We start from the raw sequence: 144179 nt of genomic DNA, 5'->3' as shown, positions 1-144179 counted from the left end.
TTTTGGATTGGTCTTCTTCTGCAATCTGCACTTGATTGTATCCACTGAATCCATCCAGAAGGGAATAAAGCTCATGTCCTGCCACTCTGTCCAACAGTTGGTCTGTGAAAGGGATAGGAAAGTGATCCTTCTTTGTCTTGGAATTAAGCTTTCGAAAATCCATACATATTCGCAATTTGCCATTCTTCTTGGGTACAACCATGATGGGTGAAACCCATTCACTATTTGCCACTGGATAGATGAACTCGGCTTCCAAAAGCTTCAACAGCTCCGCTTTCACCAATGTGGAATAATTCGGGTTCATTCACCTCTGTCGTTGCCGTACTGGCTTGGCATCAAGCTCCAAGTCAATATGATGTTGACATATTGTGGGATCAATCCCCTTTAGGTCTTTGTAGGACCATGCAAACACGTCCAAATTCTCTTTCAACAAGTTGTACAAGGTTGACAACTCCTCTTCTGGGAGACTGTTACCCACCTTCAAGTGGCGTTCAGTGCCTTCTGCATCCACAAAGGTTAACTGCCTTTCACCTTCTACTTCACGGATGAAGGTCCCACGGACTACTTCTGGATACAGATCCGACTCCTTCAAGGGAGTGGTGTCCTCTTCTGATGTCCCACTAGAACCAACTTCTTCTTTTGCTGGAGACTTAGGTTGCTCCTTAAGATGTTGAAATGGAATTACAGCCGTTCCGGGTTTGGTTTCAAAATTAATTACCTCTTGGCTTGAAGACTCCTCTTCTGAAGATGACACATCCAAGAACGTCACATAACAGGGACCCTCTGATGCCTATTGGGTTGGTGGGATTGGTGCTTGTTGGCACGGTGCATCATCATCATCTTTCTTTGGCAAGGATGGGTTAGGACGGCATGAGCCACTACTAAAAGACGGCTTGTTCTTCTTAACCCACATCTTATAAGAATTTTGTATATAAGAAGATCCATTTACCAGACCAAATGGTACCATCACCATTCTGTCCCATAGCATGAGCTCGTCTGTTTCTGATGCTTCTGGAACTTCTTCTTCAAATGTATCCTCTTCAGATGGGATAGACTCTTCCATTTCACTTTCATAATCTTCTTCGTCCATATCATGTCCATCCTCTTCTGTCTCTATCTCTGCTTCTGTCTCTGCTTCTGCTTCTGTCTCTGCTTCTGTCTCTGTAGGCGCTCTGTAACAGAAGAACAGATTCTCTGTTTCATCTTCTACCTCTGTCTCTGGCTCTGCTATGGCCATGTAACAGGGAGAGCAATACATCCATGCTTCTATCTCACTGTCAGAAGTGATTTCAGAAGTCATTCCTGGTTCAGGCAGGAAGTATTCACCCATTGATAATGGCTTTGCATCTTTTGGAAGTCGACTTACAGTATCCACTATAAAGGAATGTGTCACTGTTTTCTTGGGAAGGATCTGTTTGACAGCATCTTCATCTGCTGATGTTCCATCTGTAGCCTCATTAGGGGAGTCAGAAGATAATTCCAAGGAAGTTGATCCATGTTCTTTTTGAGAACCATACAGTTTCAGCACCACTTTGTTGGGCCCTCTTCCCAAGGTCAAGGTTCCTTTGAACCAATCCGTCCTTGCTCGAGCTTCAAAAAGCCATGGTCTACCCAGTAACAGAGGGTAGGATGTACCATAAGAGTTTGGCTTCACCACCAGATAGGTTAGCCAATAATCCTTTCCAGCCACTGTAGTCTTCACATATGGGAGAATGCCCAAAGGTTTGATCCTACTCTGATCCGCCAGTCTGATGAGCCATTGAGTGGGTTGCACACCTTGTAAGCCTAGATCCTTCATTGTCACATCCGTCATAATGTTCACTGATGAACCTCCATCAATCAGTGCATTTGCAATGAAGCAGCCTTCTATCCACACGCCAGTCTCTGGAGTACCCGGATCTAGGAAAGCGTTAGCCACATCCACTTCTTTTACAGGCTCTGGAGCCTTGTTGGACTTTGTTGCTGTTGAGGGAGCAATCCTTAAACCACGTCTTCTTGTCAGTATACTTTTGAACCTTTTTCGGCAACTGGGAGACAACATCAATAATTGTCGGAATGTGAGGTTTGGTTTAAAGGTATCTAGATCTCTGACCAGATCGTATTCCTTAATAGGATCCACTGGCTTCTCTAACCGGTTAGGGAATGGGGCAACACCCATTTTCATTTTCCCTCTTTCTTCCAACAAGGGCATCATGGGAACTTCTTCTGCCACTTGTGGCACGTCCTCCTCTTCTGTATCCTGGACCTCTGGTCCTGTCTCTGTAACTCTCTGTGGCACTGTAGGGCTCTGTACGGCACTGTCAGGCTCTGTTTTGTTCTGTTCTTCTGGTGGAAGATTGAACTTCACTGTTCTGGCAGGAGGGTTATTTTCTTTCTGGATAGGTGGTTCCTTCTGCTTTGCACGCGTGATGGCAGCAACTTCCAATTCCACCAAATTGGAGGCAGGCTCTTGGGCCTTGGCCGGACTATCAGTAGCACTGTTTTTCACTGGGGCTGGGCTTGGACAGTCTTTTGCAGTGTGGCTTTCTCCTTTGCATCGACTGCATAAGGGCTTGTAATCCACTGACCTTCTAGGATTTGGACAGTTTGGTGAAATGTGTCCCTTTTCTCCGCATCTGTAACATTCCACTTCTGATCTCTGACCACCGCCAGACTGTCTTCCTCTGTAACTTTGAGAAGGAAATCTTCTGGGTCTGAAATTAGGACCAAACTCTCTAGGCTTGGGTCCAATATCCTGTGTTGTCATTTTGGATTCCAGCAAGTTGAATCTTGCATCTTCTTCCTTCCTTCTCCTATCATGCATCTCCTTCAGAGAGCAAATGTCCTCTGAATGGTTCTTCCGCAAACAGTAGGAACAGAAGGCCCCAGGAATAGTTGGTTTTCGTGTACATTCAATGGCTAAATGACCTGCTTGATGACACTTACCACACCAAGTATTTGACCGCATCACATCTCTTCCTGCTCTTGCAACATTGGATATGCTAGCGGTATTCACTTTCAACGTCTGTAGTTGTTCTGTAATCACATCCATCAACTCCTTTTTTATGTTTGCAACTGAGTTGGATAAGTAATCCTTCAAGCTTTCTCCTCTTGAGGCACTGGCAGGAGGGTTTTGAGGAGTCTCTGTAATCACTGCATAAACGGGTTGGGCTGGTACAGAGGGATCTCTATTCTGGTTCTGATTCAGAGCTCCTGTTTGAACTGTTGGCTGTTGGCTCCAGTTGGTAGGATTCCACTGTTGCTGCTGATTTGGCATTGAGGAAATTGGTTGGGACCATTGTTGTTGTGGTGGAACCACCATTTGAGGCATGGATTGTGGCCACTGTGGATTTGGTGCACTGTACTGTGATACTGGGGGCATCTGTTGGTAGGGGTAGGGAACTATCCCTGGGACTGCATTTGGTGGGTACATCATTCCTGGCATCAGAGGAGGTAGGACTCCTCTTCTTGTGTTCATCGCTAATCGAGTTTCCACTTCATCGTACAGTCTTGCACATTCTGCTGCAGCTTGTAGTGTGGCTGGTCTTTGTAGCTCCACAAACTTACGGACTTCTGGTTGTAATCCTCTGAGAAACACCCCCTTCTGAATGCCATCATCTAGATTATGGTTAGTCCATCTCTTCAGGATGGATTCCATTCGTGAGACATAAGCTTCCACTCTTTCTCCAGAAGACTGACTTAGGTTCATAAATTCCTCTCGCATCCGCTCTTCAAAACCTTCACGCCTGAATTTAGTGAGGAAGGCCAACTTCAGGTCGTCCCATGTGCCAAAATTTCATGCTGCTTGTCTCTCATACCACTGAAACGCTACGCCCTTGAAAGTGGCGGGGAATATCGCTAACCAATGCTCAGGGGTTCTAGCATTGTTAGCCACACACGCTACCATAAACTCTGCTACATGAAGATCGGGGTCTTCATTGTACTCTCCCTTAAAAACTGGCAATGGGACTACATTCGCTGGCCTGTCATCAATATTTCCAGGACGGATCTGGCTTGGAAGTGGACCTCCAGCAGGAGGAAGGGCTTGATGTGCCATTGGGACTTCTGTAAAGAGTTCCGCAAGGGCGTCAAAGGCGGCTTCTGCTGCGAGCTCGCTCTCGGCTCTGATTTTTGCTTTCTCTCTTCTCACGTACCTCTGGACTTTTCATAGCTCACTACTGTCACTTCACTCTAGTCTTCACTTGAGTCTTCAGCAGCTACTTCTTTCACTTCTTTCGGCTCTTTTGCACTTGTATTCACCTCTTTCCAAGGCTAGAAAACTTTCCCAAGCTACATTCTCATCCATCAGAACGCATACAGAAGCATACAGAACAGTCACAGAACAATACCAGAACAGCTACAGTACAGAACAGAATAGAACAGAGGCTCTTCAGAAGACCTACAGAAGGTTACAGAAGGTCATCAAAACCTCATAACTCATACTTAAACCATTCCAAACTCTCACAAACAATTCAATAAACTTTCTCAATATCTCAATCTTCATCAATCAATACTCCATCCCTCCTTACAAAAGACAATCAGAACAAAACAAACCAAAACAGAACAAAACAGAAGGTATATAGAACCAATCAGAACCTATCAGAACATCACAGAACCACCAACAAACATCATGAACTTCCAAAACACAATCATTATCATCCAAAATACTCTCAAACCACTTCCAAACCAATCAATCATCTCATAAAATCAACCATTCAGCTCTCAAAAACAACAAAAATCAGCCAAAAAACAAGTCATTTCAACACTCAACACAGGACCTTGGACTAGGTCAACTGGTGATGTGCTTGGTTGGGCCTCAGCATTTCCTTTCTCTAGTGTGTCCTCATGGGACATAGCCATGGCCTGCTGAATAGCCTCACCAGGTGGTGAGGGTACAATTGTCTCCCTTTTGGGAGAGTCTAGCTCTTCCCTTCTGTTTAACTCCTCCAGTCTAGGATTTAGGCACTTTGGAAGTGCTGGAGTTGTTAATGAAGTTGGTTGCAATACCTCCTTCACATGTAAACTACTAAGGACACGTTCCGCAAGGGGCATTGTCACGGCCAAGGGCTATGACTGCTGTGATCCCTAATTTGAAGTAGTAGCAACTAGTTCAATGGACTTGCTACTATTCGTGGATTGCGGTGTCAAGTCCTTAGGGCAATTGGAAGTGGTTGTGTCTTTTGTTGCCCTTAAAGCATTCACTTGCGTAGATCGAGTATCAATTGAGCTAGCCACGGTGGATTGCACAGGCACATCCTTAGGTTGAGAGCTAAGGGTGGTGTCGTGTCCTGCCTCTTGGACATTTGGAAGCTCTGATGTAGGTAGAGATTGGGATTGAGTAGCCGCACTTGACGAGTGTTGTGCTTCCTGTGTCCTTTTAGGGGAAGAGGGTGTAGGAGACTTGGGACTCCTAAGTGCCTTTGACACTGGCTGGGAGATTTGCTCGTGGCTGTTAGATAATTTTGCTATTTGCTTTGTTGAGCATTTAACCTTGCCATGAGCAATGTTGTGCCTATGATGCCTGCTATCCTCTTGGGGAATCAAAGGCTCCTTGGGCACTAGTGGCTTTTGCATATCCTCAACGATTACATTTGATGTCTGCTTGTCAAGCACGCTAGGCTGAGGATCTACCCTCCAATTGGTCCCATTGAGTTTCTTGATTTCAACCATGAGGGGCTCGGTCACTCCACTATTTTTGACTTGAGACTTGGTTTTTCGTTTAGATCTCCTCCTACGCTTCTTTGCTCTTGATACGATCTAGCCTTCAGTTCGACAAAGAAGGTTTAACAGGGGGTTTTGGTACCCAAATCCATCGGTTACCTGCATAATATCCTTGAACATGTAGCAACGCTTTGGATATCCATCGCGGCATTGTATTGACTCTCCATCGATGCCTTTGTCTATAAGGCTTGGGCTTCTTTTGGGGTCTTCTACGATATTTGTAAGTCCAAAGGCCATCCTTGGCATTGTCTCCTGACCTTATTGTTTCAGGCATGGCCTCACTCACTGGTTCTTGTTGTTTGACCTATGCTTGTATTAACTCTTCCAACAAGTCCTTGCTCTCGTCATCAGGCTTGACTGTTATGTCAGCACCTTGCTTGCCTTTCCCTCGAGGTTCGATGAGGTCACCCTTGCTAAAGGTTGTGACTATCCTTCCACCCGGTAGTGTCAGGTGTATCCTCTATGCTACATACTCGGCCTCACACTTGGTCGCCCTTTTGAAGGGTCTTCCAAGGAGGGTCCCCTTCTCACAATTAGCATTATTTAGAGGAACATGAAATATGATAGGCAAGCTTTCAGTTTCAATTGTCACAAGGATTTTGCACTTCCCTATGAGTGCTTGTGGGTGTCCCCCGTAAGGGCTAAGAGTTGCATTAGTCGGTGCGAGCTCTGGTTGGCCTAGTAGGGTCCATGATTCATAGGTCAAGATATTAAAATATGCTCCTTCATCAATTAGAGCATCGATAGTATGCTCTCTTTTCGCCGTGATTTTGACCCTAAGATAAGCAGGTGGTACTATGTCTTCATCTTTCAGGTCTTGGCTTGTAAATTTAAGCCTTCTGACAAATGCCCTTGAGTCCCCAACTGCACGACCAGATGTGGATTCTCCACTGGTGCCTTGGATCGTCAGTGTAGTGCTATTCAAGGAGCATCTATCGTCAGGACTATCATATCTAGTCATTCTCGCTATTGTAGCTTGATGTTGTTGCTTTCCGCTTTGACTAGATGCAATCTGAATGCAACACGTATGTGTTTTTGCAGTGTGGCCTTTTTGTCCTTGTTGGCTAGATGGGCCCATTGAGGTTCTAGCATCTCTATTTGTCTCTATTCGGGTACGGGCTTTTGGTTGCTCTTTTGCAAGTGAGAATCCATGCTCGTGTAGAGCCATTGCTACACTAGGGTCTATTTTGGAGGACCTATCATGGCGCGCGTTTTCTCCCCAACCTACTTAGGGGAGGTGCGGAGGGGGCAGAGCCCCCTCTGTGAGGGTCCGGGGGGGGGGCAATCCCCCCCAGCCCGCAGGGCCATTATGGTAAATGCCATACATGATTTGAAAGACTATTTATAGCCAATTTTTAAACTACTTGCTCTGAGTTTCAGCCCAGTGATCGATCTATGATATGGTTTCGGCTCTATATGGTCTCTTGGTCAGTTTCACTACCTTCAGGCTAAAATTTGAAAAAATCTAAATTCAGCCCAACAGGTTCGAATTACAGGGGCTGAATGCCCGATTCGGACCGTCCGAGGGCCGAGTAGAAAGGGCCAAATGTGACTGGTCCGAATGTCAAATTCGGCTAGTCCAAGTCTGGTTGTCCGAGGACCGAGTCGAGTGGGCCGAGGGTCGAGTCACATGGGTTGAGCCAAGTGGGCCAAGGGCCGAATGGCTGAGCGGTCCGAGGGCCAAGTCAGGTGGGCCGAGTCAAGTGGTCCAAGTGGTAGTAGGCCGAGGGCCGATTCTGGGACTTAGCCCAGAATCGCCGTCACTCGGACACACCAAGTGCGGTGCATTTCTTGTCGGCACAACGATAAATCGTCCGAATCACACGATTCAGGTCATAGACTGTCATACACACCTCCAGATCAAAGCTATGGATGGAGAGGAAGAGTTGTATATACCTGGACTAGCCAGTAAACTCCAAAATGCAAATCGGCAAACGAATCAAACCCTCATGACCTATTATGACAGCAGAAACTCTGATGCTTGTTTTTCTTCTTTTTCTTTGTTTTTTCCTATCCTAATGCACCCAACTCAAAGCAAATAACTACCCTACTCCAATATGCTTTTCCAAATCCAAAAAACCAAAAACCTACTTGCTAAGGAGATCGAATACCTCTTCAAACTCCCTCGCTTCCTACCTATCTACCTCAAGCATCGATTCGGGGAGAAAACCCATACTTCGATGCTCGATTCAAAGCATGCAAGCATTTAAGGCTTGAATCCGTTGGTCCCGGAAACAGAACCAAAATGTGGGAGCTTTCGCTCAACCACCAAGACCCACGGACCACTTATTATTCAAGTGTTCCAAGCCGAGCAGTAATAGCTACCTCTCACATAGCCGACGCGCCGTCCATATCCACGGGTGTAGTGAGCTTACCTCCATGCCAATCGAGTTACCTCCTCTCACGCACACTCCGGTAGCTCCATGATCCAAGTGCAAGCTCCATCCTCAAGCTCCACGCTCCAAGCTCCATAGCCGCGAGCAAGGCAAGAGAAGAGAAGAGAAGAGAGGAGAGGAGAAGATGGAGAGCTTCTCCTCCCCGGTCCCTCACCCTCACACTCTCACACTCCCTCTCTCAAGCATAAGCTCAAGCAAGCAAGCAAGAAGAAGAAGAAGAAGAAGAAGAAGAAGAAGAAGAAGAAGAGGAGGAGAGCCACTTTTAGCCACACACAAGAATGAGCTTCTCATTCACTTTTCAACTTTATATACAAAACCCTAAATCCCTTTTAGGCGGTCATCCCCTTTTTTACATGACCGGTCCGTAGCGTAGGCCTTTTTCCCCATTGTCCTTCTATCTTCCTAGCTTCCTTTCCACCGCCTGTCTTCATTTACAAATTGCATGGGTGAGAGCCCGACGCTCCTTGAATTAAACCATGATGCGCTTGCGCTCTTTTACAAAAGTTTTGACTTGCGCTTTTCCTTGTGAGCCTTTGTCTTCCGTTTCTCTTTGCCTTGGCCTTTGTCTTAGTCTTATGTTTTAGCTTTCCGGATTTTCCACCGCCTGGCACTCTTTTACAAGATTTTAGGGTGTGCTTTTGTATTTTAAAATGCACTTTTCCCCTTTTGCATTTGCCTTGGACTTTTTAAGGTTGCCCTTGCACTTTTGGCCTTTTCTCCTCTTCTTTCTTCAATCGGGCTACCTTTTTTCCGCCTTTGCTCTGCGCCTTTTTTATTTCATTTTGCTTTCTTCGTGTTGGGGTTAACACTACTAAATCAAATTCCTACATGGTTAATAGTGCTGAGATCAGATGGGTTCATTGCTCCTCTATTCCTAAGCTAGTGTTAGGTTTGCGTGCCTTGGCATGGAGTCCATGTTGCAGCACTCTCCTTGCCATATCTAATTTTCTTTTTACTTCCTTGAGAATCCCTTCTTCTCTTGACCATGTTGCATTTAGCATTGTCTCTTATTTCTCAAATTTCTTGCACTTTGCTCACTAAATATTGTATGCAAGCCATGATGTTTCTTTTATTGATTTTCCATTTGATGGTTTCTTACATTGATGTGACTGTTAGGGTGACCCTGACATGTGGGATTGAGTGTAGAGGGGCCTTTCCCTTACCTTTTGCCACTAGTCTTTTTCTTGCCTCATCTGTTGTAGCACTCGTGCCGCCTGACACATCCTCCTGAGTGGGGCTCATCATTGCTAATTCTTGATATTGGGAGGGTTGCTCTATAGATCTCTTGATAGCCATCGCTATATTTGTTCCTCTTCTTACTATCTCAATCTTTCTTTCTCTTCCTCTTATTTCTTCTTGTGCTCCTCTTCAAGCCTCTTGGACTCTTCTTCCACCCTCCACAATTCTCTATGTTATTTTGAGGTGGACTAGGCTCTCTTGATGGGGATTTTTAGCGTGATCTTCCTTCTTTCCCCTTGGCTTGATTGCTATGAGCCTTACTACTCGACTCACTATCCTTTTGCTCAAGGTCCCTTATTGTTGAGTGGGTCGGTCAACCTCTTTCTCATTAGCAATTCGTTTTGTTTTGTCTTACTGTTCCCTATTGAATTCATTCTCCCCCTGCTCTTCTACTAGGAATGAAATAGGTAGGCTCACTAGAGTGAGGAGCGATGATCCTCTTGGATTGGTGATAGTTCCGAGGTTTCCTCTACTACTCTTTCTGCCTCTCCAAGGGCATCCTAGATTATAGCTATGAGTACCCCTCCAAACCCTATGGTTGATGCCTTGGATGTTGGTTTTGTTCCTTTTTAACTCTATTGTGGTAGTCAAAAACCCTTTGCTACCCTTGGTGATGTTGCTAGCACCTTTGCTAACATCTAGATTGTTTTCCAAACATAGGTGTTCCAGTTTATCTCCTCCACTGTGTTTGCTATAAGGCTCTCAAGCAGTGACACTCCTATTCTGTTTATGAGGGTGTTGTATCTTTGGCTTGAGAAGAGGGTATGGACCATTTTTTTCTTATAGTCGGATGGTAGGATCGGGGATGTCAGCCAAGCTAATTCCATAGTTTGTGTAGACTTTCTTTTTGTCCATCCCCAGCATCCCATAGACATCCCTCTTTAGCCTCTTTTTTAGCTTGTCCACCACTAGTCCCATAGCCTTCTCCATAATTTCTAGGCTAAGTGCAACTTCCACCCTTCTTATTGAGTGTTGAAATGACTTGTTTTTTGGCTGATTTTTGTTGTTTTTGAGAGCTGAATGGTTGATTTTTTGAGATGATTGATTGATTTGGAAGTGGTTTGAGAGTGTTTTGGATGATATTGATTGTGTTTTGGAATATCATGATGTTTGTTGGTGGTTCTGTGATGTTCTGATAGGTTCTGATTGGTTCTGTATACCTTCTGTTTTGGTCTGTTTTGTTCTGATTGTCTTCTGTAAGGAGGAATGGAGTATTGATTGATGAAGATTGAGATATTAAGAAAGTTTATTGAATAGTTTGTGAGAGTTTGGAATGGTTTGAGAATGAGTTATGTGGTTTTGATGATCTTCTGTAACCTTCTGTAGGTCTTCTGTAGAGCTTCTGCTTCTGTTCTGTTTCTGTTCTGTTCTGTACTGTAGCTGTTCTGGTACTATTCTGTAGACTGTTCTGTATGCTTCTGTAAGTGTTTTGTGGAATATATGTGTGACTTTGGGAAAGTTTTCTAGTCTTGGAAAGAGGTGAATACAAGTGCAAAAGAGCTTAAAGAAGTGGAAGAAGTAGCTACTAAAGACTCAAGTGAAGACTAGAGTGAAGTGACAATAGTGAGCTATGAAAGGACACTGTAGTGGCTCTGGTGACTCTTCATATCAGACATACCTCTTGGGAGGGGTATCCACGACCTAAGAGTGATTATTGAGAGTGATTTTAGAGAGATTGTAGTGAGGATATGATGTATTATTGATAGAGAGAGAGAGAGAGTTAGAGATAGCCAATTCTACTGAAACAGAGTGATTGTATATGAGAGATTGAGAGAGAAGACTATGAAGATATTGAAGATGAATACTATGTGATGTATTTCCATTCAAAGATGGTGTACTTCTTTGCTTTCTTTGTTCTATTGATGGATTTTGTGAAGATATTGAAGAATATGGTTGATTCTATTAAAAACCGTGGGAGATCTACATGATGCTGCATGAAGATTTGTTGTGCCTGGTGTTCTTTTCTTCATTGTGATCATATGAAACATGATAAACAAGCTTGTTGATGTTACAAGATAGATTTTCTTGCAAGAGAATTCCCTTTTCCTTGGTGTTCCTCTCGGGGCTCCATGTTTTTGGTGCGCAGCCGTGGAAACTTGCCATCAACAAGCACCAGAAGAGGCTGAAAATGAAGGAAATGGCATCGCCAAGAAGAGAAGAGTTCAATGGATGTTTGTAAAGTTCCTTCTTCCACTGAAGAGTTGGAATTTCTCATAATCAAAGCCACTTTCCACAAGAAGTTCATCCCACAATGGCGGAAACACATTACCATCATGACGCATGCTTTATGTGGTGGACAGTTTCCTCTTCCTGTTGAAGCAGCAGAAACTTGCATCTTGGTGGCAAACTGTTTGGGAACAAACTGAAGAGCAGAAACAGAGAGAAGGACCATCCATGGAAGATTTGGCATTCATTGAGAAGTTTCCAGACAACATCAAGTGGGAGATTGTGAAGAAGCTTCAGGAGTCTTGGTCTGTAGAGGTTCACAGGGACAAGAAGGAAAAGAGTTGGAATTTGTTCGTAAACGCTCAACAGCAAGATACATGGGATGCTTGGTGTACTGATAATCTTCTGTTTGTTCAATTAGCAACCCACTGGAAGTTGGTAGACAGAGTGTTTTTCACAACATACACTGTTGAAACCATCAGAAGTTGGCATTACTATGATGATGGCACCACCACAATGCTCAGACGTATGCATTTTGACACCTTCAGAACCGAATACCTTCCTTTGTGCACTGGCATGAAAGCAGAATTCAGGGACATTGAAAAGAAAGAAGTAGAAGAAATGTTGGCAAGAGAGTCCTCCAGAGACTAAAGCCTTCTGTTAACCCTCTGTGGAGCACTAACAACATAGTGGAGCCACACCCCTGATGAACGACGCAATAAAGAGGCAAGCGTTAGAACGAGTCCAGAGGTACGTGAGAAGAGAGAAAGTAAAAATCAAGGCTGAGAACGAGCTAGCAGCAAAAGCTGCCTTTGACGCCCTTGCGGAACTCTTTACAGAAGTCCCAATGGCACATCAAGCCCTTCCTCCTGCGGGAGGTCCACTTCCAAGCCAGATCCGTCCTGGAAATATTGATGACAGGCCAGCGAATGTAGTCCCATTGCCAGTTTTTAAGGGAGAGTACAATGAAGACCCCGATCTTCATGTAGCAGAGTTTATGGTAGCGTGTGTGGCTAACAATGCCAGAACCCCTGAGAATTGGTTAGCGATATTCCCCGCCACTTTCAAGGGCGCGGCGTTTCAGTGGTATGAGAGACAAGCAGCAGGAACTTTTGGCACATGGGACGACCTGAAGTTGGCCTTCCTCACTAAATTCAGGCGTGAAGGTTTTGAAGAGCGGATGCGAGAGGAATTTATGAACCTAAGTCAGTCTTCTGGAGAAAGAGTGGAAGCTTATGTCTCACGAATGGAATCCATCCTGAAGAGATGGACTAACCATAATCTAGATGATGGCATTCAGAAGGGGGTGTTTCTCAGAGGATTACAACCAGAAGTCCGTAAGTTTGTGGAGCTACAAAGACCAGCCACCCTGCAAGCTGCAACAGAAGGTGCAAGACTGTACGATGAAGTGGAAGCTAGATTGGCGATGAATACAGGAAGAGGAGTCCTACCTCCCCTGATGCCAGGAATGATGTACCCACCAAATGCAGTTCCTGGGACTGTCCCCTACCCTTACCAACAGATGCCCCCGGTATCACATTACAGTGCACCAAATCCACAGTGGCCACAATCCCTGCCTCAAATGATGGTTCAACCACAACAACAATGGTCCCAACCCATTTCCTCAATGACAAATCAGCAGCAACAGTGGAATCCTACCAACTGGAGCCAACTGCCAACAGTTCAAACAGGAGCACTGAATCAGAACCAGAACAGAGAACCCTCTGTACCAGCCCAACCAGTTTATGCAGTGATTACAGAAACTCCTCAAAACCCTCCTGCCAGTACGTCAGGAGGAGAAAGCTTGAAGGATTATTTATCCAACTCAGTTGCAAACATCAAAAAGGAGTTGATGGATGTGATTACAGAGCAGCTACAGACGTTGAAAGTGAACACAGCGAGCATATCCAACGTTGCAGGAGCAGGAAGAGATGTGATGCGTTCAAATACTTGGTGTGGTAAGTGTCATCAAGCAGGCCATTTAGCCACTGAATGTACACGAAAACCAACCATCCCTGGAGCCTTCTGTTCCTACTGTTTGCGGAAGAATCATACAGAGGACATTTGCTCTTTGAAGGAGATGCATGATAGGAGAAGGAAGGAAGAAGACACAAGATTCAACCTGCTGGAATCCAAAATGACAGCACAAGATATTGGACCCAAGCCTAGAGAGTTTGGTCCTAATTTCGAACCTAGAAGATTTCCTTCTCAAAGTTACAGAGGAAGGCAGTCTGGCGGTGGTCAGAGATCAAAAGTGGAGTGTTACAGATGCGGAGAAAAGGGACACATCTCACCAAATTTTCCAAATCCTCGAAGGTCAGTGGATTACAAGCCCTTATGCAGTTGATGCAAAGGAGAAGGCCACACTGCAAAAGATTGTCCAAGCCTAGCCCCAGTGAAAAATAGTGCTACTGATAGTCCGGCCAAGGCCCAAGAGCCTACCTCCAATTTAGTGGAATTGGAAGTTGCTGCCATCACTCGTGCAAAGCAGAAGGAACCACCTATCCAGAAAGAGAATAACCCTCCTGCCAGAACAATGAAGTTCAGTCTTCCACCAGAAGAACAGAACAGAACAGAGCCTAACAGTGCCGTACAGAGCCCTACAGTGCCAGAGACAGGACCAGAGGTCCAGGATACAGAAGAGGAGGCAGTGCCACAAGTGGCAGAAGAAGTTCCTGTAATTCCTCTGTTAGAAGAAAGAGGGAAAATGAAAATGGGTGTTTCCCCATTCCCTAACCGGTTAGAGAAGCCAGTGGATCCTATTAAGGAATACGATCTAGTTAGAGATCTAGATACCTTTAGACCAAACCTCACATTCCGACAATTATTGATGTTGTCTCCCAGTTGCCGGAAAAGGTTCAAAAGTATGCTGACAAGAAGACGTGGCTTAAGGATTGCTCCCTCAATAGCAACAAAGTCCAACAAGGCTCCAGAGCCTGTAAAAGAAGTGGATGTGGCTAACGCTTTCCTAGATCCGGGTACTCCAGAGACTGGCGTGTGGATAGAAGGCTGCTTCATTGCAAACGCACTGATTGATGGTGGTTCATCAGTAAACATTATGACGGATGTGACAATGAAGGATCTAGGCCTACAAGGTGTGCAACCCACCCAATGGCTCATCAGACTGGCGGATCAGAGTAGAATCAAGCCTTTGGCATTCTCCCATATGTGAAGACTATAGTGGCTGGAAAAGATTATTGGCTGACCTATTTGGTGGTGAAGCCAAACTCTTATGGTACATCTTATCCTCTGTTACTGGGCAAACCATGGCTTTTTGAAGCCCGAGCAAGGACGGATTGGTTCAAAGGAACCTTGACTTTGGGTAGAGGACCCAACAAAGTGGTGCTGAAACTATATGGTTCTCAAAAAGGACATGGATCCACCTCCTTGGAATTATCTTCTGACTCCCCTAATGAGGCTACAAATGGAACATCAGCAGACGAAGATGCTGTCAAACAGATCCTTCCTAAGAAAATAGTGGCATATTCCTTAACAGTGGATACTTTAAGCCGACTTCCAAAAGATGCAAAGCCATTATCAATGGGTGAATACTTCCTGCCTGAACCAGGAATGACTTCTGAAATCACTTCTGACAGTGAGATAGAAGCATGGATGTACTGCTCTCCCTGTTACATGGCCACAGCAGAGACAGAGGCAGGAGAGGAAACAGAGAATCTGTTCTTCTGTTACAGAGCTCCTACAGAGACAGAAGCAGAAGCAGAGGCAGAAGCTGAAGCAGAAGCAGAGACAGAGACAGAAGAGGTTGGATATGAAATGGACGAAGAAGGTTATGAAAGAGAAACGGAAGAGTCTATCCCACCTGAAGAGGATACATTCGAGGAAGAAGTTCCAGAAGCATCAGAAGCAGACGAGGTCATGCTACGGGACAGAATGGCAATGGTACCACTTGGTTTGGTAAATGGATCTTCTCATATGCAAAACCTTTATAAGAAATGGATTAAGAAGAGCAAGCCGTCTTTCAGCAGTGGCTCATGCCGTCTTAACCCATCCTTGCCGAAGAAAGATGATGATGATGCACCGTGCCAACCAGCACCAGTCCCACAAACCCAACAGGCATCAGAGGGTCCCTGTTATGTGACATTCCTGGATGTGTCATCTTCATAAGAGGAGTCTTCAAGTCAAGAGGTAATTAATCTTGAAACCAAACCCGAAACGGCTCTTATCCCATTCCAACATCTTAAGGAGCAACCTAAGTCTCCACCAAAAGAAGAAGTTGGTTCTAGTGGGACATCAGAAGAGGATACCACTCCCTTGAAGGAGTCGGATCTGTATCCAGAAGCAGTCCGTGGGACCTTCATCCGTGAAGTAGAAGGTGAAAGGCAGTTAACCTTTGTGGATGCAGAAGGCACTGAACGCCACTTGAAGGTGGGTAGTAGCCTCCCAGAAGAGGAGTTGTCAACCTTGTACAACTTGTTGAAAGAAAATTTGGACGTGTTTGCATGGTCTTACAAAGACCTAAAGGGGATTGATCCCACAATATGTCAACATCATATTGACTTGGAGCCTGATGCCAAGCCAGTACGGCAACGACAGAGGTGAATGAACCCGAATTATTCCACATTGGTGAAAGCGGAGCTGCTGAAGCTTCTAGAAGCCGAGTTCATTTATCCAGTGGCAAATAGTGAATGGGTTTCACCCATCGGGGTTGTACCCAAGAAGAATGGCAAATTGCGAATATGAGTGGATTTCCGAAAGCTTAATTCCAAGACGAAGAAGGATCATTTTCCTATCCCTTTCACAGACCAACTGTTGGACACAGTGGCAGGACATGAGCTTTATTCTCTTTTGGATGGATTTAGCGGATACAACCAAGTCCAAATAGCAGAAGAAGACCAGTCCAAAACAACCTTCACCACAGAATGGGAAACCTATGCTTACCGGGTGATGCCATTTGGGCTCTGCAATGCCCCTGCTACTTTCCAATGAGTCATGATGGCCGCATTTCAAAATCATCTGCACGACTTTATTGAGGTATATTTGGATGACTTCTATGTCTATAGTTTGATCCATGAACACTGGGAACACCTGGAACAATGCTTTGACCAATGCCGGGAGTTTGGCCACATTGTCTCTGCACAAGGGATATCAACAGACCCTGCAAAGATTGAAAAGATCGCAGCTCTGGCAGCACCCACCAACCTCAAACAGTTGAGGGGATTCCTAGGCCATGTGGGTTACTACAGAAGGTTTATAGCCCATTTTGCAACAAAGGCAACCTCTTTGCACAAGCTTCTGAGGAAAGATGCAGAGTTTACTTGGACGGAAGAATGTGACAAAGCCTTCCACACTCTGAAGCAGTGTCTGATTGAGGCACCCATTCTGCAACCTCCTGATTGGACGAAAGAGTTCCATGTACACACTGATGCATCTATTGAAGGCTTAGGCGCAGTCCTCTGCCAAAAGGGCTCCTCGAAGTTGGATCAACCGATCTATTATGCAAGCCGAAAAGTCACTGATAGGGAACGGAACTATACAGTGACAGAGTTGGAGTGCTTGGCAATGGTGTTTGCCTTGGAAAAGTTTCGCCACTACCTCCTATCCACCCACTTTAAATTTTATGTGGATCATGAGGCCCTGTCCTTCTTAATGAACAAAGCAGATGTGAAAGGACGAATGATGAGATGGCTCCTTTTATTCCAGGAGTTCGACTTTGAGGTGATTACTAAGCCTGGTCGTTCCCATGTTCTGGCTGATCATCTATCGCGTATCCCACAAACTGCAGACGAGGAGCAGGATGATCCAGACCTCCCTGATGCTTCCCTGTTCTTGGTAGAAACTGTCACTCCCCGGTATGCAGACATTGCCAATCTACTGGCAACCCAACAGTACCCTCCTGGTATTTCTAGTCGGGAAAGGAAGAAGCTCATGCTAGAATCAGCCCCATACACCCTGCTAGGTGGTGCACTGTACAAGAAAGGCAAAGATGAAGTGCTCCGAAGATGTGTTGCAGGAAATGAGATTGGGATTGTTCTGAAGGCTTGCCATGACGAGCCATGTGGAGGTCACTTTGCAGGAGAAGCTACAGCTAGGAAGGCTCTGCTAGCAGGATATTGGTGGCCTACAATTCACAAAGATTCCTATGATTACTGTAAAAGATGTGATGCTTGTCAGAGAATGGGGAAACCCACGAAGACAAGTGCCATGCCATTGCAACCTATCCTTCCCTTAAAGCCGTTTGAGAAGTGGGGCATTGACTTCGTAGGTCCGATAGATCCTCCTACCAGAAGGAAACAGAACAAATACATCGTCATATGTACGGATTATGTTACAAAGTGGTGTGAAGCTAAAGCCCTAAAGCGGGACGATGGTAACAGTGTGGCCCTGTTCATGTACGAGAATATCATCACCCGTTTTGGTAGTCCCTTAGAGCTGGTAAGTGATAGAGGCACTCATTTCCTCAACAAAGTCATGGAAGAGTTGACGGAGTTGTATAAGATCCGCCATCGCAAGTCCACTCCTTATTACCCCAGAGCCAACGGCCAAGTCAAAGTCACCAATCGCATCCTTTGCTCGATTCTGACAAGAACAATTGCTGCACATCGTCGTGATTGGGATGATCGACTTACAGAGGCCCTCTGGGCGTACAGAACCTCCCATAAAGCAGCAACGGGACAGACACCTTTCCAGCTGGTGTACGGAACAGAAGCTGTTTTTCCTGTTGAATTGAAACTACCCTCTTTGAGAGTGGCTATCAAAGAGCGTTTGGGGGATGATGATTCACTGCAATGCCGTCTCCTGCATTTGGAATGTTTGGACGAAATTCGCAGGATGGCTCTACAGTGCATGGAAGCCACGCAAGCTCGACGTAAGGCTTACCATGATAGTTTCATCAAGCACAAGGAGTTCAAAGAAGGTGATTTGGTCCTAGCCTATGATTCACGCTTTGGCAAGTTTCCTGGCAAGCTCCAACAGCGGTGGATGGGTCCCTATAAGATACTTGCAGTCAACCCTAATGGCTCTGTCCAAGTACAGACCGTTGATGCCTCTGATGATCCCTTTCTGATCAATGGATATCGCCTGAAGAAGTACTTCCCTCCTTGGGGATCTTGACAATTACAGACACTTGATCCTTTCCCTCGTTGGCGCGGCACTGTACTTCTTATGATGCTACTTCTGATAGCCGTTCTTCAATCATTCCTGATGAAGTGGGCGCAACCCTCTGTCCCCTCAAAACCCCCTTCCAGCCTTGATCTCTTATCCTCTATTTTCCACCAGCGACAGTGGCGAGGTTGGTCTTGAGACATGGTTTTTCTACCATTCCCTTGCTCAATTTGCATAGGAAAAAAAAAAACGAAAAAAAACAAAACAAAACATATCGGTCATGGGAGAAAAGGACTTAGGTCCCTGTCATGCCGACCTATTCTTCGAGAAAAGGTGGAAACACCCTCGGGAATAGGGGAAAATAAGAAAAAGAAAAAAAACAAAGAAGAAAAAGAAAAAACAAAACAAATCTGTTATGAGAGAAAAGGAAGCAATTCCCTGTCATAGCAGGCCTCGTTCCAAGAAAAGGTGGTAAACACCCTTGGGAGAGAAGCTGGCTGTGGAAAAGGTGGTAACACCCAGCAGTCCAGAAAGTGGATTCATTAATTGATATCCCTAGGATCCAATTCCGAAGCTGCCTCCCTTGGTACGCTGTGTCCTGGGTCTCTTTGCACAGTGACTACCTGTCCTCTAGCAGACGACATGTTCCTATCCAATACAATATTCGATTTGATGGCTACCTCCCTGGGTACGCCTCTTCAACAACTGATGACGCGATCTTCATCGACAAACAATCAAGTGATGTGAGCTTTCATCCTAACCGGATGGGGAAGTGAGTATGGTTACCCTCTGTAATTATTAACAGAGCGTGAGACAGAGGGTGGGGCGAGAGACCAGCCTTTTCCCTTCAAATCAAATGAGAGGAGAGAAGTGTGAATGAAGTGTTGCACGCACGGGATGGGCCTCTCAATGCACAAAGCACGATTTGTTTCTATGCACTGCATTATAAGGCTCCCTGGCCTTCCTTCTTGCACCATATGCCGGCACAGGGCGGGATGCACAGTTGCACCATCAAATGCGCACAAGGCATACAACCTTTGCACAAGTGACTGTGAGGATTATATCAATGGGTTTCAAGCAAAGGCTGCCCTTCTGTATTTATCAACAGAGAGTGAGACAGAGGGTGGGCTGAGTGTGACTGGAGTTTCTTCAATCAATTACCGAGAGGTGAGATTGAGGGACGTTATGACACTTGGAGTCAGGTATGTTCCACTTTCCCTGTGCACCCACAGGATGGGTCTTTACCATCAACACCAGACACATCACCCTGTTCTGTACACTGCACTGTAAGGCTCCCTTGCCTTCCTCCTTGCACCTATGCCAGACGGGTTGGACGCACTACTGCACCATCAACTGTGCACCCTGGCATACTCCTTCTGCACCATTCCCCCTTGTCGATTTCTAAACCGGGTATGCGATATGGGTTTCAATCCTTATTCCTCAAGAGATATTAGTCATGGGGCGAGTGACTGTTCTTTCATTCCAATTGAGTGACTGTGAGTTGAGTGTAGTATCCCTCATCATCATCGACGAATTTCCTGTGATTCCTTCCATCAGCTACCTCCCTGGGTGCTGCCGCGTGGTCCCTGCCATGACGGACGTGTGCCGAGAAGATGCCTTGGTACCTCCAGACGCCGACAACAACACTGGACGTGCCATCGACACTCACCCTTACTTTGATCCTCAACAAAATGGGCCAAGTTTTTCTAACTCTACAACTTTTGTTTCTTAGTGATGTTCATGTTTTAAGTGTGGGGAAGTTAGTGGATGGTCTGTGGCGTGGTCCTCGGTCCCTGTTGCTCGGTTAACCTTATCCGTTAAGGTCTTAAGTGTGGGGACGCGTCCCTGCGCGTCTATATTGCATACCCCTCTGCATATGCCTTATCCTGCTCATGCATGTATGCCATGACTTGCTTTTACCCTGTTGGGGTCCCTTCCCACCCACCCGGTTATGTTCCACCCCCCCTTGGGACTGTTTCCTTGCAGTTTTCCTTCATTCCCTGATTTTGAGGTCCTTCCATGTGAATGCACCCTACGTTCCCCAAAGTCCAAATCCAACCTCATAGCCCTGTTTCTCCCTTTGCCCTGACCATTTTTCCTTTTTACCTACCCCTGTTCCGGTGCACGGTTTTTGAGTTATTAATTTTTGAAGCATTTTGTGCAATTTAGCCGATTTTCCATGTGAACGCACTTTTCTTGCTTTGGAACCGTGATCTGCCATCATAGCCCTGACAACCACTTTCCCCCTGACATTTTTCCTTTTTATTCCGCATCATTCCGATACACAGTTTGTCCATTATTAATTTTCCGGTTTTTTACGACTTTTTCGTGTGTATTTTTGCCATTTTTCCATGTGAACCTGCCCTGTTTGCATTGGACTTCCAATTTAATCCGACAGCTGTGGCCCCTGTGCCTTCTCCCACATTTTTCCTTTTTCCTCCACCCTCTTTCGACTTCTGGATTTTTTATTCTTAATTTTTACATGTGTTTTCGGGAGTATTTTTGGTGTTTTTCACATGTGAACCCCTCCTCCTTCCACCGAAACTGCGTTTTAACGTGATATCCCTGTGCCACTCCTTCCTGCGGACATTTTTCCTTTTTACTGCATGTCATTCCGGTGAACGGTTTGTCCGATATTAATTTTCGATCCCATTTTCGGGTCTGTTTTTTGGGTTTTTCCCATGTGAACGCGTCTTATCTCAGTCCGAACTCTGTTTTGAGGTGATAGGATTGTCGGGCACATCTTTCTGCACAGTTTTCCTTTTTTCTGCACCTCGTTCTGATGCACGGATCTTTCGATATTAATTTTTAAATGCGTTTTTTGGTTCGTTTTTTGTGTTTTTTGTACGTGACCGCCCTTTCCCCCCCGGATCCCCCGTCCCGTATTTTCCTTGTTTTCCGCCTGCCGTCCTGCCCACTTTTTGTTTTTACGCTATTTCGTTTTGACGTCCGGATTGGGCGTTATTAATTTTTCTTTATTTTTACGTGCATTCGCGCGCCCGTCTTGCGCGTGAACGCACCCTTTTTCAATTTTACGTATCTCCGCGCGCCCCGGTCGTGTCCGCATAACCCGTACCGTCATCCCAGTGCCATTTCAATCCCGTCACGGCAAATTTTTTTACCCCGCCCCGCGCACGTGCGCGGGACGGGGATACACCTTTTTTTTAACCCTACCCACCCCCCTTTTTTGACCCTGCCCAACACCCCCTGCCCACCCCCTACCCTACCCTACCCTATTCCACCCCTCCCCTTTTCTTGGGCACCCCCCACCCCCCTTGGGCCCCTGGCCATCCACTCGGCCCTCCCATCCTTTCAACCCCCCAACCCTCCTAACTGCCTTTCCCTCCCTCTCTCCCTTCCCTCCCGCTCTGCGTGTCTGTCCTCCTTCCCTCCATCTTCACCTCCACCTTCCTCCTCCCTCCTCCTCCTCCCCTCCTCCTACTCCTCCTTCCCCTTCTTCTTCCCCTTATTCCTCCCTCTCCCGCCTCCTCCCACCTTCTTCTTTCTCCTCCCTCTCTCCTCCTGCCCGCCTGCCTCCCCCTCCTCTACCTCCTTCTTCCGCCCGTCGTCGCCCCCCATCGTAGGCCACCGTCGCCTGGCCGTTCTCCTCCCCGCCGCCTGGACACGCGCCCGCCCGCCCGCCGCCTGCCGTTGCCGACGCCCCCAGCCAGGACGCCGTCCTCGCGCAGCCTCCGCCCCGCTCGCCAGGCGCCCGTCAGCGCCTTGCCCACGGCCGTCGCAGCCTCCGACCCGCTCGCCAGGCGCCTCGTCAGGCCGTCGCCGTCATCCGCAGGAGCCGCTCGTCGCCGCCCGACGCTGCCGCCCCCAGCCCGTCGCTGCCATTCCGCGCCGATCGTCCGCCGAGGCTGCTGCTCCGCCCAGGTCACCGCCGCCGACGCCGGAAGCCGCCATCCTTCTCCTCCTCTTCCACCTCCTCCTCCTCCCTCACTAACTGGAGATTAGTTAACTAACTTAACCTAAGTCCCTAACCTCACCTTAGTTTAACTAACTTACCACTAACCCCCCTAAAGTAACCTTAGTTAGGTTAACTAACCTAACCCCACCCCTAGTTGACTAACCTAGTTAACTAACCTAGCTGACTAACCTAGTTGACTAACCTAGCTGACTAACCTAGCTGACTAACCTAGTTGACTAACCTACCCTGACTAACCTAGCTGACTAACCTAACCTGACTTGATTTAGCTAGACTACCATGACTTACCCACACTAACCAGACTTAACTAACTTATTTCTAACTGACTTCTTTGATTAACATGCTTTATGTGATTTAATTAATTTCTCACTTAATTTTTCCATTAAAAAAATTCAAAAATTTTTTAAAAATTCCTTTTGCTTTTTGCCCATTTTTGGGAAATTTTTCCGCTGGAAATTACTCACCCTAAAATTTCTGAAAATTACATATTTCCTCATTTAACCCCCAAATTGCCAATAAATGTAGAAAATTCATTTAAAAATAGTAAAAAAATTCTAAAAATTTCTAAAAAACTTCCCCTCACCTCCCTTGCTCATTTTCCCTTTATTCAACCATAAATAATCACATCTTAACACCAAAACCAAACATAAAATATATATATACTAAAAAATAATAAAATTAAAAATTAAAAAAATCAAAAACCAACAAAAATCAAATCCACACATCCGCTAAGGTGTTGTCGTTGTTGTTTCATCAGTGATCTTTACTTTTCCTTTACTAGATTCACTTCTTTTGGGCGACTCTTCCGTGCGCATTTCTGCATTACATACACACCCCTTCCAGGTATTTATTTTGTGTATTTTATTTATTTTCATTTTCCCCTTAATCACAAATTAATTGTTAAAATGAACCCTTTAATTCACCCACAGTTTCCACGCGCATTCGCGCTAAACACACATTCTTTTTAATTAAAATGAACCAGCCGTCACATGAGCACGCGCTGGCAAAAAAACGCTCCACGTCACCTTAATTTGTAATCAATGAATTGCATTTAGAGACCCAGTCGGGTATCGAAGTCCGGGAATCGAATAACTGCACCGCTTCACCTAATAATTGGTAATTTAATTTATAATAAGGAACCGCCGTTTTCTTGTTAAGGTTTATCACCTAATAAAAATTCACCAATTTTAAATAATTTATTAAAATCAACCCTTCATTAAATTAATTCCCCCTCACTGCACTTACTTCCCCTTTTTAATGAACCGTTTCGTGGGATGGGTATGCGCAGTCATTAGAGTTATTTTCCATAGTCCAAGTCTTGGTTTATCACAGATATAGTTTTGATATGTGTCGGATGTGGTATTATTTTGGTTTCCTGTCTTAGTTACGGTTACGGGTACGGTATGCAGTTTTTTTTTCTTTTGTTGCCTGATACGGGGTTCTAGGTGTTTGTCTGATGCATCGCATGAAGCTTTCGATCGCATTTGTCTCAAGGTCATGTCAAATTTTTTCTAGGATGTGGTTTGCTTGGGGTTAGTTGGTCGTGTCACGTTTTATTGGTTGTTCTCTTATCCTTGGTTTTTGTCTATTGCTTTGCAGGCATTCTCCTTGATTGTCTGTGTTTGTGGTGTGTGTGTAACCATCTGAATGGCGCCTTCTCATGCTCCTCCCCCTATCCAGTACGTCCCATTAGTTAGTAGGGATTACTCTTCCCTACTTACTTTTGAGCCCCTCACGAAGGCAGGACTTGCTGCTTTTGTCGCCACTCCTTTTCCATTGCTTCCAGAGGATCCGTCGTTATGTGATGAGTTCCTGGCCTCTTACAGCAAGAAGACAGGACTAGTCCAAGGAATGTCTATGACTTTGACATCTCGAGGCCTAGGGAAGGCTCTGTCTTTACCCTTCAAAGGAGAACCTTTTGTGACCACTCGTCAACTCTTCTCTAATGAAGAGATTCTCAAGCTGTTGCAGAAGCAGACAAGGGAAATCCTTGATGTTAAGAAGGTGATAAACTCTTCAGGAGTTTCCTTTTCTATGATCACTGATCCCGTATGGAAGACGATCTGTCAGTTCCTTCAGGACAGATTTATGCCTGCCAAAACGCCATCCCACTATTTAGTAAGGAGTTGCTATTGATTGGAGCACTTACCTCCTTACTAAAATGGATCAGCATTTTGTCAAAGTCACCAGGGGTAATGTTACCAATGTTACATATGGATCATATTTGTCTACCTTCTTGACCTATTCAGGTTTACAGAAGACTGTGCCTCCACCTCCTCCATCAGATCCAGTACCTCCTCCTCCACCTTCAGAAGAGTCAGAACCCATTGACATAGAGGATGATGATTCTCCGCCTCCCCTGGTCATACAGCGCAAACGCTTGAAGCGGGTAGCGGATAAAGCCCCTTCTGTACTTCCCTCAGTGCCTATCCCTGCTACCTCTGGCAGTGAACTCCCTGGGTATCTCACTTGTAATAACCTGTTCAGAGCACATCGAGAAGGATCCTTGGAGATCTCAGTTCCTTCCCTGAACAGTCTCGTCTCAGGAGATGTCATTCCTTTCCTCTGCAAGGATATTCAAAGTTCCATTGAGTTGTCAGTGACAGCCTGTGTTCAACAGCTGTACGCATCTTTCTATGAAGAGCTCATGCAGTCTAAAGATCAGTTGCATAAGGCAACATCTGAGTTAGCTTCTGCTAAGGATACCCTAGCAGATTTATTTAAGCAAATGGAACAGCAAACCCAACTGGTTGCCACTCAAAGCGATGAGATTTCTTCATTGAAGACCCAGTTACTCGAGGCTCAATCCCAAGTTACTAGCCTTTTAGAAGAGAAGGAGAGGATGTCCAGAGAAGCGAAGGAATTCCAAGCTATCTTAGATGACAAACTTTTAGCTTTACAGACTGCTAATGCCACAGTGGCATCCCAAGCCTCCCAAATCCAGCAGTTGCAAGATCAGCTTGCAAAGTCCCGCTCTGTTCCTCCAAGCCCTCCTGTTTCATTGATTCCTTCTCTTTCACAGCAGGACTTGGCTGCCCTTCAGAGACAGGCTACTTTGTGCCCTCTATTCCAAGATAAAGTGGAAAGATTGCAGTCCAGAATGGACGTGTTATGGTCTACCTTTGAGCAGTTTCAGGATTATGTTCTACCAGACCATTCTTTCTTTGTCCACTACCACTTACAGAAGTTGGTCTTCTACATGAAGCTTTCCACGATGGATTTACCTTTTCCAGAGGATGGTTGGAGTGGGGCTTGGTCTGCTGAGTTGTTGACAAAGGTAGTCAGAATGGTCTTTGAAGATTTTGTCACGCCAGATACCATGTTGATGTCATACATGTATCTCCGAGGAGATTTGTTAATTCCAAATGAGGTAGATATGGCATGGTATGTGGGGGATGTGGTCTTACAGGCTGTTTTGTATGTCAATCATTTGGAGTTGCGCATAGCTGACATGTTCCAGAGTTATTCCTCCAAAGTAGGTGATTGTCATGATAATTCGTGGCATCCCATGATTGATTCGGTGGCCCTAAATCAAAGACAAAACACAGCTCCTACCTTTGCCCAGAGTACTAACCAACTGAGGATGGATCTCTTAGCCTATCTTTCCAAACATAATCCGTTTGATGCTACCTTCTTTGATGCCTATCATGGACGATCTCTTTTAGGACCTTCTGTTCCTACACTCGTCTATTACCAACAAATGGCTCACCGCTCTGCTATATATATTTCCCTTTGTCAATCTAATTCCACAATAATTTTACAACTTCTTTTCCAACCTTCATCTTTTCCTCAAATTCCTATTTTCACTTATTGTTCCTTTATTGAGGATAGGGTATTTTCCCCTTCTCCACCTTGTCCTTCTCCCTCCATTAATGTACCCTCCACATTTCCTATTTATCAGTTAACACTGTTCCTTAGTGATTCCTTACAAATTTCTGCAACTTCTTCTTTAACCTTTTCTTCCTTTTATCATTTTTCCTATCCTTCCCTACATCCACTTTCCCTTATTCCATTACCCTCTCCTAACACTTCTATATCTCAACCACCTCAGTTGGTTAGTGATTGTGACGGGTTTGATAATCAGATTTCCAGAAGAAGGGGATGGAGTTCCGATGATTGCCTTACACGACTGCAAATCAATTGGCCAGTCATTCCAGGAGAATGGATAGCTTCCAGTCAAGCTTATCAAAACTATGTTCATTTTGCCCAGCAGTATTCACAGTCTGCAGATCCCTTAGTGAGATTAACTGCTCACTTTGCTTGGTACCTGGCGTATATGCATAGGCACTCTCATAATGATTCAAAGCCTATTCCAAAGTTGTGCATGAATGTCAATGTTAGCATTGATTCCCAAGAGCTGGATATTTTGTATTTTCATGCCCTTTGTTTGCCTAGCAGATACTTGGTTCTGTTGGAAAGGATGTGCTGTCTCCAATTTTTTCAAAATCCTCCTAAAAACTTTATAGATGAATCCTTATCTATGGATCGATTCCGACAACATCAATCTTTTAAGAGGGATCATCTTCATTGATACCTTTCCAATGTATGGTGAAAGCTTTTTAATGCAAAACTCTCTTTTTTGACGGAGTCATTCAGATGGTTGTGTTGTGTATTAGTGTTTGTGTTGTGAGTTCATTTATGTCAAATGAACGTGGCGGTTTCCTATTGGATTTCGTGTACGAGCTACGTTTTGGAGAATTGTGGTGATGGGGTCGTGGTTGGAGAGTTGAAGCTAATGCTGATGAAGAAGAAGCAAACTTTTATATCCTTTACAAATTTGTTGTGATTTTTAGTTTGATAAGAGGTGTTAATGAATAAAGAGTTTTCCTTTCTTTGTATTTTTCTATCAGAAACAGGTTATAAGTTGGGGTCGTGGTGGATGGATTCTTTTTGAGAAGATATGGAAGATCAAAGTTGAGCTTTTTCCTGAACTTGTATTCCCTTTTTCCTGGGTCGCGAGGACGCTTCCTTATTAAGGGTGGGGATATGTTGAGTGTTGAAATGACTTGTTTTTTGGCTGATTTTTGTTGTTTTTGAGAGCTGAATGGTTGATTTTTTGAGATGATTGATTGATTTGGAAGTGGTTTGAGAGTGTTTTGGATGATATTGATTGTGTTTTGGAAGATCATGATGTTTATTGGTGGTTCTGTGATGTTCTGATAGGTTCTGATTGGTTCTGTATACCTTCTGTTTTGTTCTGTTTTGGTTGTTTTTTGTTCTGATTGTCTTTTGTAAGGAGGAATGAAGTATTGATTGATGAAGATTGAGATATTGAGAAAGTTTATTGAATAGTTTGTGAGAGTTTGGAATGGTTTGAGAATGAGTTATGTGGTTTTGATGATCTTCTGTAACCTTCTGTAGGTCTTCTGTAGAGCTTCTGCTTCTGTTCTGTTTCTGTTCTGTTTTGTACTGTAGCTGTTCTGGTACTGTTCTGTATGCTTCTATAAGTGTTCTGTGGAATATATGTGTGACTTTGGGAAAGTTTTCTAGTCTTGGAAAGAGGTGAATACAAGTGCAAAAGAGCTGAAAGAAGTGGAAGAAGTAGCTACTAAAGACTCAAGTGAAGACTAGAGTGAAGTGACAGTAGTGAGCTATGAAAGGACACTGTAGTGGCTCTGGTGACTCTTCATATCAGACATACCTCTTGGGAGGGGTATCCACGACCTAAGAGTGATTATTGAGAGTGATTTTAGAGAGATTGTAGTGAGGATATGATGTATTATTGATAGAGAGAGAGAGAGAGAGAGTTAGAGATAGCCAATTCTACTGAAACAGAGTGATTGTATATGAGAGATTGAGAGAGAAGACTATGAAGATATTAAAGATGAATACTATGTGATGTATTTCCATTCAAAGATGGTGCACTTCTTTGCTTTCTTTGTTCTATTGATGGATTTTGTGAAGATATTGAAGAATATGGTTGATTCTATTAAAAACCGTGGGAGATCTACATGATGCTGCATGAAGATTTGTTGTGCCTGGTGTTCTTTTCTTCATTGTGATCATATGAAACATGATAAACAAGCTTGTTGATGTTACAAGATAGATTTTCTTGCAAGAGAATTCCCTTTTCCTTGGTGTTCCTCTCGGGGCTCCACTTCTGGTGGCATCTCCTTGTTTGGTTGTTATTGTGCCACTATTCTTTTGGGCATCAAAGTTCCTCAATAGCTCAATGCATTTGCTATGGTCAATGTCCTGCCCCACCTTCTTTAGGTACTTGGCAAGATTGCATCATTTTATCATTTGCCTAATGGCCTCTTCAGATGTCACCAATCCCCCAGATTGTGGATGATGCATTATTTTAGTTGGTTGAATGTACATATTTCCATGGCTAAGCCGTACCTTCTGTGTTCCTCCTCCGAGAAGGGGAGCCTCTTAGAGTTATCCTATTGCCTTGCCATTTAGGTTCCTGTCACTACACAATAGCCCACAATTAGTTTTTCTTAAAGGGCATTTCTTGCACAGAAGGTACAATGATTAGAAAGATCCGTATCTGATGATGAAAGGTACAAAACACAAAATGAGAATTTCCACATCAATCAATCTATACATTTTTACATAAGAACTTCATAGAGCATATTTTACTAAAAGAAGACAAAGAAGCATACATTCTTTCCTTTAAAGTTCAACTCCTATTTCAAATTTTCATTCATCTTTCACTTTTACCCCCTCCCCCTTTGAAAGGATGAAAATCCTTCCTAAGATTGTGGGAAGTAAAGGTGCAAGGGTCTTTAGTGAGTTCTAAGTGCACCTTACTGGGTTTAAGAGCTAGTCATAAAACTTTGGGTTGTACTCTACTATCGCATGATAGTCCATATCTTGTTGACAAATGCCCACTTGTGTGATGTAAGTCAATATGTTGGTCAAGAGGTTGATTGAGTTGATTTGGCTTGCAATGTGGAGTTCCTCCTTGGTTAGGATTCTCTCCAAGTATGGATGTAGCATGATATTGTCATCTAATGGCTGATGTCTTGTCATGGCTAATACCCTAAATGAGACTAGGGCTATATACATCGAGTCATACTTGGAAGTCTTGATAGCATCTTGTTGCTTTTCATTGGTCATGATTTGATAACCCTCTTGAGTCCATTGAATAAGTAGAGTATACCACTTATGTAAGAAGTTAGACTCAAACTCTAGACTTAGACTCAACTAATCGTTTGAGCTTTGCAAGTTCCTATGGGGACATGGGAGTTTTTCTCTTCTTGTAGCAGGTGATTAAGCATTGGCTTATGGCCTTTTCTTATGAGATTTCATTAGCAATTATCTCTTTGGCAATGGTAGAGGCCTTAGTGAAGATGAATGTGTATTTTTCACAAGAACATGGCAAGGAACGTACCTCATTTGCTATGGGTTTGTCGAGTAGGCTTAGGTCCAAACATTCGTAACTTCTAGCAAACAACATGAAAGTTGATTCCAATCATTGAATACACATTAGTAAGTCATCCCTTGTGTCCATGGCCATGTTGGAAGCCACTTTGACAATGGGTTGTCATGTTGTTGTGATCGACTATGGCTTGCTTTGTTGGCTTTGGTTTAGTTGGACTGGACAAATTGATACGTGATACTTTCACTTTGGGATTTCTCATTAGATGGGGCAAGCTTGGTGTGAGAAGTTTGGAGTTTAGTTGATGCCTTGTCATTAGTTTTTGTAGTAATGATCACATCAGAGTCCTTAGGTGGAAACTTTTTCTTGAGTGTTTTCTCATTGCCTCTTGGTCAAGCTTTGGGTCAATAGATATTGAAGCACTCATGGATTGAGCACCCTTTCTTTTTGTTTTTCTCTTCCCCTATTTTGATTGGAATTTTTAGGCCTTAGTTTTTTGAGCATGAGATTGAGGATCATGTGTGGCACTCGAGAGTTTAGGTAGCCACATCAAGTTGTTATCTTCATAGTAGACTTGGGCTCGCAATAGGGCTTTTGGGGCCCAGTGTGGTCTAGTCACTAGTGAGTTATAAGAGTGCCAACTCCTCCATTTAGGTCTAGATTGTGGTCTATACTTGGGTACCCACTTGAGTGTTTGGATCATAGATTTGGTTGTGGTATCTAGATATTGGGGTGGCACTTGACCATGGGCACGCATTGTGGCACACTACCACCTCCTAATGTTTGACATTAGGTTTAACTACCGGTGACACTACAGGCTCTTGGATGGCTATGGTACCTTTTTTTTTTAAAGACATTATTATTCTAACATTGTTGATGGCAAGATAAATGTGCTATGAGTCATAGTGAACACTATAGTGAGCTTGTTTTTTAAACACATGACCCAATAAGGATTCCTTACCAAAACTTTGCTTGTTAAGTAGCATATAAAAAATGATGGATAGGATCTCATCTCTATAGAAACCATTAGTTTGCATTTCCCCAAGAGTGGATAGGATCGCCCCCCAAATGCCTTGAGTTTTGCATGGGTTGATTGCAATTGGGACCCATGTGGTCCAATGATCATACATTAAGATATTAGAGTTAGCTCCCTCATCAATTAGCATATCAAAGGTGTACATCTTTTGAGCAATCATGGTTATTCACTAGTAGGCTGGTGCCACTGCTTCCTTGTACTTCTCCTCTAGTTCTGTGATGGTTGCAACTCTCACATTTTTTGGTAGTCCTATCATCATAGGTTCATGAAGTGGATGTGGAGGAGAGTAATACTTTTTTATATAACTCTCATTGAAAAAGCCTATGCCTTCTCGTCTAGGGTTTCAAGTTCCACCTTGCATGTTCTACTGATATTGTGAATCTTGAAAGGTCCTAATTCCTTGAACTTCATCTTTTGCTTGCGTTCCTTAATAGAGCACATCAAGACTAGCTCCCCTTGCCTAAAGTCTCATTGTTTGAAGTGTTTGTCAAACCAACTCTTGCATCATGCCTTTTCACAAATTGGAGTATGGGTTGCAATGAGATGAGACTTAAATAGGCATTCTAGCTCTGCCAACAGTTTGTCCATGCTTGCTTGTCCTCCCATCTCTCTTGGACTGCTACTCTCAGGCTTGGAACAAAAAACTCTATTGGTATAATCACTTCGGTTTTGTAGGTCAATTTGAATGGGGTCTGTCCTATGGCTATTTTGTAGGCTATCCTATATGCCCACAAAGTTGTCATGAGCTTGTTGTCCCAGTCATTGCATGAAGCAAAGACTAGTTTTGTTAGGATATTCACCAAGATCTTAATTGTGGATTTGACTTGACCATTGACTTGAGGGTAATATGGTGAGGACTTCCTATGGATTATTAAGAAGGTGGATAACAAGTGAGCAATCACTTCATTGATGAAGTGTGTGCCTTGGTCATTAACCAAATCTATGATGTAACCAAACCATGAGATTACTTGCTCCCAAAGGAACTTGATTGTGGTCCTAGTATCATTTTTGCGAGTTGCTTGAGATTTTGCCCACTTGATGAGATAGTCTGTGGCAACAAAGATGTAATTGGCTTAAGAATATTGTGTTGTAGGGCTAATTGGAATAATGAAGTCAAATTTTCATTTCTCGAATGGTTGGTGTGTAATCACTAGGATCAACTCCATTTTGTCCTTACAAAATGGGACCTTGGTCCATTGACACTCATCACAATGCTTCACAAACTTACCTACATTGTGGAATAGTGTTGACCACCACAATTGAGACTGGAGCACCTTGCATGTTAAGATGTCTCCACTAAAATGTCCCCCAGCAATTCTACCATGTGCTTTCATGAGCACATCGTGCATTTCATGTTCGAAAACACATCTCCTTAAGAGTCCATCCTATCCTAATCGATACAATTGACTTGCAATCAACTGATAAGGTTAGATTTTCAAGATCTGTCTCCTTAGCCTAGCTTTTTCTATGGGTAATTTCGGCAATCCATTCTCTAGGATATTGACTATGTCATTTGCCTAGTAAGGTGTGAGGTTTTCTCTAAACAAATCTCGTAAGTCATTCTAAAAGGATGTGTCTGGTAGGTCATCATTGATGAAGGTCCAATTGCTTCACTGTGGATATGTGAGACATGTGATTTGCCATATAATGCTATTTGCCTTTGCATACTACCACAAAGAAGTCAAATTCCAAAAGGAAAAATAACCATCGAGCAATGTATCCTATTGTGTGAGGTTTATTCACAAGACAGAGCAATGCTTGATGATTGACAAAGAAGGTAAAGGCTTTCGCCAGAAGATAGTGTCTAAACTTCTTGATGGCAAATACCATGACTAACCGTTTGCTCTCTGTTATGGAATAGTTCATTTCTGTATCAATGAATTGTTTGCTAGCAAAACTCACTAGATAGTCGAGGTTATGCTCACCAAGTTGGCATAGCATGGCCCCCATGGCAAACTTTGAGGCATCAATGTGAACATGGAAGGTAATCGACCAATCTGGGACTCTTAAGATAGGGGCTAAAGTTAGTGCATGTTTAAGCCTTTCATAGGCTTGTTGAAATTCCTTAGTCCACTCAACTACTATCAATAGTTTGTATAAAGGTCTTGCAATCGATGCATAGTTCAGCACAAACCATCCGTGTGGCCTAAAAAACATTGAACTCCCTTGAAGTTATTCAAAAGGGAAATGTCTACGATTACCGTGACTTTTGAGGAGTCTGGTGGTTATCCCAATCCTTAACACAACGTGCCCTAAAATACAACTATGCCTCACCTAGAACTAGCACTTTAAGGGGTTCAGTGAGAGACCATATTATGTTGTCGTGTCACTATGCGGACACAGTGTGAAAAACTCTGGAGTGCATCATCATTCGGATTTCTTATTGATCTAGAGGTTCATTGTCATCTGAGTCATTAGTGCTAGTGTCCATGGCATGGATGGTTCAAAAATACTAGATTTTTGGACAATTTTAGCCTATTTTTGATATTTTGGATATTATTTATTGTAAATATCATAAAAAGCTAGGGAAACTTCTAGAATAGGGTGGCATGCAAAAAGCAAGTGGCTTTTTCAGCTAGTTTTGGATTTTTCATGAAAAAGAAAGAGGGGCAAAATTGCCTAGGTCGCAATCGCAGTTAACAGGTAGCAAACAACAATTTGAATTGGAAGAAGAAGTGATTTGCAAGATTTTTGAGTAGGTAGGTGTCTTGGGGTTTCACCTCCCTTTTTGGAGCCAATGGAACCATGAGATTTGGGTTCCAAGTAGCAAAGAAGAAGCTATTGTTTTGATGTACGTTTTTGGGTCTACGAGGGAGCTCCAAGAGATCTAATACTTGGAGATTACTTCTGAGTAGTGCCAGATAAGGGATTTCAGGTTCTATCAATACATAGTGATTTGTTTCATTGTGCTTTGTGTTTTATCGTGTTTATCTCTTGTCCATTCTTTTTCTTCTCTTCCATCTCCTATCCTCTACTTCCTTCTATCTTTGATCCTCGGTGGATGAGACCTTTCAACTATAACCCCTTCGAGATTGGTGAACCCGATGTGAAAGGTCGTCAGAAGGAAAGACAAGATGGGAGAACCTTTGAGCACAATTTCCAGTTATGTTTTGTAGCAGTTAGTGCAGAATATGAATATACTTATGCAGATACAAGAACAAGAACAAGTGATGTAGGCTTCTGCTCAAATAGAAACTATTGTGATGAAGCAATTGAGCATGAGATGAAGTTGTTCAATGGTAGGAATGTATCTGCATATGTACATACATATGCTTAAAAGATGGAATTCTTTGGGGTGGCTCAACTTGCATGGAGCCATTATTTTTTTCGGATCACTATACATGAACTAAAAGCGCAAATTATTGAATTGTACATGTAGGATGTTGACTAGTGGGTAGCTTTCAAGAAGACAGTTAAGGAAGAATTTTACATTGAAGACACTAGTTTGATTACGGGCAAGACTTTTCAGGAGTGGGTTTTACAACCCAATAAGGGTATTGTGGCTACAAAATTATTGAGAGAATTTGAAAGTCAATTTGAGCAGTTAGATCTTGCAGAACAACAAACTCTTGCAAGTCAAAAAATTAAATTGTTTCTACAAGCAGCAAATCTTGAGCTTTAAGAGAAGCTTGATGATTTGCTAGAGGATCAAACTACAAAGACATGTCTTAAAACAGAGTAGAGGCATGTCAAGGAAGTTGTTACCGCACTTGTGAAAAAGCATAGAATAAGATAAAGATTGCATGTCTCTATCTTGCTCAATGTTAAGGGCAAAACAATTGATGTATCCAGTAAGCCACCCACTTCTGTGACTAAACCTATGGTTGTACCTGCTGTTCCCACTATTAGGGAATATGTATTAGATGAATTAGTTAAAGGCATGTGGGACCTTCAATTTAAGGTCACAAAATTGTATGAAAAAGGACAAGAGGAAGGGGACGGGCAACAATCCCTAAACCACGAAAAAGATACATGTGGTCTGATAGTTTGCAGCATGAGAGAAAAAATTGTGTTGTTTATTAGGAGGCCTTGGCACAACAGCTCATCTTTTGGAAAGATGGAAAGATCCATGCACAAGAAATGGGATTGCCTCTTGTATTGAATTTTGGAAAGGGAGGTATGAAAAAGTTGTTGGAAGACTTGGTTGTCCAAAATGCTTATGTGGCTGCACATGCTTCTACTTTTGGTCCACAGTTGGATAGAATGCATGGCCATGGTCCAAAGGCTGCAATATGGACACATGCTTTGCATGCAGTTGAAAAGAGAAAAGTTACTGATAGTGAAATGTATCATGCAGGGCAAGACATTCATGACATAACTGGTTGGGAATCACCGATAGATGCATATTCAGTGTATGCATATTTAGCAAAGGTACAAAATATGGATGTACTTGTGGAAGAGAAACAAAAGAGAGATGAAGATAATGTAGGGATATCTAAAAGAGTGGCAAGAAGAAGTGTGGATTAGCCTAAAGCTACAAATCAACCACCTCCTGAGCATGTTATGGAAGAGGTCAGTCACAACAGAAGCTAAAACAAGATAGCAAGCAAGAGGGCAAAAAGAAGGGCAAGTAGCTAGTATATAAGTTGTAGTCTGATATTGAGACAACCACATATCTTAAGAAGGTTCTTGAAGAATGGATCTTAAATAGTCGGGCGAAATTCACATTGGGAGAGGTGATTGGCATCGCCAAGTGGAAATTTCATGATGAGATCATCGACATAATTAAGAGGAAGTGTCAATTTCTTGGTGATACCACTAGTGCATTGTTGCAATTTGAAGAGTAAACTGGTTTGTTGGGTATTCGGGCTGAATATGAGCATGAAGTAAGTACTTGATTATCTATGCAGGATGCTACTAATCAATGGACATCATGTAAAAAAGAGAAAAAAGTGGCTAAAAATGCATTGTCTTGTAGCAATATGCATGGTGGAGTAAGGCAGATGCAACAATATGGGGAAGAGACTCTAGGATTTATTCCTTGAAGTCATTACACAAGAAATCACTGGGCCAAGGATACCACTGAAATGGTAGTGAAAATAGGGAAGTGTGAAACTCCTCATACTGCTTTGCTTGACCATGGGTCTAAGATTAATGTCATTGAGCGTGGATTGTATGAAAATGGTGCATGGCCTATGGACACTGATCATGGTTGGTGTATGAGGGATGCAAATAATTCTTTAGGGGAGCTCTATGCTGCATGTCCTAATGTAAAAGTGATGATTGGTGATGTATAAGAAGAGAAACACATCTTTGTGCAAGATAATTCCTCATATGTAGTGATTTTGGGACAGACCTATATTACAAGAGTGCATATGGAAATGAAGTTGTTTGATGATGGTTCTGCTTATGCAAGAGTCAGAAGCAAGGATGGGAGAAAAGCAGTCCAATTTCTTACTATTTGTGTTAATCACCGTAGGAATTGGGATACGCTTCAAGAGTCTCCTTTACCTCCAAATGCAAGGGAATTTGAAGACTTGGATTTTCATTAAGCACTGTTGTAATGCAGGGCTACAGTAGTGTTTTTCAGATGACGTACTCGCCTCTTGATGGAATGAAGCATGTATTTACTATTGGTTATTTTCAATTTATAACAAATAGTTCATGTTGGTTTAAGCCTATGGAAGCTATGTCCAAGGCTGAACACATATCTTTGAAATAGGCTACTAAGGAACTGAGAGCATCGGGACTGTTAGCTAAAAATGAAGGCATTTCAAGCATCTTTTATGGGCTGAATACTAATGACACTATGATTGAAATTTCAGCAACTATACATGTAGAAAATGAGACTGAAAACAGAGTGTTATCAGTATGTTCTTTGGACATGCATGATGTTATAGCATTGTTTTCTCAGCAATAAGGATTACTATGGGCTAAAGCACTTGTGGAGACAAAGTATAAGACAATTGACAAAAAGGTGAAACCAATTGCTTTTCTGCTTCCATCAGAAAGTGAGGGTCTGTATGAAAAAGTGTCAAGGCAGCCAAGTTTACGGGATCCTAAAGATATAGGTCATCAGTTTACATCTGAAACATTACAAGAATTGAAAGTTGGTGCAGAAGGGTTTCTTTTGCCTGCTAAAGAGACTATTTTATGCAGATATTGGCTAGGCATGGAAAGGCATTTGCATTTCAGCCAACTGAAATAGGTTGTGTGGATCCAAATGTTATCTCTCCTATGGTAATATTTACTGTGCCACATGTACCATGGAACTTGAGGCCTATTCTAGTGCCTAAAGCTTACTTGCCAAAGCTAATGGATTTGCTAAATAAAAATATTTGCATGAAGATATTGGAGCCCTCTTTAGCCCCGTACTCAAATTGTTGGTTTACTATGCCCAAAAAGAATGAGGCTTTGAGATTTATTCAAGACATGCAACCGGTCAATAAAGTGACCATAAGAAATGTGGGTGCAAGTCCAGTGATTTATGAATTTGTAAAGGCTTTTGCAGGTAGAGCAATCTATTCTTTGGGTGATCTTTACTCGGGGTATGATCAATTTTAGCTTGCAATTGAGAGCATGGATATCATAACTATGAAGACTCCCTTGGGGTTAGTAAAGATGTGTACTCTCCCACAGCATGCAACAAACTCAGTGGCACACATGATAAATGCTATGAATAGGGTACTTAAGGATTTTATACCACAATTGACAATGCCCTTCTTAGATAATGTTCCAATCAACGGGTGTGTAGTGGATTAGAAGAATGAAGAGATGGATGCTCATGGGTGCAGACAATTTGTTGTAGACCATATTGTGGATTGTGAAAGGATTTTGACGTGTCTAGAAGAGGTGCATTTAACTCTTTCTGGACAAAAGTTTGTCTTTGGAGTTGAAGAGGTTTTGAATGTTGGGCATATGTGTGGGCCCTATGGGAAAAGACCATCACCAGCAAAAATAGATGGGATTGATAGAATGCAAGATGTATGTGTGAATGTATCAGAGGAGGTGCATAGATTCTTGGGTGCATGTGTGTTCTATTTGATATGGATTCCTCACTTTGCACATGTAGCTAATGCTCTATATCAGCTTCTAAGGAAAGGTCAGAGATTTCATTGGGAAAGAAAGCATAAGAAAGCAATGAAGAAATTGAAGCAGCTCTTAAAATCTGCTCTTACATTGAGAAAGATTGATTATTCACATGGAAAGCCTATCATTATTACTATTGATACAAGCCCAATCGAGATTGGATGGGCATTTGGGCAAGATGATGAGGAAGGGCAAATATATGTGGTTAGATTTGGTGCTAAAGTATTGATGAACAACAGAGAAGGTATCTATAGGTAAAAATAGAATCATGGGAAATTCTAATAGCCCTTAAATGTGATAAGGAGCATTTTATGGGTGCTCGTGTAGTCATTAAGACTAATTGTTTGCTGGTATGGGTTATACTTACTAGTTGTACTACCTTAGACATTGCTATTTTAATGAACGGGAATCACGGGAACATGGCATGGGAACATACCAATCACACTGACGGTATATAAGGTGTAAGAGGGTATTTTGAGGTATCACAAAAATTATCAAGAAACTCTCTTTTCACCTTCTCAAGCTTCCATGGCTTCTTCTTCTTCCTCCTCTTCTTCTTCCTTTCTCCCTCTTTCTCTCTCTTCTTCATGCCTTTCTCTCTCCTCTCTCTCTCTTCTTTTGCAGTCCTTCTCTCTCTCCTTTCCCTTAGTTAGGACAGTTAGGTCTCTTTCATTACAAGTGGTATCAGAGCTTTGTCCTTGATCCTTCTCTTTTCCCATAGATTTAGGGCTCTCACAGTTTCCCACAGTTAGAAAACTCTAGTTACATCTCTTTCGCAGGTACACAGGAGTACTCAGGCAGGCTGTCAGCCCTCTTGAAGACTATGGCAGCCTTCCTTGGAGCTTTCCCAAGAACCATGGACACATCTGGAGGCGGGCAGACAAATTTGACAAGTCATCACTAATTTTCATGCAAGTTTTTTTTAGGGTTTTGGGCAAAAAGGAGGGTAGCACAGTTAGAGAAGGCTAAAAACTCAGTTACTTTTCAAGAGGACCTTCTCTCTCCTCCTTCCTCCAAGCTGCCATGGAACCTCCAGCCCAAGAACCTCAGGAATCTTGCTTCCCCCTCTTCCTCAGCAAGAATGGCTGGTCCCAATGCTTTCCCCTCAGCTGGAGCAACATCTAGAGCAGCAACAACCTTGGTTTACCTTGTCTGTAGTGTCCAGGAGCAGCCCCCAAAATTTGTGGCACAAAAAACAGGCTGTTTCCTGGCCTGCTGGACAGCCCCCCCAGCCCTCCTCTCCTCCCTGATCTCACTCCTGGCTCTTGGCAAGCTTCTTGGGCAGCATTGAAGGCATCCTCCTCAACTCTTGGACTCCCCTTTTCACTTGAAGAAACCCTGGTCTGGTGCAGTCCATGGCAGCCATGGAACCTTGGCATCAAGCTCTGAAATCTTGAAGATTTTGGTCATTTCTTGGTCCCCGGGAGTCCCTCTTCAAGCCTAGCTCAAGATTTCAGCCATCAAGAAGCACGAGAAGAAGATTACAAGCAAGATTTGAAGGCACGCACTTGTGGGCAGCCATAGCTATGGTAGTAGAGCTTCAATTTCAGCAAGAGCTCTTCATGGGAAGGTCCTGAGTCAACCTGCCACAAGCTTGACTTCACCCTTTCTTGATGGAGCACAACCATTTTGGAGCTATGGAGCATGCGGGATCAAAGTGGAGCTCTCATGAAGGACTAAAGTGGCATTTGTGGCTGCCTTCTTCTCCAAAAGAATCAAGGTAACAGATTCTTGGCTCTCATTCTCTCCGTTTAAGCCTCTTGTTGAATCTCATCCACTTGTTTGAGAGAATGTATGAGTCCAAGTAGATATTAGGAGTCCCAGACATTGAATGCATGCTAACTATTATCCCAATCATTTCCCTTTGATCTTATGGCACAGAAATGGATTTTACTCATGCTGAAGCTTCATTGTGATTATATTTTGCTCACCCATAACCCGTTTGGCTTCTTATGAATTGGCTAAGCCAAGAATTGATTTTAAAAATCCATTGTATAAGGGTGAGTAGGCAGTGAGTCACTGCCGGTAAGCTCTCTATCCTTATTCCCCATTCCAATTCCATGCACTTCATGAAAAGCCCAAAATTTTGATTCCTGAAATGCATCTCATGCTGGGTGTTTAATTAATAAATGTCTGCCATGTGTATTTTGGGTGAGGAAAAGCCCGATGCCAGGTGAGGTGGCAAGACAAAAGAGGGGTGACCCCCCCTTGCCATCAAAGACCCTGAAGGGGTGCACAACCCGGCCCGAGGGAAACTTTGCCCACCTCCCGGTGATCCGGAGCCCAAAGAATTATTGCAGGTGCAGGTACATTTGATGGAATAGCCCAAACCCTAATCATTTGAGTCTACAAGCACCTACATGCATTGGTAATGTCACAAACCACTTGGTAATGTATGGTGGATGCAATGCAAGAAGGACAGGGTATGCAGTTATGGAAATGGTCTCAGCAATGAACTATGGATGCAAAGGATGTATGACTTTATGTGGCATTGAGAGCCACCATTGAGGCCCTAGATTTCTGGGATAAGACCCTCACCATTGGGATAAGGTATGCTCCTTGAGGGAGTCTTTGCAGGGTATTGCAGACAGCCAGTCCTACACAGTCAGCCCGCAAAAGTTGATTATAGCAAAGTCTTATTGTGTGGCTGAGCGCGGGCTCTATAGCTTGATTCAAAGAGGGCATCTTCCCCTTCAATTTGAACTAAAAACCTCCCCATTCCGCCTTACGGTTTGGGAGATATACTCAGTTTTGTGCTCAGAGGTACTGTGGGACAGGCAGCAGTCCTACACAGTCAACCCACAAAAGTTGATTACAGCAAAGCCTTCTTGTGTGAACTCACATAAAATGATAAGGTTATCGCCTTACCTCACATAAAATGATAGCTTTTTAACCAGTTCAGTGCATGAACAACCATTTAGAATTCACGTTTCACAATCATGGTTAAAAGAAACACATGAAATGTTATTTTCTGTCCATGAGATATACTTGTATCCTTAGACAAAACCCTAAACTTTCAAATCACATGTGATCCAGTGCATTAAAACTAAGTACTCGTTGCCAGGAATAAAGAAAGATAAAAGTTGTTTAGGAGGTACAACTATACTAAACATACAATGTGCATGATGGATAAGGTTGATTGGGAAATCCTGCATAGAATCGCACTAAGAGAATTGAAAGGATCGCATGAATCTAGGATGCACCTTGGAAGTGTGAATGAAGAATCATGTGTTGCTGTGTGTGTTAACTGAGCTTGGTTGGAATTAGAGATTAAAAGACCCTTGGTTGGATTGCGAATAAGGCATGTCCGTTGCCTTGACCGACCGGCTAATGCTTGAGTTAGGGACTAAAATACCCTAAGGTAAAACCCAAGGGAAAAGGGCAAATATAAGTCAACTTACCAAGACCATTTGCTTGCGTATCTTGTTCAAAATTATTGGGATCTCGCCGAGTCGCAAAAAGATCCAAGATTGGGTGCTGGGAGCATCCAGGAAAAAAAAGAGTCACACCTTAGCAGTCGGTCGAACAAGCGACCTCCGAAATGTTCGTGCTTGTACTTAGGTACATTAATTGATCTCTTTGCTCAATGAACTATTTCAAGGAAATCACTTAATGCTTCAAGTTGAAAGCCTAGAGGGAGAGGCAGGAACAGTTACCTCCGACTATCTGCCTGGCCCTATCCAAGGGGGTTGTTAACCGCGCCAGGTATATGGACCTAACCCACCGCGAGAGGTCTCTTCGTGGGTGCTGCTTGGAGCAGGAGGATGCTTGGGTGCTAGGGGAGGTCTGGCTGTAAATCCCTTGCCTCCGGATCTCGTACAAGAGGCCGACGTGACTCGATATGGGATCTCGAGGTCTGTGTACTAGTCAACGGGCGAAACTTGGAGCAGCAATCATGTAGATTGCTGGGATGGCCTTCAGGCATGATATTGGATGTACTCCAGATTTTTTATAAATAAAGAGCTGTTATTAGAGAAAAAGGAACTTGCTTTGCATTGTTTTTGTGTCAGTGCCTAAGTTACATGAAGGAACCTGTGATTAATTTGTTTAATTAAGGAAGTTGTTTTTGCATGTCAAAACGTAATGTGTTAGGTAATTAGATAACTAAAGCAAACTGAGGAAAGTATGGTGGACATGACTTAGGTCCGTCCTATGGAAGGGTGGTCCCGTTAGCTGGGAACTTTTCTCAAATGATGAGATAATAAGACAATGATGACCTAGTATCAGTAGATGTAGAATTTCCGGTTTATTCTGTTTTAGGGGAAAGGAATGGGACTATGCCGTTAGGCAGAGAGGTTGAGCTTCGCATCCCTTTCGTTTCCCATTCTCCATGAACTAAGTGCAGCATGGATCCGCATTGACTCTATTGTTCCTATGCAAAGTGATACAACCGGAGCTCGACGCTAACTCCTTCCTAGATACTTTGCTGATAGGAAAGGAACCCTAACCTCAGGTCGATCCCAAGTGGGAATGGCTAGACACTTCCAGTCGAGGCAGACTTGGGAAGACCTAGATCGCAAACACTGTGTCATTCCCTGCGAGTGCCAGGCAAAGGCTTCTAGACCCTCCTCCCAATGGGCTGCTAAGACGTGTCCCACAAGCGGACAAACAAGCACGTCATAGTTGGTATCAGAGCGAACCAACAGAATCTAAGATTCACAATGGAACTTAATGGAGAAAAGTAAAGGGAATAAGGGGACAGCCAGGGGAAGCTGAGTGGAATAGAGCAGTGTTTTATGTTGAAAACATTTCCTTACTCACTTATGGATGTTGGGTTGCAGAGTCATGAGGCATGGAACAAATTCGTGGTATTCCAGGTTATGTTTATGACTGCAATGCGTGCTTCGGATTATCGACGGAGGCTAGGCATGATGAATATTCTTGACAGTATCTATAATCCTTCACCCCTATATGCGGAACGAAGATGGATGGGAGAATCAGGAATATACTACATAGCAGCCCACCGACTTGCATACCTTCAGACCAACTTGAAGAGAATCAAGTGGATGGAGGATTTAAAGATCGTGAAGCTGTTCATCTTTGTCGAAGCTCACGTAAACGCAACCCTGCATGTTGGCGGTCAGCAAGTCAAGTAGAACAAGTATGTGTATGAAGAAGTGACTCGGGTGATCCTTGTCAACAGAATCAAAGTGCTAGGGCGCTATGAGAAGAACGGGTATCAAAGGAAGGGATACCCCAAGCTTCCTGTGAATGATCGATTCTTGAAAATCCATGACCCCACTCCATACTATTACTCAATCCTTGTAGCCGATTGTAACACAATCCTATTTTCCCTAAACTGATGTACCAATCAGCTTGTTCTACTTTCCCAAAATAAATGTACTCAAAGGGCTATGCCCTCATGAATGAATAAGACTTCTTACTATTGTCTATCCTGATTGTAAATGTTGGCAAAGGAGTTAAGAGATTAGGTCACTTGGCTAAAAGCTATGCTGATCATATTAACATAATATGAGAAACGTTTGATAAGTTTTTAACATAAAGAATCTTATGTTTCTAGATTCTTATTGGCGCACCTTCATCTTCTGTTTCACTTTTGCCTTGGCCTTATCTTCTACTTTACATGATTTTCCACCTTGTTCGTTTGAGGGTTAACATTACCCCCTCCTAGACAAGTGCCAGTCCCATGGCACTCACCGTTGTAGGTAGCAGGCTTTGGCATGCACCAAAGTTGTGGGTGGAAGGGACAGTTGTGGTTTGCTTTGGGGGAGTTTTAGTGGTGGTGTGAATGAAGGTCAGTGGGGGCACGTTGTTGGCGTGGATGACTGGTGGTAGGGTTTTTGGAGCTAGGGATAGGGTTGTTGGGTGTTGGGAATTGCACTGGTGGTTGGCACACATGGTGGTGTGTGGAGATTCTGCACATGATAATTTTTTTATGGGCTTGCATGATGAAAATGGACAAGAGTTCAAAGTTGAGTGTTGATGAAGAGCTTACGATACTTTTGTTGGAGTCTTCAATACATGCAATTGGAAACCTCGTAGATGTGGTCTCTCCCTGGGGATAGTGCTAGTCTTCTTATCGTGCACAAGACATAGTTTGATTAGTTTGGGAGACAGGTCAATGGACTCTAGGCGAGCTAAGAGTAATGTCATGCACTTGAGGGCCCAAACTATGTATAGATTATGGTGTAGATATTATGTGAGTGCACGTGGATAATTAGATATTACGTAGTTAGAAGACTATTGGTCTGGTGCCTCGTAGCAATGTGTGGATGAAGCAAGGGTTCAATGGGGTGGAAAAAGTTATCAATGTTGAGGAGAAGTACACATAAAGGTGTATGAGACACCATTTGCGCTGTGACAACACAATGTAGCATAATTAAACTCATCGACACCTTAACCTTTGGTTAGCTGGTAGCAACTTGTCTTGCTCGACGAGTACAGTGTACTTTCCAAGGTCATTTGTGCGTTGCTTACCACAATCGACTATGATGGTACTAAAGGGGAGTGTAAAAAACAAATCGTGCAAATGGGTCAGGGTGACAAGTCTAATCATAGGCGAGACAAGCTCCCTAGGTATGTCCTGCCCTTGATGTGCCCTGAACAATTATGGGGGATGTGAAAAGGGCTAGGGGACTAGGGATGAAGCCAGTCGACCAAGGTCACTCAACGCACCTAATTTGAGGACCCCTAGGCATTGTGTTGTGATTGTGAGTGCTTTTTCTTTTTTTTTGTCTTTGTTTCTTTCTTTCTTTTCATTTAGTGTCCTTTCTTTTTGTTTTCTCTTTTTTCTTTTTTTCTTTTTTTTTAATACAACCATTGCAATACGTTGAGCCCATCAGCCTTTCATTTGGACTGGGAAATGTAGAGAGTCAAAGGCTATGAAAATGGATATTACAACGATGATTGTGTTACTAGCCTCATTGCTAGGGGAATAGTTGTGGAGATGGGGAGATATACTTGAGCTTTGCAAAACCTCTTTGTAACATGCGATGTCGGTACAATTGAGGTAACAACTGCCATGAGCCGAATGTAGAGTTTGACCCAAAAAGAGAAAGTAGTCAATGATTATGCTTCAGGCCATGCGATGCGATCGGGCTGCAAGGGTGATTTTTTCTTTTGGTAGTGAGGCTTCCGTCATGGTTCTTTGTGGATTTGGTGGTCTTGTGGTACCTTGGACATTGAATGCTTTTGTATAGAGACATGTGTCGTCCTATATCCACTTGACAACTCGTGAGAGTACATGCAAGTCATACATTTCAATTATAATAAACAAGTGCAACGCAAAGAGACATCACTTATCTGAATCCCATGGCATTGACTTGGACGCATATCACCTGTGCTTGATTTTTATTAAAGGCATGAATTATATTAAAAGTAGATATGGAAAGTTTGCACAATTGGAGAATCTGTCCCTTTTAACCATCTAATGACAAAAAGTCGTGGCCAGATAGTACTTGGTAAGCATTTTGTACAAAATAGGGGCTATTCTATTTGTATAAGGTGGGGTGAGTTCGGGTGGCCAAGAGATTAGGGCATTGCCGATGGGGGGCTCCTATTTGGTTAGGCAAGGGAGATATTGGCTGGGACCCAAATGGTGTAGTCCATGGTCGTTACCGTATCAAGAATGCTTTGAAATAGTTCAGCAAATTCCTTCTTGTTTTTAGCTTCCTTTTCTTCTTTTGAGCACCTAGTGCCCAAGCATCTGGGGAGGGCCTGCAAGGTAGAAGTCGCTACCCCCCAGGAGTTCCCTTGAGCCTTCCCCTTCCTGGCATGGCGAGTTTGCGGCATGTGTCATATTAGGCGATGTCGCTTTGGGACTCGTCTCGGCGCATACCTCTTTAGGGTAGGCACATAGCGTTTTGGTGGAGGAGCTCGCGCCGTATGCTCCCTTCTAACAGAGGAGAGCTTCTTTGCACACCAATTGCATTGTGTGCTCCATGACGAGCTACTATGGAGAAACCTGCAAAATGTGAACCAAGGGTTAGGCCTTGAGGCAAGATAGAACTATTCGCATGAAAGGAATTAAACAGTGGATTATCAAGTGTATATGACGAGGAGGGGTGAGATGAGATATGCAGTGTTTGCTATAGAGGAACAGCCCCCGTGATGATGTTCGTCCTGCCTCGATTGCGGGGCATATTCTAGCCAGTAGCAGATCTTTGCTCATGCCAAGTTACACAGACTGGTTGTGATGGAATGGAGTAGGGCTCGTCCCCGAAAGGATAGATTGAAATCAAGGAAAAACCTATAGAAGGGGACGATGCCCTGTGTACACCCTCAGAGGTGTTGGTTAGGGCTTGCCATGGTGGCCATGAGGACTACATGCCCTCCATCGGGAGGTGGGAACGGTCACACAACTTCTAGATGTGTGGTGAGAGGAGGACCCTGAGAGCTCAGCTTGTCAAATCCAAACTTTTCTCCCTTCCATCTTTGTCATGAAAGTGTGGCTTTGTTGAATTCCTTACACAAGTGCACTTTGAATCATGAATTTCTTACACAAGTACACTTTGAATTTTGAAGGGAAGAGAGCTTGATTTTGCACACCTCACTCTTGCGAGTTTTTGAATCAAAGTGTTGCAAAGTGCCTTGATAACTTGTAAGCATTTGAAGTAAATATCTTAATGACTTAAGAACTCAACAAGGAGCTTGTTAAACTAAGTAACCACCTCATCATATTACAAGGACATGTCACACATTGCACTTAGCACCTAAGAAACCTTGGCAATACATATTGGGCTAACATTACCTTAGGTCATTTAGGATAATAGTGCCCAACCACAATAGTCACTTTTACATTTACATATAGGACACACTTGCAGTCATTAGGGGGGAAATCGTCCAACCAAGGCGTCATCATCATGTGCTCCATTCCAATCATTGCAAGGGCTCGATGAGTAAAATATTGTCAACCAAGCTACCATAAGTCCTAAGGCCCCTTTGAATCATTTTGAGCCCCATTCGAAGAAAGTGCCAAGACCGAAACAATTGAGAGGAGAAGCCAACCATTAAGCCCATAATTTCATCACTTCACTTAATGCAAGATCACAAGGCCAATTGACCAACAAGTGACAAATTTGAAAGATAACAACTCCAAGAAATGAAGTTGCAAAACCCAAGAAGAATTGGCAAGCCTAGAGAGTTGAACAAGAACACCTACACCAAGAACCACGCAAGACCATTGTAAGAAGAGTTGAAGAGTTTGTCATTTGGCTATTAAGAGCCTTACACTCTATCGACATACCTCATAGTGGACTTGACCTTAGGTCTTGAAGTCCTAAAACCCAATGAGTCAACACAAACAAGTGAATATTGGGTTTTAGGTCTTGAAGTCCTAAAACCCAATGAGTCAACACAAACAAGTGAATATTCCCATCCATCTATCCATTCACATGTTGTCAGAGCTAGCAGCACAAGAGCCTAGGCCAAAGCTAGCAGATTGGATGGTGATAGATCAATTTCCAAGGGTTGACCTTAGATGCATTGAGTGCAGCATCATTCACATGTATCATGACTGTCCAACATGCAAGGTTTCATGTAGTACCCTAACTAGGTCTACCATGCCTAATATAAGAAAGGTACAAGCCATAAACATTGACCCGGAAGATGAAGAGTTAATCCCGCTTGCATATCTTAGGGTCAAACTAACTGGCAAGCAAGAGCTCACATTGACGCTCTCATAGACGAAGGTTCAAATTACAACATCTTGACCTATGAGATATGGACTGAGATTGGACAACCTTAACTTGTCCCAACCAATGCAACTATCAAGCCATATGGAGGATCAGCCTATTTCCTCTTAGGACGATGCAAAATTATCTTAACTATTGAGATTGAAAGCATGCCCACAATGCTTTATGTGCTTCCAAATCAAGAAGATATGGGAAAGGAAGTCTTGCTTAGAAGACCTTTCAAGATTGCAACCACATGCATTGTGGACTACAAAGCACATTGTATACACCTCTCACTCTCTCCCTGTCAGTCACTCTCAACATAATGGAAGCAAGATGATAAAATGGAAAGATAGAATAGAAAGCTTGAGTACTCACACTAATAGAGCTTCCACAACATGGATGTGAAAGATAGAATAGAAAGCTTGAGTAGTCACACTGATAGAGCTTCCACAGCATGGATGTGCCAAAAGGGATGAATACAACTGAGACCTCCCACCCTTATATAGACCAAGAATTAGGGTTAGGGTCTGCATTTTGCATTTAAGGTTTAGGCCCTTTGTGCCCTTTTTGCATTTAGAGTGGAGTGTTGACTTGCAGCTTCTGAAACAATAGAAGTCCATCCAAAGTCTTGATTGTTGGTGCATGGTGGTGACAATCTCTCACCTTGTCTCTCAACACTCCACTCTAGTTAATCAAGCATCCTCCTCTCCATCCCAAGAAAGCAAGAACACAAGACTAGATTTAAGTTGTAGCAAACTCACCTAACTTATCTTTCGAAGGCTTGAAGATGGTTCCACGACCATGATCAACACGATCCAATGCCATCGCTCCTTCGCATCCACCACCAAGCACGCCAATGAGCTGAAGAGCTAGTAGAGACAACGAGAAAAGCAAGATGATAGCAAAGAGCTTCACCTTCCCTTAGTCCCTCGCTCAACACACCTCTCACTCTCTCCCTCTCAGTCACTCTCAACACAATGGAAGCAAGATGATAGAATGGAAAGATAGAATAGAAAGCTTAAGTAGTCACACCGAAGAGCTTCCACAACATTGATATGCCAAAAGGGTGAATACAATTGAGACCTCCCACCCTTATGTAGACCAAGAATTAGGGTTAGAGTTAGGGTTTGCATTTTGCGTTTAGGGTTTGCACCCCTTCTGCATTTTGCGTTTAGGGTTTGCACCCCTTCTGCATTTTGCGTTTAGGGTTTGCACCCCTTCTGCATTTTGCATTTAGGGTTTCCACAATTGTGAATTAGGGTTTGCACCCTCTATTGGGCATCCTACCTACTTAGTGGGCTCTAGGCTTGTCTTCTCCACCACTAGGGCCACTACTCCTTCATCGACTATTCCTAGCATTCTGTGCCTTTGGTGCAAGTTTCAACATGCTACCTCTGATGTGAGTGCCATGGGACTGGCACTCGTCTAAGGGGAGAATAATGTTAATGGTATTTTGAGAAGGTGCAAGTATTGGCTATTATTTTGTACTCATGAACACCATCACGTCATCATAGTTATATTACTTTGTGAGAGCTGGGCTCACTCTCATGCATACTTTATTTATCTTCCATAGTTGTATTTAGGCTAAGGTTGAAGCATGCTTCAAGGATTGATCGGCCTAGAGCCCACTAAGTGGGTAGGATGCCCAATAGAGGGTGCAAACCCTGATTCACAATTGTGAAAACCCTAAATGCAAAATGCAAAAGGGGTGCAAACCCTAAATGCAAAATGCAAACCCTAACTCTAACCCTAATTCTTGGTCTGTATAAGGGTGGGAGGTCTCAATTGTATTCACCCTTTTGGCATATCAATGTTGTGGAAGCTCTTCGATGTGACTACTCAAGCTTTCTATTCTATCTTTCCATTCTATCATCTTGCTTCCATTGTGTTGAGAGTGACTGAGAGGGAGAGAGTGAGAGGTGTGTTGAGCGAGGGACTAAGGGAAGGTGAAGCGTCTTTGGATGTGAGGCATTCTGCCATGTGCCTAAGGACAAACGCAATAAGCTAGATCCTAAAAGTGTCAAATGCATTTTCATTGGCTATGGAGATGTAGGAGAGATGGGTTACCATCTATGGGATTTGCAAGTGTGAAAAGTGATCCGCAGCCATGATGTCATCTTTCATGAGGACAAAATGCATATGCAGCCTGAGAAAGTGGTTGAGATACATAGAGTTATCTTTCAGGAGGAGCTCCCTGCTCCCGTTCAGCCCGCTCCACAACCAGTTAGACAACATGCAGCATCATCTGATGCTCCCAGATGTTAGACATGTTGATATCAGATAGGATGTCGATCAGGCAGCAGAGCCTGGATTGAGGCGTTCTACTAGAGATATATGACCTCCTGACCATTTTGCACCCTCTATGGATTATGTACTGGTTACAGATGCAGGAGAACCTCTCACTTATGATGAGGCTATGCGCAGGGATGATTGTCACTCTTGGGAGCGGGCTATGCAATCTCAGCTTGACTCATTGCATAAGAATCATCAGACTTGGGATTTGGTTTCCTTGCCTCAGGATAAGAAGGATTTGCCATGCAAGTGGGTGTACAAGCTGAAAAGTACCCCTAGACACCCCAAGCCGGCATACAAGGCTGGATTGGTTGCTAAGGGTTTTAAGCAGGAGCATGGTGTTGACTTTGATGAAGTCTTTTCTCCTGTGGTCAAGATGACCACCCTACACTTAGTCTTGGGCTTGGTTGCACAACTTGACTTGGACTTGTACCAGATGGATGTCAAGACGGTTTTTCTACATGGGGACTTGCATGATGAGATTTACATGGAGCAGCCTAAGGGCTTTGTAGACCCTAGTAGGGAACACCTAGTGTGCAAGCTAAAGAAGAGTCTATATGGCTTGAATCAGGCACCTAGGGAATGGTACCATAAGTTTGATGCATTCATGCAGTCATAGGGCTACAACCGTAGTGCTATGGATCCGTGCTTGTACAGAAGAAAGCCCGTGACAGTTCTTTATTGATTTTGGTACTCTATGTGGATGACATGCTTTTAGCAGGGACATCTCAAGAGGAGTTAGATGCTCTTAAGGCTCAGCTCAAGAAGAGCTTTGAGATGAAAGATCTGGGACAGGCCTCTCATATACTTGGTATGCGCATTATGTGTGATCGATCTCAGGGACTACTATATCTGTCCCAGAGGGAGTACATTCATAAAGTCATTGAGCACTTCCGTATGCAAGATGTTAAGCCTATTGGCTATCCATTACCTTCTCATGTGAAGGTTTCACAGGCCAATTGCCCACAAATAGATGAGCAGAGGGCCGAGATGGCCAAGATTCCCTATGCATCAGTTATGAGCAGTCTTATGTATGCCATGATAGCCATCCGTCTAAATATAACTTTTGCAGTTGGGGTTGTGGCACGTTATATGGCTACACCTAGCAAGAAACATTGGGATGTCGTAAGGGTATCATGAGATACCTGAAGGGCACAGCAGATATGTGCCTTTGCTATGGCAACCAGGATACAGGAGTCGTGGGTTACACTGACTCTGATTATGCAGGACATGCAGATAGTAGGAAGTCCACTTCTGGCTATGTGTTCACTTATGCTGGAGGGGCTATCTCTTGGATGTCCAGGGCGCAGAAGTGTGCGGCTCTTTCTACTACAAAGGCCGAGTATATTTCAACCATAAAGACTTGCAAGGAGACTATCTGGTTAGGCCGTTTGATTGTAGACCTTGGTATGACAGATGCTATGCCTACATTGCATTCGGATTCTATGAGTGCCATTCAATTGGCCAAGAATCCGGTCTTCCATGCGTAGACGAAACATATTGAGGTGAGGTATCACTTCATTCGCGAGGTCATTAAAGACAGGTCTGTTGACCTTGTCAAGATTTCGACTGAGCAGAATCTTGCATACTTGCTCACGAAAGCCTCACTACCAAGCGCTTTACCTTCCTTAGGAGATTGATGGGTATTGGATGAGATGACGTCTTTTTCCTCATCCTGTTGTACATATGTACATGTTGTACTATCTTTTCTTGTTCTCTCTCACTGGGGCAGATTCGCCTTTAAGTGGGAGGTTGTTTGGGGTAAAGGCACCTCCGCCTAGCTGCCTGTATATTACTACACTGACAGTACCCGCCACTGCACACTACAGGTGGCGGGCGCCCGTCACAATCACTTATTCTTTATTCTTTTAGTGACAATTTGAATAAAGGAAGGCCCAGCCATACATTGTGATTGTTGGAGTTCCCACTATTGAGTCTCTCTCTCTCTTGGCTCTTGCTCTCCATCCGCCATAGCTCTCACCGCCAAGCTTCTTCCTCCTGGGTTCCACTTCCCTTTTAGTTGTTGGTTAAATGATGTATGCCTAGCCACCTACATTTACCAGTATATAGTACCCACACACCTATACACTATATGTGGTAGGTGCCCATAACTATCAATTTATTATTATTCTTTTAGTGGCAATAGAATAATAGAATAATAGTGTGATTGTTGGAGTTCCCACACACAGGTCTTTCTCTTCTTGCTTGAACCTCCATAGCTCTTGCCCCCTTCATGCTTCCACTCATGCTTCTAATTCTACTCCACCTTTCAAGGAGAGGGCAAAGGGGATAGAACATGAGGTGAATCATGACTTTCACTTCCATGGAAAAGAATATGAGTTATTTCTCACATGATATTTCTAGGTTTTTAGAGATTGAAATACATGTGAAAATCAATTGAAATCATTGAAGTTAAATGCATTCCTATAATTTATATGCATTTATGAAGTGAACATTAAATAAGGGAGATAAGAAAACTTGGAGTTGAATTGAAATGAGAAGAGTCTGGCTAAATGTTAAGAGTGTAGAGACACTTCCTTGGAGCTCAATTGAAATGAGGGGAGTTCAACTAAATGTTAAGAGTGTAGAAATAGTTCCACAAATGTGAAAACCTTACACATGGCAAAACCCATGAGACTCCATCATACACTTGGTAACCCACAAGACTCCATCATACACTTGGTAGCCCACAAGAATCATTTGTACTCCTTGATAGACTTAGTAACCCAGAAGGTTCTTTAATATACTTTCTCATATCAACATGTAGCAATCCACAAGATGGCACATTGATCATATGCAATGAGATACACACACACACACATCTTCAAACTAGCAAGTCAATACATCTCACTCGAAAAAGATCAAACTTTGAAATGCACATAGCCACATTCAAACCAACATGTCAACACAACTCTCTTAGAAAAGTCCCAACTCACAAATGCACACACTCTTATATTTGTACAAAAATCCTTTATGTATAACAATAGGTTTGGATTAGCTTTATAACTAAAGTTCCTTGGAGAGAAATTGACAAATCACAAGCTAACATCTACATGAGAGAAGTAAATGTGAGTATAAAGAGATACATTAAAAATGACAATAAAGTCTTTGAAAGCATAGAAATTTCTTAATAATAAGCAATTTTTGTAATCATGGCTAATGAAGTTTTTATCAAGACTTAGGTGGATCACAATGACAAATCATTAAAAAATAGAAAATATAAAGTTTGAAGTATTTACTGACATGGCTAAAGAAGGTAGTGCAAAGGTGAGGGTGAGGTTATGGATGGATAATTGTCAAAGAGAGATAGTGCATTGGTGACGGTGAGGTTATGGATGGATAATTGTCAATGAGAGAGAGAGAGAGAGAGAGAGAGAGAGAGAGAGAGAGAGCGATTAATCATTATACCTTGCATGAGCCTAGGCATGCAATGCATTATATATATGTGCACACCGACCCACACACACATGCATTTATGTTGTTTGAGAATATATAAGAGAGAGTGATGTGTTTTTCTATATATTGCAAGAACTAAATTTAGGGCTCAAGATATAGTTAATGAGAAAAGTGGAGAGAGAGAGAGAGAGAGAGAGAGAGAGAGAGAGAGAGAAGAGAAAGAGAGGGGGGTTAAACACTATTGCTTTGCACACACCCTAATGACCTGTGCTTGGGGATGTCCTAACACAAAGCGCTAGTATCCCATAAAATGGGCATTGAAATCTCTTGAATGGCTTGAGATATATTGAGACTACTATATTTCAAATGATTAGAAAATATGAAATATTAAAAGCATTCAAGCAATATGTGGTATATTATTTTTCAAAGGTTAGTAATTTGTTGTAACTATCATGTATAGTTAGCACATCTTCTTTAATGATACCCTTGACAATAATAATAATACTAGTTCATGATCACCATAATAAAATACAAAAATAATTTATCATAATAAATTACCAAAAAGCATAATGAGCATTGCATATGGCTCTAGCTTGGCTTGACTACAATCAAACCCATACTAATACTATAACTATTAAGCAAAAATCAACTTGACCATAATATAAGTAGCTTAGTGATACATCGTTAACGTGATACATATTAGACTTCCAAAATATGTAATGCCTCAATTAACTAACACGTCTTGTTACATGATCACTTGGTAATTGTATCACCACATTTAGAGATATGAATATCAATAATCTAAGTGAATATGCATCCATATCGGCTATTTGATTTTAAAAAACCATCTAAGTCTATCCTCCCCTTAAGACTGCGCCTTCCATAAAGGGAGAACCATTTTAATACCATCATCCCCTTAACAACACATATAAGATAAAACCATTAATACGAGTTTCTAAAATTATGACCACTAAAATGGCTATTAAATGGATTGTCAAGAGTCTCTATCATGAAACCAAGGATGAGGGCATATTTCTTCATAGCTATTGTAAATCCTTTCAAGCAAAACAATTATCAAGATGGAGAGATCTTGAAACAACTACATATAGCAATTCAAAACTACATTGGCCAAAAGCCTCTTGCTTTTCTAGATGCCTTATAAACAACTAATTGTCCTATCCCCCATTAAGAATTTCACCTTGCCCTAGTGCTCATGAGACTCTATCTAGTTTAGTACATTTCATAAAGCCATACATCCAAGAGAATACAATAGAGCCTACAAAATGCTCATAAAAAGGCATCAAAACATGGTAAGACTTGTAGGATTTCAACCTTAGGGACTAGCTACAGAAATAAGATAGGCCTACCAACTATCCATGATGAATATGCAAATACTATAGGACATAATGAGGTGTTGGGGGCCCCACTTGAGGAAATCCATCGAATTGAACTTGCAATTCAACCCTAGAAGGATCTATTGGAAGGATGACAAACCTCTATTACCATTACCCAACCTACCCAACAACTCAAATGAGCTCATTATAGAGATTAATAAAAGATGGAATCTAAATGAGAAGTGCCAACAGTGGAACTACATACTCCAAATGATATAGAAGCACTTGCATCCAACCTAAAATGGCCTACTTAAATGCATGAGGTGTGCCTTGTAAACAAAAACTATTCTACATTTTTTAAAAAAATTTCAAAGCTGATGGGAGCAATGATAATGCCATTTCGCCTCACCATTATCATTTAGAAAGAACTTCTACTAGTAAGTACTTGGACTTCCCCCAATAATTTGGAATTGATTGACAAGTTTACTCCTATGGAATATCCAATTGAGTAGGAGCCGAGCCCTTTTAGCAATGAAATGGTTGATCCTATACATATATTTAAACTGGACTTTTGATTTGTAGGTTAATGCTAACAAGGATAATATAAAAAAGGAGTGTCAAAAGTGGACCAAAAGGAAGATTATGCAAAGACAAAGAGAAGAGAGAAGATTCCAAGCCTTTGTCGAAGGGGAGGAACAAAGAGTGAAGGATGCAAGGAAAACAACAACTTTTGAGGAAGCCACAATGAAAAGACTTCAACTCACCATGTAAGGAATAAACAACAATTCAACTAATATGTAAACCCATAAAAGATAGATTTTGAATTGCCTTCTAAAGGCTTTGTTTCTTCCTTTCCTATGACATGCATTAAGCTTCTCGATAAAAGAAATGTAAATACTTACTTTTTAACTTTACGTTTAATATATATTACACTTTCTTCAAAATCAAACAAAGCAAAACCATTTATAAAGCCTACCATGTAGATAAAATATGCCCCACGGCAACATGAGGTCCTAATAGTTCTAATAATTAATATTATTTGCCTAAGATCTCAACATATTCTTTTGACTTATAATTACACTATACAATAACATTAATTCATTTAGCTAGATCATAGATGTAGTGATATTAGATATATATTCAATATTCATTTTGAATCCTTCGAGGTCAAGATAGGCTTTTAATCCTTGCTCTATAGTAAGGTTTACTATTTTCCTTTATATGGTATTTTGGGTAAGAGAGAAAAAGCATGCATAACTTTAAAGACAAGAAATGATAGTTTGGTAGTTTTTCACCCTCATTAAACATTAGAATTTGAAGTTTCAAGAGTTGTTTTGAGGGTTGGTGTGTTGTAGAAAGGACAATAACATAAACAAATAGATTCTCCATGCAACATTCTCTACATCAATAACAATAATCTCCCACTTTTTAAGATGCTAGGTTCACCATGTGTTCCACTTTGCAACAAAGATGAGAATTTTAGAACTTTCATATGCCATAACAAATGGCTATTGTTAAGCCAAAAGACACATTTGTAAAGTATTGGTGTAAGAAAAAAATTAAATGCTTTCAAATACAAAATTTTGAAATGATTCCAAAGTAATTAGAATGATTTTTTACTTTATAGAAACTAAAAGCATGACTTATGCTCTTTTTTTAAATAACATATTTGATAAAGTTAGTGTTTATGAATAAGTAAAACATAATGTTTGTTTTGGACACCCGGAGGGGGTGGGGGGGCATCTATATATGTGCTTTCCATATGGTAGAGTGCTTTGTGAAATTTGTTTTTTATGTTCATCTAATACTTGTGCTTTTCTCATGATTTTGTTTTATCATCTTGAGCTAACCAATTAATAAACTTTCACATACATAATCTTTAAAGTAAGCAATGTGTGATAGCATTAATTCTAGTTACCTATAGCAACATATTTCACAAAAAAAGGGTTTATTGCACCACATGTCATATGATCAGCATTTCATGGACATCAAACACTTGCCCAAAAATCTAGCCACACCTAACTCCCTAGAAGGCAACATGTAAATCTAAAAAAGTTTATGTGCCTAACAAGAATTTAACCCTTGTCAATTCACACAAAAGGGTAGCTTTATAAGCATCGGGCCAAGTTCTTTTTTGTGTGAAATGAAGGTGCAATTAATATGTAAAAGCATTGGCAAACAGATTGCACATTGCCCCAATTGTCTAAAGCAATGTGTAATTGCCTTGGAGTAATGGGAAGGAGTGGTTATTGAGTTGTCTTGGTCCAAAAGTTAGTCATTTCCCACAATGCTTCAACATGGATGTAGAGATTGCAATATTTCCAACAAAAAAGTGCAACACTAAATGGCTTTCTTTATGAGAAAGCTAAATAAGTTTATTAAAGAAAAAAAATTATAGATAGGAACCACATAGAATTTTGACTTTATGTGGATAATATCTTGTAGAATTGCACGGCACAATGAATAGAATTTGAGCAAGGATTAGAGAACACACAGCAAATATGAGAAGAACATAGATTGCTTTAATTTCAAACAAATTGATATAAAGATGGCTCTATCCACTTGTGTGCTTCCATTGTGAAGCTTAGATGGTGATCTAGATAGATGATAGGAGAAGAGCTTATGGTTAGTTGGAATAACTCTAACTGGGTGAAAGATGGATTGACAATGGCTTTAGAGGGATTTTCCTTTTATAGCTCAAGAAGGTAGTCTGGTGGGCAGGTCTGACCATATTATAAACCTTCCCTAGTTGGCCAAGGAATATTCCCTTTACCATCAGGTCGACGGCATGCCCCCGAACCCTTGTTAGGTGGGACCTGTTAGCAGATATGAGTCAGCTCATGGTGTGAGTCTGTGTGCAGAGGCTGGGCATTTTATGTAGCATTTTATGCAGTATTTTATGGCACATTTTTGTGGCCATTTATGATGTACTTTTAGCATTTATTGCTGGCCGACCTGCATTTTATGCTCCCCACTTTTGTGGCTATTTATAGGGCTCCTCCTCCACAGTCTGTGGTACTTCAGCCATCAGTGGAGATCCTTATGGGAGAGAGGAGCCGGTGCTGAGGAGCCCACGCAGCCAGTGACTCACCGTTGTATGCTGCTGTTTCGTGTTCGATATGGATTCCATTTCCCGAGCATACATCTGAGTTCTCATCTGTCTACTGTGTTCATTCTTTCTTTCTTTCTTCTGTCTTGTATTTCAGCATTTATTTCAGCATATTCTTTACGCTTCCATTGCTGCACCACTTCTGACATGGTATCAGATTTCAGGCTGCAACCTATTTGTGCTGTGTTTTCTTGCTGATTTCAGGATTTACACCCTTCTTGCTGATCAGCCAGCTGTCCTTCCTACTGGCGACTGCTGATTTGCTGCTGGCGACAGTGTTTCAGCATTTGCGTTTTGCGTTTTTCTGGACAGATTTACGTTTACTACTGTTCCACTCTTTGCTGCCCGTGTTTCCTTCATCAAACTGCTGGCAACAGTCTTTAGCCCCTGTTTATTCAGTTTGCAGCCTGCGTTTTGCTGTTTACAGCATTATTTTTGCCTGTTTTTCTGATTATTCAGGCCGTTTTTTGCTGTTTTTGGCAGTTTTTGACTGATTTTTTCACTTTGTGCAGCAGCTTTTGGCTTATTCTGGTCAGCCTTTGGGTTATATTGCATGTGAACTCACTATTTTTGGTGTTTTTGGTTGCGTTTTGGCTGTGCTCACTCTCCAAACGACCTTCTTTTCTTCTACTTATCTTTTCTACCTCCTCTAGATGGCCCCTCCGTGCACCTCAAGTGAAGATAAGTTACATGGACCTGATTATCTCACATGGAGTGCTGTCATGAAAGCTTGGTTTGTGCAGAAGCGGCTATGGTACATCGTCTGTGGAGCTCTTGCTCGACCTCTCCGTCCTTTTCCTCTTCCTGAAGACTTTGATGAGGACAACCATGAGGAAGCGGTGCTCACATGGGACTCGGACGATGCCCGTGCTTACTCGGCGTTGCTTCAGTGTATTTCTAAAGCGGTCTTACCGGCGGTTACCTCCTGTAGGACGTCTCCTGAAGTATGGCAGAAGTTGCAGCAGATGTACGAGGCACCTTCCACCATGCGGGCCGTCACACTTTATGGCCAGCTCCAGCAGATGAAGTTTGAGCCGAAAGATACTATTCAGTCTTTTCTTCTTATCGACTCCTGTCAGTTTTACACATATGACCTCGATGCTTCTTGAGCATGAGGCATCCTTGAGATTACAGGGGCGGCTTCCGGCACATTATGGAGGTGAGGCTTATGTAGCTTTAGAGAGGGGTGACGGGAAGAAGAAGTCGAAGGCCCAGTGTTACCACTGTGGCAAGAAGGGACATTTGCGGAAGGACTGCCAGAAGTTAGCGGCTTCCAGGAAGAAGGAGCAGAAGACGAAGCTGGATGCTGACTCTACCGATGAGTCCTCTCCTTCATCAGACTCCGACTCCGATCCTCCGACCAAGGGGAAGTCCAAGGCGCGGAAGGGATCCTCTTCTTCGGATCGCGGGAAGGGCTTGGTGGCCCCTTCCTCGGCTGCTTTCTAGTGGTGGTGATGCGGTCATCCCTCACGACTCTCTTATGCCAGAGAGGGAGTGTGAGCGGGTGTTGGTGGGGCTGCAGTGCCTCATCTATATTTTGATATAGATGCACAGGATCCAGAGAGGGATCCCCCTGACACATCGACGATATCTGGCAGTGAAATCCTAGAGACTGGAGTTGATTTCTGGGTGCATGATGAGCTGTTCTTCTTGACAGAGAGCGAGAGGCTTTCGTCTGGAGCTCACATGAGGGGACACTTTGGTGGTTTGGCCAAAGGCGGGGAATCCATGGTCACATGTTCAGAGACATGTTTGGCAGATTGGCTTTGTATGTCCTGAGTGACATAGGTGACATTACACAGAGAGCTGCTATGAGTCTTCTCTATTTTCAGGTGTTGTTGGTACGATCGACATCGACATCAGATACTCTCCGAGGCATCTTGGTGGTGGGCTGGCCACTCACCGCTTGGACATCCATGGTCCTTCTGGTGTTTCTTTGTTGTGTAGTTTATGATTCTCCATCATTGTACTATTTTATTGTATCAGATCACACATGATCTGAGAGAGGGTGTTAGCAGATATGAGTCAGCTCATGGTGTGAGTCTGTGTGCAGAGGCTGGGCATTTTATGTAGCATTTTATGCAGTATTTTATGGCACATTTTTGTGGCCATTTATGATGTACTTTTAGCATTTATTACTAGCCGACCAGCATTAAATGCTGGCCGACCTGCATTTTATGCTCCCCACTTTTGTGGCTATTTATAGGGCTCCTCCTCCACAGTCTGTGGTACTTCAGCCATCAGTGGAGATCCTTATGGGAGAGAGGAGCCGGTGCTGAGGAGCCCATGCAGCCAGTGACTCACCGTTGTATGCTGCTGTCTCGTGTTCGATATGGATTCCATTTCCCGAGCATACATCTGAGTTCTCATCTGTCTACTGTGTTCATTCATTCTTTCTTTCTTCTGTCTTGTGTTTCAGCATTTATTTCAGCATATTCTTTACGCTTCCATTGCTGCACCACTTCTGACAGGACCAACAACTCCCACACCCCACAGCTCAATGCATTGTGCCTTGAGTTGCTACCAGCATAACTACTCTATCTAACCCAAAGGCTAGATCCACAAAGGTCACCTTTTTTCCACACAGTCACATAGACCTCATCTGACATACAAGCTAGAACCCACCCAATGTCCATACTCACACATGGCTTCTCCTCATAATGGGGGCCTTACAAGTTAGAGCATCATGGATCATTGGCGGCACCTTACGAGGGTGAGGCATTGAGCATACCTAACATACCTTACTTTTATAGCAATTGAAAATTCTAAAGTTCACAAAGCTAAAGGAATCTTCCCTTCCTATCAAAGAGAGGAAAAACACCTTTATGGAAAAAAATGAAAGATGAATCAACAAGGGCCTAAGGAGTGTGTGCATATGAGCATTGCCTAGAGTAGCTTTTGGTAGAGGCAAATGAGAAAAAATAGGCATGAATCAAGCCCTCAGGAAAAAATGAAAGATCAATCAACAAGGGCCTAAGGAGGTGCATATGAGCATTGCCTAGAGTGGCTTTTGGTAGAGGCAAATGAGAAAAAATAGGCATGAATCAAGCCCTCAAGAAAAACAAGAAAAAAGTTTGCAAAGTAGTAATTAACAATGGGTGATTCCCCCTCCTTGGTTAACTAAACATTAAAAAATAGCAAAAAAGCTAGATCCCCCTATTTTATTGATGTTTAGTTGCTCTACCCATGAGTTTACTAGCAATGCTTGCTTAAAATAAAAAGGTAGGGGCATTATTTAGTCGCTTTTAGATCAATTGCATGCTTCTCAAGGCTATGGGATGGTTGATGCAATTATTTGTAGCTCCTCAAAATTTTAACAAAAACTCAATATTTAATGTGGCCATAGGAGATTGTCACAAAAGGTTGTGATGATGGACAAATTATTTTTGACAATGGGCCTCATAGTTATAACATGGGTATTTAAGATAGGAAAGAGTGGGGATCAATAGTGGCATTACTTTTAAGAAGATATTGGCCATCCATGTATCTATTAGTAAACCAGGATACCCTAATAAACTAAGGTGTAGAAGCAAACTATGACAATTGACAGAGGGGAATCAATGAGAAAATAGAAATGAATGATTGAAAAACTAAAATATAAGAATAAATGTTGTAATGTTGGCCCAATGATTGAGCATTAGATTATAGTTTATAGGCCTTGAGATTAAATCCCCATAACTAAGTTCAATCTCTTGTCTTAAACGCCCTTCCAAACTTAAATATTTTATTTTCCTTGTTCGCAAAATGTTAAAATGTATCCATAGTAGTTCGTTTTCATGTGTCTTATCTATTCCAAATAGCTTATTTTATTATTCTTTAAAGGTAGTGAAAAATTCAAGTGCAAATCCCTTCCACAAATTTTGGTTTAGGGAGAAGTTGAAAATTTTTAGAATAAGGAAGACAAAACTTTAAGGGGGTTTGAAACTCTAATCTCAACTTTAAAGCTTGATTTTTGACACATTAAACAACACATTAACTATGTGTTATATATGCTACTTTAAACTTATGTATTCTTTTTTTCCCAAATTTTTTATGACAACGTGTCTACTTTTAACAATCCTACTGGACTTATGCATCTTGATTTACTTAGTGTAATGGGTTGTTTCATTGGAATAACCAAGAAGCTATTGGGATAGAGACCAATGTGGCCAACTACCCATATCTTACTCACTAACCCTCATTATATATACACACTCATTTTTAATTCTGGTGTGATAAGACAATAAGATGCTGCTTACAAGAGAGATATTGGAGGCACCAAAAACATAGTGTCTTCTGTGTGTGTGTGTGTGTGTGTGTGTGTGTGTGTGTGTAATCTCCATTCTTCTTGTTTATTCCAACAATTAGTATTAGAGTGGATGGGAGTCTCCAATTAGCGCTACCAATACAAATCTTCAAAACATGATCTTCATTTTGGATGAGATTTGATGTGTGCAAAGAGGTCGACAAATTCTTAAGGACCCTATGGGCTAATGTGCTCCATCTTTTTATTTGAGATTGTTTTAAGCCTTGTTTTTGATCTGTAAGTGCTACACAAGCTGTCTCATCTTTTTTGGCAAATCTACATAGATTGTTCAAAGCCTGCAAGATAGGCGAAGGCTTACAATGCACACTATAAAGATGGTGTATATAAGTTACTAGGCATTGATATCCTATTTGAAACAAGCAGTTTCAAGTTGCAAGTTATTTGATATAGATTGCAGATTACATAATTCACAGTTTTGGAGTTTGTTGTTGGTTGTTATTGTATGTAGCAAGTGTTGCTAGAGTGGAGATTTTGATGTATACATTGCTCTAATTCTTGAGCTACATAAATTGTCGTATTGTGCATATGTATTTGCTCATGAATAAGCAATAACATTGTTCTTTGAGATGAGTCTTCTGACCTATTTCTAAACAATTAGGTTGTTATATTGCTAAATATATAAGAAAGTATTAATACAATTAATAAAATGTATGTTTTAGATATATACTATGATTTTCACAACTTTTGAACAATGATATATGCAATATTGAGCATGGTTTATTTTCTATCTTCTCCCAGTTTTGGTTATACTAAACAAGTGTTCTAAAAATTGCAGTTTGTATTTTAATTGCTATCACTTGACAATTAGTTGTTGTTTTGCATGGATGGCTTCATAATATATTAAGGAGTTCAATGATACTAACTTCAATTTGCGGAAGGAGTAGATCCAAGATATCCTTATTCAGAAGTAGTTGAGATCACACTACAGGACACCTCATGTATGGAGATTATATTGCACCTCAAGTTCTCTCCATTCCCTGACTCTTGTTATCTATGTCATGGCAATGGACACTTTGCCAATACCTACCCCCAGTGCCTTGCTGATGGAATAGGAGCAGAGGAAAAGAAAGAAGTCCCCCAAGCCAACTGGCGAAGCTCCTCAACAACCACAATCTGTTGTGGTTGAAGTGAATAAAAAGGTTCCAGTGGAAAAAGACAAGCATAAAGCTCTCAAATCTGCCCACAACACTCAAATGAATAAGAGTAATGTCAAAGCTCACCAAATGCGCATGCTCAAAAGAATGACCAGATCAGCATGTAGGGTGGCAAGGAAAACATCCCACCCAAATCACGAGGGAGGAAGAGCAACAATAGTAGGAATCTTGGTAAATTGTCAATCAAGCGCCTCGCCTAACAATCTCTAGTGGACAAGAATTTTTATGCTCCTATTAATGATCATGACCTCATGGACTCCCCTGATGGCTTGGCCTGAACAAACTAGATGGACCCCTAGGATGAAGATGATATCCTAGAACATGAGGGGATTGGGCTCTAATATGCGTAAAAAAGTTTGTTATGATGTCATTAGAAAGTACAAACCTCATGCAGTAGCCCTGCAAGAGGTTAAATTAGATGAGGAAGCTATTGCTGCGCTAGTAGTTGAAGGCTTCTCAACATTTCACGATCTTAGGGGAAGGGGTAAAGGAGGCATTGTTCTTCTCGTCCACAACACACTTAAGCCCTACTTAGCATGGAAAATGGGGGATGGCTTGCAGCCCATGTTGATTGTTGGGGTGAAAGGCTCCAGATAGTCTCTGTGTACGCGGCCAATGCTTCAGCCTAGCGAGCCAAACAATGGCTCCTTCTCAAGGATCACTTGCAAACAAACCCTGCCCTAATTGCTAGAGATTGGAATATGACTTGCCTCCCTTCAAACCACTTGCATGGGTCGAGATGCATGCTCCAGGAAGAATTTGAGGCATGGGAGATGTTGGAACTTGGTTGCAAACAGAGGGATGTTGCTATCTTAGCACTGGGTACAACTACCATACCGTATACATGGCATAATCGACATGTGGGTGGCACTTGGCGAACAAGTCAGCTTGACTAATTCTATGCTCCCATGGAGCTTGGTAGATGTGTGGGAATATAACCTACTGCACACTTACAAAAATTTCTTCTTCGGATCACTTGCCTATCCTAACTGCATGTCGTGTTGTTGTTAGAGGAAGGACACAAGGAGGCCCACCTCCATTTATTCTCAACACTTCATTTTTGAAGAGCAAGCCATTTCTGGAGGAGGTGGAACATGCATGGACCCGAGCAAGCGACCCTGCCCTTATGCCAAAGTTTAGATGGCAAAAATGCTTAGCTGTTGTCACTAGGGTGGCTAAACAACATGGGAGGAGAATGGCAGCCAAGAGGAGAAAGGAAGGGGAAGCTGCTGCAAGGATCCAATAGCAGCCACTCTCTATCATCGTGAACTCTCCCCAAGACCACATTGCTTAAACATTGTTGAAGGAGATAGAGTAGTTCATGAAGTTTCAAGAACAATATGCAGTCCAAACAGCTAAGGTGCTCCTGGAGGGACGATGGGAGCGGTTCGAGATGCCCCCAACTCATTTTTCTTCAACTCTCTCAGGTTTAAGCATGCAAAGGAAACGATTACTGCTATCGAGGATAAGAGGGGGAACCTGCATATAGATGAGCACACCATAGTGGTTATATTCCAAAGACACATGTCCTTTGTTGTGGGATTTGAGTCGAATCTACCCTATGATTATGATAATAGGCTAAGCAACTTCTTGGAGGAGACTGTCCACCCCATCTCTATTGCTAATGCCTTGCCACTAGAGAAGCCATTCACATTGGAGGAAGTTCATTATGCAGTGTCCTGCATGAAGCCAGGAAAGGCGTTTGGCCTTGATGGTTTGCCAACTGAACTCTTTCAAAAAGTCTAGGACTACTATGGGAAAGACATGGTGGACATGTTGAACTCTATTAGAAGATCTAGCTGCATACTTAGGGAGGGCAATCAAGGCCTCATCAAGCCAATTCCTAAGTCCTCGTCATCACGAACAAAAACTGACAATTTGGTGCCCATTGTCAATGTTGAAATTCACCTACAAAGTGTTGTCCAAAACACTTGCACTCAAGATCATGAATTTGCTGGATAAAATTGTCCACACAAGGGAATATGGATTTATCAATGGTAGAAGAATACAAGACACAATTCTGAACCTCTTGCTCTCAATTGACATGGCCCCAGCGGCACACAACTTGGACTTTCTTAGTCAACATTGACCTAGACAAAGCCTATGATAGAATCAATTGGTTCTTTATCAAAAGGGTTCTTGAAGCCTTCAAATTTGGTTTGTGCTCGTTAATACCCGATAGAGGCAAACAATTGGACAAAGACGTCAAAGAAAATAGCCATTTTCTATTGAGTAATACTACTAACCCTAGGTTAAAACTACACAATTTGTTGGGTTTAGTAGGGTGAGGCTGGGGTTTCTATAAGTGACATGGCATTAGTGGAAAGTGGGGTCTCACTCCCCCCCCCCCCCCCCCCCCCCCCCCAAATCAATGATAGATGCAACCCAGCTCTTAGTATAAAAAGGTCAATGTAGTTACAACTATCCTCAAGAGTATCTCACATGGTTTCTAGTGTATAAGCAATGATCTATCTCACTCCTCTTCTAACCATGAGATTGCATAAAGATATCAAACTCACTATACCATTCCCATAGGGCCTACTTTAATTTATACATTTTGAAGAGTAAAGGTATATCCATTCTAAAAAGCAATTTGCATGTCACTTCCAACAACTGTATCATATAATAGCACATTATTTTTTTATATAAATAATGCACTCTCTTCATTTCATTGGAGTAAAAGATTTAACAACACCAAGTATGATAGGTGCAGCTGGCCACAGGCCAACACACAAAATAGCTCAAGGCATATTTCCTATATTTTTACAACAAAGCTTAAAGACCTAGTGGGTGGACTCAACAAACTTAAGGACCATAATAACCTCTTCCTTCAGTTGACCTACATAGTCAGTAGCCATTAATTGGTGATGGCTCTTGAACAGAATGTTGTTCCTCCTTTGCCAGATGAACTTCAAGATGATGGATGAGATCAAGGTAACAAGTCTCCAAGTAGCATCGTCAAGAGATCCTCGGTCCCCAAAAAAAACAGTTGCAATCCCAAAATCAACTTTGAGATTGGACCCCTTTAGCCATTTTCTCATCCTGAACCATAGAGGTTGGATTACAGGGAAGTCCCAAAACAAATGTTTCTCATCCTCTTCATGTCTCTTGCAAAGAGGGCAAAGGGAGGATATCATAAACCTTTTGGCTAGTCGTGACGTGAGTGGTAGCTTTCTAAGTAGCAACCTCCATCTATAGTAGTTTAGGTGGTAGGAAGGGGTAATTTTCCATACTCTCTCAACCCTTCGCTGCTAGGTGAGTAGGGAGGCATGCAGACTACACTTCTTCCATTTATCTTTCAATGTGAGGGGAATTGCCAGGGAGGAGGGCGTATGATATTTCCTATCTTGGCATCGCAAGAGTTGCTTGCCTACAAGCAGGGCTTACCAGTGCCAGCAAGGGAGGATTAGTGCGGGTGATAAGGGAAGTGGGCCAATCCTACCTCATGTAATGCATCAACCTGAGAAAAAAAAAGATACTCCTTGTCAATGAACCCAAAGTGAGCCTTGATAGACTCAGATGGGCGCCAACATTTCTATTCAGGTAGCCAGAGTTGGGACCAATATTTTAAGCCTTTTAGGGCCATTGACTTAGCCAGCAAATGATTGACCAGAACAGGGGCAGGATGAGGATCAAAGGCAAAAGGGTTGTACCAAAAGGACGATGCCAACGATGCATCACCCATCCTACTGAACTCCACAGACCATGAAGCTTGAGGAATGATGCATTGCTAGCTCCTGGCTAGCCCGTCAGTTGTTGGGGATTGGGGGATCTTAATCGAGTCTTGAAAGTAGCAATTTATGTCCTACCATGACAATCTAGACCAATTTTGACCGCGAACTTTGGATTTAGTTAACCATTCAGTAAGGATAATGGACCAAGGTCGTCCCTTGTGCATTCTAAGCATAAACTTAAAGACAAGTTAGTTGACTTTGTCTGCCAGCGGATCAATTCATGCACCTCCCTCATCTTTCCTTACTGTGATGCAATCCCAACTAACTTGCACCATGCCATTGCCATCGGCTCTTTTCCAAAGAAACTATCTGAATAGCTTCTCAACCAAGGCCCATGAAGCCTTATTAAAGGAGAACAGAGAGGCCATGTATACTATCAAAGATGACAGAACATTCTTGAGTATCGTGAGTTTTCCAGCAAAGGTAAGTGGAGCACTAAACCATTTGGTGATCTTCTCCTTGATCCTTGTCCAATACCAGCCAAACCTTTGTCTTATTTTTATGCCTATTTTGATTGGAGCACCTAAGTACCTAATTAGTTCTCTAGGCCTTATTGCTTTGAAACCATAGTCTAGCATCCACCCTTGAGGTCCTTCCAGACTGAGAGGAAGAAACTCAGTTTTGCTCTTGTTGATGACCGATGAAGACAGCAGGGTGAACTCATTAAAGGTCAATTGGAGCGTCCTGATACAATTGTCTGTGTACCGTTGGAGCTGGTACGACCCAGATCTAAAGCTCAAGGGCAGGTTGTCAGGCAGTGAAAGATATATAAGAAAGAACGTCATGTGGTGTGTGACGGTGGCTGGTTTTCCTTTTCTTCATTCTGGGATATTTTGTGTTGTAAAAGTGCAAAAGTGCAAAAAGAAAGCGAGGGGGGGAGAGAAAAGAAGAGGAAGAGCGATTTTGTGAGAGACGGGCGCAGAAAGATACATCATAGAACACGTATAGAGAGAGAGAGAGAGAGTGAGAGACGGGCGCAGAAAGATACATCATAGAACACGTATAGAGAGAGAGAGAGAGAGTGAGAGAGAGAGAGGGGATGGAGGCTGGTGATGGCGCTGCCAAGGTGGCCAACTGGACGCTGGTGGGGGACGAGGGGAAGAGGGAGCAGGTTCTGCAGCGCGTCTGTGAGCAGGGAGGCTTCGCCTACGCCGCGCAGGTGGCTGCTGCCTGCACTCGCGGCGACTGCTATGCGGCCGAGACTGCGCACGAAATGGCCTGGGAGCAGCTCCACTCCGCCCCCTGGCACTCCATCCACCCGGCGTGGCGTGACGCCTACTCCTTGTCCTGCCTTCTGCTGGCTGCCTCCTTCCAGCGCTCGGGCCGCCTGCAGGATGCCCTCCGTGTCCTCGACATGGGCCTTCTCCTCGGTGGCCTCCTTCTCAGGCCTGATCTCAACTCTGCCATAGCTACTGCATCATTATCATTCTCATTACAGCAACATCAGCATCAGGGGTCAAGAAAAGAAGAACAACTCAGCCCCCAAGAACGCTCCAAATCATCGACTGCACCCGATTTGAGCAGCTGTGCTAAAGCGGACAGCCTTTCCAACACCCATCCTTCTCAGGTTTGGCCCTTTGGAAGCACTCGGACTTTTTCACAATGTAATCCACACTTATCACAACAGACTTGTGTAAGTGTCTTTGCATGCTACCTTTGGTCTCTACAAGTTAATGACAATGCACTGTTGATACCCAGTTATGCAAACAGGGCAAAGAAGAGGCTTTTTAGTAGTGGGTAACTTTGTCAATCCATCAGTTTTGGAAAGATAGCCGGGTGAATGAGTCAGTCATTAAGGCATGCAACACCATCCAATAAAAATCTGTCAAAGAGGTGGTCTTTAGCGTGTTTTCTTCTTGCAGGTGATTACCAAATTGCCTCCTGGATCTTTTGGGTCTTCAAGAGTTTGCAAGAGATTTTTGCTGTCAGTAGAGGAGTTTTTATGTGAATTCTTCCTGCGAGGGATGCCGGTTGTGATTACAGATGTGATGGTTGACTGGCCAGCAATGCAAAAGTGGAAAAACCTAGATTACCTTAATCAAGTTTTTGGGAATCGCACAGTTCCTGTCGAGGTAACACATTTCCAATTGGCTTCATAGTGCTCATGGCACTGTGCACTTGCTGTTGTCACGTTTCTCTACAAATATAGGTCAGTCTGTTTTGTTGCACAGATTGCTCAATTTTTAAAATTTTAATGGGACTGGAACTTATTCTTGCTCTACCCTAGCAAAGCACTCTATAGTGCATGCAACATGCATCGTGAGCCATGACAATGAACTATATACTAGCTCCAATTGTGAGCGGGTGACCTCTTCCTGTTTTTGGTTATTGTGCCTTGTAGATCATAATTTTGCTCCCCTCCCTTCACAAATAGTGCTTTTTCTACAGTTTGAGAAGTTGACCAAGCAGAATGAAATTTTATGAATGATTGTTTGAAGTTCAAAACCAAATGCTTTGATAGATTCATGTATGGGTGTTACCTGCTGTTTTTACAACCATGTCTGTGCACATATCTGACAGGCTTTCTTTTCTTGGCATTTTAGTTGACGTGGTTTTTTGAACTATGGCAGGTTGGTGAGCACTACTTGGCGACAGGATGGAAACAGGAGTTGATGACAGTGTGTGATTTTCTTAAAAGGCTCCAAAATCCTGAGTGCCATCCTATTGAACGTGCATATCTTGCACAACATCCACTTTTTGAGCAGGTAATGTTACAAGGTTAAAAAAGGAGACTTTAACTGAACTGTTAGATTTGGTTTTTCTAACCTTTCTATTTTGTCCATATTAAGAAAATCTGAAGGGCTCACTTGTCGACTAAAGTTGACAGATTCCAGAACTTCAAGAAGACATTTTGATTCCAGACTATTGTGCAGCTACTGGTGGTGAGATTCAATCAATAAATGCATGGATTGGTCCAGTTGGAACTGTTACGCCTGTCCATCATGATCCACACCATAACCTTTTAGCACAAGTGCGTGACACTTTTATCACTAGTTTTACGTTTGTGTTGTAATACAAATTAGCTCTCTTGGCATTCCTTCAGAATTGTTAGATATCATTGTTTTCTTCCTTCCACATATATCCACTTTGCACACATTTGAACATACTTATATATAAGTTTGGGCATGTAGACAGCTTAACTTTCTGTGCTTTTATCCTTCCTCTCTCTCTCTCTCTCTCTCTCTCTCTCAGCAAATACCCTCTCCACTACAGCCCATTGAAAACTTGCAAACTCTCCCACTCTGAATCCATTGTACTATGTCTGCTGTTCAGCCCTGGATAGAACTTGCCATGATGTTGACCATTCTGTCTGTGAAACCTTGATCCATGAACTTGCACTGTCCAGCATGTGTGAACACCTGCTTACAATACAAGGGCATTGTTGCTGTGCTGATCTAGATCCACTGATGGTGAAAAGAAATAGGGTACCCCTTCAATGGGTTCTGTTTATTGTTTACTCCAGCGGCCCATTGACATACTAGCCTGCCAACCTGCCACATGGCATGTCATTTGACTGCCATGTCATCTTCTAGCTGATAATTGATGGTTAATGTGACCTAATTTTTTTAAACTTAACTGCTATGGAATTGCACAATGATGGTACTGCTATGGAATTGCACAAGTGTGATTGCTCAATGGTAATTGTCATGCATGGGAATCCAATTTGACCACTCTTTGACGAGATAACATTATGCAATGGTTTTTACCTTTGTTAGGAGCCTACTCTCATAGTTGTTTATCCTTCTAAGGGCCTTGTTTCACAATAACATAGTGCCAATGCATGGGTAGTGCATGGGTAATGTGCCATAGTATTGTGAAACAGTGTTTCGGAAGCCCCGAAATGGAACGGTTATTTTGGACTAAAATGGGGACGGGAAAATGCTATTTTGGTACCTTGTAGGTGGACGGACAGACTGGTGATCCAAAGAAAAAATGCATCATTTTTCTCAGTTTCACCTTTGTCTTCTGCACGATTGTCTCCTCCTCTCAAGCACTCTACCTCATAGCTGTTTGTCCTTCTAAGGGCCTTGCTTCACCTTTTTAGGAGCCTACTCTCATTGCTGTTTATCCTTCTAAGGGCCTTGTTTCACAATAACATAGTGCCAATGCATGGGTAATGCGCCATAGTATTGTGAAGCAGTGTTTCGGCAGCCCCGAAATGGAACGGCTATTTTGGACTAAAATGGGGACGGGAAAATGCTATTTTGGTACCTTGTAGGCGGACAGACAGACTGGTGATCCAAAGAAAAAATGCATCATTTTTCTCAGTTTCATCTTTGTCTTCTGCACGATTGTCTCCTCCTCTCAAGCACTCTACCTCTTTGCAATTTCTGAGTCAAATTGTCCAATTCTGTGTTGAGATCCCCAGATTCGAGAAAAGCCCCAAATTTCTGAGCCGATTTTGAACAGATAAGAGATCTTGTGCTCACGTGTGCGAAACCCCGTCAATGGGTGGAGATTAAAAAAAAAAGATTGAAATTTTGAAAAAATCTGTGGGTCAACGGACCCGTCAATCATGCGCTGTGAAGCCCGCCTTTCTCTGTTACGCGCTGGTCGCCGTGCCCGCCGTACAGTCGCCCCGTCGCGTGCCCGCCGTGCAGTCGCCCCGTCGCGTGCAGCTGTTGCCTGTTACGTATCGCACAGCAGTCGCCTCCGGTCATCTGTCCACGCTTGGTGCAGTTCCAAACATGGTGTTGCATGGTGGAAGAGCAGTTGCCTCCAGTCGTCTATCCACACTTGCTGCAGTTCCAGGGAACGGCCGTTCCAAACAGGGAACGGCTGCTGGAACGGCCCGGAACGGTGCGGAACGGGCAGGAACGGGGCTGGGAACGGGCAGGAACGTTCCATGGGCGTTTCGCTGGTAGACACATGCCGGAACGCGTTAATCCGTTCCTAAGGCCCGGAAAGGGCGTTCCCTGTTTCTATAACCGACGCGCCATCCATATCTACGAGTGTAGTAAGCTTACCTCCATGCCGATCGAGTTACCTCCTTTCCCGCGCACTCCCGTAGCTCCACGATCCAAGTGCAAGCTTCATTCTCAAGCTCCATGCTCCAAGCTCCATCGCCGCGAGCAAGAGAAGAGAAGAGAAGAAGATTGAGAGTTTCTCCTCCCCGGTTCCTCACCCTCACACACTCACTCCCTCACACTCTTACACTCCCTCTCTTAAGTACAAGCTCAAGCAAGCAAGAAGAAGAGGAAGAAGAAGAAGAAGAGGAGAGCCACTTTTAGCCACATACAAGAATGAGCTTCTCATTCACTTTTCAACTTTATATACAAAACCCTAAATCCCTTTTGGGTAGTCATCTCCTTATCCTCTTTTTTACATGGCTGGCCGTGGCCTAGGCCATTTTTCCCATTGTCCTTCTATCTTCCTAGCTTCCTTTTCACCGCCCGTCTATATTTACAAATTGCACAGGTGAGAGCCCAGCGCTCCTTAAATTTAATCATGATGCGCTTGCGCTCTTTTACAAAAGTATTGACTTGCGCTTTTCCTTGTGCACATTTTTTCCTTATTTAGGACTTTCTTGTGCTTCTTGTGTTTCTAGATTTTTCTTGGCGTGCCTTTGTCTTTCGTTTCACTTTGCCTTGGCCTTTGTCTTCTGCTTTAGCTTTTCCAGATTTTCCACCTTGTTCGTCTGACGGTTAATATTATCCCCCTTCTAGACGAGTGCTAGTTCCATGACACTCACTGTCGTAGGTAGCAGGCTTTGGCCTGCACTAAAGACGTGGGTGAAAGAGACATCGGTGGTTGCCGTGAAGTGTTGGTGGTGGTGTGGAGGAAGGTCGTTGGGGGCACGTTGGTGGCCTAGGTGGTTGCTGATAGGGTTGTTGGAGTTGGTGGTAGGGTTGTTCTTTGTTGGGGATTGCATTGATGTAAGCACAAGTGTTGGTTTGTTTTGGGGATTCTGCACATGACGATTCTTGGCGGGCTTGCAGGATGATAAATGATAAGAATTCAGAGTTGGGTGTCGATGAAGAGCAAACGACACTTTTGTTGGAGTCTTCAATATCTGCAATTGAAAATCTCTCATAGGTGGTCTCTCCCTAGGGGTAGGGCTAGTCTTCTCTATCGTGCACAAGACATAGTTTGAGAGACAGGTCAAACTCTAAGCAAGCTGAAGTATTGTCCTGCACTTGAGGACCCAAACTGTGTATATATTTCGGTGCAGATATTATATGAGTGCTCGTGCACACTTAGATATTACGTAGTTAGAAGACCGCGGGCTGGTTTCTCGTAACAATGTGTGGATGAAGCAAAGTTGTTCATGTTGAGAAGTACATGTGAAGGTATATGAGACATCCTTTGCGTTATGACTGCACAATGTAGCATAATTGAACACAGGGACACCGCACTTTCGGTAGCTGGGAACTATTGGACTTGCTTGATGAGGACGGTGTACTTTTCATGGCCATTTGTGCGGTGCTTATCATAATTGATTGCAATGGTATTAAGGTAGAGTGCCAGAGGGAATCGTGTGAATGGGTCAGGGTGACAGGTCTAACCATAGGCGAGACAAGCTCCCTAGGTATGTCCTGCCCTTGATGTGCCCTGAACAATTGTGGATAATGCTAAAGGGCTAGGGGACTAGGGCCGGAGCCAACCGACCAAGGTTACTGGACGTACCTAATTTGAGGACCCTTAGGTGCTGTGCTGTGATTCGTATCTTTTCATTCTTTCCTTTTTTGTTTTCTTTTTCGTTTATTTTTCTTGTGAGTGTTTTTTTTTTTTTTGGACTTGCCTGAGTACAACCGTTGCAATATGTTGAGGCTATCAGCCTTTCAATGGGTTGGGAAATGTCAAGCTTCGAAGGCTCAAGAAATGGATATTACAGTGATGATTGTGTCCTAGCCTCGTTGTTAGAGTAGCAGTTGTTGAAATAGGGAGATACACTTGAGATATTGCAACCCTCTTTGGAATGTGAGATATTGGTACAACTGGGGTAACAGCTGCTGTGAGTGTCCGGCATAGAGTGTAACCTAGAAAGAGGAAGTGGTTAAGATCATGCTTTGGGCCATGCGACGTGGGCACTCGCAAGGGTGATTTTCGCTTTCGGCAGCATGGCTTTGTTGCGGCTCTTTGTGAGGTTGGTGGTTTTGCTGTGACTTGGTTATTGAATACATTCGCACGAAGACCTGTGTCATCCTGCATCCACTTGTCACTTCATGAGAGTATATGCAAGTCGCATGCCTCAAGTACAACGAATAGATGCAATCATATCAAGATATTACTTTATCAAAATCCTATGATACTGATTGTGATGCATATTCCGGTGCTTGTTAAAGACGTGGCATATATTAGTAATAGGTAAGGAAGGTGTATACAGATGTGGAGCTTGCCTCTTTAACCATTTAAAGACAAAAAGTTATGGCAGGATGGCCTTTGTTTATTTGTTAAGCTACTTATATATCATAGGGGCTACTCTATTTGCACGAGGCGGGGCGAGTCCGGGTGGTCAGGCAATTGAGGCTGTGCCGGTGAGGGGCTCCTGTGAGGCTGGGCGGGGAAGATGTCGGCTGGGACCCGGATGATGTAGTCCCTGGCCGTAACTGTTTCCAGAATGCTTTTGAACAATGCATCAAATTCTTGCTTGTCTCGAGCTGCCCTTCCCTCTTTCGAGCACCTGGTGCCCGAGCGTTTGGTGGGGGCCCGCACAACCAGTGTTGCCACACCCGTGTGCTCCCTTGAGCTTCTATTTTGATTTTTTGAACTACGTCCGAGGCGGTGTCGCTTGGGGCCTTGTTTCTTTGCATGCCTTTTAAGGGTAGGTACGTAGCGTTCCGGCGGAGGAGCTTGTGATGCATGCTCCCTCAGACGGCAGATAGCGTCCTTGCAAGCTAGCTGCACCGGGTGCTCCATGTTGGCTACCGTGGGGGGGACCTGCAAAATGCGAATTATGGATTAGGCCTTGAGACATGATAAAACTATTCGCATAGAAGGGATTATACAATGGGTTATTAAGCGCATATGATGAGGAGGGGTGAGGTGAGGCATGCACCGTTTGTTGTAGAGGGGTGGCCCCCATGATGATATTCGTTTTGCCTCCAGCCATTAGCAGATCTTGGCTTATGCTAAGTTGCATAGACTGGTTGTTATGGAGTGGGGCAAGGCTCTTTTTCGGATCTTGGCTTATGGTAAGTTGCATGGGCTGGTTGTCATGGAGTGGGCAAGGCTCTTTCTCGGATTATACAGTGGGTTATTAAGCGCATATGATGAGGAGGGGTGAGGTGAGGCATGCACCGTTTGTTGTAGAGGGGTGGCCCCCATGATGATATTCGTTTTGCCTCCAGCCATTAGCAGATCTTGGCTTATACTAAGTTGCATGGACTGGTTGTTATGGAGTAGGGCAAGGCTCTTTCTTGGAAGGATAGACCGGAAAGGAGAAAAGTGTATAAAGGGACGGTACCCCGTCTACAGGCCCCCATGATGATATTCGTTTTGCCTCCAGCCATTAGCAGATCTTGGCTTATGCTAAGTTGCATGGACTGGTTGTCTTGGAGTGGAGCAAGGCTCATTCTTGGATGGATAGACCAGAAAGGGGGAAAAGTGTATAAAGGGACGATACCCTGTCTACACCATCAGAGATGTTGCTCAGGGCTTCCTATGGTGGTAATGAGGGTTGCATGTCCTCCACCTGGAGGTGGAAATGGTCACACGACTTCTAAATGTGTGGTGAGAGGAGGGCCTGAGGAGCTTAGCTTGTCAAACCCAAATCTTCTCCCTGTGCTTGACCATCATTGCTTGTGTGTATTGACATTGTCTATACAGGGTTACAAAATTCATTGTTTATTCATATACATATTTGCGAATCCATGCCACTTCACGAGGATAAAAGCCAATTGTAGAACTTCGGATTGTACTGGAGTGTGGCACATGCATCCAGTACTCGTGGTAGCTTACTCAATAACGATAGATATTTTGCAACATCGAGTAGTATGACACCTTGTCCGAGTCTACTGGCAACATGTAACTCCTCCTCAGTGAGAACACTATTAGCCAGAGAGTTCTCTTGGCTAGTTCCAGCTAAGTCCGTACCCCGAATGGCAGATAGCACTCGAAAGGAAGTTGGTGCCACATAGGTTGGGTCTCTTTGAGACCGCCATTTGGCCAATCGCTCTTCTGAGACTGTCATGATTTGGGCTCCTAGTTCGGCCATTGCAACACGGTTTTCAAACCAACGTTTCTCAAATTGACTTTGACCCTCCGATTGTCACTTTAGTTGCTCTATCCCTAAGAGATTTGGTTGGCAGAGTACATCATTGAATGTTACAGTTAAGCGTAGTTCGTCGGCTTTCTCGTCAGAGGTGAGTCGCATGCATTCATGCAGGAGCTTGTCATAATTCTCGTCAAGATGTTCTTGCTCTTCCCAGGATAGGAGAAATGGCAAGTATTCTTTAAGCTGCTCCTTAGGAAATGTGCCCATGTCTGCCATGACGTAGATATGTGCAAATACTTTGAGTTTAGCATCCAACTCAGTTAAGCATTCTGCGACACTTCTATGTTCAACGAGGGCTTGCTCGGTTGCTATCTCATGTAAGGTTCTAGGAGTTTTCCTAGGCTTTAGCATAGCTGGGGGCTTAGGCCTAGATGAGCAAGATTGGTCAACGCTAGGGTTGCTTATGCTCTCGGGGTTTCCATGTTTTCCCTGAGGCTTTGTTGTTGCATCATGGTTCTCCTTAGATGTGACTGGTATGAATTTGTCACCTTGTTGTGACAGTGTTGTATCCACTCTTGATTGGTCAATGCGAGTTCTGTTGTCGGTGAATTGAGTGTTGCAAGCAACCGTTGATGGTAACGACTGCTTTGATTTTTCAGAACACACAGATGTGTCTGAGGTTTCACCGTATTAGGAGAGACATCAATGGGTTCATTGGTGGATGGTCTCGATGCTTTATTCCTCAGCTCTTCAGCACTCTTGGTTTCAATCTTCTTAGGGTCTACAGCCACTTGCAACTGCCATTGTTGTTTTCGTTTTCTCTTCTTTTTCTTAGGCAATTGAGGTGTATCCCTTGAAGACTTGGGACCTTGAACTAGGTCAGTCGTCGATGTGCTTGGTTGGGCCTCAGCATTCTCTTTGTCTGGTGTGTCCTCATGGGACGTAGCTGCAACCTGTTGGACAACCTTGCTAGGTTGATTGGTCAAATGCACCATCTTCTTGGCCACATCTTTGAGAGGTTTCTCCTCAGGCCTAGGCTTTAGGTGCTTTGGAAGTGCTGGAGTTGTCAAGGATGCTGGTTGCGGCACCTCCTCCACAGGTGAACTGCCAAGGACACGTTCCGTAAGGGTTGTTGTTACGGCCAAGGGCTGTGACTGCTGTGATCCCTGATTGGAAGTAGTAGCAGCTATTTCAATGGACTGGTGCTAGTAGATTGCAGTGTCAAGTCCCTAGGGCGATCGGAAGTGGTCGTGTCTTTTGTTGCCCTTTGAGCATTCACTTGTGTAGATCGAGCATGAGTTGATCTAGTCACATTAGGTTGCACAAGCATATCCTTGGGCCAAGAGCTACGGATGGTGTCATGTCCCACCTCTTGGACATTTGGAAGCTTAGAGATAGAGATAGAGATTGGGATTGAGTAGCTGCACTTGATGACTGCTGTTGTGCTTCATGTGTCCGTTTAGGGAAAGAGGGTGTAGGAGACTTGGGACTCTCGTAAGTGGCTATGATACTGGCTGGAAGATTTGGTCGTGGCTATTAGATGATTTTACCATTTGGTTTGTTGAGTATTTAACCTTGGCATGAGCAATGTTGTGTCTATGATGCCTGTTATCCTCTTGGGGAATCAAAGGCTCCTTGGGCCGTGTGGTCTCTTGATTTCGACGTGAGGGGCTCGGTCACTCCAATGTTTTTGACTTGAGACTTGGTTTTTCGTTTAGATCTCCTCCTACGCTTCTTTGCTCTTGATAGGATCTGGCCTTCAGTCGACGGAGGGGGTTTAGATGGGGGTTTTGGCTCCCAAATTCATTGATTACTTGCGTAATATCCTTGAGCACGTAGCAACGCTTTGGATATCCATCGCGGCGTTGTGCTGACCCTCCATCGATGCCTTCGTTTATAAGGCTTGATCTTCTTTTGGGCTCTTTTACGATATTTGTCCATTGATACCTTCGTTTATAAGGCTTGGGCTTCTTTTGGGGTCTTTTACGATATTTGTAAGTCCAAAGGCCGTCCTTCGCATTGTCTCCTGACCTACTTGTTTCAGGCATGGCCTCACTCACTGGTTTTCGTTGTTCGACTTGTGCTTGTATCAACTCTTCCAACAAGTCCTTGCTCCCGTTAGCAGGCTTGACTGTTATGTCAGCACCTTCCTTGCCTTTCCCTCGAGGTTCGATGAGGTTACCCTTGCTAAAGGTTATGACTATCCTTACATCCGGTAGTGTTAGGTGTATCCTCTATGCTGCATAGTCGGCCTCACACTTGTCGCCCTTTTAAAGGGTCTTTCTAGGAGGGTTTCCTTTCCGCAATTAGCATTATTTGAAGGAACATGAAATAGGATAAGCAAGCTCTCAGTTTCAATTGTCGTGAGGATTTTGCACTTTTCTATAAGTGCTTGTGGGTGTCCCTCGTTAAGGACTAAGAGTTGCATTAGTTGGTGTGAGCTCTGGTTGGCCTAGTAGGGTCCATGTCTCATAGGTCAAGATATTAAAATCTGCCCCTTCATCAATCAGAGCATCGATAGTGTGCTCTCTTTTCGTGGTGAGTTTGACCCTAAGATAAGCAGGTGGTACTACGTCTTCGTCTTCCGGGTCTTGGCTTGTAAATTTAAGCCTTTTGACAAATGCCGTTGGGTCCCCAACTGCACGACCAGATGTGGATTCTCCACTGATGTCTTGGATCGTCTGTGCAGTGCTATTTAAGGTGCATCTATTGTCAGGACTATCATATCTAGTCACCCTCGCAGTTATAGCTTGATGTTGTTGCAGTCTGAATGAAACACGTATGTGTTTTTGCAATGTGGCCATTTTGCCCTTGCTGGCCCATTGAGGTTCTAGGGTCTCTGTTTGTCTCTCTTCGGGTACGGGCTTTTGGTTGCTCTTTTGCAAGTGAGAATCCATGCTCGTGTAGAGTCATTACTACACTAGGGTCTAATTTGGAGGATCTGTCACGGCGCGTGTTTTCTCTCCAATCTACTTGGGGAAGGTGCGGAGGGGGCCCCCTCTGCGGGGGTTCGGAGGGGGCAGTCTCCCCCGGTCCGCAGGGCCGTTACGATAAATGCCATACGTGATTTGAAAGACCGTTTATAGCCAAATTTTGAACTACTTGCTCTAAGTTTCAGCCCAGTGATCGATCTATGATATGGTTTCGGCTCTATATGGTCTCTCGGTCAGTTTTACTGTCTTTAGGTCCAAATTGCAGGGGCCAAGTGCCCGATTCGGCCTGTCCGAGGGCCGAGTAGAAATGGCCGAATATAACTGGTCCGAATGTCATATTCGGCCAGTGTGAGTCTAGTTGTCCGAGTGGGCCGAGAGCCGAGTGAGGTGGGTTGAGTCGGTAGGGCCGAGGGCCGAATGGCCGAGCGGTCCGAGGGCCAATTCTAGGACTTGGCCCAAAATCGCGGTCACTTGGACCAGCCGAACGCGATGCTTTTTTTTGACGGACTTCAAAAAATTCGTCGCACCAAGCGATGGAGGCCGTCCTACTGGTCGAGTAGCTCCAGATTCAACCTACTCATGCAGTGAAAGGTGTGGAATTACTTGGGCTGGGCAAATAACTCCCGGATGGCCAGATCGAAGCAGATCCACTCAACGAAGCTTTTTTTCTCTCTCCTGCTCTTCGAAAACCCTGCAATGCACAATGTGACCTTTCTTGCCACTCTTGGCCCCTTATCACCTTGTCCAGGCATGCACTCACCTTAATCTTGCTTCCCTTACTAACATTTAACCCAAAATTTCATTTCTTGCATTTCTTTTTCCTGTTTTAGCTTGTTATACAGCAACAGAAAACCCTACTGTTTGCTCCAACGTTTTTCTCCTATCCTTTCCAAATGCAAGAAAAAAATATAAGGAAAATACCTATACTACTTCATCATGCTTTCCCAAGTCCAAAACAACCAAAACCTACTTGCTAAGGAGATTGAATACCTCTTCAAACTCCCTCGTTTCCTACCTATCTACCTCAAGCACCGGTTCGGGGAAAACCCTACTTCAATGCTCGATTCGAAGTGCGCAAGCGCTCAAGGCTTGAATCCGTTGGTCCCGGCAACGGAACCAAAATGTGGAAGCTTTCACTCAACCGCCAAGACCCACTGACAGCTTATTGTTTCAAGCGTTTCAAGCCGAGCACTAATGGCTACCTCTTACATAGCCGACGCGCCATCCATATCTATGGGTGTAGTGAGCTTATCTCCATGCCGATCGAGTTACCTCCTCTCCCGCGCACTCCGGTAGCTCCACGATCCAAGTGCAAGTTTCAAGCAAGCTCCATCGCCGTGAGCAAGAGAAGAGAAGAGAAGAAGAGAGGAGAAGATGGAGAGCTTCTCCTCCCCGGTCTCTCACCCTCACACACTTACTCCCTCACACTCTCACACTCCCTCTCTCAAGCAAGCAAGAAGAAGAGAAAGAAGAAGAAGAAGAGGAGAGCCACTTTTGGCCACACACAAGAATGAGCTTCTCATTCACTTTTCAACTTTATATACAAAACCCTAAATCCCTTTTGGGTGGTCATCTCCTTATCCTCTTTTTTACATGGCTGGCCGTGGCCTAGGCCATTTTTCCCATTGTCCTTCTATCTTCCTAGCTTCCTTTTCACCGCTTGTCTACATTTACAAATTGCACGGGTGAGAGCCCAGCGCTCCTTAAATTTAATCATGATGCGCTTGCGCTCTTTTACAAAAGTATTGACCTGCGCTTTTCCTTGTGTGCATTTTTCCCTTATTTAGGACTTTTTTGCGCTTCTTGTGTTTCTAGATTTTTCTTGGCGTGCCTTTGTCTTCCGTTTCACTTTGCCTTGGCCTTTGTCTTCTGCTTTAGCTTTTTCAGATTTTCCATCTTGTTCGTCTGACAGTTAACATCCTTCTCCTCCTTCAATCTTCTTCTAAGTTTTTAACTTCTTTCCAAGTTTTCATTATCTAATCATGGCGCTAGATCCATTTTGGAGGCATGTTATTCCAATCAAGGGATAAGAGGGCTCCAGTGGATCAAAGAAGTGACGATGCAACTATGGTGGATTGGAGAAATTGGAGAGCATAACCCATGTGAAAGACCTCTTGGTATGCATCCCCAACAAAGATATCAGGCCTTGTGCAAATATACTGGCGGAAGTAAAGGTAAGTCTTCATCTTTGATGTTGAAATGGTATGGGGATTGAGCCACAAGAGGATGAATCCTCTTATCCAACACCACATGGGGATAATGAAGTACAACTGGAGCAAGGAGAGGTTAGTGGGACTAGTGGCGTTGTTAAGCGAGCGGTAATCGAGAACAAGCCTCTCTTACTACCTGATAACGAGATGTAAAGGAGTGTCGGTAGTGAAATTGGCTTTGTTGATGAATATCTCAAAAAGACAAATTTTAACATTTTATAAACACTACAAAACCCACACATGAGCCAAATGACCAACAATGCCTCCAGTAGCTAAAAAAAAAAAACAAAAACAATATGCCACAAATGCCAAACCAATTGCGAATAATTTTTATACCTTGCCAAAGGTTGTTACACAACATGTTGAAAACCTTTGCGTCTTCAAACTTGAAATCCAATATGACGAGTCTCCTTTGCTTGCGTGCGATCCTCCACTCTCACCGGACATAAAAAACAAATTGAATTACAAAAGAAGGGCAGGGCCCTTTAGTCTTCTCTCACTTCTCCTTATGTAGAAATTTTCTTCTCTTCTACGTACATTGAGTTTTTTGCTTATTTGAAAAGCCTTGATCGTTTCAAAACTTTTCTTGCTTTTCATGAGACTTATATGCTTATGCTTTAATTGAAAATCTGAAAAGCCCTTAAGGCTTTTAAAACATAAGCTTCTTTTTAGCTTTTCGTTCTAATACTGCCATCTTGCTATCTTTTACAAAAAGCTTATCACTTATACTTTTTAGTAAACTGGCCATCCATCTATTGATTTAGCTTCATATATGAACATACATTCAGGCTTCGCAGTAGATGACATTGAATAATGGCGTCTCCTAAGGGCAAAATTCAAGATGGGCGCACGAAGGAGTTGTGATGTCTCTCTAACGAAGTTTTGAGTATAAGAAAGCATGTGCATGTTGAAAACTGAGATTGAAACAAAGAATCGGAATGTAGTGTTCCTAAAGGAGTCCCGATTTCCAACAATGCCTTATGATCCACCAATTCACAAAGCGACCAACTACGTCGACTGTTAGTATTGGAAATATGGATATCAACTCAACCAGCTCTAAACACATCACGTGTGTGTTGAGCTAAAAATGCATTAGCTTTACTTAAACAGCCCAAAAACTTACTTAATTAATGAAAAAACCTTGTTTATTTAAAAGAAACACGATCCTAGAGAGTTTCTGTGTCCCATAAGCACAATCCCACTTGGGAGGGCCCAAACTTTCTATAGATACGTATGTTGCACTCCATTCAGCCCTTAATCTCCTTTTTGCAAATTAAAGGTGTTTCAGCTTGCTACCCACACCCTGTTCGTGGAGGACATCTCAGTCAAAGCTGTCCATTGCTGTCTTTATCAGTTGGCATTTGATATCCAGCCCTCTTCACGCAGTTTGGAGCTGATCCCAGCCAAGTAACTGTTGTTCCTGCACAGATCTATTGCCGTATTGTCTGCCACGTCATCTGTAGCCTGCGTTTGACAGTTTTCTCTCTCCTCCAGTTGTTACCAGACTGTCCTGTTTGCGTTTCTAGTATTTCTCTCTCCTCACTGCCGTTTGTATCAGATCTAGCTTCTCACTGCTGCGCTTGTTGGTATTTGGTATCTGGAGGCTGCCTTGTTGCGATTCGGGATCCGTTCAGAGTACGATACACTCTCCAGCTCATTACCTCTATCCTGATTCTTGAGATACAGAAGTTCGAGGTTTAGTATTCATTCATTGCATAGTGTGTTTGCTGCATGAGCATTGTATATTTAGCAATTATATTACTTCAGTTATCTTCTATGTTCTCTAAGTTGCCCTAACCCTAACTGTGTTCTTTTATCGTCTGTGCTTTGTCGTACAATTGTTATTTGTGTTTTTGTGTCAGAGTATTTCTTTACATGGTATCAAAGCTTGCTAGTCTTTGAGAAACCTAGGCCTTTGATTTGAAAGCTCTCCGTATGAAGCAAGAACAATAGTAAGTTCAAATGACTTCGAACACATCAACATCAATTTAGTCTCTAAAACAACCTATGTCGAGACCTGAGCGAGAGTGGGTGTAGAACAACTTGCTCCACAAAGTTCTGACATGGTGGAAGACATTTCTGACAATACGGAAGAAAGGCTGTACAAGCTTTCCATTGAAGAATATGATGTGATCATGGACTTTAGATGAAAGAAGATTGAGGAGCTCGATCGAAGGATTGCCCTTCAAGAGAAGCTACTTAATGAAGATATGCATGAATTTTTCTCTTTAGATGTTGCATGTAAATTTGTTGATATTGCAGGGCCATCGAGACCTCTCTTAGGGATAGGCCCTCCCTGTTGGAGAAAGAGATCCGGAGTATGTTTCATTCTTTTATCCTCTTCCGTCCACTCCTGTGCAAGGTACTTTAGATTTGCCCTTTACCTCTTCTACTTTGTAATATACTAGTAGAAATCATGAGGAAGATAGAGTACAATCTATTGACTATGGAAAAGGTTCTCTTGAGAACAAATTTTTATATGTTAACACACGTCGTTGGGATTATAAAAAAAAGCCAGATACCTCTTTTTCTAAGCTTCCTTCTTTTTAGTTTTCTTCTCAAAATCAGAATGAATTTGGTGTTTCTATTCTACATTGCATGGTGCATCATCATTATTATCATTTCATTTTTTATCATGAAATAATATCATTATTATCATTTTATTTTCGATCATTAAATGGTAAAACTGAACTAAATGCATCTACATATTTCACATCACAAATTAAAAATCCACCAATCCCACAGTATTCTTCTAATGCTTCTCCGCTTCCTTTTAGACAATTTACATTCCTCTATCAAATACCTCATGTTGTACATCACACTGCATCGGGGGGTTATGGAAACATAGACAGTACCTTTAGGACCTCATCCTTTCCTTAGTCGGGTGGTGCTCCACCTTATTCTCACACACTTTCAGGATCATTGCAGCCTGGGTATCTCCCCCCAGTCTCTCCCAAGTGTGGATTAGTTGTAAATCTGTTGATATTGCAGGGCCATCGAGACCTCCCTTAGGGATAGGCCCCCCTTGTTGGAGAAAGAGATCCGGAGTATATTTCATTCTTTTATCCTCTTCTGTCCACTCCTGTGCAAGGTACTTTAGATTTGCCCTTTACCTCTTCTACTTTGTAATATACTGGTAGAAATCATGAGGAAGATAGGGTACAATCTATTGACTATAGAAAATGTTCTCTTGAGGACAAATTTTTATATGTTAACACACGTCATCGGGATTATAAAAAAAAGCAAGATACCTCTTCTTCTAACCTTTCTTTTCAGTTTTCTTCTCAAAATTAGAATGAATTTGGTGTTCCTATTCTACATTGTATGGTGCATCATCATTATTATCATTTCATTTTCAATCATTAAATGATATCATTATTATCATTTCATTTTCGATCATTAAATGGTAAAACTGAACTAAATGCATCTGCATCTTTCACATCACAAATTAAAAATCCACCAATCCCATCGTATTCTTCTAATGCTTCTCCGCTTCCTTTTAGACAATTTACATTCCTCTATCAAATACCTCATGTTGTACATCACACCGCACCGGGGGGTTATGGAAACATAGGCAGTACCTTTAGAACCTCATCCTTTCCTTAGTCGGGTAGTGTTCCACCTTCTTCTCACACACTTTCGGGATCATTGCAGCCTGGGTATCTCCCCCCAGTCTCTCCCAAGTGTGGATTAGTTGTAAATCTGTTGATATTGCAGGGCCATCGAGACCTCCCTTAGGGATAGGCCCCCCCTGTTGGAGAAAGAGATCCGGAGTATGTTTCATTCTTTTATCCTCTTCTGTCCACTCCTATGCAAGGTACTTTAGATTTGCCTTTGCCCTTTACCTCTTCTACTTTGTAATATACTGGTAGAAATCATGAGGAAGATAGGGTACAATCTATTGACTGTGGAAAAGGTTCTATTGAGGATAAATTTTTATATGTTAACACACGTCGTCGGGATTATAAAAAAAAGCCAGATATCTCTTCTTCTAACCTTTCTTTTCAGTTTTCTTCTCAAAATTAGAATGAATTTGGTGTTTCTATTTTAGATTGCATGCTGCATCATCATTATTATCATTTCATTTTCGATCATTAAATGATATCATTATTATCATTTCATTTTCGATCATTAAATGGTAAAATTGAACTAAATGCATCTGCATCTTTCACATCACAAATTAAAAATCCATCAATCCCATCGTATTCTTCTATTGCTTCTCCACTTTCTTTTAGACAATTTACATTTCTCTATCAAATACCTCATGTTGCACATCACACCGCACCTGGGGGTTATGGAAACATAGGCAGTACTTTTAGGACCTCATCATTTTCTTAGTCGGGTGGTGTTCCACCTTCTCACACACTTTTGGGATCATTGCAACCTGGGTATTCCCCCTCAGTCTCTCCCAAGTGTGGATTAGTTGGTACCACAGCTTGCCATAGCATTACCTAGTGGATCTCTTGGTCATTCTACTATGCCCCAACCAAGCTTTGGATAGGGCTTTCTTGTCCCAGTGCCTCCACCTCCATTGGCACCTTATAGAAACATGCATGTTCTAGTGCCTCTGCATCAATTGACACTCATTGGACACTTCTAGCCTATTTCTGTCTACCCACCTTTTTTCCCTTATTCTTCCTATCAGACACATCCATCACCTCCATCTTACTCTTCAGCTTCATCTTATCCCACTTTCTTGACACCCCATGGTTCCAACTCATCTTTTGCCAAGCATGCTTTCAATGATAAATGATAAGACTCGTTTTAATGGGTCAAACTTTACCGCTTGGTCTAACTTGATGAGACATGTCCTTGACTCCCAAAACCTATGGGATCTTGTGTAGGGGTTGGAAACCCAACTCGATCCCGCACTTGTTCCATTCGAGGTTGTCTGCTCATGGAAGGCTATGAATGCCTCCGCTATTGGTGAGCTGATGCAGGGCTTATTGCCTGAGTTTCATTCTCAGCTTCAGCATTTTGGCTTAGCGTCAGAACGATGGGCACACCTGATTGACCGCTGTGTGGCTCGGGACTCGTTGTATAAATCTTGACCATGAGCTTCAACTCTTTAAAATCACTGGCTTGGATGACTTGAAAGTCAAGTTGACTGAGTATCAGCGACTTCTTGCCGAATTCTCCACTACAGGGACTCCCAAGTCGTTTGACGATCAAGTCACATTGTTTCTAAACAAACTCCCTATGAAATGCTTTAATTTTGTGGAAGGTATAGTTTAAAAGTCTACCATGCTTACTTTCTATGAATCTGAGTGTCAGCTATTGCGTTACGCACAGTTGTTCGATTAATTTTATATGAATTATTTCTTAGAGAGGGCTCTTGTTACTCATTCTTAGAAGGGGTAACAAGGGAAAGACAAACAAAATCAAACCTCCTCTCAAAATAAAAAACAAAATCAATTCAGAGAATCATAAGGAAACTCCTAGTCACAACTCAAACAAGGGTGGCAGAATGTACCTAAAAAGAACAGGTATTGTCAACATTGTCAAAAGGCTGGTCATTTTGACAACGAGTGTTGCTCAAAGGCCAGAGGCACAACATTGAAATCTAAATCTTAGACCCCTGCCCATCAGTTAGACAACCCCCAGTTGGGGAGGTAGGGATGATGACAAGGGACAGTTTAAAGGTTAGACTCATACTACTACCGCTTAACCATTTCAGTCGACAACGTTCTCAACTCGAGAGGGCTTGTTTGACTGGTCTGCAGAGGCTCACCTCGTCCCATAGAGACAATAGATACGAGTCTCGTCCACATCTGTGAGTTGCCTCTTGACGAGGTTATTGTAGAGGTCCACTCGTCACAGCTGAGCAGTTCAGCTCCAATTTGGATTGTGGATAGTGGAGCTACACATCATATGACTCCTATAGAGGACATTTTCGATACCCAAGTCCTTCCAGTCGGGCAGGTCCGCATAGGAAATAACTCCTCGGTCAAGATTCAGGCTCAAGGTAGAGGCTCACCTCGTCCCATAGAGACAATAGATACGAGTTTCGTCCACATCTGTGAGTTTCCTCTTGACGAGGTTACTGTAGAGGCCCACTCGTCACAGCTGAGCAGTTCAGCTCCAATTTGGATTGTGGATAGTGGAGCTACACATCATATGACTCCTATAGAGGACATTTTCCGTACCCAAGTCCTTGCAGTCGGGCAGGTCCACATAGAAATAACTCCTCGGTCAAGATTCAGGCTCAAGGTAGCGTCAATTTTGCCACTGACAAGGGTCTAGACTTGGCTTCGCTGGACAATGTATACCGTGTCCCCCAGCTTGGGGTGAACTTGTTATCTGTTCAGCAGCATTGCTAGTTGGGGCGAGCAGTTTTTTTTACAGCGACCACAATCGAGATCCTTGACTCTCAGACTGGTTTACTGATTGCGCGTGGTAAGGCATAGCCTAATGGCCTTTACCACATGACTCACTTTCTGACCGAGCTCATAGTGGAGGGCTCTATGTTCCACAGCTTCCAGGCATTAGTCACATCTCGGGAGTCTACGAACAATGAGTGTCTTTGGCACTTTCACTTAGGGCATATTGGTTATGACTCTCTTTATGAGTTATTCCACTGTATGTTGGTTGAGGGCTTTCTACGCCTAAAACTAGCTCGCGATGTTTGTAAAGCTTGCTAGCTTGGAAAGCAGCACCGTACCCCATTCCCTTGGCAGTCCACACATCGTGTTGAGGAGCCTTTTAGATTGATTAATGTTGATCTTTGTGGGCCGATATCCACTGCTGCCTTGAATGGTACGCTGTACTTCTTTTTGATAGTGGATGATTATTCTCGATACATGTGGGTGTGCTTCCTCAAGCATAAGTCCGATGCTTCCACCTATTTTTTTGCTTGGGTGTTACTAGTTCATAACTAGATTGGACGTCGTATTGGTTGCATGAGGAGTGATAGCGGTGGTGAGTTTATCTCCCACGAGTTTTTTGAGTTTCTACTGAAACATGGCGTCTCACGCCAGCTTACCTCTACTAATTCCCCCCCTCTCAGAATGGAGTTGTAGAGTGTAGGAATCGGACAAGTCATGGAAATGGCACGTTCTATGCTGTTCGCAGCAGAGCTTCCCGAGTGCCTTTGGATTGAGGCTGTTAACACTTCGGTGTGCATTCTCAACCGGTGTTCAATTGCGGCTCTTAATCAGAAGACCCCATATGAGGCATTTTTGGCTCTCGTCCTATCATTTTTCACTTCAGAGTCTTTGGGTGTTATGTTACACACACACGCGCTTGATGATATCATAGGAAAGCTCACTCCCTAAGCTGATCTCCTTATCTTTGTTGGATATTTCTCTGAAGCAAAAGCCTATCGTTTGTTCGATCCTTAGACAAACAAGGTGATCATTAGGAGGGACGTCATTTTTGACGAGAGGGATATTGTGCAATCCTTTGCACAAGCTTTCACTCCTATTCCTCCTTCCACATCAATCGGAGATCGTGCCAACTAAGCCTAGTCTACTTCTCGCTCCTGACATCACTACAGATTCTTCATCTTTCAGGCCCCCTCCACGAGATCCGTTACCTCGTTGGCACTAGCAAACCATGCAGGATTTGGGGATCCTACCACTAGATTTTACTTGGGAGGGACCTAGAAGATGTGCCTGGTTTGCTCCTCAGGCTTCATTTGTGTCGTTGTTTATAGCCGATTACATAGGGCATTTTGAGCTGGATACATGGTAGGAGACTCTTCAGCACTCTCAATGGCGAGAGACTATGGAGAAGGAGCTAGAGAGTATTGATCAAAATGAGGCTTAGACATTGGTGGATTGTTCAAGCCACAAGAAAGTCATTGGGACAAAGTGGATTTTCAGGACCAAGCTAAAAGCTGATGGGACTTTAGATAAGTACAAGGCTCGCCTTGTCGTGCAAGGATTTTGACAGAAGCATGGCATTGATTATGAAGAGACCTTGGCTTCTACTGCATAGTTGACATCTTTCCGGTTGCTTCTCGTGCTCGTCGCTCATCACAGTTGGCCAACATATCAGATGGATGTTAAGAGTGCCTTCGTGAATGGTTTTTTGGAGGAGGAAGTCTATGTGGAGCAGCCATCGAGTTTTCCTTCAGGCAATCCGAGGGATAAGGCATTCTGCTTGCAGAAAGCTCTTTATGGGTTAAAGTAAGCACCGCTATTTTGGTTCCATAGGATGGATGAGTTCTTACGGACTCGTGGATACCATTCTACCCCTTACGACCCGAACTTACATGTTTAATCTACTGCAGAGGGGGTTAGCTATATCATGTTATAGATTGACAACTTACTCATCACAGACTCAAATTTTGTTGCCTTAGCAGACATCTCAGCAAAGCTTAGTGCTACTTTTGAGATGATAGACCTTGGTTTATTGTCTTATTTTTTGGGGATGGAGGTAGTTCGTTCTAGGGGATGCATTTTTGTATCATAGCAAAAGTACGCACTTTAGCTAGTGGAACAACACACTTTAGATCAAACATGGCTAGTGGGCACCTCTTGATCCTACTGTCTACTTGTCGAAGGATACCCTAGGATAGCTCTTCGATACACATACCTATCGTTCTGTTGTAGGAAAACTTCTTTAGTTAATTCATACTAGGCCAAATTTAGCTTACTCAATTAGCATACTCAGTCAGTATTTCACAGTACCTAGGATGTCACATTGGATTGCATGTCTTCGTATGTTGCGTTATTTACAATGTACTTTTTTTAATTTCCTGACCTATGGTTCTAATTTATGTTTACAGGGGTACACTGATTCTGATTGGGCAGGAGATCCCGACACCCGGTGTTTCCATGGTAGCTACCTCTTTACCTTGGGTACAACCCCCATTTCTTAGTCTAGCCGTAAGCCGAGGCCGAGTACTGGGCTCTCTTCAATGGCACTATCGAGGCCATCTACATGAGGAGTTTATTGGCGGCACTTCATTTTCCATGTGACTCTTCCACCGTTATCTATTGCAACAACCAGAGTGCCATTACCCTTGCGGGCAATCCGATTATCACACCATGGATGTGGCATGTGGGAGTCTACTTCCATTTTTTCAGAGAGCAGGTTGAGCTAGTCACCATCCGCCTAGAGTTTGTGGCTATATCCGACAATTTTGCAGATATTTTGACCAAAGTAGTCAACCGGTTGGTTCTTCAGTACTTGTTACCCAGGATCGGTTTGGGTGCACCCTCTACTTCTTCAGCTTGACGGAGAAAGAGTGTTTTCCTCTTGGATGCTTAGGCAAGTGAACAATTCCCCTGCGAGGGAACTATCCAAGTGGCACCGTTGCATTGCATTGCATCTTGTGTGGGCATGACATCTTGCATCGCCCTTTGTATTACCCCATGCATTGGCATTCTGTTCATGTAAACATGCATCTGTGCGCATTTATCCCTTTTCGGTATTTTGGAGTGGTCGACTCTGGATCCACCATGTTCGTGGCATTGCCCATGATAGTCTCCAAGGCAATTTTTTTCCTTAGCTTGTTTGCTTGCTTTGGTTATTTTGCTTGTTTCACATATTTGCTATATCCCCACCTTCGCCTTATTCTTCTTCAACGACACCCAATAATGGTAGGATAGTATGTTTATTTTAGTATGCTTGTTTTGTGAAGGTCTTGGGTTTGACCATCCTTTATCATTCTCCCGTTTGGGGCACGGATACTCAATAGGACGAAAAGTGATTTGAACCCCACACTTAATGCTAAATCTTAAAAAAAAAAAACAGAGCAGTCCATACTGATTCCATCCACCTTTGTAGGGCTTGGTAGGCCACTCGGTAGTTGATGTGCACCCTTGGTTCGATGCCCTGTCCTCTCTAGGCACTTGGGCTCCCTTGGTATAATAACCATTGCCTCTGTAGTCTTAGTAGGCCACTAGGCAATCGACGCACACCCTTTGTCTGATGCTTTGGCTGCTTTTGGGTGGGACGCCTTGGGGTAAAAGATCTTTCTCGTGGCACCATTGTTGGGCTTGAGAGGGGGTGTTGTAAACGCCCTGAACAACGTAGTATGCTTAACAATTATGATTTTCGCTTGTTTTCGAGATTTAATATAAAAGAGAATGAACACTTAAAGCTGAAAATGAAAATTACTCACAAAATTACAGCCATGAAAATGTAAAAGTAATGGAGACAAGATTGAGGGTTGAAGATGGGCCACACTCCCTCCCCTCCCCTCGAAGGAATGTATTTCTACTCAACCCAAGTCCCTTAGGGAAGAGCTCAGTTACAATCAACCTGAGAGTGAGAGAAGTAATTCTCACTCTCACAAAATCATGCAAAGATGTACAAACACACATACATTATCTATTATGCAATGATAAGAACTGATTTCTTTATAGTATGAGAGAAGAAAGAGGGGAAATCAGCCTTTCTCCATCGTTGATCAGCAGTACATGGATAGGGCTTGCTTCTTGTTGCTAAAATGGAAGAAAGAGCTCGAGAAGGAGGTGCTGTAATGAATTTACAGGCTTGCCAAGCCTGTCCTGTAAAACAACAGTGATAGAAGAGGAAATATGGAGGAATTTGATAATGGAGAAGTGGGGGATGATGATGGGGATGGATGGGCTAGTTTCTGGCTATCTATGGGTGCTGTACATGAGTTTACAGCAAAGAAAAATGATGCTGAATGAAGAAAAATGAGCTCTTATTTATAGGAGAGGGAAGAGCTAGTACAAAAGGGGAAAGTGAAGTAGCACAAGAAAAGTGTCCAGCCACATGTCATGAGATGTGACAAGTGGTGGGACACTTGAAAACTTGTGTGACAAGTGTCTTGACACTTGTCTCTTCTCTATGGCCTTCCTTTTTGGGCTGAATACTGTCAAGAATAGAAATAACCAAATTTAGTAAGCACAGTCAGGGTACAGAATTTACTATTTTTAGAATGACATCCCTATTTTTTAGGACTAGCATTTTTAGGCTAATTCGAGGCTCCTAAAATTTAGGGACCCCCCAATATGGGTGTCATATGAAAGCTTTTTCCGTGTACATTGCAAAAACGGTATCAGAATCTTCATGTGACTTTCCTATGCAAAGAAATGTGCATTTCAAGCTTTCAGCCCACACATGCACATTGTACAAGCATTTCATGATCATGCCATCTTGTTGATTGTAACTGTCTGTTCTGGCGGATCTAGCCCACACTTCAAGGCATCAATCCTTTCTGTGTGTGAGTCTAACCCTGATATGCGTGAGTTCTGGTCACAGGTGCCCAATCGGGCCATATAGGTGGAAGTGTGAACTATCTTTTCTCTAACCCACCGCGTGGGTCCACCATAACCTGTGACCACTTATTAGTGGCCAGCTCCAATGCACTTTTCTTTATATATAATTAGTGCAAAGGAAACAAATTTAATAGATCATTATATAGACAAATTAATGAAAAAGGATACAAATTTTGTTTCTATAGAGTTGTAACAGGTGTTAAGCTAAAAATGCATTAGCTCTACTTAAGTAGTCCCAAAACTTGCTTAATTAATGAAGAAACCTTGTTTATTTAAAAGAAACGCGATCCTAGAGAGTTTATGTGTCCCATAAGCGCAAACCTACTTGGGAGGGCCCAAACTTTCTATAAATATTTGTACTGACCTCCATTCAGCCCTTAATCTCGTTTTTGCAGATTTCAGGTGTTTTCAGCTTGCTGCCTACACCTTGCTCGCGGAGGACATCTCAACCGAAGTTGTCCATTGCTGTCTACATCAGTTGGCGCCTGATTTCCAGCCCTCTTTAAGCAGTTTGGAGCTGATCCCAGCTAGGCAACTAGTGTTCCTGCATAGACTTGCTGCCGTATTGCCTGCCATGTCATCTACAACTTGCATTTGGCAGATCCTAGAGAGTTTCTGTGTCCCATAAGCACAAACCTACTTGGGAGGGCCCAAACTTTCTATAAATATTTATACTGCCCTCCATTCAGCCCTTAATCTCGTTTTTGCAGATTTCAGGTGTTTTCAGCTTGCTGCCCACACCTTACTCGCGGAGAACATCTCAACCGAAGTTGTCCATTGCTGTCTACATCAGTTGGCGCCTGATTTCCAGCCCTCTTCAGGCAGTTTGGAGCTGATCCCAGCTAGGCAATTGGTGTTTCTGCATAGACTTGCTGCCGTACTGCCTGCCACGTCATCTACAACTTGCGTTTGGCAGTTTTTTCTCTCATCCAGCTGTCGCCAACTCCTGCAGGCTGTCGCTAGATTGCCCTACTTGTGTTTTTAGTCTTTCTCTCTCCTGACTGCCGTCTATATCAGATTGAGCTTCTCACTGCTGCGTTTGCTGGTGTTCGACATTCGAATGTTGCCTTGTTGCGATTCGGGATTCGTTCAGAGTACGACACACTCTCCAGCTCATTACCCTTGCCCTGATCCTTGAGATACAGGAGTTCGAGATTCAGTATTCATTCACTGCATAGTGTGTTTGTTGCATAAGCATTGTATATTCAGCAGCTATATCACGTCAGTTATTTTCTGAATTCATTGTCTCTGAGTTACCCTAACCCTAACTGTGTTCTTTTATTAGTTTGTGCTTTGTCGTACAAGTGTTATTTGTGTTTCTGTGTTAGAGTATTTCTTTACAGTGTGCCCCTTTAATTAGAGCTCTCTCCTCACTAGGCGGCAGCTATCAAATTGTGAAAGAAAGCTTAACAAGACCTAGAGGAAAGACATGGATACGCTGGTACCTTGGAGCATGCTAATATTTGTAAAAGAAATAAATGCCATAAAAAGTTCTAGAGGCTGTCAACCTATCAATAGAAGTCGAGGGACCAACGTGAAAAGCTTGACTTGTTGACGGCTTAATTGGCAAAGGGCTAGTGATCACCTACATTGTTCGAGCATGACAATAATAAGAATAAACATGGGAAGAAGGACTATAATCAATGAGGAGTATCCATGCCTTTCCTCTAGGTCTTGTTAAGCTTTCTTTCACAATTTGATAGCTGCCACCTAGCGAAGATGGAAAAATCTTGTAGGTAAAATTTCAGTTTTTCTCGAAACTTGGAGCTTTGATGGCAAAAACCTTCAAATCTCTGATAACTTGGAAAGTGTTGCCATCTGCAACAGTGATCACATCCGCCTTGCCCACTTTTTCCATGGTTCTTTCAAAACGATCATATATTTCTCTATCACCATTTACTGAAATTGTAGCCACCATAGGTTCTTTTACATTCATCCAATCACTACCATCATCATAGTTGACAATAATTCTTTTTGCAAGTCTCTTTCACTTCTTCTTACTCTAAGCTTCAAACCATCTCAGCAACAACGCTAAGGATTATATCTTGTGCAACTTCAAAATTCCTTAGAGTCTTTAGGAACTACTTTTTGCTTCAAATGTACTTAGTCTTTGTTCATGTATTGTGTCCTGGCAAGAATATGCTTTTAAAGATAAACTCCGTGCTCAACCAAACATGATTTGAGAAAATATGCAATATCGGATCCAGGCAATCAAACAAGCGATGCTCCACATGCTCCACACAAAGAATTGTATGCACTTGGAAAACGATCACATATTTCTCTATCACCATTTGTTGAAATTGTAGCCACCTTAGGTCCTTTTACATTCATCCAATCACTACCATCATCATAGCTGACAATAATTCTCTTTGCAAGTCTATACCACTTCTTCTTACGCTAAGCTTCAAACCATCTCAGCAACAACACTAAAGGATTATATCTTGTGCAACTTCAAAATTCCTTAGAGTCTTTAGGAACTACTTTTTACTTCAAATGTACTTAGTCTTTGTTCATGTATTGTGTCCTAGCAAGAATATGCTTTTAAACATAAACTCCATGCTCAACTAAACATGATTTGAGAAAATATGCAATATTGGATCCATACAATCAAACAAGCGATACTCCACACAAAGAATTGGATGCACTTGGAAAATAGAGTGCTTAGTCTATCTACATGTGCCCGTGCGTTATGCAATATGCAAATATAATTTCTTAACTAGATTAAATTCTTAACCTCACCTCTTAACACTCAGTAAAGAAAATATTGTACTCTGCTTTACCCTCTCAAAATCTCATAGTCACTCAATAAAAATATAGTCCTCAAGATAATGACTAAGAAAACAACCCATCTCACAATTGGTGACGTCTTTCACGACTCTCAAACTCACCCAAACACCTTTTCCACTCAACCAAAGGTTCCCAACTCGGTGATGACCTTTCCCACTCAACCAAAGGTCCGTAACTCAGTGATGAGAATCCTAACTCTCATGTGTGCAAGTAACAGTGCGTGCTCATTGAAGGTGCTCTCTCAAGTGCGTGTGCATCTAAAGCTAAGTGCATATAGCTGCAGCGAGCCTCATGTCGTGCTAATGCTCAATGATGGTGCAAAACATGCATAAATCCAACCCATGATATGGAAATAATTGAAAAGATCAAGAGAGGACTCCCGAGTGCAGTGTATCCAACAAGCGTGAACTCAAAATCCCTGTGATGTGCAACAATCTTGGCAAGAAAACATACATGTTCCATGATGTTCAGCAATTTCTAACAAACTCCAACTCCAACCTTTAAAAAAAAAAACTTCAATCTCGACCAAGGCTATCAAGTTTTCACACTCAAAAACCCAAACAAATTAACAAAATTAAATCGTAAGCCAAACAACCTCATAAAATCTAGCTACAAAACAATAAATCAAACAACTACACAAACCTCTAAGCTAACAAAAATCCAACCTATCTATAGCTTTCCTACGGGTTTTTAGTTTTCATGGAAAACGCTTGACAGCGCTAGCCAAATTGGAGGCGCTAGCGGCCCATAAAAAAGTATATCCATATCTGTATTGGGTCCAAGTGTTAAAAGGACTCCATTGCCATTTTCTAGTGGTGGTGGACAAAGGGGCTTCTTGCATGGTGCAAGTGCCCATACAAAACTTCAAAGGCAGACTATTGTGAAGGCAAATTGAAAACTCACACTCTTATTTATTTGGTGTGCTATTCCTTCCAATGTGGCCACTATACATTAATGGAAGAAGGCAATGAGGGTGGTGAGCTGCACAGGGTATGATGGAAAGGTATTTCTATGGATGCATTATGTACATGGGAGCTTTGAAGGGAAAAAGCACATATAGAGACTCAATTGGAGTCCTTGAAGGAGACATTGGTAAAATATTGTGAAGGCAAATTGAAAACTCACACTCTTATTTATTTGGTGTGCTATTCCTTCCAATGTGGCCACTATACATTAATGGAAGAAGGCAATGAGGGTGGTGAGCTGCACAGGGTATGATGGAAAGGTATTTCTATGGATGCATTATGTACATGGGAGCTTTGAAGGGAAAAAGCACATATAGAGACTCAATTGGAGTCCTTGAAGGAGACATTGGTAAAATATGAATGCAGAATTTTATGTGATGAATGGTCGGATATGCATTTAAGGAATGTATACAATGTTTTGGTATCTTTATACAAAGGCATCATGTTCATTAAGGCCATCAATGTCTCTGTCTCAGGTCTTATCATTACATGAGTTTTCATTTGGGAGTAGATGTGACAAGTCATCATGGATATAAGATGTGGTATTGGTGGTGATATATAATAGAAGCAATTACGTGTCTATGGGATGTTTGCTTGAGGAGGAGTTTCCTAGTATAGTATAAACTCCATGTGTATCCCATTGCCTTGACTTGCTCATTGAAAATGTTGGGCAAATATCTTGAGTGGATGACATCTTTAAGACGACAATAAGCATAGTAAGATTTGTGAAAAAGAGACCATTCTTCACAAGCATGTTTCCGCGGTGCATATTTGCAACCGATCTCCACACCGTGCACTTGAAAGTGGCATCCTTGAAGAGGTTTGCTTCATATGACCGCTTAAGAGTCTTTGGCTGCGAATGCTATGCGTGCACTTGAAAGTGGCATCCCGGAAGAGGTTTGGTCTTGCAAACCTGCCTCATATGACCGCTTAAGAGTCTTTAGGTGCGAATGCTATGTATATGTATCTGTTGATAGTAGAACCAAACTTGACATGAAATCTCATAGAGGCATCTTCATGGGTTATGAAGATGAAGGTGAAATGGACTATAGAGTTTGGGTTCCAAGCATGAAAAAGGTGCTGCGCAGCCAAGATGTGGTATTCAATGAGTCAAAGCTACTGAAAAATGTCACATCTAATGGCTCAGACAGAAAGAAAGTTAAATTTCAGCATGATCAATTGCTTGAGCAACCATCAGCTACTGAAAATTCAGCTCCCTTTGATGTTGATTATGGCAATCAACGTATCATTATTGAGCCAAATGAAAATGGGCAGCAAGGGGATGCTGAACATCAGCTTGAGCACCAATATCAGCATGCTGAAAATGAATTACAGCAGTCTGAAATTGTATTACAGCAACCTGAACATGCAGTTCAGTAGCCAAACAATGAGGTCATTGACATTCCCTTGGATGTGGGGGCTAGCTATGCACGAAGAAATGAATTCATTGTATCAGAATGATACTCGGGATCTGGTTACATTGCCCAAGGATAGGAAAGCCATTCCTAACAAATGGGTCTATAAAATCAAATGTGTGGATGGCAAACCCAAATACAAGGCCAAACTTGTGGCTAAGGGCTATACACAAAAGGAGGGCATTGATTTTCGGGAAGTGTTTTCTCCTGTTGTCAAAATGACTACTCTTCGAGTCTTATTTGCCATTGTAGCATCTATGGATCTTAAACTTGATCAAATTGATGTTAGAATTGCATTTCTGCATGGTGATCTGGGAAGAAGAGCTGTACATGAAATAGTCCGAAGGTTTTGTTATACATGCAAAGGAGCATTTGGCATGTAAGCTTAAGAGAAGCTTGTATGGTTTGAAACAGGCTCTTAGACAATGCTATGAAAAGTTTGATGCTTTTATGCTATACATGAAACTGCCCGAAGGTTTTGTTATACATGCAAAGGAGCATTTGGCATGTAAGCTTAAGAGAGAGCTTGTATGGTTTGAAACATGCTCCTAGACAATGGTATGAAAAGTTTGACGCTTTCATACTCTCATATGGATTTAAAAGGAGTAGTGCAGATCACTGCTTATATATTATACTTGTGCTTTATGTGGATGATATGCTTATTGCTGGTAAGCATAAAAGCCAGATTAATGCATTGAAAAGACAGCTGAATTCAACCTTTTTCATGAAGGATTTGGGTGTAGCTGAACATATTTTGGACATGCGTATAACACGAGATAGAGAGCAACAACTCTTATTTCTCTCACAAGAAAAGTACATCAACAAAGTACTTGATCGTTTTTCTATGGTTGATGCTAAGCCTCTTGGTATACCTTTTCGACCTTATCTTAAGCTTAGCAAAGCAGATTGCCCAAAAGATGATAAGGCAGCCAGTACTATGAAGGGTGTTCCTTATGCTTTAGTTGAACATATTTTGGACATGCGTGTAACACGAGATAGAGAGCAACAACTCTTATTTCTCTCACAAGAAAAGTATATTAGCAAAGTACTTGATCGTTTTTTTATGGCTGATGCTAAGCCTCTTGGTGTACCTTTTCCACCTTATCTTAAGCTTAGCAAAGCAGATTGCCCAAAATTATGATAAGGCAGCCAATACTATGAAGGGTGTTCCTTATGCTTCAGCTTGTGGTTCACTCATGTATGCTATGGTTGCCACTAGACTTGACATTGCTTATGTAGTGGGAGTTGTAAGCAGGTTCATGTCAAATCCTAGCAAGGCACATTGGAAAGCAGTAAAATGTATCTTATGGTACCTTAAGGGCACACAAAGAAAATGTATTTGCTACGGCAAGGGTACATTAGATCTGCAGGGGTATTGTGATGTAGACATGGCAGATGACTTGGATACTCGCAAGTCTACTAGCGGATACATCTTTACCTTGTCTGGTGGGGTGGTTTCTTGGTGCTCTAGATTGCAAAAAATAGTAGTACTCTCTACCACTGAGACTGAATATATTTCAGTCACTGAAGTTTCAAAAGAAGCAGTTTGGCTTGGTTGCTTGATCAAGGATTTTGGGTTACCCACCAGAACACCTGTACTTCGATGTGATAGTCAGAGCGTTGTATGCATGGCGAAGAATGCCATGTTTCATGCATGTATTAAACATATTGATATTCGGTATCATTTTATCAGACGGGTTTTGGATGATGGTCTAGTTACCTTGCCTAAGATCAAATCATAGGATAACCCTGCAGATTTTCTCACTAAAAGTCTTGCGAAGGCTCAACATGAGCATTGCATTAGACTTGTGGGAGTTGGTTAAAGGTTGTTGGATGTAAAGGCCCTTTACGCTCTCCCGTGTATATATTACTTTACACACGTGAACTCACCCTAGCAGATGTAAGTGTATCGTATCTTAAGTATAAATACATTCTTTTATTCTTTGCATGTATCATACTGGTATACATCTATCCGTCGATTGACTCTCACTCTATCTCACTATTCAGTTCTGGATCATCGAGCACCTCGATTAATGCGTGTGCTCTCTGCTCTCTCTCTCTCTCTATCTGCTTCCGCTTCAACTCTACAACAGTGAGGTGTCTTACGATGCTCTATCATGGTATGGGCCATCTTGATCACGCTGGGATTCTTTCGCTTAAATATGCCATTCTCTTGGGGAATGTTTGTATTGGCAAACTCCTGGTGAATATCATAATCTGCACAAGAATGAGTAAGCTCATTAGAAACAAATTCTCTGTGCTTATCCGATTGTAAGGTCTTTAGTTTTCGGCCTGATCGGTTCTCCTCAAAGAGCAACAAATCCTTAAAGTTGAATAAAGCCTCCGATCTCAGCTTCAAGAAATAAGCCTATGTTATCCTGTTGTAATCATCCATAATGAGCATGAAGTACATGCTTTTCCTAAGGGACTTCGTCCTCAAAGATTGGTAGAAACAAGCTCCAATGGTGTTGAAGACCACCTCGAAGCCTTGTTGGAAATAGCATCACGAGTTTGCTTTCCACGGATGCAAGATACACAAGGCTACTGGCTCACCACAATATTTGACAAACCTCGAACAAGCTGTCCCTTTGACGCCTTCCAAAGGTAATCATAGTTGAGGTGGCCAAACTAAGCATACCAAAGCTCAGACTGAGTTTGAGAGGTAAGAAGAAGAGAAGTCAAGGCAGAAGAAGACTGCAACTTATAGACTCCATTCTCCTCATAACCTGAAGAAAGAACCTATCTTGATCCACGATCAAGAATTCGAAAAGAATCCATATCAAATTCGACAAAGAGGTCGAGGGCACAAATCTTGTACACCGAAAGGAGATGGTATATCAAGGGCAGCACATAAAGCACCTTAGAGGTATAAGCACCATCTTGCCCATCTTGAATAAGATGCATGTCACCTTGTCCCTAAATAGGAATAGACGAACTATCACCAATGAGAATCTGGCCATGCGAAGGCTGCAAATGAGCAATACCTATTGAAGAAGGAGCCATGTGCCGTGAGGCACAATTGTCGACAATCCACTCCCGAGTGTATGGGGTCATCAACACAGTATTAGAAGCCGTCAAGGTTGATTCCTTAACCACGTCCAAGTGGAGGAAAGCAACTAATGAGGGAGGAACCACTGCTTCGGAATCCTTTGAAGATTTCTCCTTATTCTCCTTGTCGGGGCAATCCTTCTTCTGGTAACTTGTCTTGCCACAGATATGACAAGTAGACTCCTTTTCTTTGTCCTTCTTGGATATGTCCTCCTTCTCTTTCTTTTGGTTCGTCCCCTTCTTCTGAGAGGATTGACCAACCAAGGCCTTAGATTTAGAATCATTGGTCCCTTTTAACTGCTCCTCTTGGTCCAAGACCATAGGAACCAACTCCTCCCACTGAAGAGTTTCATACTGTGGTTCGTTCCCTTCTTCTGAGAGGATTGGCCAACCAAGGCCTTAGATTTAGAAGCATTAGTCCCTTTTAACTACTCTTGTTGGTCCAAGATCATAGGAATTTATTCCTTCCACCAAAGTGTCTCAGACCGCCCTAAAGTAATCAAGGTAAAATAAAAGCCACTAAAATGGAGTGGTAATTGTGAAAGAAGAGTTATCGCCTGTCTTTAAAAGTGATTACCTTCCCTACGTTTTGTACTTGCATCTGAAGCTGTCTCAGCTTGTTAATATGCTTCTACATAAAAGATGACTTGATACTCATGGTCATCATTTGCACTTCCAAAGAAACTCGTTTCATGACGGTCATTTTTTTCATTTTGACTGACCTATAGCTATGCTTCAAGAAAGTAGCTTTAGTTGATATCTTGGTGAGAGAAATATGGCAATTGTGCTTCTACTTTGATATGTGAACAGTGAGTCCTGACTTTTATGATTTAAATTTTGATAATCTAATGCATTATGCAACCTAGGTTCTATAATCTATTATCCACTTAAATGTTGATTTTACGGCTTGCCTATTAGCAATTATCTAATGTCAATCTCTTAAATTTGAACTTGTGACAACTCTATGGTTCCCGTTCGAGGAGTTGGGACTATTCCTTTATTGTCAGACATGCAATCTTCTTTAGTCAAAGTCCTTTATGTGCCGGATTCATATTTTAACCTATTGTTTGTTCATGGTCTTACACAACTTGGTACCCACGTGGTATTTATACAAGATGTGGTGACAGTGGAGGATGCTTCTATAGGTACCATTCTTTGGACAGGATCCTAGGAGGGGTAGGCTTTACACGCTCGCAGCCTTAGCCGTGAGGTCTTATCATGGGCTTGGGCTGCTTTGGCATGCTCATTATGGTTATCTCAAATTTTATGCTATACACGATGGGCTTCTTGGAAGAAGATGGTGGAAGGACTTCTTGACTTTCCTTCTATTCACACTTTGTGCACTGATTGTTCGAGGAGCTAGCAACATAGGCATCCTCATCCCCAAGTTGCTACTAGGAGGGCTTCCACCCTACTTGAGTTGGTTCATATCCACCGTTGTGGACCTACGGGACGACCTCCCTTGGGAAGGTCAAGTATGTGATGCTGATTATCGACGACTTCAGTCGTTATGTGTGGCCTTACTTTTTGGAGTACAAGAGTGAGGTGTACTTTTGTTTTTGCGAGTAGAAGGTGTGTGTGGAGAGACAAACTACTTCCAAAGTTTGTGACATATGAGTAGATCATGGTGGAGAGTTTACTTCTAACCTGTGTGTGGAGAGACAAACTACTTCCAAAGTTTGTGACATATGAGTAGATCATGGTGGAGAGTTTACTTCTAACCTCTTTTCTCAGTTTTGTAGGGATCACGACATTCGAGTGGAGTGTATCCCTTGGCTCGGCTTCTGCATTACTGGACATGACTCCCTATGAGGCTTTCTTTGGTCGAAAGCCCTTTGTGTCTCACTTCCGTATCTTTGGATATGATGCACTTATCCATGTGGACAAGAAGAAGAGGAAGACGGAGCTTAACTCCAAGTCACGGAAGCTTGAGGTGAGCAAGGATGTGATCTTTGATGGGGCTTTGGCCTTCGAGGATCCTATTGATGGTTCTATTCCAAGTGGTTCATCATCATTAACTGACCCTCCCCCACCCTCAATTCCTCTACTTCCTTTTGGTTTGCCTCTTAGCACCCCTTCTATCCCTTCTTTGTCTTCGGCTCCTCTCCCTCCTTCTCCACCCTCTACTTTGTCTTTTCTACCTCCTTTGATGGATGCAACTACTTCTTTTTCATTGCATACTTCCACCCCTTCAGCCTCCCCCTCTGGAGTCTTCTAGGGCTGATTAGCTGTCCGAGGGGGGGTGGGGGTCTCTTTTTGATGAGGAGGATTTACCTTACCTAGGTGAGGGGAAGTCCCTACCCCAAACAAGTGCATTACAGGTACTAGAGACTACTCAATCTCCCTCATAGCAAGATGAGCCTTTTTGGATCCCTTGTTGGTACATACTGCTCATGCAGGATTCAGGTATTTCTCACATTCCTACTTCTCCTATAGGTCCACACGGAATCCTATAGGTCCACACGGATCAACTTGCTTACAAGCCTAGTGGAATAGTTTACTTTGTGTAAACTATGCTTTTATGTCACAAATTTTTCATGCCAGTGAGCCTACGATAGTTGAGAAGGCTCTTGTACAGGATACCAGGCCATGTAGGAGGAGCTCAATTCTATCGAGCGTAATTAAACTTGGGAATTGGATCTACATCCCCCAAAGCGGAAGGTGATAGGTGTGAAGTGGGCCTATAAGACCAACTATCTTGCAAATGGTTCCTTGGACAAGCACAAAGCTCAGCTTGTTGCCAAGGGTTTTTCTCCGAGAGCAAGCTTGGACTATTTTGAGACTTTTGTGCCTACAGCTAGGATATCTACTATTTGGCTTATTTTGGATCTTGCAGCCCACCACCATTGGCTTGTTTATCAAACGGATGTAAAGTCTGCCCTCTTGAATGGTGTCCTTGAGGAGGAGATTTATGTTTCATAGCCTCCAGGTTCTCTTGTGCATGGGCAGGAGGACCATGTTTACAGATTGCGAAAGGCCCTCTATGGCTTGAAATAGGTTCCTCGTGCTTGGTACTAGAGGATTGATTGCTTCTTTCTATAGAGTGGCTTCCATCAATTTGCTCATGACCCCAACCTATACTTCAAGGTTGAGGGTGACGTGTGTTTTGCTCATTTTGTATGTGGGGATGATGTTATTATTATAGGGAGCTCTACTAGGGAGGTTGATCCTACTCGGAAGATTTTGTGACAAGTGTTTGACATGACGGATCTTGGGATCTTACATTTCTTCTTTGGCTTAGAGATCTATTAGATGTCATAGGGCATTTTTATTTTGCAACACAGGTACATATCTAAGCTTCTCTTAGAGTTTGGTATAGTTGATTGTTAGCCTATTTCTTGCCCCATGGACTCAAAGTTCAAGCTTATGGCAATTGGAGCTCCCTTATAAATGTCACCCGTTATAGGTGTCTTATTGGCTCTCTCATCTGACTTATATAAACTTGACTCGATATATTTTTCGTTGTGGCATTATTGTCTTCTTTCATGAAGACTCCCCACTCAAGAGCATTAGAGAGCGGCCTTGCGTGTTCTTGGTTATTTACAGGGGACTCAATCCTATGGGATCATGTATGGAGGGGATTACTCTCTTTCTTTGTTTGGAGTGATTCTGACTGGTAGGTGATGTGGATTCTAGATGGTCCACTACAAGTTATGCCTTCTCCCTTGGTTCGGGAGTTATCTCGTGGAGTAGTAAGAAGCAATCTATTGTAGCCCTTTCTTCTATGGAGGCAGAGTATTGTGTATTACGTTCTATAGCTATGGAGGCAGTTTGGCTTTGCAGCATGTTGGCAGAGATTGGTTTTCCCTAGCTTGGATCTACGTAGCTGCGTGTGGACAACCATAGTGCTCTAGTTCTAGCAAAGAACCATGTGTTTCATGTTCACATGAAGCACATTGAGGTTCAATACCACTATGTTTGAGAGCGGATCCTGGATTTTGAGTTAGTGGTGGCATACTGTCCCACGGAGGACAAGGTAGTTGATCTCTTTACGAAGCCTTTGCCCAAGGCTTCTCTGCTTCATCACATGAGATTGTTGGTCTTCAGACACTCCTAGGATCTGAGAGGGGTTGATAGCCTATCTATGTTAGTTATGTCTGTCCATCATCCCCTGGTTGCAAGCTCGTGGTAGAGTCTGAGACAAACGCAGGTGCTTTGGCAGTTTAGGTTCATTTTCTTCATTTGTCGGCTTCTTGTATGCATTCGTAGGCGAGTTATTACTTTCCATTATTTGCGTACTCCTGTCGAACATTGTCATTGTCATGTGGGATTTTTTCGGGGTCACCTCTATTTTTTTGACATTTTTCTTCAGTGATCAGCATTAAATGCTAGTCGGCCAGGCTTTTTGGCACATGCTGGTGCAGGTTGGCCAGATTTGGGCATTTATGGCTATTTATAGCCCTCCCTCCCTGCCCCCCCCCCCCCCACACACACACACACACACTCTCTCTCTCTCTCTCTCTCTCGGCAAACAACCTTTAATCTTCCCCTTGCAGGTGCACACTCCCAACTCTCCATGGTTGGCTCTGCCATTGTCATTAGCCTAATTTGGTGCCCTCATGGATGCTTTGGCCTATGAGTCCATTATCATTGTATCAGCATTTTTCTTCAGTCAGTGCAGTATCCTTTCTTCATCTTTTGCTTCCTCTCTTTCTTTCTCTTTGCTTCTCTCTATGTTTGTGTTTCTCTTCCATTGCGCACTCTCACAATTCAGTGCTTCATCATCATCTTCTTGTGTGTTTTTTGAGTTTCTCTTCTCTCTTAGTGTTTGTCATATACACTCTATGTTTCTCCCCGCAAACCCTATTCTCTTTTTGGTTTCTTTTCACAGCATTCATTTCTTGACATGGTATCAAAGCATACTTCATTTTCTTGACACTTTCAACAAAGGTAGGACATGCACAACTCGTCTTTTACAGCTGTTTGTTGCAGAAAATATAGATTTTTCTACATTCTATAGGTGCTTTCAACAAAGGTAGGACATCTATAGCTCATCTTTTGTAGGTGTAGCTGATTATTCTCTCTATATGGGCTCTTCTAATCAAAATGCAATAGATTTAGTGTGTTTACAGGTCTAGAGACAAGGATTATCACTGATTCAATGGTTTTGATGACTCAGATGAGGAGTCTCTTCACACTTCCTCTAATAGATGTCGTGAACATTGTGTAGATTAGTGGTTAGAGCCTCGTGTTGAACAGGAACCATCGCTTAACAGGTCGTGAAGATTGAAGTAGCCTTCCCCTCACCCCTCTCTTCATGTATCCCATAGGGCTCGTTCTTTGAGCCCTCGGATGCCTATGCTGGCACCTTGTGTTCAAGTTCCTGTTCTCCCTTTTCTACCCAAAAAGATCGGTTGGATGGATCTAGTTATTCCTTTTGGTCTTGCAAAGTGGAGTGTATTCTTGACACATTTGATCTATTCCTCGTCCCATGGAGGATCCCATGGTTGGTCAACTATGGATCATGTAGCCCTTTGGGATACGCTCAATTCTCGAGTGTGGTCTTTTCCCTTTATGAGTCTATAGGATTCTATCCTTGTTCATGTGTGCACGTCCAAGACAGCTTGAAGCAATCCTTTCCTAGGGGTATCACTCGTGTAACTGTGGCTAGGTTACATGTGAGAGCTGCTCAAATGGGGTCCTTGGGAAGAGTGATGTCCAACCAATTTGTATGCTAGAGAGGAGGCCTCGAAAGTTGTCACTCTATCCTTGAATGTGAGCTCTTTGTCTTGAGTAAAGTGGATTGGCGGGAAGGCATTGGCTGACAAAGTGTTGGGGGCTGCACTCAAGCACCCAGATGGTTGCAAGGGACTAGTTGCAATCTCGTGTGATCCGCTGGCTCCATGTGATTGTAGTATTGGCTCTATTTGGATAGTTGGTGCCAAGCTTTGGTTTGGTGATTCTAGCACTTGAGGAGGATGTTCCAAACTAGGAAAGATGGATGTGGCTTGGGTGAGGAATCAAACAAAAGTTGCAAGGGTGAATGAAGAAGCTGAAGACGTATCCATATGTGTAATGTGGATGTGATATGAAGGGAGTGCCTAGGGTGGCAAGGGCAAAGGGAGGCAATCACATGGGGATAGTTGAAACTGTTGGGTGTAAAGTCCCTTCGGGAGTAAAGTCCCCTAATCCCCATGTATATAAACTTATATGGGTATGAACACACCCTTATTTGTACCTTGACATATAAATACATTTTATTCTTTGTGTACCATGACGAGCTTGTACACTTATCTTGGGATTCTCTCACTCTCACACTCAACATTGCTGCTACTCCATTTTTGACTCGCATTGCCATTGTGCACTTATCCCAACAAACTAGTATTAGAGATGCAGCAAAAGTGTGCGCGCTTCCCGAGAATAGTGCAAGTCAATTCAACGCTCATGCTAAGGAGTCAAGTCGTCACTTTTCAATTAGTCGAGGGGCAGCATGTGTTTGTTTTAACTAGGCGGCAATGAGTTTTGATCAAGCTGCAGCCATTCGTGTCCAGGCGGTAGGTAGGCGATAGTCGTGACTAGGTGAGTTAGGCAAGAGTCAACTTTGACCAACGTGGGAGTAGGCATGACTAGTGTGGCAGCAAAGCGTTGGTCATTCGTGACTCGATGGACAACGTGGACCCAGGTGATGGCAGGCAGCAGCACCCAATAGTTGACGGAGACTGGGCCGCAGCATGTGACAACTGGTCGACTATTAGCTCGACCTTTTCCTCTTTTTTTTTGGTGACTTGGCACATCTATTGAAGCCCAAGCTCAAGCTGTGCATCTACAAATTTGTGTCTAAAATTTGGGGCTTTTCCTAGATTTGATGTTGTTTATGCATAACAATGACATTGGACTTGGAAATTGCAAAAATTGTGCATATCGGCCTTGAAAATTTTGGGGCTTTTCATGTATTAGTGAAATTTTGCTCAATTGAGCCAAATTTACTAACATTGGTGCACATTCAAACTTGAGAAATTTGGGGCTTTTGCAAAAAAATTTTGTAAAATTTGCTTGTTTTATACTCTCGAGAACATGTATTAATGCAATTGGGGCAAATTGGTTAGTGAAAATTTGGGGCTTTTGCTGAAATTTGTGGATTTTGGCAAAATTGATGTACGAAATGCACTTTGGGACATTGTTGAAGCAATCTTGGTGTTGTAAGCGTCAGAAATGCAGCAGCAATGGAAGCGTAAACATGTGTTGTAATAAATTGCTGAAACATAAGACAAAAGAGAAAGGGAAAGAAAGAACACAATATAGATGAGAACTCAGATGTATGCTCGAGAAATGGAATCCATATTATCAGACATGAGATTGTCGCATACGTTAGTGAGTCATTGATTGCGTGGACACGGGCATGGGCACTGGCTCCTCTCTCCATGGGACCTCCAGGTGGCGAATTGAACTAATTGAGGAGGAGGAGGCTAGAATATATATAGGCATGTATAATGCCATAAAGTATGTTAGGTAGGCCAACATTTAATGCTGGCCGATTGGTAGCAATAAATGCCATAAAGCATAAAATGCTTCACAATAAAAATGCCTAAAATATATACATAATGTGCCCAGCCATAATAAATGCTCAGATTCACACATGAGTTGACATACTCTGTAAACAATAAGCAGTGTAATTCGAGTTTATTATCTCCCATTTGTGAGATTTGGAAATTGTAGAGAATTTTGGTGTTTTTGGTATATCAAAAGTTCTTTTGGGCACATATGTATGCAGTACACATGGTAGGCAGCTCCTATTGAGTTGATGCATTGGTTGTTTCACTAAGCAACAACCCTACTTTAACCTTTGATGGTGTTAGGAGCTCTATTCTCAATGAGGAGATTAGAAGAAAGTCCAATGGAGAAAGCAACGGTTTAGTCTATCATTTTAGAGGCAGGTCAGAGAAGAGAGGTAATGTAGGAAATAAAGGCAAAAGTAGGAGTAAAAGCAAGGGCAAACAACAGGATGTTACTTGCTATTAGTGTGGGATTAAAGGGCACAAAAAGCCCGATTGTCGGTACTACAAGAAAGAGCAAGAAAGAAAGAAACAACAAGGGAAAAAAAATAAGGATGACAAGAAAGATGATGACAGCTCTCTCTTATAAGAATTTGCAAAGGCAAATGTTGTATCTAGTGTGGTCATTGAAGAGCTTCCCGACATTGAAGAGATACTTGTTGCAGTATCATGTAATGATGTAGATATTATGGCAATGGTAGGTTATATGCACATCACTAAAAAGGAGGTAATTGATGCTTTACTTTCGGCTCATGATGGCCTATCCCAATCATGGATAGTGGACAGCGGTGCCTCTTTTTATGTTACTCCCTCTTTGGAGTTATTTTTAGAATACAGTACAGGTTGCCTAGGCAAGGTTTACTTGGGCAACAACTATGCATGTGAGATAGAGAGTGTAGGTACCATTCACTTGGTCCTTGAAAACGACCAAGAGCTGATTTTACAGGATGTCAGATATGTACCTAGCATAAAGAAAAGTCTATTGCTAGTTGGACAGCTTGATGCAAGAGGATATTTTACTACCTTTGGTGGTGGATCTTGGAAAGTCTAGAAGGGCTCTATGCTGATTGGTAAGGACAACAAAAAGGGACTTTGTATTATTTGCATTGTCCATAGCTAATCTCTTGTAACAATTCTGGGGTGAGGCTCTTAAAACTGTAGTTCATGTTTGCAATTGCTCTCCCAATCGTGCATTGAAAAATAGTATTCTTGAAGAGTTGTGGTGTGACAAACCTGCCTCATATGACCATTTGCATGTCTTTGGTTGTGATGCCTTTGTGCATGTTCTTGTAGATCAGAGGACTAAACTAGACATGAAATCTTTAAGGGCATCTTCATGGGATATGGAGATGAGGAAAAGATGGGTTATAGAGTTTGGCTTCCTTAGGGCAAGAAGATAGCACGCAGCCAAGATGTAGTATTTAATGAGGCAAAGTTGCTAAAAATGCTACACAGGGTGACCTTGACAAAAAGAAGGTCAAATTTTAGCATGAACAGCCAACCATTCAACAACCATTAGCTGAAGATTCTGTTCCTTTTGATGATGAAAATGAACAGCAACCTATTATGCTACAGCTAGAAGATAATAGAAAGCAAATAGATGCATAGGATGAAATAGGACAGTAAGAAGAACATGCTGAAATCAGGTTACAACAGCAAGAAAATGCTGAAAATCAACCACTAGGTGATGGTGTGCACATACTTGAGAATGTAGGCCAATTGCCTAACAATATAGATCATTGGGTAAGAAGGTCTACACATGTCAGAAGGCAGCCACAGAGGTTTCAGCCATCTTTGGATTGCATTTTATTGACTGATGAAGGCGAGTCTCTGACATTTGGAAAGGCATAGTCATGTGAAAACAAGAGAAAGTGGGAGCTTGCTGTGTAGGAAGAGATGAAGCCTCTGCTGTATGTAAATAACACATGGGAGCTTGTACCTTTGCCCAAGGATAGAAAAGCTATTCCTAACAAATGGGTCTACACGTATCAAAAGGCAACCACAGAGGTTTCAACCATCTTTGGATTGCATTTTATTGATTAATGAAGGTGAGCCTTTGACATTTGGAGAGACACAGTCATGTGAAAACAAGAGAAAGTGGGAGCTTGCTATGTAGGAAGAGATGAAGCCTCTGTATGCAAATAACACATGGGAGCTTGTACCTTTGCCCAAGGATGGGAAAGCTATTCCTAACAAATGGGTCTATAAGTGTCGGAAGGCAGGCACAAAGGTTTTAGCCATCTTTGGATTGCATTTTGTTGATTGATGAAGGTGAGCCTTTGACATTTAGAGAGGCACAGTCATGTGAAAACAAGAGAAAGTGGGAGCTTGCTATGCAGGAAGAGATGAAGCCTCTGTATGCAAATAACACATGGGAGCTTGTACCTTTGCACAAGGGTAGGAAAACTATCTCTAACAAATAGGTTTACAAGGTGAAATGTATTGATGGGAAGCCCAATTACAAGGCAAATTTGGTTTCACAAAAGGAAGGCATATACTTCTAGGAGGTTTTTTCACCAGTGGTGAAGACGACTACTCTCTGTGTTTTGTTTGCTCTCACTGCATCCTTGGATTTTGAGTTGGATTAGATGGATGTGAAGACTGCTTTTCTTCATGATGACTTGAATGAAGAGCTGTATATGAAACAACTTGAAGGTTTTGCTATTTCAAGGAAAGAGCATTTGGTTTGTAAGCTGAAATGTAGCTTATATGGGCTGAAATAAGCCCCTAGACAGTGGTATAAAAAGTTTGATATCTTCATGCTCAGCCATGGATATAAACGCAATCATGTAGATCATTTCTTATACACTTAACAGGCTGATGATGGAAGTCTCATTGTGCTGGTCTTATATGTGGATGACGTACTGATTGTAGGAAAGCATAAGAGTACTTTGAATACTCTTAAAAGGCTGTTGAGTTTAGCCTTCTCAATGAAAGATTAAGGGGGCGACTGAACACATTTTGGGCATGCACATTAAAAGAGATAGAGGGCAACACTTGTTATTTCTCTCACAGGACAAGTATATTAGGAACGTACTTGACAAATTTAATATGGCTTATGCTAAGCCTCTTGGTGTGCCTTTACCGCTTCCGGTACCAACAATTCAAGCTTGAGTGCTTGCACACTTCAAATCGAGCATTAAAGTAAGGGTTTCGTCCCTGAATCTGAGCTTGAGATGATAGATAGGAGATTTTGGGTTTTTAATCCGTGCTACAAGTAAGTATTTTTGGTTTTTGATGATTAGTTGAGTAGGAGAAATCATTTCAGTACTTTGCTTTTTATGTTTATTGCATTTAGAGTAGGATAAGATCAAGAAATTGGAGTGGGTTTCAAAGGCTCACAGCAAGCAAGAAAACAAAGCTTTACCACCCAAAGGATGATGTAGTTGCTAGTGCTATGAAGGGCATACCTTATGCATCAGCTTGTGGTTCTTTGATGTATGCCATGGTTACAACTCGCCTTGACATTGCTCATGTAGTGGGAGTTGTTAGTATATTCATGTCTAACCCTGGCAAGCCACATTGGGAAGCAGTGATGTATCTTTAGATACGTAAAAGGTACACAAGAGAAGTGTATATGCTATGGAAAGGGTAACTAGAGTTACAGGGATTGTGTAATTCGGACATGGCAAGAGATCTTGACACTAGAAAATCTACCAATGGGTATGTCCTTACTTTGGGTAGTGGGGCTATTTCTTGGTGTTCAAGGTTGCAAAAAATTGTGGTGCTGAGTACTATAGAGATTGAATATATTGCAGCCACTAAAGCTTCTAAGGAAGCTATTTGGCTTTGCCATTTGGTCGAGGATTTTTTGTCTCTCTTCACGTACTCCAATGCTTGGTTGTGATAGCCAGAGTGTCGTATGTCTAGCTAAGAATGCCATGTTTCATGCACATACCAAACACATAGATGTTTGGTGCCACTTTATTCGACAGGTCTTGGATGATGGTCTTGTCACATTGACTAAGGTCAAAACCCAAGATAACCTTGCAGATATTCTCACTAAGAGTCTTGCAAAGGCTTAGAATGAGCATTGCATTCGATTAGTGGGAGTTGGCTAGCTTAAAGGTACCACTTTGTGCCTTCGAGTGGGAGGTTGTCGGGTGTAAAGTCCCTTAATCTTTGTGTATATAAACTTATACGGGTGTGAATACACCCTTATTTGTACCCTAACATATAAATACATTTTATTCTTTGTGTACCGTGACGAGCTAGTACACTCATCTTGGGATTCTCTCACTCTCACACTCAACATTGCTCCAGCCCCATTTTTGACTCGCATTCCCATTGTACACTCATCCCAACAGGAACAAAGAAAATTGAGTTGTCAAGGAGGCAAGCGGATGGTAGACAAGGGGATTTGGTGGGTGAGCAAGACATGTATGGAGGGCAGGTTTGTGTTGATAGGAAGTTGTGGTAGGAAGGTATTTGGGGGGGGGGGGGGGGGGGTGAGGAGTCTTTGTTGACCGGATGGTTTGTGTTGATGGGCAAGCAGGTAAGTGGAAGGTGGGCAGTTGTGGCAGGTATAGATTTGGTGGAGAAGCAAAACAGGTACAACGGGTAGGTTTGTGTTGATGGGATGGTTTGTGGTGGCAGGCAGATGTCTTGAGCCTTAATAGAGTAGACCAAATCCGTTTGTTAGCAAACAACCGATTGTCGCATTGCCAGAGGGAAGCATTTTGTCTTGGACTTGTTGGGAAGCATGTCAGGTCACTTTAGGTGTTGATTCATTGAGCTTGTTTCAAGGGTCACTTTAGGTGTTGATTCATTGAGCTTGTTTCAAGCAGGGGGGCTTGCTTGTTTCAAGCAAGGGGGGTTGCTTCCCTTGGCCATCACTTAGCAATCATAACTTGCAAGTACTTAACCTCGCATAGCAAGATTATCACGAGTAGGGAGGGTGGTAGTTGCAAGTTTAGTTTGGGTAGCCACCATGTGGTTTGTTACTTGCTGTTGCAAGTGAAGCTAGTCATGAGGAATTCCATTTGGTCTAGTGGCAATTGTAGGCCCATGAGGGTTACAATAGCATGCGATGTCATCATTTAGCCTAGTTCTAGAGACAGTTTGGGGATCCTTAACCAAGATAGTCAAAGCAAAGTGCTAATGGTGAAGCACATTGCGAGGGGCCTTCTTTTGAGTGAGGAGCCCTATAAGAAGCTACTGCTATGGAGATTAGAGAGCATTGCTCTTACTTGTGGAGGACCATGGCAGCCTAGCATACATTGGATATCTCAACACATCATCTGACGACTACAGGGCTTGGAAATAGCTTTGAGGCCAAATTTGCTGCATCTATCATATGGTCATGAAGAAAAGTATTTGCAAGACTTCACTAGATTGACCAAGCCACTATTGAAGAGAAGTTGAGGCAGCCACCTCTCTTCAACCAGCTACTCAAGACAGAGAGAGGACTTGCCTATCTTGTGGGAGCTTCTCTTTGCACGTAGCTTCTACAAGGGGGGAGTGGTTTGCCTTTCTTGAGCTGCCAGCTAAAGTATAGAGATAAGAGAGTTTGAGGCATCAGGGGGGACTAGAGCCATGATGGAGAGCATCAAGGAGGTGGTACCTTGGAGTGGAGGATTGACACAAATACTTCATAGACATGGATTGGGCTCTTCACTAGAGGAGAGATCCTTCTTGCAATGTTAGCCACCAATGGAAACAATGTTTACTTTCTTAGTAGAGGTGGATGGTCGACTCAAACGAGAGAATTCAGATTAGGTGGAATTCATACGATGCTTTGGATAGAGAATTAACTTTGTGGCTCACTATGACAGGACTTGGTACTTAGACCTAGAAACTCATACTTGTATGTTAGATGGATGGAGACATTGGGCTTACAGAAGAAGGCCACTACAAAGACTACAGTTGGACCTTGGGGAGTGGGTATGGAGAGATCCATTTGTAGAACACCTAGGTTGCCGCTCTTTAAGTATACCACTAGGTTGGGGAGGAGGATATAGATGAGCAAGGTCAGAGTGATGCCAACTGCAGCTTAGCATTGGTCTGCCTTGGATTTATCACAACCTTCCTTGGAGACTTTTTGAGATTGGAGGATTGTTTTAGACCAAGAAAGATGTCACTCTTTCTTTGGTTACTAACACACAGGAGTTTAGTAGGTGGTACATGGCTTGGCTATGGTAGAGACATTGTCCCTTGCGCTAAATGTGGGGAGCTTGAGGAGACACAAAGGCATTGCATATGGGATTGTCCAGAGACCGAGGAGGTTTGGAGGAGAGTTCTTAGGATGGCATTTCATGGCATTGTATCACAACCTTCCTTGGAGACTTTTTGAGATTGGAGGATTGTTTTAGACCAAGACAGATTTCACTCTTTCTTTGGTTACTAACGCACAGGAGTTTAGTAGGTGGTACATGGCTTGGCTATGGTAGAGACATTGTCCCTTGCGCTAAATGTGGGAAGCTTGAGGAGACACAAAGGCATTGCATATGGGATTGTCCAGAGACTGAGGAGGTTTGGAGGAGAGTTCTTAGGATGGCATTTCAGTTTAGTAGGTGGTACATGGCTTGGCTATGGTAGAGACATTGTCCCTTGCGCTAAATGTGGGAAGTTTGAGGAGACACAAAGGCATTGCATATGGGATTGTCCAGAGACTGAGGAGGTTTGGAGGAGAGTTCTTAGGATGGCATTTCATGGCATTGTATCACAACCTTCCTTGGAGACTTTTTGAGATTGGAGGATTGTTTTAGACCAAGACAGATTTCACTCTTTCTTTGGTTACTAACGCCCAGGAGTTTAGTAGGTGGTACATGGCTTGGCTATGGTAGAGACATTGTCCCTTGCGCTAAATGTGGGGAGCATGAGGAGACACAAAGGCATTGCATATGGGATTGTCCAGAGATTGAGGAGGTTTGGAGGAGAGTTCTTAGGATGGTATTTCATGGCATTGTAGACTATGAGTATTATGTGGGGGGATAGTTGCTTGGGTCATGAAGAGTGGTCCAGCTTGTGGATATGAGGATGTACAGGGTCATGCCTATCTTGCCTGAGGCAGCTTGTGAGCAGGATGTGTCAATGCCAGATTTCTCACAGATAGGGTGGACTCAAAAGGCATTGTCACAGATGGGAGCTTATAGCTAGCATCATTGCTTGGTGCATATGGGTAGCCAGATGTAGCCAGGCTATTGATTCTGTGGACATATCTACTGCAGAGACTCTCTCCAAAATTCAAATAGAGATTGTGTATACACTCCGTGGGAGATGGGAGTTGCCCACAGCCTTTGCCAGCATCAAATCTTTGCCAGCATCAAATCAACATCGCCTACTCTAGGACAGCTCTGCCCTGCATGGAAACTGCATCACTAGCATGATAATCCGTGTCACCAGCTTGTTCAAGCGCATGGTCAGCTTCAGCCATGGCACAAACAGCAAATGTTGGTGCTGGATGATCCTCGGCAGCTATAGAGCTGTGCTTGTGTTTTGAGAGCTTACTTGGATGCATACAAGCACAAGAATGCCAAACTGTGACCTTGGACGTCAATCAAATCATAAAGTTGATAGCTATCAAGGGGTTGTCATCGAAATACCAAAAATACAACATTGCAAAACATTCCAATTTATTGCAGGACATCTATAAAATGGCTATAGGAGGCTGCTTTACTAGACAGTTATCTTATCAAGCATGCTTTGGCAATCAACCCTGCAACAACCATTAGTTAGGCAACCATGGGTCCAAGGAGGAAGATGGCAGATACAAGGAGAGCACTGTGTTCTAATTGTCCCCAGACTCGCTGCTTGCTATGGGACATTGATTGTCCACACTATGATAAAGCAAGACCTCAAAATTCCAGGTATTTCGTTCCTTTAATTGCAAAGACATGTTTTAAGAGCCCAAATTGTCATGATGTTACTGTTTACATTGTCCACGCTATGACAAAGCAAGACCTCAAAATTCCATGTATTTTTTTCCTTTAATTGCAAATACATGCTTTAAGAGCCCAAATTGTCATGGTGGTGACACCTGATGTATATCTGGATACATACTTTGGGTTAAGCCACACTCTCGTAACTCTCTACAAGATGGCAAATCATTTATTTCTCTTGGAGCTGCAGTGGATTGCTGTGTCTTCAGCCGATATACCCATCTATAACATGTGTGTCTGTGTGTGTGAAATGTGGAGGGCTGGGTGACACCAAGAAGCTCATTTGCAGGGCTGGTAGGCCACAGCAGAAAAAGGCAGGTGCCAGCAGGAATGATCATACACTCATGCATGCAAACATGCATGCACTCATGCACACCTTCCCACCACTTGTTTATTTGTTTTTTGTTAATTTATCAAGGCATATCCTCTGACTTAGGCTCTCCCTTCTGAATCATTTTGCAGATCTGGAAACATTGATCTTGTATGTTCTAAAGAAGTGTTTGCCTGTTCACTTTTTAACCTATGGTGTTCAACAATCAGGTGATTGGGCGTAAATATGTAAGATTGTATTCTCCAAATGCATCTGATGCCCTGTACCCTTTCAGCGAGTCAATGCTTAACAACTCCAGTCAGGTAAGCTACTCAAGCTTTATGAATGGTTAATGTGTATGTTCAAAGAGTAGATGCTTCCTCTCTTTTTCATAAGGAGATAGGAAGGCAAGAAATGAAGTGAAAAAAATGTATCATAGTAAGCATTATTTTCTTGCTGCCTTCATGGTCGGTTTGTATAATATTTTGTGAACACCCTTTTATTTTGTGCTGGGCTTACGTTTTGGATTTCAATGATTTTGAAGCTTAAATTCCATCGGCTTTGTGGTGATTCTCTCATATTTGAATTCATGTTAGTCTTGACTATATTCATGGTAGTTACAATCATCCAAAATGGTTGCTTGGTAGTAGAATCAATAGCTTACATTGTTATTCACAAGGTTGTAACCTATTGGGTATGAATGGAATCTTCTTAAGTAGTTAGTAGTGGAATCAAGGTATCATGCCTTCTTGTTGAAGGGCTGGCTAGAGTAAGGCTTTGTTTCATAGATTGTAAATTACCTCATGGTTGCAACTTGGCACGTGTCTATGTGTTTTCTTTCCAAAGGACACACTGTAGGATTTGCGCAAGGGTTTAGTTTGGCTGGGGTTTCTTTTGTAAAGATATCACAAAGTAGGCCTTTTGATTGGTCCAAGGTAACGTTGGATTACTAGAATCATTAATTGGCTATCTTTGTTCAATTTAGCACCATTCATATAGCTTATGTACAAATATTATCACCTGTGTGGATATAGAACAAGTTATGGTTAATAGCTTATACCTCAAAACATGGAGTTCCATAAAGGCCACCATCAGAATGAGACACTTAGATTATTAGAGTGTAGAAATTCTTCTTTAAAGTTGCGTGGAGAGTTGCATGGTTTTCCATATATGCTATCATGTATTTGCGAGAAAAGCAACCTATAGCATGTTTATCACAATTCAAATTGAGCTATAAGGACCTTGAGGATGTAGCAAGTGTCAAACGCAAAAGTTGTAATAAGTTATGCGTGACAGATACTAGGTGGTACGTGGTGTCAGATCTGGGCCTAGGCCAATTTATTGGCCACTAATATCAGTGGTGGCATTAAAGACTTGGCATTAATTAATTCATCAATGTTGGTGTAAGAGTCGATAATTGCTTAGGGATACTTGGAATACAGATTGGCCTAGTCAATTTAATTATTGGCTGGTGGAATTAATTTTTTGGACACTAGAATAATTACTAAATTAATTTTTAAAGTTAATATTTTGAAAATTACTTTAATAAGTTGGATAATGCTAGATAATGGGATTAGAAGGTTGCCACTTGGGAAAACTTACCCATGCAAGTGAGCAAAACGTTTTTAGGGGCTGGTGGGGTTTATTCCAACCATTGTGAGAGAGAATGAGGTTGTTAGAGAGCAAGGAGAGGTTGCTCATGTGATTTATAGTCACCAGGGATTAGTCCTACAGCATGTGATAGCAATTTGGAGTGCTCTGGGAGTAGGTGGCAATAATCTAAGGTCTTTTTGCTTATGTGATTTGTAGTCACTAGAGATCTTTATAGCTTGTGATTGCAGTTTGGAGCCCTCTGGGCACAAATGACAACAGCCCAAGATATTTTTGGTGGTCCTAAGCTATAGGTGATAACTTTCATGGCTGTTTAAGCAAGGTAGCAGTAGTTTTTTAGCGTTTCTCAGAATGAAACTCTGAAATTTTTCTCTCTCGAGTATTCTCTCTCATCCCCCAGCTATCTCTCAAGTCATCTTAACATTTTCTAGTAGTTTCAGTCATTAAAAGAAGCGATTTCAGTCAATCTCTATTGTAAACCCTAATTTACAATAGAAATTAGGGTTTTCATAGCTGCCTCGGGATGACTACTCAAAATTGAGACCTAGACTTGAATTCTAGCAGTTAAAATTGAGGAATTTCAAGGAGATTCAATAGGCCAGCTAGGCAATATCGGATTTGGGGTTGAATTTGTCTTTCAAGTAACAAGGTGGAGACCAATCTCTAAGTAAAGCAAGGGGCAAATTGGTTTGAGACTTGCTAGTCAATTTTGATAGTAAGAGATGCTTCGATTAGCAAAGGAGGTCAAAGGATCTCATTTGTTCTCTATCCATTTGTAATAAAAGTTAAAGAAATACCACAAGGGGTGCTAGTTTTGGGGCCAATAGATTGTCCATTGTTCAATATTAAAATGGTTAAGTGTACGTTTTCAGTTTATGTGAATTTTATTCTTGTTGTGATTAGTGCTTAATCAGGTTATTTACTGCCCTTTCTGAAAAGAAAGGTTGGTTTCATGGTCCCATTGTTAAGATACCATGAATTTCCTTGAATTAGTGGACCCAAGGCACGTGATTGAAGGTCAAAAGCTTTGCTCTAGTGTTGAAATTGCATTCACTTAAGCATTACAACAAGAATGTCTTCGGATAGTGAGATGGGATAAAGCAAGGATGATGTCTCCCAATGTGAAAATTCACAAGTTGTTGGGAAAAATACAATGCTTGATCTTGGACAAGGCACACAGTATGGATAGCAAGTTAATAATGTTAGTTTGGACCAAAATGTGGGTCCTAGGTCTTTAGAAGTTGATGATCAGCAAGAGGAAGAGGAATTTGATGACCAATGTAAAGATTAGCTGTGAGGATAGCAACTGAAATGCTTATGCAATTGGTAAATGATCCTTAGTTGATATGCTTTTTGAACCCCTTAAAGGAGGGCAGTAAAGGCAGCTTCAGGAAAGCAAGGTGCATCAAAGGAAGAGTCAATATAGTAGCATGATGTTTTAAATGTGGGCAGTAAGCATAAGCAAATGATGCTCATAGCAACAAAGAAACGTTTCTTAAAGTAAGAAATGTTTTTGATAGTAAAAAAACGTGGTGTGTGTGTATAAAGGGGAGACCCAAAATATGGGTTTTGGGCAATGTTAAATATGATCATGATGATGAGTAATACCGTGAGGACTCAAGATTTTGAATGACAGATTTACTTTTATGGAATTTTGTTTAGTAGTTGGACTCTGTCAATCTAGTATCTAGATTCTATTGTTGTCTTGAGAGTTTATTATTATATGACTCTAGTCTCATTTACGAGTTATTTATGATATATTATGATTCATTTTGGATTTTGACATTTTGACAGTTTGTTTTGGAATAAGAATCATGATGTTGCAACTTGACTCAGTCCATATTGTACATGAGTTGTTTACACATTTGTTTCAACTTTCTTTGTGTGATATGTATGAATCATAATGCTTGAGGTTTGAACCATAGTATAGCTTAAGACTAACTTTGATATAAGCCAATAATGAATCATGAATATGCAACATATTATTCTTAATTTACTCTCATGTATTATCACTCAAGCTTGATTGGCCTTTCTTTGTTTAAGAGAGAGTTGCATAGAGTTTAAAATCTCTTTTCTAGTTAAAACTGTTTAAAAATCCCTATATAAAAAAATCAGTGTTTTTTATTTACCCTCTCTTGCAAGAAACTTACGAAATACGTTTTTGACATTTCTGGTTGCTATGATGATGCTAGTGGGGCAATTGATGCATATACAAGACCAATGTGGAAGTGCCAATCTAATGTTTTTTGGACAATAGGGCATGCATGCAATTATGGGGCAGCTAGGTTACTTTAGTGGTGGCATCAATTTCCGTGCTATTGTGGGTTAAGGACAGCATACGAGGATGTATGACATAACTCCTCATTATATGTAGCAACCGATGTGTGATGGGCAAGGCCTAATTTATGCAAGTATGACTGGTAATATAACCCCATGTATAACAATGTTGGCATGATGTTGGGGCATAAAGTGGCAGGTTTGGCAATGTATACATACAACCCATTGTGTTTGGGACTCATTGTATTAATGTTGGTCATGCAAATGCTCCGTATAGTACTCATCATGATGAAAAATGCAGCCCATAATGCATGCAACGTATGGGAAAATGTATCTTGGTATGGCTAGTAGTATGCAATTTTCATGCATAGTCACATTGCAATGGTCTAAAGTATGCAAACAAGAATGTTTCCTAACGTATTTGGTGCTCCTAGCATGTAAGGTACACATGAGGGACTAGTCAAGTGGATGCAACGTTGCATATTAGTTAAGTTGGAGTTGCAGAGTCTAAAGCATTGCAATGCTTAAAGGAAAGAAATACCTACAGCTTGGAGGAGGTTTTAAGGCAAGTACAATTAGAGATAAACTTTCCATATGCTTCTTAGTGAAGCTTCAACATTGTTTCACTAATAGATGCAAAGTGAATGGAAGAGGATGACTTGGCAGACCATCCTTAGTTGTTGTACCTTTACTTAGTGAAGCTTCAACATTGTTTCACTAATAGATGCAAAGTGAATGGAAGAGGATGACTTGGCAGACCATCCTTAGTTGTTGTACCTTTACTTAGATGCCTTTTAGTTACACTCATAGTTTCAGGCTCAATCAGGTTCAGTAGAGCAAGGTCCGGAGTATTGTGTGATCCTTAAGGGGGAGGTAGCACTTTCACTCCGCAAGCTGTTGATAGCTCTCTTATGTAGTGGATCTCGGATGTATTCAACATGCATCCAAGGTACTATGCTAACATTATGTTTGCCATGAGGTCACTACTCAATGTACTAGTCACTGTGAGATGTATGCAGATGAGTACGAGTACCACTTGGGCATTGAAACTATACTTTTGCATCAGTTTATGATCAATTAGGCATGAGTTTTTGTGTCAATTTTGAGACAAATTCTGAGAAGCTTCAACTCAGCTTTTGATAAGTTAGATAACAGTTTATGGTCACTTTTGATATCGATTTTTGCATTAGTTAGTGATCAGTTTTGCAATCGGTTTGTGATCAGTTCTCAAATTAAAAAACGATCAATTTATGATCAGTTGATACTTAGTTCTCAATCATTTACAGCTGGTTCCATGGACAATAATATGCCAGTAAATGCCATTGATAGTTTCAGCCATGATTTATGCTGAGAATATGCTTTACTATGATTCTAAAGTCGGCATAGTTGAGAAACATGAGTTATGGATGTATCCAATGGGTTTCTAGCAATGGTTTGGGGCATATGACATGGTCAGACAATAGTGGCCAATGTTGTTAGTGTGATGCCTTACAGAAATTCTTGTGTAGTATACTTTTCCTTTGGCACAATGCAGTGTAATCGAGGACAATTGCAGGGATTTCAAGGGGGAGGGGGTTTGTCATGGGAATGTGCAAATTTGAGATGTAATCTTGCTAATAACATTTGATTAAGATATTGATCAAATGTACAAGGTTGTTTAGTACATGAGATACACATGGCAGTTATTTCGTGGTAGCATGCCAAGGACCTTGATGATACAGTGGGTGTCAAAGGAAAAATTTATAATAATTTATGCCTGACAAGTACTAGGTGATACCTAGTGTCAGATCTGGGCTTAGACCAATTTATTGGCCACTAATGTTAGGGGTGGCACTAGATACTAGGTATTAATTAATTAATTAATGCTAGTCCAAGGGTCAATAATTACTCAGGGATACTTGGAAGACAGATTGGTCTAGTCAATTTAATTATTGGTTGGTGGAATTTGTTTTTTGAGCACTAGAATAATTATTAGATTAAATTTTAAAATGTTAATTTTTAAAATTAATTTAATAAAATAAATAGTGTTGAAAAATGAAATTGAAAGGTTGCCACTTGGCAAAACTTGCCCATGTAAGTGGAAAAACGTTTTTAGGGGCTGACGGAGTTTATTTCAACCATTGTAAGAGAGAAAAAGATTGTTAGAGAGTAAGGAGAGGCTGTTGATGTGATTTGTAGTCACCATGGATCAGTCCTACAGTATGTGATAGTAGTTTGGAGCCCTCTAGAAGCAAATGACAGCAACTTAAGGTCCTTCTCGTGCAGATGATTGCATATCGGATGGGGCAACGGTCTTTCTGGTGGTCGTACGCTATGGGTGCAGCTTCCATGGGTGTTTGAGCAGGGAGTAACAGTCTTTCAATGTTTCTCGCAATGAAACTCTAAAACTTCTCTCTCTATAGCATTCTCCCTTATTCCTCAGCTATCTCTCAAGTTATGTTAACATTTGCCAGCAATTTAGCCATCAAAGGAAGAGATTTCAGTCAATCTCTATTGTAAACCCTAATTAATAGTAGAATTAAGGATTTTGACAGCCGCCTTGGGATGTGTGCGTAAAATCGAGGACCTTGGACTTGAATTCCAACAGTTAAATTGAGGAATTTAAAGGAGATTCAAAAGTGCAGCTATCCAATAGTAGATTTGGGGCTGAATTTGTTTTTTAAGGAGCAAGGTGAAGGCCAATCCTTAAGCAAACCAAGGGGCAAATTGGTTTGGAGACTTGCTAGTTAATTTTGACAACAAGAGGCACTTGGATTAGCGGAGGAGGTTAGAGGATCTTAGTTATTCTCCATTCATTTGCAATAAAAGTTAAAGAAATATTGCAAGGGGCTATCCAATAGCAGATTTGGGGCTGAATTTGTCTTTTAAGGAGCAAGGTAAAGGCCAATCCTTAAGCAAACCAAGGGGCAAATTGGTTTGGAGGCTTGCTAGTTAATTTTGACAGCAAGAGGCACTTGGATTAGCGGAGGAGGTTAGAGGATCTTAGTTGTTCTCCATCCATTTGCAATAAAAGTTAAAGAAATATTGCAAGGGGCACTAGTTTTGGGACCAACAAGTTATTCATTGTCCAAAATTAAAGTGGTAAAGTGTGCATTTTCAATTTATGTGAATTTTATGCTTGCTGTAATTAGTGCTTAATCAAGCTATTTATCCCCCTTTATGAAAAGGAAGGATAGTGTCAGGAAGATTGTCAAATGCAGATCCCAACAAATGTTGGTGATGCTTGCGACAGTTGTGGAAGATGGAAGAGGAAGACGGCGACACCAGAAAGCTGCAAACATAGTTGATAAGGAAATGTGTGGATGAGGAGTGTCGCTAGGTGCCACCTCAATGCATCTTAGTGTCTGAACAAATTAGACAATGATGCTTGCAATGAGCTTCTATCTAGTACGTTATCTTGTAGTTTGCTGTATTTGGATGAAGTTTAGTGAGTGAATGCACAATTTTAGATGAGAAGAGTTATTGGTGCACGTGACAATACTACTCTTAGGGGCAGACTCAAGAGAAGTGAACAAACAATGTTGTGAAGTAATGTTCTTAGTGGCACCACTGTCAAAGTACCACACATTTGAACCCACGGGCCACAATAGACATGCAATAGTCCTATAGCAAAGAATCATAGCTGTATTGCACACTAAATGCCCATTCTATGTCTTGCACAACATTTGTAGATTTTGAATTAACTTGAATAATAAGGCATTGGGATCACCTTTCATCATCAAATGAAGAGTATGCAAAACTGTGATCAGAATCAGGAAGACCATTGAGAATGGTCTAGCAAAATGCCCATTCTATGTCTTGCACACTAAATGCCCATTCTATGTCTTGGACAACATTTGTAGATTTTGAATTAACTCAAATGATAAGGCATTGGGATCACCTTTCATCATCAAATGAAGAGTAGATGCAAAACTGTGATCAGAATCAGGAAGACCATTGAGAATGGTCTAGCAAAATCTTATATGTAGCTGCATCTTAGGATCTTTGATTTTTGTCAAAAAACTAACCATAGAGTCACCTTCATCCATGTATTCACTCTCTAATTGCTAGGGCCTCATTTCTTCCTTGATAGAGACGTGCAAGTGTATCCCAAGCCTCTTTAGGGGTCTTGTATGAATGAATGTGTGGAATCATGGCACCTTTGACAGATAATGGAATCAAGGCATGAGCCTTTGCATCTTTGCCATCCCATTAAATCTGCTCAGGAGTAGGTGGTAGTGCTCTGGCATTAATCACAGCAGAACTGAAACTTGCAACATCCTCAACAGCATCGTAATCAGAGGTGATGGGGCAGAGGGTGTTGATGACTTAGCCCACTATGCAAAAAAGGCCCACTATGCAAAAAAGGAGATATATCCAGGTCCACATCAGATATGCAAATTTTCATTTGGCATATTCCCTAGTATATGAATTCTAGTATCTCTCTATAGGAAATCTCCTTTTAGGATACAAAATTGTTTTACCTAATAATTCTTTCAATGAGGAAATATGTGGTAAACCTTGCATTGGCAGTGACTTCTGAGCAGTGCAGAATCAGCAGTAAGTCATAAACTCCTTGACCAGATCAAAATAAGAATCCCAAAGCAAAGCATATGCAAAGTGACCAGCCCTCCAAAATCTAACTTGATCCCTGCTTTGCAAATCTTCACGATTCATGACTTTTCTTATTGCATAAAACATCATTTATCTGTTTCTTCTCATTATCCTCCAAACAAACTGGAATTTTTATTTCTTCCTTTCGTCTTTTTAAAGTGTGTGCTCAAACCTGGCCATTTCGATTGGTAAAATAATTGGGGCAGTTCTGGAGTTTTTGTAATATATGTATGAGTTGCTTCATAGTTAGAACAAAGAATCACTGCAGCATATGTTCTTAAATGCATGCATAAGCAGGTTTTTTATATTTACTCTACAAATGTCAAATAACTTATCTGTTTTTGGGACTTGTCTGAAGGTTGATCTAGACAGTCCTGATCACATGAAGTTTCCTCTTGCCAAAGATCTACATTTTTGGGACTGTATCTTAGATGAAGGTGAAATGCTATACATTCCTCCGAAGTGGTGGCATTATGTGAAGTCTCTATGCTCGAGTTTCTCTGTCAGTTTTTGGTGGAGTGTTCCTGATTGTGATTGAAGGAGGCCTTCCAATACAAATTTGTTGGGACTGTATCTTGGATGAAGGTGAAATGCTATACATTCCTCCGAAGTGGTGGCATTATGTGAAGTCTCTATGCTCGAGTTTGTCTGTCAGTTTTTGGTGGAGTGTTCCTGATTGTGATTGAAGGAGGCCTTCCAATACAAATTTGTTGGGACTTGGGACAGATTATCTTCCTTGCACCCTTTTTAGTACCAGAGCTGGTCATGTTCCATTTGTATTTGCCATAGGTACAGACTGACACTTATAGCAGCAGTGTGCATATGCATGGTAAGTCATACTGGATAAACCTTGTGCACTGTATATAAGCTATGAACAGCAAGTCAGACTTCAGTTACTACAGTCATTTGACATGCTGTCTGTACTAGGTAAGACATGCGTATGGTTGAAAGTGAACTGCTGTCAGACTTTTTTAAGATCCACTAAGTGAAGTTAATGTGTATGAGTGTTAAAGAAGGTGCCATATGCAGCTCACCTTGCTTGCTATTTGTCCAGAAAGTTTAGCTAGAAATGCCTGTGGCACTTGCGTTGTTGAGTATGTTTGTTCAAGGGGATATTTATTTACAGTCGTCATTATCAGTTCATTTAGGAACTATTTTCAATGTACATACTGAACTCCCTAGAAGGAGATCAAGCATATGCTGGTAGAAGCTCCAAAATTGCATCAGGTTTGGAGTAGCCAGCCAATGAGAGCGCATCATGCTAGTTAGTGATATTGATTGGCCCATTGTCATAATCTTCTCCCTCAAGGCTCATTTCCTTCTGGCACACTGGAAATCCCATGCCATGGTGCATATTTTGGATGGCGGATTAGCTACAAAAAATCACTTTGAAGAAGCAAAGAAGATTATGACAAAGCACAGAAAAATAACCTTGAGTAATGGGATGCTTACCCTAATGGGGGATGTCTTTTGACACATGAATGTTTGTATGTCAAGGCTGATTCCATGCAAAACAGTTAACTAATGATCGGCTTCCTCTAATGAGAACCTTTGCACATGGGTTAAGGTTTATATATGTTGATCCTAACCTTGTAAACTCATGACGTTCCAAAAATTTTATGTGACTTCGAGGCTTTGATATTATGTCCACCAAGTCATCTACTACCATTAAAGGTGGTCACACTTTTTAGGATGTTCATCTTTTGGTGTGTACATTCTCTTTGTTAAGCCTTTCTTTCAACAGTACGAGTGCATGCATACATGCGTGCACCCACACCCACACCCACACCCACACCCACACCACGCCCCCCCCCCCCCCCCCCCCCACACACACACACACACTCTCTCTCTCTCTCTCTCTCTCTCTCTCTCTCTCTCTCCCCAGTAGGTAATTAATTGTATTAATTACAAAAAAGTACAAGTACAAGATTGTAAGATTACAAGATGCAGACACACACTCTCTCTCTCTCTCTCTCTCTCTCTCTCTCTCTCTCTCTCCCCAGTAGGTAATTAATTGTATTAATTACAAAAAAGTACAAGTACAAGATTGTAAGATTACAAGATGCAGGATGGCTCTAGGCTAGCATGCATAAAAAGATATAGTCACGGCAAATGAACAGAGGAGATTGCCATATGCCAATGAACTAAATTATCTTTGACCAAGATATCAACATGTAGTAGAAGGTCAAGTTGGGGAAGTCCTTGAAGCTTTGCAACATGACATTGGATGCCTGAGGTTGTATAAAAAATGAATGCGTTTTGAGTGACCTATCTGCCCAAAATTTGAAAAAATGAAATAGGATATTTATATGATATTTAGCTTCACCAAAAACCTAGTCAAGAGAATGCATTCTTGTCCTTGCCACAACATGCCAAATGTTCAAGAGAAGAGCGCCACACACTTAAGAGGGCCCAACAATGGGAGGAAAGGAGCTCTTGATAGTTTGACATAACTATTGATAGTCACCATGAGAAATAATCACTTTGTGATAGAAGTTTAGTGTAGAGTAATGGTCCCCTTTTTCTTGAGATACTAACTAGATGACTAAAGTGAAAGGTGATATTGTTTGCTAATATATTTTGAGAGAGAGAGAGAGAGAGAGAGAGAGAGAGAGAGAGAGAGTTGTATGTTGAATATCCCCTTACGTTTATCCCACTGTCTTATACATATGGCTATTTCCCAATTTTGTACATTGTTTGAACAAAGTTATGAAGGTATTGATGCCTTTGGAGTTTTGGAATATTCAATTGAAAAGTTGAAAATAATGTTTTGGAGTTTTAATGTGGGATTGATAGTTACAAATAGAAAATAGATAGAGAGAGACGCCCCCACACTTGAATGTGCAAACATTTAAGGTTGGGTTCACATTATGTTGGTAGGGGTTTTATCAATGTTGTAGGTGTTCATGCTAGCTGGGAAAGTGCACAAAAATATGTAATTTATTATTTAGAAGCAACCAATTAGAAAAGTTTATGAACAATTTTTGTTGAATTAAATTTTTCCACTAGCCAATATTTTCTTGTGGGGGGTGTGAATCCAATAGAAGTGGTGGTGTGTGATGGGTTGGGAAGAAAACCACCTTTGGGCTTTCACATCAATGTGAATCCAACCTAATATTATCTCTCACATCAATGAAAGAGTGATCTCTCCTATCATTGCCCTCTCTCTCTCTCTCTCTCTCTCTCATCTCCTATCGTTGCGCGGCCCCCCCCTCTCTCGTCACCCTATAGCAGATAGGTAATAGCTTGAGCTTTTGCGTAGAGGGGGGGAGCCAATGCAGCTAGCAACACTACCATTATCTGGTTGCATCTCATCATCACCCTCTCCATCACCTTCCATGTACAGAGATTAACCGTCCGCCATCGCCTTCACTTGCCTTTTGCTACATTAGCATCGTCCCGTGCACCTTCAGCTTATCTCTGCTTAGCCTTTTGTCGCCTACTTGCAACAAACACCTTCACTAGCTCTTCTGCCATAGCCTCGAGCTTGTTGGGTGCAAGCATGCCCCATTACTTATATTACGTAGCCCTTGTGTGTGCACGCTTGTGTGCTTTGCATGAGAAGGGAAAAATCTTTGAATGCATTATGCACCTCCAGCCAGAAGGAATAGGCAGATTATGTAGCTAAGTAGCTGATGACACATTTAAGGAGTTCATTGGGAGTGCGCTTCAGTTGGATTACTTTGAAGTTTACAACTGGGAAAGATTGACGCGACACATTTACCTACAGCCCCAAAAGTCCTATGAATGATACCTTCTATAGTTGGTTGAGAGAGAGAGAGAGAGAGTGTGTGTGTGTGTGAGTGTACAATAACCTCATGTGGATTGTCATATGAACAGAGAGGATTTGGTTTTTGTTAGAGAGCAGTCTGCCAGTGTCTTCTTTTTTTCTCTCATTAATTTAGTATTATAGATTATCCTTATGAATTGATCCTACAATCATAGGATTATTGTGTGACAATAATGGCAATTGTTTCATAGTATTATAAAATTTAATGGGACTATCAAGTGTTAGGAGGGAGAGAGAGAGAGAGAGAGAGAGTGTGTGTGTGTGTGTGTGTGTGTGTGTGTGAATGCAATAGGTGATTTCCATTTTCAACAACCTTTCCTAACTCTGAGCCATCCCACTCTCCAACTTCTTATGGACCTCTCCCAACTTGCATCACCTATGTGGATTATGATGTGGAGTTTCTCTTATGTAGTTTTCTTGCCTCATATCATTTGAAATAATTGGGGCTAAGCTTCCTATCTTAATATGAGTAATCTTGGATATTAACTTTAGAAAAAATATATAAAGAAAGGGGTATCATAAGACACCCATCACTTCCTATGAAGTGATGATGGACTTTCAAACGCAACCTAGGTTAAACCTTTGGCAGCATGATAATCAAAGTGCATTGCTAATTGAGCAACAATTAGTTAAGTGCATGATGTAAATTTAACTGATTTGTGCATTTTTTCTTTTGATCTATAAATGTGTGTATCTATGAATAAATGTATGTGTATGTGTCTACACACACACACACACACACACACACACACACACACACACACACACACACACACACACACACACACACACACATTTCTAATTGTCCTCTAAAAAATGACCTAACTGTTTAACATAACTTTTGATGCATGAAATGATATAATCCATGCCCTAATTGTTCTATCTTGCAGTATAAACTTATGCACTAGCAAATCTTGCTCGCTCGCGCTCGCACACACACATAACATTTCTAATTGTCCTCTTAAAATGACCTAACTGTTAACATAACTTTTGATGCATGAATTTATGTAATCCATGCCCTAGTTGTTCTATCTTGTAGTATAAACTTATACACTAGCAAATCTTGCTAGGTATATACTCATATGATGAGAATCATGATGGATAATTATGACCATTGAGATAGTGCCAACCCTATAAAGAATAATTAGTTTGCCTCTCCCTAGTATCTCTATCTTTCCACACACCCATACACATGTACATTTATATCACCCTTTGAATCATTACTCTTATTACCTCCTGAGTAGGTGAAAAGGGCCACATGGCTAATGGATTTGAGTATACTATTAGTTCATTAATTATAGGTGGGCTTACCTAACCATTCATAGTAATATTCCAAGGATTGGCACCCTTTAACTTTTGGAATGATGTTCTGCTTTGGACATGCTTTGTGGGTCTCACAATCCCTATCACACACACACACACATTTTATCACCCTTTGAATCATTACCCTTATTACCTCCGTAGTACGTGAAAAGGGCCACATGGCTAATGGATTTGAGTATACTATTAGTTCATTAATTATAGGTGGGCTTACCTAACCATTCATAGTATATTCCAAGGATTGGCACCCTTAAAAATTTTGGAATGATGTTCTGCTTTTTTGGACATGCTTTGTGGGTCTCACAATCCCTATATCACACACACACACACACACACACACACACACACACACACACACACACACACACACACACACACACACACACACACACACACCCCTCGTCAATGGAGAGCTCACAATGCCAAAACCATTGCTGAGCTAATGCAGGGGTTGCTTCCTAAGTTTCACTCTTAGTTGCAGCACTTCCCGCTCGCGTCAGAGTGTTGGAGTTACCTTCTCAACCGCTATGCGGCTCGTGATCGTACTCAGCACATCAATCTTAACTTTAAGCTTCAAGAGTTCTCTATTAAGGAAGGGGATGATTTGAAAGTCAAGCTGGTTGAATATAGGCGATTACTTGCCGAATTCGCCTGTACTGGCTCTCCAAAGTCAAATGACGACCATGCTACATTCTTCTTGAATAAGTTGCCCAAAAAATACTTCCATTTCATTCAACACGTCATCTCCCAACCTTGATTGCTAACCTTCTATGAGTTTGAGTGCCAGTTCTTGTATTACACATCATCTCCCAACCTTGATTGCCAACCTTCTACGAGTTTGAGTGCCAATTCTTGTGTTACATTGAGTTTGGAGTTTTGCGTTTAGGGTTTGAGTTTTCCCCTCTATGTCTGTGTCTATCTCTTTGTGTTTTTGTCATGGTTGGTACACTCTATGTGTCCTTAGTGCAAACCCTAGTAGTTTTCTTTACAATAGCCACTACCCAAATTCAACCAATAGAGCTCAAATCTAAGATGTAGAGCTCAACATAAGTATATCCAAGCATTAATATCAATGCCAAGCATCAACATAACCATGTAGCATATCGAATAGCATGTAAGCATTCAATATAAAGACATTCATTGTGAATGCATACTATCCAAACTTTGCTATAGCAAAGAAGCCTTCAAATGTTGAGCTATTGAAGCTCTATTTGATCCAACAAGCTTGCTTAAGCATCAAACCAACATCCAAAAGCATATCACATAAGCATCATGTGAGCCATAGGCATTCAAATACATGCAGCCCACATAATATTACAATAGTTCTACCCTAAATCACGGTCAACAGCTTAAGGTATTCAATCTCAAACCTTGCAAAGGGAGCTCAAGACAGAGTCAAAGAAGCCAAGAAGAATCCCAAATGCCACGCAATAAGCAAGAGAAGTGCCAAGAGTAGCAGCTTGGTGATGTAAGTGGTGCAGAAACAACCCCTAAAATTGCATCGCAACTTGTAGGTTACTATCGTTGGGCTTTCTTGTTGTGTTTGACCTTGCTAGATTACTTGGAAAGCTCAAGTACCTTTGGGAAGGGGCTTGATCAATGGTGGAAGGGTTGGACCTAAGCGTAGGGGCAATGAGACTAATGAATACCTTAGTGTGTGGTTGCCATGAAGACTCTAAATCAAGATTTTGTTCCTACAATAGTGAAGGAGCTCCTTGAATGCCTACTTTGATACCAATTAAAAGGTGGATTAGGAGTAGAAGCATAAGGAGAAGCAAAAGCTATGGACATTCAAGCAAGAGAGAGCAACACAGTATGTGGAAACTCCAACAGTCATAATGTATAACCCGCCTCGCCTTATTCTATTGTCATGTAAAGAATAAAGAATAAAGTGATAGTGACAGGTGGGTACCACTAGTTTTTTTCTTTTTTCAAAGACCTCTCTTCAAGAATTGATCATTATTTGGTTATAAGGTCCGTAACTTAAGAGGTGCCTTAGCACATGTTTCTATATATTTTTGTATAGAGGTGTACATGTGTGATGGCAGTAAGTATAAGTAAATGTAGGTGGCTAGGCACAACATCCTTTAGCCCCTATCAAAGGCCCTTGAGCAATATGAATAAGCTGTTTTTGATAGCATCAAGACACAGTAAACTAGGTTTGCCCCTTTTTTCCAAGGTGTAGATCGAATGCTTGTGCATTATCAGTGTCACCTGTAAGGTTGTTCACTTTGCAAACTTGTTCAAACTATTGCACGAAGTTGTAAAGGTCCTCTATGGCACAATATTTGTCTAGTTACTTAGCCGCCAATGGGATTTTTTATTGATCTTTGTTCCCTAGTGTGTTACCCATTCTGGTGGTCAAGAGGGTTTGAGCAATGTGCAGGCCTGCTTGCAACATATCCATTTGGCCAAGGATCCTAAGGCTCGATGTTCAGTAGCATCCTTTCGATACTATCCATCTCCTCTCACCTAATTTCAGGCTACTATTTTGTATTATTGTTGATGTTTAGCAATTGGTTGAGAGTGTCTGCTCCTTACCCTTGCAATTCTAAAAGATTTTGCCTCATTGCCTTGAGCATCATAGTTGAGACATCAAACTCGATAGCATGTTGAAAGCTATCAATGGTAGCTTGGAAATCATTTGAGGATCCTCCCAAAGTTTTAGCTCTTTTCATCATACTTGGATGGTCCCCATGGTGGTTTCTCAATTGACTAATTGGATAACTCAATTGGTAAGGTCATAGATAGAAATGTTTTAGAGATCGAGAGATGGACTAGGACTAGAGTCTTTGCTGGTGGTGGCAGTAAGAAGCTCAAGTTCGATTCGCAAGTGCATGGAGCTATGTTGTGGGTTTGTAATAGGTTTCCTATTATTGGATTAGGTTTTTGTGATTTTATTGTTTTTGTCATCATTTTTTTGTTTCCCTATCCAAGTCCTTAAAGGTTCATTTTATGATTTTTTAAGTTATTCCAAAAGGCAAATATTTCTTAATGTGGGTTCAACTCAAATTCAAGTACACTTATGTGTAGTATGTGCAAACATGCTTTCCCTTTTCAATCGATGTATATGTGATGTCAGTACCTTGATTTGCAACACCTTAATATGATTTACTCAAAAAGCAAAGAATGTTTAGGTTTGAGTGGGTTTTCAATTGGGATATGTTGACTATGTTGTTCACCCTTTTTAGTTGGTGCCCTTCCCTTTTAATTATTCGTTTAGTTTTTCCTTGGCTACATAAAGTTACATGTGCATACATGTTGTTACACTGATATGTTACTTCTTGTGCCCCAGTGTGTGGGTTGTGTGCCTAGTGAGTGCACTAGAAGGTGTATGGGTGCATGTGCATGTGTGGACAAGTCTATGTATATTAGCTTAACTATGGGTGCATGTGCATGTGTGGGAGAGTCTATGTATGTTAGTTGAAGTATGACAAATGTTATACTATAGAGGTGGTGTGAAAGGGTTAGCTTACAAGGTGGGAATATACTCTAAGAAGTCGCATGTGCGAGGGTCATTTTGTAGTGGGGTAGGGCACTCAAGTCCTACACAAGTACATGGGCCATTTTGTAGTGGGATAGGACACTCGACTCCTATACTAGTGCACTATTTTAGTGAGACTGTGTACTAGTATGTGATAGTGTGCTGGTTAGGTATACCAATGCACGATAGGTGTACACTAGGATCATGTGTAGGAGGGGTGTGAAAAAAGATTGTGTGAGGAGCTAGTACATGTGGGCATGTGCACACACCATGCATATATACACCATGTGCTACTGTTTTGAAGGGAGGTGAGCCTTGAAGTGAAAAAATAGAGTGGAAGAAAGAGCTATGGTGGAAGGAGAGAGCTATAGGTGGTGTGAAAGGGTTAGCTTACAAGGTGGGAATATACTCTAAGAAGTCGCATGTGCGAGGGTCATTTTATAGTGGGGTAGGGCACTCAAGTCCTGCACAAGTACATGGGCCATTTTGTAGTGGGATAGGACACTCGACTCCTATACTAGTGCACTAGTTTAGTGATTGTGTACTAGTATGTGATAGTGTGCTGGTTAGGTATACCAATGCACTATAGGTGTGCACTAGGATCATGTGTAGGAGGGGTGTGAAAAAAGATTGTGTGAGGAGCTAGTACATGTGTGCATGTGCACACACCGTGCATATATACACCATGTGCTAGTGTTTTGAAGGGAGGTGAGCCTTGAAGTGAAAAAATAGAGTGGAAGAAAGAGCTATGGTGGAAGGAGAGAGAGAGAGAGAAAGAGAGAGAGAGAGAGAGTGTGTGTGTGTGTGTGTGTGGGAACTCCAACAATCACATTGTGTAACTAGCCTTCTCTTTATTTAAATGTCACTGAAAGAATAAAGAATGAAGTGACGGTGATGGGTGCTCGCCACCTCTAGTGTACAGGTGTGCAAGTATAAGGATACTATCAGTATAACTAATACACGAGCAGCTAGGCACATGCACCTTTATCCCCAACAATCTCCCACTAAAAGGCGAATGTGCCCCTAGTGAGAAGAAAACAATGAAAAAAAGTGACAAAGTATAAATGTACATAAGTACAATAGGATGAGGAAAGATATCACCTCATCCAATGCCCATCAACTTCCTAAGGCAAAGCACTCCGTTGAGAGAATTTTAGTGAGTAGATTGGTAGGATTTTGGTTAGTTGTGGAGATCTTGAAGCTCAATGGACTTATCCCCAATGGCTTCTTGTATAAAGTGGTAATGCACCTCAATATGATTCTTCTTCACATGGAAGACCGGATTCTTGGCCAACTGAATAGTACTCATAGAATCCAAATATAGTGTAGGGACCATATCAATAATGCCAAGGTCTGTGCCACTAGATGGCCTAACCAAAGAGCCTCCTTGCAAGACTCAATGTCTACAATATAGTTTGTCTCTATAGTAGATAGATTTGTGCATTTTTGCACCCCAGATGTCCAAGAAACATCACCTCTAGCAAAGGTGAAGACATAGCCAGAGGTGCAATTCCTACTATTTGCATGTCCTACATAATCAAAGTTAGTTTATCCCATGACTCTTGTATCATCCTGGCCACCATAACATATGTGCATAGCTAATGTTCCCTTCAAGTACCTCATGATACCCTTGACGACATCCCAATATCATCTGCCAATTATAGCCATATAGTGTGTCGCAACTCCCACTGCAAATGCAATGTCAGGACGAGTGGCTATCATGGCATATATCAAATTGCCCACTGCAGATGCATAAGGAATCTTGGCCATCTTGTCCTTCTGCTCATCATACTATGGACAACTAGCCTAACTAACCTTCACGTGAGAAGGTAAAGGACAACCAATATGCTTAATATCCTACTGATGAAACCACTCAAGGACCTTCTGGATATACTCCTTTTGTGACAAGTAGAGGAGCCCTTTAGAGTGATAACGCATATTGTGCATCCCAAGAATATGTGAGGCTTGTCCCATATCTTTCATCTCAAAGCTCTTCTTGAGCTAACCTTTCAAGGTATCCAACTCATGATAAGCACTCCCAACAATCAACATAACATCCACATAAAGGATCAAAATCATAAGGTTTCCATCACAAGCCTTCTTCATGTATAAACATGGATCCATATCACTACTACAAGAATATCCCTGTGAACGCATAAAGGCATCAAACTTGTGATACCATTCCCTAGGTGCTTACTTAAGGCCATAAAGACTCTTTTGCAATCTGTACTCTAGGTGTTCCATGCCCCAAGGTCTACAAAGCCCTTAGAATGCTCCATGTAAATATCATCATACAAGTCCCCATGAAGAAAAGCTATCTTGACATCTATCTGATAAAGATCCAAGCCAAGCTAAGAAACCAAAGCCATTATCAAGTGTAGGGTAGTCATCTTCATAACATGAGAAAAGACTTCATCAAAGTCCACATCATGTTCCTACTTGAAGCCCTTAGCAACCAATCTTGCCTTGTATCCTAGCTTGGGGTATCTAGGGGTACTTTTCAACTTGTATGCCCACTTCCATTACCAAAGCACGCTTTGCTACTAGACAAAGGAACCAAATCCCACTTATGATTTTTTTACAATGAGTCATACTCTAATTGCATGGCCCTCTCCCAAGAGTGACTATCGCCTCTGTGCTTGGCCTCGTCATAAGTAAGAGACTCACAAGCATATGTCACTATAACATAATCCATAGAGGGCTCAAACCATCGAGGTTGGCATTTATCTCCAGTAGACTACTGGCTATGGGGCCTATACATCTTGTGGAGCATCGTGGAAGTAGGCCACTAGGTCATCGACTATTATTGCAAGCTATCTAGCTGACTGTACAGTAGCAGGAGGCTTCTCCTAAAATATGACCCAATGTACCTCAAAAACATGCTCATGCTACTTACGCATTTTCTCCTCATGAAAAACAACATGATGGTCGCAGATAATCTTCCAACACTACAGATTCCATAGGCAATAGCCCATCTCACCTCCATCTCCATAACCAAGAAAGATGCATTTCTTAGACTTGGCATCTAGCTTATTGTGCTTGTCCTTGGATATATGGTAGAAAGCATCACAATCAAAGATATGCAAATGAGCATATGAGGGAGGTTTTCTAGACCATACCTCCTCTGCAACCTGATAGTCAAGAGTAGTACATGGGGACCAATTTATCAAGTGTACAACAGTAGTAATTGTCTCATCCCAAAAATTGTATGGTAAGCTTGTCTAGCTAAGGATATTGTGAACTCGCTCTTGAATTGTCCTATTTATGCACTCAATGAGGCGATCAACTGACTAATACCTCTCTCATCACAAAACTACTCAAAGGCTTTAGAGACACACTCACCCACATTATCAGACCTTAGGTATTTCGGTCTATACCTAGATCGATTCTCAACCAAAGTAAGCCAATGATGAAATGTAGCTGATACTTCTGATTTCTACTTAATAGGATATGCCCAAACCTTATGCGTATAGTCATCAATGAAGGTAAGAAAATACTTCACGCCACCTAATGACTTGTAGGACATGGGACCACATATATCCAAATAATGAACAAGGGCCAAAGGCTCACCTGTGTGTGCCACACTAGACTTTTTATGCATTTGGCATACATAATGAAGAGTAAACATACAACTTGAAGCAAACTACAACTAGATATCACCAATACCAACTATCTAAAATTCCAAGTCATTACCCAAACGGACAAATCCAGTCATACCACGATAGGAGTGAAACCAACACTAAATATACCCGGACAAGGCATCAATCAATTGTAAAGTATCAAGAGAAGAAATTGCAAGTATGAAATCATCATTAGAATCATTCTGCACAACATTAATCTCTTCAATCTTAACTCTTGACTTACTAGAGACAATACTATGATTATCATTGTTGTCATGTACTTTACCCTTGGCCTTTTCTTTGCCCATGTCCTTGCACATCTTATGGCACTATGGCCGAATATGCCTTTCTTTCCCATAGTAATGACAAGTCAATGAGGACTTATAGCCACGTGAGTTACTGTGAGACTGCCCACGTGATTGAGAGTGAGATTGTTGAGAGTCTATCCCACAGTGGTCATTACCAGTCCTACCATTATTGCCTCTAATTGTCAAAGCATGAGAGGTGCAGAAAGCATCAACATTGTTTTTGTTAACCTCTTTAGTCAAGAGTACACCCTCTACATCTTGCAACTATAACTCACCAGTAGGTATGTTGGCACACATAGCAATATGAAAGGTGTCCCATGATTCAGGCAATGTAACTAAGAGGAATAAGGGAAGAAGAGTGCCCTTGAATTCAATCCCCTGAAAAGAAAAATGATTGATAATGGAATGAAACTCATTTAAGTGAGTTGACATAGAAGTGACCTCCTTCACGCGAAGATTTATGAGTTCCTTTAATCAATACATTTGAGAAGCTGGGCTCTACTTGTCATATGGCACTACCAAGTATTGGACTATCCACAAAGTCAATGCAAATAATTGTCAAATGGAGGTGACTGCTTGCATAAGCAATGCGATAAATTGCAATTACAACATGCTGAAAATGAAGTATAACAGTAAGAAATCAATGCCAAAGATGGACAATCACTGATATAAGAAAAACTACAAATGTTAGGGAATAGCTCCAACTATCAGTGTGAGTGTATATGCAACTAGCACCAAGAACTGTCAAAGAATCTTTATGTTCGACTAAGATATATCCCATAAGCATAACCATCATGCATAGAGTGAGTTTCATAGGTAACAGAAGAGACCCAACCAAAGACACAATGGACTGAGTAATGTAATGGAAGCTCAATACATAACCAACCAAGATGCATACATCATTGACAACATCATGAAAAAGATAGGTGTTGGCCCAATAGGAATGCCAGATCAACCTACTAAGCATCACCTATGTACATCAAGCATGACAAGAGCATGTATATGTCAGCAAGTCCCATGGTCTCACTGTAAGAGCCTCAAGCTCAGCTGCATAACCAAATGCTCAATGTAACATCCAAGTGTTAAGTAGAGGCTCCCATTGGAATAAAATTAGAATTCCAGATGAGTAAACAAAGACCAAAACATCATGTGGAAGGCATCCATACATCTAAGATCCAAGTAGCATATATCCGAGAGCATTCAACCCAAGTAACTTGCAAAGTGATTATTGGAGCATCAAATAACCATACATAATGGTGAGTGACAACCAATGCCAAGATTCAAAGCTCCAATCTTAGCTCAAACACAATCCAGGAGCATAACCAAGCATGTAACATGAACCATAAGCATAGATACATCACCCCGAATAATCGATTAATAGGCATATGCTTTCATTGATAAAATAAGCCTCAACCTTGGTTATTACAACAATAAAAACCCTCAACTAAACTAAGAAAAAGAGCACTCAAATCAATCCCATAGCATTCCAATACATTGACATAATATCCTAGAGGATCCAACATCAAATAGACATCCCAGGGAGCATAAGTGACCTCTAGACAATAAATGAAGTGGTATCCTAAATTGTATCACATCAAATTGTCACAAACTGTGAATCAATGGCTGATCTTGGGAGCTTCAAATGATGCATGACAGTCCCAGAGTGTTACCAAGTGAATGCCCAAGTGCTCAATGACCACATGGGAGCTGGAGGAGTGATCAGGCGGAGCAAGGATGTAGGCCAGCAAATTGGTGCAAATCACGTTGATACCAGTTGAAGGGAGGTGAGGCCCTGAAGTGGAAGTAGGAGTAAAAGCAAGAATATGGTGGAAGGGGAGAGAGAGAGAGAGAGAGAGAGAGAGAGAGAGAGAGAGAGAGAGAGAGAGAGAGAGAGAGAGAGAGAGAGAGAGAGAGAGAGAGAGAGAGAGAGAGAGAGAGAGAGAGAGAGAGAGAGAGAGAATGTGAAAACTCCAACAATCACAATGTGCGACCGGCCTTCCCTTTATTCAAATGTCACTGAAAGAATAAAGAATGAAGTGACAATGATGGGCATCCTCCACCTACAGTTTACATTTGTGTGGGTACTATCAGTGTAACTAATACATGGGTGGCTAGGCACATGCGCCTTTATCCCCAACATGCTTGTGCACTAGTATATGTGCAATGTGCACTAGGGTGAATTAGGATGGCTACATGAAATGCCTACTTGCAAGGAACGTGTGGATAAATACTTTGGGATAGCCTATGTTGGGATGTACTAGCATATATGTGCACTAGGTGTAGTGCACTATGCATTGCACATTGTATATTAGTATGTGTATACATGTATGTGTGCACTAGTGCATGTGCATTGTGCACTACTGAGGTGATGGGTTAGTATAGAATCTAGTGCATTGTGCACTACTGAGGTGATGGGTTAGTATACAATCTAGTGCATAAGGATACAATGAAGTGAGTGTGGAGGGGTCAAGGTGTAGGGGTATGCAAGATGGATGCAGTTAGTGGGTCAGGGGTGCGAAGCATGTATGCATGTATATACATGTGCATTGTGCACTATGCACCATGCATTGTGTGCTACTACCATAATTGATATGCAAGGTTTGAGCTAATGTACTAATGAGCTACATTGTGGATGTGTTGCATAGTGATTGTACTAGGCAAGGGTAGACAAATGCAAATGTGAGTACTTGTGGGTGTATATAGTAGTGCACATGTGCATTGTGTATGTGTACCTGCGTTGTGTACTGTGCAGTATTAAGATGAGGCTAAGATTGGAAGGAAAGATATGTTATTGTACTAGTGTGCTAATTTAGAGGTGTAATGCATGATAAGTGACCTAGGGTGACATTAGGTGGGTACACTAGAGGTGGACTACAAGCAAGTGCACAAGTGTGCATGTATACTAGAGCATGTGCACTGTGCACTATGCACTATGCACTATATGTGCTAGTGAGTGCACTACTACATAGTGTAGTGCACTATGGTAAATGGTTAGGTAATGCAACAATGGCCTTGTGTGCTAGGCTATGTGTGGATTGATACTATGTACTAAGTGCAGTACACTAGGTGGTGTACTAAGTTGAGATGTGGTGTACTTGTGCTTAGTTGGGGTGCGGTGTACATTGATGGATTTTTTTTTCTTATGATCATTTTGAGCTAGAAACCTTGGGTAGGATGGGATCAATCTCACTACTTGTGTCCAAATTCTAATGAGAAAAAATCACTAAGGGACACTACGCAAGGGAGGGAACATTGTTTGAGTTTAATGCGTGTTTCTAGTTCTTGCAAGACTAAAGAAGATCAATTAGAGGAGAAGCAAGACAATGAATCCTATCCAGAGGTATGTTTTCTTAACCTTGGACTTAGCACCCATTGGGTGATTACACTGAGCACTACATTGCACTTATTTGTGCACTACATTGGGGCTACTTATAACCCATTTTCTCAACTACAACCATGTCACGGGGGGAAGATGCACTTAGTTGCACCATTTTAATGCATTGTATGGCATGATGCCCACTAGAGTTATATCTAGTAAACTTAGATGCACGTGCACTAGAGCAAGTACTATCATTGTGCACACACCTTATGTCACTACATGAAAGGGAAAGCTAACACTCAATATGAACCTTGGGGTTAGAGTAGTAAGGTGGAAGGGAGAGTTGAGGGTCGTGCAAGACTCCATTAGTTGTGAGAGGGATTTATCGATTTTGTTGAATCTAACATCAAGAGTGCTTGTGAGAGGGGTGGGTAGAGAGCCTTTTCTTCAATGAGAGGTGAGGTTTTAAGAGATAAATGACATTACTTACATGCATTCATGTTGCCTTATCTAAGCATGGTGTGCCTAATGTGCACTCCATATCCTTCAAAAATTGCATTCTCTTCAAGAGTATGTATGTTTGAGCACTAAGTATATCAAAGGCATTGGCATCTTTTGTTAGGAGCACAAGGGTTGTGAAAGAGTCTGTGCAGTGACCACTAATGCAAGGAGATAAGCTATTTTTGTATCCCAAGAGAATCATAAGGAGTTGGGTTGAGTGTAGATCCTTATTACCATGAGAGATGAGATTGAATGGAGAGAATGCTGGGATATAGCTATGTAATATGTGCCCCAATGTGTTTGTAGTAAAAATGCTATTATTTTCTTTTAGGGGTGTTTTATTAGGCCTATCACTTCTTGCTAGTAGTACCTATGGATGTTTGGTGTGATGCCTTATTATGCATGTATTTTTTATATGGGAATAGGGGTTTTTTAAAAATGTGTTAGTGTGCTTATGGGAATGTGTGTAGTCATTTATATGTGCAAATGATTGTATGTTTGTGTGAATGCCTATTTGTGTATATGTATATGTTTGGGCATGGGTGTGAATACGTCCTAAGGTTTATTCTTATCCAAAAACAAGAAAAGAAAGTCCCATACTCTCATGTGAAAATAAGGAAGGAAGGTGGCCGATACGAAAGGGAAATTCAAAGGGATAAGGGCTCTCGAGAGACGAGGGGCTAATCCATACAAAAATTAAGCCTACAACTTCAACAAGGGGGGATCATCTGTAGTAAGGGAGGCCCACCATGTCAAAGAACGATTCCAGAAGCTCTAGGAGGATAAGCCACTTAATTGAGGAGTGACTCTAATACACATAACCTAAGTGAACAAACAATAGTTGAAACGGCCGCTTTTTCTTCTACTAGTCAAAGTAATGAAGCCCATTCAAGGAGGGGATATCAACTACCACCCATTTTTAGATCTAAAGAAACTTTGTGAGATTATGACCAGAAGCATTGATTGAAAAGAAAAAAGCTAGTGCTCAATCCTCTTCTTTTTTAAACAAAAGAGAGAAGGATCCTATGCTCTCAAAAGAGGAAGATGGGGAGTTTTGATCGTTGTTCGGAAGGCGTTGCTATAGATCCCATATAAGTAAGATGTGGGAGACAAGATTCACAATCAAACGCACCAATACAAAATTTTGATCCTAATAAGCACTACCCTCTAATTTTGTATCATAGTGCTCAATGTTTTCTATAGAGTAGTGTACAATGGGCTTTCTGCCTACTACCTTTGGACTCAGAAAAAATGCACTACTCAACCTTATAAGATTCATTTATTTGGATTTTTTGCCTATTACCTTTGAACTCCATATTTGGGATTTTGGGAATTTCCCATCAATATGGGAAAACTAAATCAAAATGGATTTCGTGAATTTTGGAAATTTCATTAATTTGGAACTTGGTGCAATGGAACATATTACTACTTATGGTTGTTTCCAAGAGATTGAAAAAAACTCAAAAAGGTGGTGTTAATAAACACCTTAGTTTTAGTATCCTTTAAAATATTCAAGGAAAATCTTTAGTCGATAGATTCTTGTAGACTTTCTTTCAAGGAAAATCTTCAGTCGATAGATTCTTGTAGACTTTCTTTAGCCTTCATTAAACCTTTGGGGGAATTTTAAAATTTTTGGGAGATTTTGTACCTTTCTTTATCCAAGAGAAGACAATGCTATCTATTGTTTCCCATCGTTCAGGATCTTTTTTGTTGCACATCCAATATTTATGCCAACAATTAAAATACACCTCTACTTTTGTAGCATTTTGACGACTACAAACTAGTGCCCAATATTGTATATGTAGCTTGTTGAAGTTTTTGGAATTTCTATTTGTATCGACCTCACTTTGTGCAACACCAAGCCATATTGGATATACTAGATCTGCAGGTCTAACAAGCACAAAGTCATCTTTCTTAACATCAAGCATTGGTTCAAATGCATGTTTGGGTCGTTTGCTCAGAGGACCACAAGAGTGATCATTTAACTCTTCCAATCCAATAAAGTCATCTGCATTATCTACATCTATATTGGTTACATCACTTTGTGTTCTTGGCCAATAATCTATGAAAAATAAATCTTCTTGGGCATTTGGAGTTTGAAGTGAGTAGATCATATGTCTCCAATAATCAATAACTGGTGTTATAAAATTTGTGAACTTTGCTTCAAGTCCTTGTACATTTGACCATCTTTCCCAATACTTCAAATAGTCTTTAACTCCGCTTACTACTTCTTGATGATCCTTAACATACTCAAACATGGGCAGCAACATTGGAACACCCTTTGCAAGAGTAGGCTTTCCTGCAAGCCTCTCTTCCATAATTCAATGCCACCTTCTCTTGGTAACTAGTCTAGGGACTTTGGATACATCTTGTATTGCATGACAAGTGTGTCTCCTTGCATATAAAACCAAAATTGAAGAGGTTTTGAGTGACCAACAAGTGTATCTTTGGATACACATAAGTATCCCTCAATGTATCTCTTAAAGTCAAGCACATGTGTCAATAAGAAAGGTGTAGGACTTGTCATCTGGCATGATTGAAAATGTTGCATAAGATGAGAAAAAGTGAAGGTCATGCTTATCCTTAGCTTCTCTGAAAATTTGTTGAATATTGCATCGATGTTTTCATGTGTATGACCCACCATGAGAGACCCAAGCTGGATCATCTTGAATGTTCCTCGTGCAACAAGCAATGATAGATATTCAAAGAGATAGCGATTTTTGTTTTCTAATCCACAAATATCAAGTTGTTCTCTGGCAATCATTTAAAATAATGATGGTCATCCTGTGGTGTATTATCTTTCATGCATGATTTATTTTGTGCAACACCTTGATGGTGGTCTAGTGCTTTTTTCGAGTTGAGGCCATTTAGTAGCATAGAGGTTGATCTCGGCATTCCATCTACTTGTAGATCACCATTTGCATGCCTGTGTAGTCACTCCAAGTTCCTAAAGCACAACGACAATGAGGCAATTGTGAAGTTAGGATCATGAGGCCATAGATCGAGTGAGAAATGTCCATATCTACCTTCTCCATATCCATGTGTGTGGGAGCTCTTGCTCAACCGCCAAGACCCACGGACCACTTATTATTTCAAGCATTCCAAGTGACC

General features: G+C 42.0%; 1 protein-coding gene across 2 annotated transcripts; it reads left to right on the top strand.

Annotated features, from left to right (window-relative positions):
• Nucleotides 1-67742: 67742 nt before the first annotated feature.
• Nucleotides 67743-126179, top strand: JMJD5 (2-oxoglutarate (2OG) and Fe(II)-dependent oxygenase superfamily protein). Of its 2 annotated transcripts, XM_087689353.1 has the most exons (6): nt 67752-68416; nt 68712-68921; nt 69420-69554; nt 69677-69820; nt 116476-116568; nt 125085-126176. In XM_087689353.1, the coding sequence occupies exons 1-6, from the start codon at nt 67889-67891 to the stop codon at nt 125262-125264; spliced, it is 1290 nt and encodes a 429-aa protein (XP_087545479.1). In that variant the 5' UTR covers nt 67752-67888; the 3' UTR covers nt 125265-126176. The 2 variants fall into 2 exon arrangements, with proteins under 2 accessions (XP_087545480.1, XP_087545479.1); XM_087689354.1 differs by lacking the exon at nt 69677-69820 and having other exon boundaries at nt 67743-68416; nt 125085-126179.
• Nucleotides 126180-144179: the final 18000 nt, after the last annotated feature.

This window comes from Lygodium microphyllum, chromosome 12 (genome assembly GCF_053477565.2).
Source record: "Lygodium microphyllum isolate KBCC chromosome 12, Lygodium_microphyllum_v1.1.10, whole genome shotgun sequence".
NCBI lineage: Eukaryota > Viridiplantae > Streptophyta > Polypodiopsida > Schizaeales > Lygodiaceae > Lygodium > Lygodium microphyllum.
This window is presented reverse-complemented; position numbering and strand designations above follow the sequence as displayed.

Coding starts and splice junctions, on each gene's coding strand:
- JMJD5 (XM_087689353.1), top strand. CDS start 67,889: ATGGAGGCTGGTGATGGCGCTGCCAAGGTGGCCAACTGGACGCTGGTG. Junction 68,922..69,419: donor ATCGCACAGTTCCTGTCGAG/GTAACACATTTC, acceptor GAACTATGGCAG/GTTGGTGAGCACTACTTGGC. Junction 69,555..69,676: donor AACATCCACTTTTTGAGCAG/GTAATGTTACAA, acceptor TAAAGTTGACAG/ATTCCAGAACTTCAAGAAGA.